The 144179-nt window shown below is 43.0% G+C and overlaps 1 protein-coding gene and 1 pseudogene across 1 annotated transcript; both read left to right on the top strand.

The window, feature by feature from the left end:
• The first annotated feature begins 75950 nt into the window (after positions 1-75950).
• Positions 75951-117199, top strand: LOC117438020 (alanine aminotransferase 2-like). Its single transcript, XM_034073373.1, has 11 exons — positions 75951-76666; positions 94314-94403; positions 100437-100545; positions 104163-104296; positions 106271-106514; positions 107272-107351; positions 107915-108051; positions 108740-108914; positions 109743-109898; positions 110938-111050; positions 116530-117199. The coding sequence occupies exons 1-11, from the start codon at positions 76334-76336 to the stop codon at positions 116618-116620; spliced, it is 1662 nt and encodes a 553-aa protein (XP_033929264.1). The 5' UTR covers positions 75951-76333; the 3' UTR covers positions 116621-117199.
• A 2467-nt stretch (positions 117200-119666) lies between these two features.
• LOC117437998 (borealin-2-like) lies at positions 119667-142551 on the top strand (annotated as a pseudogene).
• Positions 142552-144179: the final 1628 nt, after the last annotated feature.

Raw genomic sequence — 144179 nt, 5'->3', positions numbered from 1 at the left:
ACCTGGTCTGGGCTAGTCGGGGAGGTATTCCATACCACAGCACGTCCTGCTCGGGGAGGGGACTGGAAGCTGGCCGGGAGGGAAGGGGTTAACACTCCGGGCTGGGCTTGGGGAGGCAACTGGAAGCTGGCCAGGAGGGGAGGGGGGAAGCTCTCTCTCTCTTCCGGGCTGGCCTCGTGGCGGCGGGTGGTATCGTATTCTCTCTGCCTGTTTGTCTCCTCTAACATTGATTTGTTATTGGTACCGGTAGTGATTTCTGTTATACCTTGATTGCTGGACTGATTTTACCTCGATCCGTGGGAGTTGTATTCCTCTGGCTCTCCTTCCCATCCCTCCGGGAGTGGGAAGGTGAGGGGGGGAGGGGAAACAAAGGGGGAACTGTGCAGATTTAGTTTAAACCACGACACTAGCCAAAGGGGTATTCCATACCACAACACATCATGCCCAGTATATAAACTGGGGGGATTTAAATGGAAGTCCCAGATCACTGCTCAGATTGGGCTCGGTATCAGTCGGCAGGTGGTGAGCAATTGTATTCTCTCTCCTTGTTATTTCCCTTATCATTATTATTATTGGGGGTAGTAGTAGTGGTTTTGTATTACACCTTAATTACTGGACTGTTCTTACTCAACCTGTTGGATTTACATTCTTTCGATTCTCCTCCCCTTCCATCTGGGAGCCGGGGGGTAGAAGGAGGGGAGTGAGCGAGCAGCTGCATGATTTTGAGTTACCGGCTGGGCTTAAACCATGACAGTAACATATTTCAGGTTTGGTGGAATTATTATTTTTCCATTGGTAGGGTACATTTGTGCTGGGCAAGGTGCAAGGATGAAAGTTAGCTTACTGCTGAGCACCAAGAAGCCACCATGCTAAAGAAGGAAAAGCCCTAAGCCCCACACCATCACACCCTGAGGGTGCTCTTACCTTTGGGAGATGGATGTAATAGCTGTAGCCCTGTATCAGCCTGGAAGATATGTGTCAGGAGCACCTAACTCAGCCAACCATTTGTAAGAGTTTGCTTGCATGCAGATATCTTCTCTCTTAAGTATTACACCTTGAAATAGTCTTATGAGGTAATTCAGGTGCTGTGTAGTTGCACAGCTCCTGACAAATATTCTTGTGACACAGGGGTCCCATTCAGCTTTTTGCAGTAGTGGGATTTTATTCAGATTCCTTCAAAATCTGAGATGTACCTTTTTCTAATAAAATTTCCTTATGTAACTTGAACTAACCCTGACTCTTAATTTCTGTGCTGTATTGAGTAGTGGAGGAGTCTATTTTTTAAGCAAATTTGAGACTGGTAATGATTAGGTAGGAGAAAACAACTCAGACCCGCCTTCCTTATTCTTACAGGCAGTGTTGGTACCATAAATGTCTCTTCAGCTGAGTAATAGTTGCTGGAGTATTGCTTTGTACAAAGATAAATTTCTCTTGTAGGTGTTTGAAGCTAAAAGTGGATAAAACTAAAAGGTCTGGGGTGAAAAAAGTAATATTTGACTGGCTCTGCAATCAGCTGGAGAAGATGAGCCAGCAACTCAGCAGTAATTTTTCAGCTTCATTCCTCTAAGACAGCCCTTTCTCTAATTTCCACTGCAGGTTCATTCTGAACACTCATCATTCTAACCCTAACTCTTCTATGATTCTATGATTCTTCTATCTGTTCCCTTCCAGCCAAACATGCCCAGCCATTCCAACATTTCCCACAGTGCCAGTCATTGCTTCTGGGGAAGTCACAACAGCTTAGCGTGTGACAAGGCCAGAAATAAGTAATTTCCTCTCTTATCAAATTCTCTCTGCTCCTTAAGTCCTTTGCTGCTGCAATTTATTTCCCTGCTTCTCCCATATTACTTGACCTTCTTAAATTCCTCTTTCTTGCTTACTTTCTGCATCCTGTTAACATGGCAACATGGCACACAAATTAACATAAACATAGAATCATAGAATAGTTAGGGTTGGAAAGGATCTTAAGATCATCTAGTTCCAGCCCCCCTGTCATGGGCAGGGACACCTCACACTAAATCATGTCACCCAAGGCTCTGTCTAACCTGGCCTTGAACACTGCCAGGGATGGAACATTCACAACTTCTCTGTGTAACCCATTCCAGTCCCTCACCACCCTTAAAGAACTTCTTCCTTATATCCAATCTAAACTTCCCCTGTTTAAATTTGAACACCTTACAAATTCTCCTATCACTACAGTCCATAATGAAGAGACCCTCCCAGCATCCTTATAGGCCCCCTTCAGATACTGGAAGGCTGCTATGAGGTCTCAACACAGCCTTCTCCAGGCTGAACAGCTCCAACTTTCTCAGCCTATCTTCATACTGGGGGTTCTCCAGTCCCTTGATCATCCTCATGGCCCTCCTCTGGACTTGTTCCAACAGTTCCATGTCCTAACATCTTGCTACCTCTCTTGCTTTGACTGACTCACTTCTGCGTTTTCCTTCCCCCTATTGCAGGATTATCAAGCCTAAGACTTGCTTTCCTGGTAGTAATTCATTCGTTACCTGTCACCATCCATTCTCACCAGTTGAACCTGCAGCTCTCTCCACTCCTTTTTGTGAAGGAGGAAGACTGAAGTATGATACACACCTTCCTGTCCTTGAATCTGCTCCTTCCTACTTACCTCCTTTTTCCTTTCCCAGGCTTTCTTTCTTATTCTCCCACAGACAGTGTGCCTGCTTCACCCTGTCTTAATGCTTCATTTCATAAAGTCTTCTAGAATGTGCTGCCTGAACCCAACCCAAAAGATGCTGCTCTCTCCCTAGGCATGGACCTTCCCATAGTGCAGTGCCCTATAGAAACCCCAAAACCTTACCCCACCACTGAAGCAGCTAAAGACAGCTGGGAGTTTGTGTGTCAGTTCAGGGAAGAGTGTGCATCTGTATGCATAGACAGCATGTTGTGGGCATCTGTAATACAAAGTGTGGAAATAGGATAGAAGGAGAAGAAATAGCTGATAATCCTGCCTGAACAATGAAGGGTAGCAGTGTAGGTTTCGGGTGTGAGCATAGTGAATCACTGTGGTTACAAATGCAGTGGCAATGCTAGTTAAAGCAGCCAACCAGTCTGTGCAACCCTTGAAGCATGTTTGCACCTCTGCATGTACAGCTTGAGCATCCATCTGGACCAGGGAATGCTGTGACTGGGAAACAGTACTTTTGGAGGGTGGCCCTTCTGTCAAAGAATACCATCTAGAGCACCGTTTTTGGGGCCTCAAATGCCATTCAAGCAACTTTGTTATTTTTTTAGAAGATGTTCCAGTAGCTGCAGAGACACCTGAAAACTTTCAGACCAACCTGAAGCACTGTGAGAAAGAAAATGTTAAGCTGTGTTCAGCTATGAACTAAAAATCACCTCATCAGAGCAGTTCTGAGCTGTATTGCTGCTTAGTATTTTAGTTGTGCAACATTCCATAATACTCAGTTCACAGCAGCTTACTCCATTTGCAAATCACTGGCTCATGAAAGAACAAAGAGAAGTAGCAGCAGGACAGTGGTATTTATGCTGAGTAGTCCTAGTAGAATTCAGGACAACTATTCCATTCAGACACAAAGGTGAAGAGGTGACTGTTCTGGCAGGTGAAGAGCAGCAAAGCATGGGATGAGATAACACAGTGACAGACCCTGTGCTTATGTCTGTACATTTGCTCACTGCTGTGGTTATTCTCAGCAACGTATTGTTCATGGTGGCCTGTCATGGACTTTTTCCTTCTCTTGTAGGATCTGAAGTTTATGAGGAGATGCCATGTAAGTGGCCAAAGACTGAAACAAAGCAAGCCTATGAAGAATGGAAAAAGAAAATCCTGGAAAATGTTTCTAAGGCATGAGACAAGTAGAAGTACTGTCTGTACTGCCACCTAGGAATATATCTTCTGCTTGCACAGAATTTTAACTCTCCCTCTGCCTGGAGACCCTGTAGCATATGAGTGATGGCTGCCCGGTAGCCAGCTTATTTATTAGTTTTTAAGTACAAGAATGTTATTTTTAGTAAATGACCCCAGAATTGAGGTGATTTTACAAAGAGCCTGTCTGACTACTCACCAGGCTGGTACCTGAGCAGCTATGGCATTGGGTGGTAGAACAGCTTCATTCTTTTACTGCAAGAAGCAGGTAACATTCTAATGCTGTGTTAACTGTAAGTTCTAAGTTATATGCACCTGGGCCGCTGGCTGGAAGTAGTGAGAAAAAAGAGGGAGGAGACTAAGTGCCTTAGAATGCAAAATAAAAGACATAGGAGATGCCTTTGCTTTAAGAAGGCATATATCCAGGGGACAAGGATCTTAACTGGGCAATGCAGGGTTTTTGCATCTAGTAGTCATAAACTTAGGGAAGAGGCAAGTGCCCTGCCCTGTAGTCCTCAGAGGCAACTTCAGTGGTCCTACACTTTCATCCTAGCTACTCAAACTACAGTTTTGAAGAAAAAAATAATTACTTTTAGCAGTAGAGTTATGCCAGCCCATTTCCCTTGCTTGATTTCTGCCTGTGATGTGCAAAAGAGAAGTTAAATTTCATAAACCCTTGTTTCAAAACAGCCCAGAAAACCCCACATGTCCATATGAAACAAGATAATTTCTTTCATGTCTGAGCATTTAGGTTTGAAATGCTACCCCACCTTAGCTTCCTCTCAGCAGTATTTTAATGGCTTGTGAAAGGCCTTGCTGGTGTGCACTGGCTTACCTGGGTGACACCCACCACACCAGAATTGCAGTAGTTGATGCCATTAATTGCTTTAGACATCAGCGTATGAGCCATTTTTTTGTCAAAGTTACTGTTTCAGTGACTCACAGGTCACCTGTTGTTTGTCCTTTTAGCTTTTTGTAGATCCCAAAGCAAAATGCAAAGGACATGGTGAAACATCACACAAGGCTGCAGAAGTGGGTTTACCTGTACTGAAGAACCACGGGATGGCTGCCAAACCTAATGGGATTTCTATTAGAAACCGAATAGTACTTCTGCTGGCCAGATACACCTTTGTTTTGTAGAAAATAGAGAAATACATGCAAGAGAGCAGAGAGCATCTGTGTGTTACCCTCTTAGAAAGACAGGACAAAGCACATAATAATTGGAAAATTAAAACTTACTGCCCATTCTTCTTTCACTTTGTCCTGGGTTCAGCAGTACCAGTCATTTTTCTCCTTAGTAGCTGGTGCAGTGCTGTGTTTTTCAACTTTAGCCTGAGAACAGTGCTGATAACATAACAGTGTTTTTAGTTCTTGCTAAGTAATGTTTACCCTGATCAAGGATGTTTCAGTCTCATTCTCTGCCAGTGAGGAGGAGCATGGGAAGCCTGGAGTGTTGCCTTCGAGAGGCGTGACGACCTGGTTCAGGAACAGCGCGATGGCCCCCCATTGGGCCGCTCGGTCCAAATGCTCACAGACACCAATGTGGTGGACGGCAAATGGTGTTTATTGAGAGAGAACATGGTGTTATATAGCCTAGGTTTACGATGTCATTTCCGTCTGCTTGCATCGTAAAACTGGTATCATCACCTAAATGCTATTGGCTACCTGGAGAGGGGTCTTATCTTTCCGTACAGCACGATATCTTCCGGCCGCCAGGCCCTATCTGCCTACATTTCCCCCCTCCCTATGCTTAATTAAATTGGCTAAAATGTAACAATCTTAAAGAATATATATATCGTAAAAATATACTAAATGCATTCTACTCCTATTCTCTGCTCTACAACAGACTTAGGATATATATCAGAAACTTGAATAGAAAACATAAGGCACACTAAGCAAGAGGTAACAGGAGGATAACTGGGAATAACAGGGTATAACTGGGGATAAGTAAAGGAAGTTTTGAACAAGAACATTCTTAAAGCAGTTGTTGGCTGCGTTTTTAAAGCAGTTGCCGGCGTTCTACTAACATGATGTTAACTCTCTCTAACCGGCTCTTTACAAACGACATGAGCTTATTCAGTATATAAAGGCACTGTGTTGGCTGTCGTTTGGATCTAATCGCTGCAGAACTTTCAGGTGCAGGCTGGATGCTTGTTGGCTTATCGTCCTCTCTTGTCACCGGGGTATACGGGTTACGGGGACGTCCGATAATCCAGTCCTGTGGATAGAAACTCAGTTTTCATTAGTTTTATTCTGGAGGTCTGGTTTAACAGATTTAAGTGGGCACCACTTAACATTACTGTCTTTTTTGACGGCAGCATATCCTCGCCCTGTCAGAACTAACCTCCACCCTTGTTCCCATTGTCCTAGCTCATTCCTGACTATGACTGACGGACCTTCTTCTAAGGCCCGTGTGGCCCAATGTTTTTGCACCAAGCTATTTGTTTCGTCCCCTCTGACGAACTGGTTCAGCGCTAAGAGGGCTGTTGTTAATATGCGAGCTTGATCTCCTGGTGGGATAATGCTAGTAAATCCTTCTGCTCTTGCTAGCCCCTCTAGCTTAGCTTTCAGGGTTTGATTTGCACGCTCAACTATAGCTTGCCCTGTACTGTTGTATGGAATACCTTGTACCAATCTAATGCCCCACTTCAAAGCAAATGCTTGAGCTGACTTAGAAATTAAGTTTGGGCCATTGTCTGTCTTGATTTGGGCAGGGATACTGAGCCATGCCATGGCTGTGAGCCAATGCTGGACAGTCGCTTTAGCGTCTGTTTTGTTGTGCTGGGTTGCCACAATGACTCCGCTATAGGTGTCTACTGTTACTGCAAGCCACGCTCGGAGTTTTAGCAGCTGGCAAAGCGTAAAGTCTGTTTGCCACACCTCGGCTGCTTTGAGACCTCGGGGGTTGACTCCGCTAGACCAGAGTGGTGCCTTTTGGCAGTGGGGACATGTAGCAACTACATGCTTTGCGTCCGTTACAGAGATCCCGCATCTTTTTGCTAGTGCTTTAGCCCCGATGTGGAGGGACTTGTGTAGTTGGCGGGCGTCCTTTAGCGTCCACACTCCTTTTGCAGCGGCGTCTGCCTTGTCGTTGCCAAGTTGGAAAAACCCTTTAATTGGACTGTGGCTGTTGACGTGGATGACCAATATGGTGCCTTGGCAGGAAGACAGCGCTTGTTCTAACAGAAGGGCTGCTTTAGTTGTTGCAACGCCGGGGCCGGACATGGCCAAGCAAAGCTTAGCTACAAATATTGAGTCGGTCACTATGTTCAAGTGTTCGGCTGTGAACAGTCCACATGCAAGCACTACAGCTGTTGCTTCCAGTTGTTGAACTGAGAGCGTGTTGTCTGTCATTTTAACACAATGCCATTGTTCCTCTGATTGCCATACTACTGCCGCGGTCAAGGTCTGTGAGGATGCATCTGTGAAGACTGTTGGTCCTGGCTGGGGTCGATCGATGATCTTTGGAGGAAGGTCAACATCGATTGTTGTTAACATCTTTGTCCAAGGGGGTTTTGTTGCGTATTGAACTTCTCCACCAAATCCAACGAGAGCTACAGCTAAATACTCTGACATTGCCACAGATAACGTTGGGAGTTGTTTGCGGATGGGTAGATATATCTTGGTGGGTTCGATGCCTAGGTATCTTAGAGCGAGTTTTCTGCCTTTCATGATGAGGTTACTGAGGCACTCGACTCCTGGAGAGAATGCACGTGATGGTTTTCCCAGGACTATCCATTGTATTTGTTGGGCTTTTTCAGGGGGCCCCTGGGCTAGTGCCCCTATTCCTCCGCCCTCTGTGAAATGCACATACAGATCGAGTCGTATATCCGGGTTCCACCTGGCAAGTGTACTGGAGGATACCTGTTGCTCGATAAAGTCAAGAGAGTTCATTGCTTCTATTGTCAGAGTTTTTTGTTCCTATGGGTTTTTTCCTTTCAGGAGATCGTACAGGGGAGCCATAGTTTCAGGAGGAATCAGGACAATGTTGTGCAGCCACTGCAGAGACCCCACTAACTGCTGCATATCATGGAGTGTTTTGATGTTTCGGCAGATTTTTATTTGGGGTGGGGTTACGTAAGAACTTGTGACCTCCACTCCCAAAAAGCTTACACATGGTCCCTTTTTGACTTTCGCGCTTGCAATCTCGAACCCATTTGTTTTTAAAGTTTCCGAAACTATTGAGATTAGCTGGTCTACCTGAGTTTCTGACGGCGCGGCGATCAAGATGTCATCCATGTATTGAATGATAGTCGCGGTCGGGTTATTGTGTCGAACTGGCGCCAATGCTTGATCCACTGTGATCTGGCAGATAGTAGGTGAGTTGATCATTCCTTGAGGCAGCACTTTCCACTGGAAACGTAGGTTGGGGCGTTGGCTGTTTGGAAACACAATAGAAAAAGCAAACCGCTCCTTGTCCTCCTCATGTAGGGGTATCGAAAAGAAACAGTCTTTAATGTCAAGGACGGCGCAAGGCTGCCCTTTTGGTATCATAGAGTTCATGGGCAGCAATGTTTGGACAGGGCCCATTGGTTGAATTCTCTTATTTACTTCACGTAGGTCGTGGAGGAGACGATACCCTTCACCTGTTCGTTTGGGTATTACAAAAACTGGGGTGTTCCATGGACTAGTGGAGGGCTCTATATGACCTCGCTGCAGTTCGCGATCAATTAGCTCAAGAGCATCCATTCGAGGCTTTGACAAGGGCCACTGCTCACCCACACTGGATCAGTCGATTTCCACGTCAGTCTGATTGGTGGGATTGGGTATGCGGCAGTGGCCCTTATGGTAAATTTGTCACCCTGGCTTTTAGTAGGACGAGAGCGTCTCTTCCTAACAAGGGTGGGAATCCTGACATGACATATGGGAAGATGGCAATGGTTTTCTCCGGTCCTTTTTCAGTGTGAAGCGTGATTGCTATCAATTGGGCACTATTTCGAGCCTGGGATAATCCACCGACTCCGCCTACCATTGGGGCATCTTCCAATTTCCAACATGGGGGCCATTTCGTTTCAGGGATAACTGTGATATCTGCTCCGGTATCAATCAAAAAGGGGACGCTAACGGTGATACTGTCTAAGGCATTATAGAGTGAGCAGATCCCCCACAACACTGGTGGGTTATCACAGTTTACTGTCAGGGCCACCCTGGAGTTCCGCCCCCAGGTGTTGGTCCTTGCTGTCCCTGAGGTGGGGATGGGTTCAGCTGAATCGTTGGTTGGGCCATAAAATTGGTAGCTTCTTGGGGGGGTATCAGGTTCAGGAGTGCTTCGCCCCATCTGGGGTTGGCATAATTGGGCCGCCTCAAGTCCCAAGAGGGAGAGGGCTGTGTGCAGCCCGATTGTCCTCTCCCCCTCCCGTTTCCCTGAGGTTTGAATCTACAATCTTTAGCAAAGTGTCCTTTCTTTCCACAATTCCAGCACAGTCCCCTGGATCGGTTCTGGTGCAGGGGAGGTGCCATGGGTGGATTCCTAGACTGGGGGCAATTTGCTATGACATGGCCTGTCTGGCCACAGTTGAAACATGTCATTACATTAGCAATTGCGGTACGAACCGCTGCCTGGATCGGGGCAGGATGCTCTTCCTTTACAACGTGTTTAATCATATCCGCTATACTTGACTCCATTGGCAGTGACCGTAGAATTTCTTTAGTTGCCGAATTTTACACTGCTGACACAAGCAGTCTGCAACAACTGGGCCCTTTGCCTCCGGGGGCAGGGTTGAGGAGTCGACCGCTGCCTGAAGGCGATCTACAAACTGTAAAGCTCTCAGTTTGTTTTATAGTAGACCACGGTGAAGGCTTGGCAATAATTCTAGAGGCTGTGCGAATGGCTTCTCTGGCTGCACGAGTAGTTGTCATTAACTCATGGGCTCGCAGGCCCTGGGCCTGTGCCTGGGGGGGTAATCATTGTTGGGTCTGTACCCATCAGCCGCTGCAGGCTAGAGCCATATAACGGGTGGTCTTCCCCGGTCACTCGGGTTAGTTGTCTTGCACACTCGTCTTCCCATTCCTGTTTAAAAACTATCACCCCCGCCCCATCAAAAATCAATCGACAAGTTTGTTTTATATCAAATGGGAGCATATCGTCTCCCCCAAAGACACCATCTATGAGAGTGGAAACCATGGCAGAGTTAAGCCCTTTATCTGCAGTTGCCTTAACAATCGCTTGTATGTCCTTGGGGTTTATTGGCGAATAGTACCTCTGTCCCCCAGGTGCCACACGGACCGGGAATGCTAACGTGGCTGGTGAGCTCCGGTCGGCGCACACAATTTGTATTTTCTTCCAATCTGTGAGAGGGATTTCTTCCCCTCGTGATCCCTTTTTAGTTTGGGTGGGAATACTTTGGCTCCTGGTTTTGTTTATCTCTGTTTCCTCCTCCTCTAAACTTGAATCGGTTGCGGACCGCTCGTCCCACCCCGTGTCTGGTTCAGAGTCGGAACTCGACTGGCTGGCTACTTCTGGTTTTCGCTGTTTTGTTGGGCTCCGGCCCCGCCTGCTTTTGTGGGTTGGCCGTTCCTTCTCTCTGGGTTCGCCCCTCCCTCTGCTCGGATTCCAACCCCGCCCGCTTCTCCGGTGGGCGGGCTGTTCCTCCCCTTTTGGCTCACCCCTCCCTCTGTTCGGGGGGGTGTGTGCCCAGCATGGGCACTGTTCCCGATGCCCGCTCGGATCGGTGTCCGCCCTGCACCCCCCCCTTCCCCTTCTTGTGCTCCCTCTCTCTTCCCGCCAGGAGCATCCTCGCCCCGCCCTTCGCCTTTGTTCTCGGTCCCATCTTGGGGCGCATAGGGCGGCGGTCTAGCCCTAACCTGCGCGGGCTCTGCTCTCTCCGCGACCCCCCTGGCTTCCTCAGCCAGCGCTCCCCAGAGGGATCCAGCCTGTTTCTGTCCCTCCGCGAGCGTGTCAGCGCCCGAGGATTGAGGGGTCGTATGGCCCTCTTGCCGATCTTCCGGGCTAATGAAGTCGGCATAGTCTGGGGGGGGCAAAGTCTGTGTGGCTGCCCCGACTCCTAACTTCAGGGTGGCCATCAAACACTCCCTTGCCGCCTTCCAGGTTTTCTGCTCTTGCTGGGCCTTCCGCAGAGCCTGGATGACTCTCCCCCATGACTTAAGATGTTTCCCACTACCTGAGGACATTGTCTCCTCAGCTAATGCATTAGTACATTTATCCCAAGATTCTGGGTGGAGAATATCCAACGGTTGGGCAATAGACCCAATTTTCACAAGTCTCTCAACAACGAGAGTAAATTCTTTAGGTTTACAATCAATATCCCACTGCTTATGCAATTCTGATACGACATTCACAAGAGCTTCCATCCTCCTTGTGGGTCCGGGAGTGTCCTCCCTCTGCCGGGCTGGTCCAGCCACTCCGGCCACCGTTCACCCGTCCAGGCAATTCCCGACCCTCTGGGTTCCTGACTATCGGGCTTCCCGGGTTCACTTGGGTTCCCTGCTGTCGGGCCTCCCAAGTGTCCGCCGGGTACCTGCCTTCCAGCTTCCCGGGTTTCGGCACCACTTGTTGCCTTCGAGAGGCGTGATGACCTGGTTCAGGAACAGCGCAATGGCCCCCCCTTGGGCCACTCGGTCCAAATGCTCACAGACACCAATGTGGTGGACGGCAAATGGCGTTTATTGAGAGAGAACATGGTGTTATATAGCCTAGGTTTACAATGTCATTTCCGTCTGCTTGCATCGTAAAACTGGTATCATCACCTAAATGCTATTGGCTACCTGGAGAGGGGTCTTATCTTTCCGTACAGCACGATATCTTCTGGCCGCCAGGCCCTATCTGCCTACACTGGAGGAAGCAGACACAGGACACCTGACCCAAACTAGCCAAAGGGGTATTCCATACCACAGCAGGTCATGCCCAGTATATAAACAGGGGGAGTTACCTGGAATATCCAGATTGCTGCTTGGGTTGGGCTGGGTACTGGTGGGTGGGTGGTGAGCAACTGTATTCTCTCCCCTTGTTATTTCCCTTATCATTATTATTATTGGTGGCAGCATTAATAGTTTTGTGTTATACCTTAGTTACTGGACTGTTCTTATCTCAACCTGTGAGATTTACATTCTTTCAATTCTCCTCCCCATTCCCTCTGGGAGGGGGGGGGAGGAAAGGGAGGGGAGTGAGCAAGTGGCTATGTGGCTCTGGGTTGCCAGCTGGGCTTAAAACACAACAGTTCTTTTTGGTGCCCAATCTGGGGCATGAAGGGTTGAGATCATGACAGATCTGACCAGAATGTGTCTAATTGTATTTGTGATAAGCATTCATTGTTTTGGATTAATAGTCACTTGTCACAGTGCTGATTTATTGGCTCTCAAAGTTGTTGCTTTTGATCTCGGAGTTTCAGCACTTCATACCTTACTTACAGCCGGTATTTGCTGTTTTAGTGTTTATTGGCTGGGGGGCTTGGGCTAAGGTTCCTATTTCACTGTATTTCATGGCAATGACTTGTAATACAATAGACTCCTTGATCATGAAACTGATCTGGCTTGTGTTCCCAGTGTGGTCACCACCTCTATAATTTGGGAGGTATATAATAGAAGTGTTTAGCAATTACACATCATTTTTCCCCTCCTTGGGTGGTCAAACCGTGAAAGAGACATTCCCTTAACTTCTCAGTCCACTCAGCAGACTATTTACAGCATCATTTGAGAGTTCTGAAGGTTCTGAATGGCCTTTAGGTACCCTTGAGACCTGCGTGCTGATTGTGATGGAGATCCCCATGTTGGCATGCATACAAAGTGTGTTTTACCTACGACTATTTTGTCTGATCTCAAGAGTTAAGCAGAGTCGGGTTTGGGCCTTGTCTAGGGTTAGACAATGGTATAGGAGGAGCAAGAGATTTTCCCCGAGGCTGGACAGTCATGAGTGGCTGGGTGTGTGGGATAGCATGGGCAAGTACCTAGGCCACTGGGCCCCTCCAGTGCTTTGGAACGTCACCACTGAATAAGTGCAAAATCCAGAAAACCTAGTAAAACATTTAAATGAAGTGTGTTGTCATCCTGGACATGCCAGAGAGAGACAAATCATGGCAACGTGCTGCGGCTTGGCCTGTGCTTACAGAGACCTTTTCAACACTATCCAGCACCTTCAAAAGGAAAAAAATGTCCCTGGATCTGATGGCAAAGCAACAGACAATGCAGCTACTCCAGCTCCAAGCACAGCAGCTACACAAGCCCCAGTGACAAGTACAGTAGCTATTCAAACTCCGACAGCAACAGACTGTGCAGCTAATCCAACTCTGAGTACAGCAGCTGAACCAGAGGAGCAATTCCTGCCAATATCGGTTGCCCCTCTAAGCAAGGGGAAAAGCAAAAAAGAGGCAAGAAAGATGAAGCAAGATGAAGAAACAATGTACTCACCACCCGGGACAGCATCTGACCAGGAGTTATCATTACGTGAATCAGAGGAAGAAGAAGAGGTGACTTCTTGACCCCGGACCTCAACTGAGCTACAGAATATGCGAAAAGATTTTACCCATCAACCAGGGGAGCACATCATCACCTGGTTCCTCTGATGCTGGGACAATGGGACCGATGGTCACTAACTAGAAGGTAGGGAAGCTTCTGGGATCACTTGCTAGGGAAGGGGGAATTGACAAAGCAATTGCAAAAGAGAAAAAATCCCTCAGCATTTGGAGGTGGCTCTTGGGAGCTTTGAAAGAAAGGTTTCTGTACAAGGATGAAGTTATGAGTCATTCAGCCAACTGGATCACAGTACAGAAAGGCATCCAGTCTCTGAGGAAATCAGCCACTGTAGAGATGATCTATCACATCAAGCCGAATGCCAGGAATGCACCCATAGATCCAGATGAAGTCAAATGTACATGACCCATGTGGTGGAGATTTATACAGAATGCAACATCATCATATGCCCACTCATTGGCAGCAGTAACCTTGAATGACATAGTACCACCAACAGTGGATGAAGTGATTCATCAACTCTGAGTGTTCAAAGACAATCTCACCCCTTACATCACTTCAGCTGTGGAAAAACTGTCCCAGGAGCTTAAATATTTGAGAGATGATCTATCCAATCTATCCAGCTCCCCACGTGAACCAACCTATGTCTCAACTATTAACAAAAGGCGTCCTACTGCTCAAGAGAGAAGATGTAGGAGATCCATGCCAAGGGCCACCCTATGATATTACCTGCGGGAACATGGAGAAGACATGAGGAAGTGGGGTGGAAAACCTACCTCAGCTCTAGAGGAAGGGGTGCGTGAATTGAAGAGGAGAACAAAGGTCAAGGATGACCATGTCATGAAAGCTGCGGCTTCAGTCTCTGGTGAGCAAGTTCCCAGATGGAGTGGAAGAGCTGATTTTACTCCAGCTACTGTGATAAAGAAGACTAATCCCTTTCAAGAAGACTTAAGTGTTCAACGTTGTGATGAGTATTAGAGGGGCCCTGCCTCCAGCCAGGTGGAGGCAAGGGACAATCGTATTTACTAGACTGTGTGGATCAGATAGCCTGGCACATCAGTCCCACAGAAGTATAAGGCTCTAGTTGATACCGGTGCACAGTGTACCCTGATGCCATCAAGCTGTCAAGGGGTGGAACCCATCTATATTTCTGGAGTGACAGGAGGGTCCCAAGAGTTGACTGTACTGGAGGCTGAAATCAGCCTGACTGGGAAGAAATGGCAAAAGCACCCCATTGTGACTGGTCCAGAGGCTTCATGCATCCTTGGCATAGACTACCTCAGGAGAGGGTACTTCTAAGACCCAAATGTCTACCGATGGTCTTTTGGTATTGCTGCTTTGGAGACAGAGGAAATTGAGCAGCTGTCCACCTTGCCTGGTCTCTCAGACAACCCTTCTGTTGTGGGTTTGCTGAAGTTTGAAGAACAATTAGTGCCGATTATGACCACAAGAGTGCACCGGCAGCAATATAGCACCAACCAAGACTCCATAATTGCCATCCATAATCTGATCTGTAGACTGGAGAGCCAAGGAGTGATCAGTAGGACCCACTCACCCTTTAACAGTCCCATATTGGCCAGTGTGAAAGTCTAATGGAGAGTGGAGACTAACATTAGACTATTGTGGCCTGAATGAAGTCACACCACCATTGACCGCTGCCATACCAGACATGCTAAAACTTCATTATGAACTGGAGTCAAAGACAGCCTAGTGGTATGCCACGATTGATATTGCCAATGCATTTTTCTCAATTCCTCTGGCTGCAGAGTGCAGGCAACAGTTTGTTTTTACTTGGAGGTGTCTCCAGTACTGTCGTGGTTTAAACCAAGTCCCCCAACTCCCGGAGAGTTAGGAAGGAGAATACAGAGAATGTAGCCCCCACGGGTTGAGATAAGAACTGTTTAATTGCTAAGGCACAACACAAAATCACTACTGCCATTACTACTACAAATAATAATGATACAGCAAACAACAAGTGAAAAGAATACAACACCCCACCAGCCACCGACCCATAACTCACTCCACCCCGCCTGGCCGAGCACCGCGTGCTCCCTCCTCCATTTTCCTCCAGCGCTCCACCCTTCCTGCTCCCTCTCCCACTTGCATCCTGGGCATCACATGCTATGGTATGGAATACCTCATTGACTAGCCTGGGTCAGGTGTCCTGTCTTTCCTTCCTCCCGGCCTCCCCTCCTCCACCTGGCTGGAGCACATGCTCAGAAAAGGCCTTGAACAAAAACACCCTCAAAACATGCTCACTATCAAGCAACTGTTCCCAGCCCAGAAGTCAAAACACAGCACTGCACCAGCTACAAGAAGGAGAAAAAATGACTGCTACTGCTCAACCCATGACAAGTACCCTTGGAATGGACAGCCCCAGGGGTGGAAACACAGCCCCACCATCTGCCACGGACTGATCCAGACTGCACTGGAAAAGGGGCAGTCTCCAGAACACCTGCAATACATTGATGACATTATCGTGTGGGGCAATGCAGCGGAAGAAGTGTTTGAGAAAGGGAGGAAAATAATCCAAATCCTTCTGAAGGCTGGTTGTACCATAAAAGAGTAAAGTCAAGGGACTTGCACAGGAGATTCAATTTTGGGGAATAAATTTCCAAATACTTCAGCTATACTAGGGTGGTCACCTTTATCTCTAATATACAGGAACACCAATCATATAAAAAAAATGTCCCATACATCTAAGCACTCCTTGGCTTCACGGGAATTTACCCTGGACCCTTGCTGCTTTGAGTTTTTTGCCTTAATCATTTCTAAGGTCTTATTACTCCTGTCCTAGCATGGCTGGTTTTCCCCTGGATCATGCCTCAGCAGGAGCTGCCTCCTTTAATGATCTGGCTTTCTGTGGAGACAGTGTTCTCACAGGAGAATGGATATTTGGTACATGAGCTCTGAATAACTCCGAGGGATACAGCAAGGCCATGGGAGGCCTGAGGAAGCCTAAGCAAGCAAGATAAGAAGAAGCTGTAATTCACTGAGTTATGAGAACTGTGGACTGTTGGCAAGCGTTCAAGATCAAGTTCTCACACCTGTGCTTAACCAATTACATGTTAGTCACTAAGGGTCTTCAACACAAGTATCCAATCATGATATGCCAAATTGCTTTAGGTGTGTGTAAGCAATAGTATATAAGGAGTTAATGCTTTGCAATAAATGGCTTTTGGTTTGATCATATTGGTCTCTGACTGAGTCCTTTCCGCGGCAAATGGCGCCCGAACAGGGACCCTCTATAAGTTCACATTGAAACGGAAGAGGGTGTGAATCACTGGGCCGCAAAGAAATCGGCTGGAATCGATCTGGCTGGACCAAGATCGGGAGGCAGAAGACTCGGAGGAGGGAATCCTCGGATGGGAGCCTTGTGAGCCCAGAAGACACTGCGCAGTGCAAATAAGGTGAGCAGCCGGACGGTTGGAAGGGAGCTTAAGGATGGGAAAACAGTTAAGTAAAGACAAAGAAGTAATACTTAAGCTCTTCCAACATATCCTCTCTGTGAGAGGGACAGACTATGATGAAGCTATGCTAAAAAGATTGTTGCTCTGGAGTAAGGAGAAGGAGTTAATTGTGGGAGTCGGCGAAGCTTTTAATCTGAGACTTGGGAAAAAATTACTAAGGAAGAAGCCTCTGATTTATGGATGTTTTCAGTCCTTCTTAAGGTGAAGGGAGCAACCTTTAAAGAGACAGACTTAAAGTTAATGTTGAAATGGTCGAAGACACGTTGCCCAGAGATTGAAGAGTCTACCGGACTTGAGATCTCTTTGTGGAATGAGGCAGCAGTTAAACTGTGGAATGCAGCCACAGAAGGCAATGATGCTGTGAAAAGTTTGTTACGCATTTGGAGAACTGTTTTAGAGACGTTAAAGTCAAATAATGAGCTCATGGAGACCAGCGCGCAACCACCCCCCCCCCCTCCCGAACCTCCGCTGGTTGCCGCCACGGCTGTGAAGACTGAAGATGAGGATGAAGATGATCCTTTCGACTCAGACCCTATTGACCCCGACAAGGAGCCTGTGCACGTTCATCAGTTTGCTGTTGCTGCTCCTGAGATTCTGACGCCTGATAATGCCGATGCTGACCTGGATGGTGCTTTTGACCTGGAGCCTATTCATCCGGAAAAGAAGCCTGATTTATATCCCCCAGATCCTTGTGATAAATGGGCAGCTGTAAAGGGAGAAGCGAGACGGGTGGGGGATGCAGATGTATTGCGTAGTTTCCCATGGTGTGTGTGCTTCCCACTCAAGATGTGAAGGTCTCTTGTATGCTCTTATCAGGGGTATCGGGCAGAATGTGTCAGACCGTAGACTTGGGACCCCATATACAACTCCTTTGATACAGTCTCTCTGTGATACTCATGTACTAGAAGTTGGTAAATATAAGTATGTCCATGTTTCTATCAACCCTTGGAAACCTTTATAGATATTGCTGGCAACTTCTTCCAACATAGGCTGGCCACCTGTGTTGGAATGAGTGTGCATTTTGGTCAGTATAAAAGCCCAAGCCTCATGCGATGTGAGGGAGGCAGAGCCTCTGCAGGGACACCTGCTAAGGTTGAGCCTGCCACCTCGCACTGCAATGATGCTTCTCGGAGCTGGTTTCCTGACAGTCTTCACAAGGTCCTTGTGCCACGTTCTGTATGTGGGACCGTACAGTTGGAGCAATGATTGTCTGGATTTTGTGTTTCAAATATTGTAGTTGTGTGGAGTGTGCTTGTGGGATCCCATATGTGTGTGTGTGTGAGGTGAGAGTAGACAGTGTTCTATATATTTTTTGTTGTCAGGTTCATGTAAAAGTTTTAACAGGTAGCAGTTTAACATTTCAGGCAAGAAAGGGTTAATGCAAAAGTGCGGCAGGTATTTATGGTTGCTGCTGCTGAGAGGGCTGCTGCCGATAGGCCGGTGGTTTTAGCTGTGCAAAGCAGGGTGAGCGACTTTGAAAAAAAGAAAGAAAAGGGTAATGATAACTCCTTCTAGCTGTTATTAGTGATTGTAGTTTTGTTATGTATTGCTTCAAGCTTGTTTTCCAGCCAGTGTACTATCAACAGCACGTAAGGGATTTGATTCAGTGACGCTGTCAGCGTGGGTTCCTGAATAGTTGGTCGAATCACCCTCCGATACAGTGGGCTGTCCAGTACGGTTCCCACCATGGGATGCAGACAGGCTGGTCGGACACAAGGGTCTCATCTTTCTTGGGACACTGACAGGCTGATCAAATATAAAGGGTTCAAGGAAACCCCCCTTATAATGTTACAATGTGGTCTGAGCCATAGGGGTTAGGAAGTATTGCTTTTGATTCTGCTTGTGTGACAAAAAAAAAAAAAGGGGGAGTGTAATGATGGAGCAAACCCCTTTGACTGTTAAAAATGTGCAGTCTATTTCTGCAGCTGCTTCACATTCCGTTTGCATCAGAATGCTTCTGCTTTAAGGAATCACTTTAACCTGTCTACTTCTCAAGAACTGATAACCTGGGAGAGGGGGTATATTTGTGTTCTCCTACCTAGAGGTCCATGGCGGCTGCCTGCAAAATTTGTCAAGCCTTGCCATGAGCTAGACAGACGAGTGGAAGAACTCGATGCATCATCTACAGAAGCTGACCGTGAAAACCCCAAGCAGAATGAGATAGAGAGAAATGAATGATTGCAAAACATCACTTGGGGGCAACTGAAAAGTAACAGCTTGAATATGTGTGCTTGTAAAGTAGCTATTATTAGAGGTTGTGATTTTGTGTATAAAACCACCTGTATTTACTAGCCAGTTGCTAATATGAAACTATACCTTGTATTGTATGGATTTATCGCTTGTAAAAGAGATGTTAAAGAATGCAAATTTGCAGCAGATGCTAGAAAATGCTAAGGCAAAAGGTAGAAAGATTCTAAGATGATGGTACTGTTACAAAGCAAGTAATGGAACAAATTAAGAGGGTGGGAGAACTCCACTGGTAGGAAGTTTCTTTGCGTAGTCACCCACTGCCATCAGCATCTTCAACATGCTGATGCACTCTGCGATAGTTACTCTGCTAATGTAAATCTATGTGTGCTTTGCTGTAGTAGTGACTTGTTACTGGGTGAAGCAGGTGAAACTCTGCATTGACAACAAGGTTCAAGGACTGAGATAGACCAAATGCCTGCTACCACAGTCAAGGGCAAGACTGGGTTGGCCTCTGTGTCTGCCACCAAGAAGAACCTTTAGCTCCGCTGCTGGCTGCAACCAGCAGGTGTAGAGCGGTGGAGACACATGCCATGCCAGACCTTGATGTAAGGGATGGCCTCCACTGTTATCAGAGAGCCATCCAGGAGAAAAAGGGTAGGCCCAGCTGTGTACAGCTATCAACAGGACCATACTGCCAGCGAAACTTATAAAGCCCCAGAACTCAACAACATAAAGAAACAGCAATGACAGAAATCTTTGTAATATCTGTTTTATTATGTGTGACCATGGGTAATGGACAAGTATACTGAGCACATCAGTTAAATCCCCATTATTCCAACCTGTTATATGGTGTGTAGGATTCACTGGTATGCCACATGTTATAAAGGTTCAAGTGACTTCAAATCAGACCAGTCTTAGTGACATAATGCTGCCTAGAGTAGTGGGTGATTATGTTACACAAGCCCAGCAGTGATAGAGCAGACATACCAAATTGTAAAAAACTTTTAGTAAAACTAAAAAGGGGGAGATGTGGAAACAGTGTTCTCACAGGAGAATGGATATTTGGTACATGAGGTCTGATACAGCAAGGCCATGGGAGGCCCGAGGAAGCCTAAGCAAACAAGATAAGAAGAAGCTGTAATTCACTGAGTGATGAGAACTGTGGACTGTTGGCAAGCGTTCGAGGTCAAGTTCTCACACCTGTGCTTAACCAATTATATGTTAGTCACTAAGGGTCTTCAAGACAAGTATCCAATCATGATGTGCCAAATTGCTTTAGGTGTGTGTAAGCAATAGTATATAAGGAGTTAATGCTTTGTAATAAATGGCTTTTGGTTTGATCATATTGATCTCTGACTGAGTCCGTTCCACGGCACTGGAGCACCTCACATATGAAGACAGGCTGAGAGAGTTAGGGATGTTCAGCCTGGAGAAGAGAAGGCTGTGTGGAGACCCCCCCTAAACATGAATGAGAAAAAAAAAAAAAATTAAATAAAAAACATTAACTTAAAGGAAAGGCCAACATTACAATAAGAATAAATTAGGTAGGCAAAAACAAATTTATAGCTTTTCTAATTTTCTAATGTATATTTAAGTATGAGAGATAGTAGAGAGACTTTCTAACAGTGACAGAAATTTCACGTGGACTAATGAACTGCAAAATTAGACCAATTCGTTTTCTATACACAATTACCTATAACATACTGCTCTGGCTGCGGACTGAACTCACAAAGCCTCTTCCTGTCCCGTATATTTACAGCATACTGGATTTGGATATAGAACATGTGGCTGACAAGCCTTAACTAATTTTTGCTTTTCTACCATAGATTATGTAAGACTTCAAAGACAGACCAGAAACCAGATGTGCAAAGGTAACAATGACCAAAATATTAGTAGTCCTCACCACCCTAACAGTAAAGAATTTCTTCCTTATATCCTATCTAAACCTCTGCTGTTTAAGTTTCAACCCGTTACCCCTTGTCCTAACACTACAGTCCCTAATGAATAGTCCCTCCATAGCATCCCTGTAGGCCCCCTTCAGATACTAGAAGGCTGCTATGAGGTCTCCACGCAGCCTTCTCTTATCCAGGCTGAACAGCCCCAACTTTCTCAGCCTGTCTTCATAAGGGAGGTGCTCCAGTCCCCTGATCATCCTCGTGGCCCTCCTCTGGACATGTTCTAACAGTTCCATGTCCTTTTTATGTTGAGGACACCAGAACTGCACACAATACTCCAAGTGAGGTCTCACGAGAGCAGAGTAGAGGGGCAGGATCACCTCCTTTGACCTGCTGGTCACGCTCCTCTTGATGCAGCCCAGGATATGGTTGGCTTTCTGGGCTGCAAGTGCACACGCTGCTGGCTCATTTTCATTTTCTCATCAACCAACACCCCCAAGTCCTTCTCCACAAGGCTGCTGTGAATTTCCTTTTTGCCCAACCTGTAGCTGTGCTTGGGATTGCTCCCACCCAGGAGTAGGACCTTGCACTTGGCATGGTTAAACTTCATGAGGTTGGCATCAGCCCACCTCACAAGTGTGTCAAGGTCCCTCTGAATGGAATTCCTTCCCTCCAGCGTATCAACCGAACCACACAGCTTGGTGTCATCGGCAAACTTGCTAAGGGCGTACTCAATCCCACTGTACATGTCAAACACTCTGCACAAGTCCAGGTAGATGACATCAACTGCTCCACCCCGTCCATCATTTCCATAGCCCCATCATAGAAGGCCACCAAATTGGTCAGGCAATATTTCCCCTTAGTGAAGCCATGCTGGCTGTCACCAAGCACCTTGCTCTTTCTCATGTGCCCTAGCATGCCTTCCAGGAGAATCTGCTCCAAGATTTTTCCAGGCACAGAGGTGAGATTGACTGCTCTGTAATTCCCTGCGTCATCCATTTTCCCCTTCTTGAAAATGGGGGTTATATTTCCCTTTTTCCAGTCATCGGGAACTTCACCTGTCTGCCATGATTTTTCAAATATGTTGGCCAGTGGCTTTGCAACTTCATTCACGAGCTCCTTCAGGACCCGCGGATGGATTTCATCAGGGCCCATAGACTTGTGTACATTCAGGTTCTTAAGGTGGTCTCAAACCAGATTCTCTCCTACAGTGGGCCCAAGGTCTAGATTTTCACAGTCCCTGCATCCGCCTTCCAAGACTTGGGTGGTGCAGCCAGAGCCTTTGCCAGTGAAGACCAAGGCAAAGAAGTCATTCAGAACCTCAGCCTTCTCCAAATCCTGTGTAGCCAGTTCTCCTAATAGCTTCCGGAGGCGGCCTACATTGTCCCTACTCTGTTTTTTAGCTGCTACATACCTATAAAATCCTTTCCTGTTATATTTCACATCCCTAGTCAAGTTTAATTCTAACTGGCCCTTAGCTTTCCTAACCCAGTCCCCAACTTCCCAAACAACATCCCTGTATTCTTCCCAAGCCACCTGTCCTTGCTTCCACCTTTTATAAGCCTCTTTTTTTCCTGTGAATTTTTCTCAGCAGCTCTTTATCCATCTAAGGGGGTCTCCAGGCCTTCCTGCAGCATTTCCTTCTACTTGGGATGCAACACTCCTGAGCTTGTAACAGGTGATACTTGAATATTAACCAAGAGTCTTGGGCCCCCCTGCCCTCTAGGGCTATATCCCATGGAACCTTACTAAGCAGGTTCCTGAAGAGGCCAAAGTCTGCTTTCTTGAAGTCCAGGGCAGTGGGCTTGCTGCATGCTCTTCTCACTGTCCTGAGGATCTCAAATTTGACCATTTCATGATCATTGCATCCAAGGCTGCCCTGGAGCATCACATTTCCAACGAGCCCTTCCCTGTTGGTGAGCACGAGGTCAATCACAGCACCTCTCCTTGTCAGCTCCTCTATTACTTGCAGAAAGAAGTTGTCTTCCACACAATTGAGGAACCTTCTGGACTGCTTATGCTGTGCCTTACCATCCCTCCAACAGATATCACAAGGGCCTTCAAGAGTGAGGCTGTTCCTATCTCTCTGTAGCGCCATTAATCCACAGAGTCCTCTTGATCAGTCGGTCTGTAACAGATCCCCACAGTAATGTCTCCCATTGCTGTTCTCCCTTAAAGCCTGACCCACACATTTTCTGTTGACTGATCATCTGTTCCCAGACATAGTTCCATATTCTCCAGGCTATCACTGACATAAATAGTAACTCTCCCTCCCTATCTGCCAGGCCTGCCTTTTCTAAGAAGCCTGTAACCTTCCATTCCAACACTCCAGTCATAGGAGCCACCCACCATGTTTCTGTGATACCTATTATATCATATCACACACCTCCCTTGAGACTGAGTCAGGCCGACAGCTGGGTGCATCTGTCTCTCTTGAAGTCTGCTCTCTTGAAGTCCAGGGCAGTGAGTTTGCTGCATGCTCTTCTCACTGTCTTGAGGATCTCAAATTCGACCATCTCGTGATCACTGCATCCAAGACTTCCCTGGAGCGTCACATTTCCAACGAGCCCTTCCCTGCTGGTGAGCACGAGGTCAAGCAGGGCACCTCCCCTTGTCGGCTCCTCTATTGCTTGCATAAAGAAGTTGTCTTCCACACAATCGAGAGCTCCTGGATTGCTTCTGCTGGGCCGTTCTGTCGCTCCAACAGATGTCAGGGTGGTTGAAGTCCCCCATGAGAACAAGGGCCTGTGAGCATGAGGCTTTTCCTATCTGTCTGTAGAGTGCTTCATCCACAGGTTCCTCTTAATCAGTCGGTCTGTAACAGATCTCCACAGTAATGTCTCCCATCACTGTTTTCCCCTTAACCCTGACCCACAAACTTTCTGTTAACTGATCACCTGTCCCCAGAGGGAGTTCCATACTCTCTAGCCTATCCCTAACATAAAGGGCAACTCCCCCTCCCCTCCTACCAGGCCTGTCTTTTCTAAAAAGCCTGTAACCTTCCATTCCAACACTGCAGTCAAAGGAGCCATCCCACCATGTTTCTGTGATGCCTATTATATCATAGCCCCATAGATGTGCCCACATCTCTAATTCCTCTTGTTTGTCCCCCATGCTATGAGCGTTTGTATAGAGGCACCTGAGCTCAGCTGCAAATGAAGCCTGCTCATTGGCTGGAGCGTCTAGAATATCACCACATTGCTCCAAGCATTTATTATAGGTGCTGGCAACTGACTGGGTGTGTTGGGATGGAATGATGCCCCCCTCCCCCAACACATCTAGTTTAAAGCATCCTTGACAAGTCTGGCAAGCCTCCCAGCAAAGCCACTCTTCCCTTTCTTTATCAGAGCAGCTCCACCAGCCCCCAGTAGGCCTGGCCTACAAATGTGGGCCCCATGTCCAAGACACCCAAACCCCTGACTATGATACCACCCTTTTAACCATTTATTAACCTGTCCAATCCTCCTTGCCTTTGGAAGGTCCTCCCCTGTGTCTTGGAGAATTGATGAAAAGACTATCTAAGCTCCAGAGCCCCTGACCACCTCTCCCAGGGCTCTGGAGTCCTTCTTTATACTCCTCAGGCTACTACTATCTATATCCCTAGCACCCACATGTATCACTAGAAGTGGGTAATTGTCAGTGGGATTTACTAGATCAGGCAGCCTCTCCACAACATCCCTGATCCGTGCCCCAGGTAGGCAACACACTTCCCTCGCAACCGGGTCAGGCCGACAGATGAGTGCTTCTGTCCCTTTCAAGGCAGAGTCCCCTACTACTACAACCCGCTGCTTTTTCCTGGCGGCACCAGTAGAGATCTTCTGTACCAGTGCACCAGCCGACTGTTTCTGGTGCAAGTGCATTTCCTCATCAGCCCCCTGCAGGACAGCAAAGCGGTTCTGGGTGGGTACAGTAGATTTAGGAGGAAGCCCCTTGCTTTTAATTGCTCTCTTCCTCCTTTTGCTGGTTTTTTTTTTTTGGTACCAATTCCCAGCTTCCCGGGTTAACAGCCTCCTTCTTTCCTCCATGAGTTAGAGGGGAAGCTTGAGGCCCCTGCACTGTTTGGGCCTGGCGCAAGCAGTCCTGCTTCCTCTCAGCTTCCCTGACATCTTGCAGCTTAGTGATAGCATCCCGCAGCTCAGCCACCTGCTGGAGGAGGACCTCCACCAGGGAGCACCGAGCGCAGCCCTGCCCGTTCTGCACCTTTCCCTCACAAGACCAGTGCAGGCACTCTCTACACTCCGAGCTCTGCACCACAGCTTCCCCTCTAACCAGCTCTGTCTGCCTATGCTGGCCACCATCGGGGGAGCCCGGGCAGAGCTCCCATTATTATAGACTGTGGATATTACATGTGTGTGTAAGGGATGCTCAGTAAATAGTGTAATACTAGTTTTAAACTTTGCTTGTGTTTTAGGAATAATACACAAAGGTGAATTCTGTTGTAGTCTTTCCTAAAATTTAACCAGAGGTAAAATGTGGAATTTCAGCAACATTACAACTAGTTGCACCCAACTGCATGAAGATCTTAAACTGTCAGATGAAGAAAGGCATTTGCTTTTTTCTTTGAAGACAACCACTTTCTTTTTTGAAGTGCATTATTGATAATGAATGCGCAGACTGATAACATAGGAAAATTGTCAGGAGAATGTATGGGTGGGGAATAATATGAAACATAAGGAAAGCTACTGTGTTGAAAGAGGACACTCAGCAAGCAAGGTATAGGACTTCGGCTCAGAAATGAAAATCTGTAATTCTTTACAAAAGAACTATGTTAAGTCTAAGTACATCTAGGGAATCACTTATGCTACTACACACACCAGACAGATTTTAAGGCATTCTTGGTAATCTAATAAAAAATTAAGAATAATATTTTATAATATTCTTACCTGACGGAGGAAGGTGATTGGCCTCTGTCCCATTGCATGTGCATCTCCAATGTTGGCTTTAATTACTTCAGTAAAAGGTTTTTTGATTCCCTAAAAAGAATTATTCACAATGCATTGTTAGGGATGAAGTAGATGATAAGGAATTCCTCTTTTTTGGTATCTGTCATATGGCTGCAACTAAAGAATGCCTAATCTCAGAACAAATAGAGTGTTTATTGTAAAGCTTAAGACATTTCTTATATAATACTGCCAGTAAATCTTAAATGCTTTACCTTAAATGCTGACCTTTAGTACTTTCTAGAGTAAAACCAGTAAAGATACTGCTTGCTTATTTGTTTTCTGTTTAGATTAAATATTCATTGTGTGATGACCCCATTTTTCCATACATATGTTTTACAAAACATATTACAGTGAGTCCCTATATGAAAAACAGCAGAAGTGCTAAATAATCGCCATGAATACTTAAAAGCTTCCTAATCTTGGAAATCTGAACAGAGAGCTGTTTTTCCTATGAGGGACTGGATACATCATGAGAACAGAGAGAAAACAGTTGATGAATGCTGATTAGCAATCACAGCTCTTTAAAAAGTGAAATAAAGGGGAAAAAAGACAAGGAACTGACTGGTAGAAAAAACAAAAACACGCCATTGATTTAAATAAAAAACATTAACTTAAAGGAAAGGCCAACATTACAATAAGAATAAATAAGGTAGGCAAAAACAAATTTATAGCTTTTCTAATTTTCTAATGTATATTTAAGTATGAGAGATAGTAGAGAGACTTTCTAACAGTGACAGAAATTTCACGTGGACTAATGAACTGCAAAATTAGACCAATTCGTTTTCTATACACAATTACCTATAACATACTGCTCTGGCTGCGGACTGAACTCACAAAGCCTCTTCCTGTCCCGTATATTTACAGCATACTGGATTTGGATATAGAACATGTGGCTGACAAGCCTTAACTAATTTTTGCTTTTCTACCATAGATTATGTGTTAAGACTTCAAAGACAGACCAGAAACCAGATGTGCAAAGGTAACAATGACCAAAATATTAGTAGTCACCAAGGATGCAAATTCCCAGATATACCAAGATTTGGACATGTACATCTGTGTAATGTGGCTGAGAGGTTATGTGATAATGTGATTCAAATCCTCAATACAGATCCAGTCCATCATTTAACTGATAGCATTTAGGTTTTTCTTTTGCAATAGAAATAGGTAGTTAGAAATGGCATTAAGACAAGAGAGTTGGACTTTCATGATCCTGACTCAAATGGGTTATTTTTATAGGGCCTTAAATTTAGCAGGATTAAAAAAAAAAAACAAACAAAAAAACCAACCAAACCTTCACTTGAAATAATTGAAAGTGACACATAGACTCTATCATGTCATTTGCTTTTATGTTTGCTGATCTAAGCGAGTGCTTAAATAAGAGTTGTATTTCAACCTTAAATAAGGAAATAAGAATAGGGATGCTAGATAAAAATTACAGGTATCTGAAGCTGAAGTTTAGCAATTTGTGAGTAAAGAAAGCAGCTAGAAATAGGTTCTTTTCAAACTATCTGGGGTCCACCAATAGCTCAACATCATTTCATTCTAATTTGAAAATAAGCAGGAAAAGAAGCAAATAAGCTACATGTAGAAGAACAAATTCAGTTTGCCTGAAAGTAAGAAAAGTTCCCACAGATTGTGTTTGCATTTGGTCCTTCTTACAGCAAACAGAATCAGTCTCATTAGATTTGCACAGCAAATCAAATTTGGTAAAGAATAATGGATACATTCTTTGCTTTACATTAGGCAGTCTAAAAAAAAACACAGCAGTTCTCAGTAATAAATGAAATTAAAATACCTTGTTTTACCAGATTAAAACCAAACCAAACCTCTAATAAGATAAATACATTATGTTAGACAAATTAGATGGGGTTTGCACACACATACTATTGTGATCTGCAATAAAAAATAGCTGCTTCATTGGTTACTGAAATGCTGAAAGGCACTCTGCATTTCATAATGCACCTGTGGAATTTTTATAGTGGTACAGCCTTTACAACAAGGTATCAGGCCTTTTTGGTGTCCATGTCAAGTTTATTGTGAATTATTTCATAGCTTATTATCATGGATACCATGCAGATCTCTGCTAGTGCCCAACTTGGTGTTTATGCCATCACTGCCTTTGGGCATCAACTGCAGGTATATAGTCAGCACCTACTCCATAAACTCCACACTACCTTTGCTACTAAAATGATTGATCTGGAGAAAATAGAAAAACATACATAACAGTTATTACTGTAAAGTCTTAGTAGAGAAAGAACAATAAGGTTTTCTGTGCTGTACAAACTGCTCCTACATACCTGCTTAAAGGGATGTGGTCCTCTTGACTAACTTGTATTTCTTGGTCTCAGCTACAAGAGATGTTGACTTTTTTGTCTTTCAAAAGAGAGAGATGTTTTTAAATAACTGGGGCCTTCGCCTTCCCTGACATGCATTATCAATATCAGCAATTGTTTAGAACTGTCTTCACAAGATTCTCTATATCCCCTCTTAGTGAAACCTAGAAAAAAATGGTTCTGACTACTTAGGTTTTTTCTCATCTTCTTCTATTGATTCCCAGTGTTTCTATGGAAAGGAATATCATAATTTGTATAGAATTATGTTTGATTCCTCCATAACAAAAAATCCCATCTTAGCATTTCAGAAAGAAAGAACAGGAAACAATAAAAGGCAAGAACACTTGTCAAATGTTAATGAGTCAAAGTTTCAAAGCAAATCAGAAGCTGCATCAAGGGAAGTCTAGACAGTGCCTATGACTCTGCAGATGAGTTCAAGGTGGAATTCACTCAAATCCTTAAGACAGAGTAGCATTAGTCACTGGTTACTTGTGTCACGGTTTCTCCTATGGTGATGGCACTAGTGTGCATGAGTATCCAAGGGAAGATTAACATCAAATACATTTTGGAAAGTCTATGAAAAGATCTGTATGAAAAGAGGAAGTGTGAATGTGATGTTGATAACTTCAACATCAGGTTGTAGAACAGTCAGAAACATGCTGCAACAGGACATAGTTTGTTAGGGCAAGATTTATTTCACTGCAGAAGGCTAAGCAGTCTTTGACCACGTCAGCAACATGCCTGTGCCAAGACAATGCCCCTGACAAGCCAAGGAACATATGGAGGGGGGCAGAAACTAGGCCATTAAATTGTTTTGCTTTCTTCTAGTGATAGAGAGCTGCCCCCATATTCTCCCCTGTTTGTGTGCTCTCATATTTTCTCTTACATCTGCTCTCTCTCTCTCTGAGTACAATCAGGCTTTCAAGGTGTGTTGTTGAGGCAGTCTGACTAGATTGTAACTACTCTCTGCCAGCAGGCAGAGATTTGGAAAAGTGAAGCTTTCAGAACAAGAGCTCTAATAACAAACTTGGGAGCATTAAGTACTAGATTGATACTCATGTCTACTGAAGAGGGTATGAATCACATGAAGGAGGAAAAACAATCCCCAGCCCTTCAAAACAACCACTGCTACAACTTTCTGCATTTTGTGACACCTCACACTGTCCTAACAACCTGATTCAGCCTCATCTTGGGAACAAAACCAATCTGCTGCCATTCTTTTGAAATTGTTAGCAAAGGGACTAATTGTAGTATCCATTTTAACAGATGAAGAAGCCTTCTTGCACTTCTAAATTCAATTGTAAAGTAGAAAATACAAAAATGCCCTTTTTTTTTCTTCCAGTTGTCATCTTCGTGATAATGAAAGGCTTTTAACTGAATAAAGGACTCTTCCCAGATTTGGAATAAATTCTTTGGAGATCAGTTCCTTCAGCAGTTAGTTCTGTCACTCTCTTCAGAGGAAATGCAGTCTTTTAAGAGACCAGATGAAAAGCCTCTGAAACCTGAAACAGGTCAGACAGGATTATTGTGACTGTGTCAGTGTTCTGACTGTCACAGAAAGCTGGGAGAAGGGATTTTCATATGTGAACCAGAATTCAGTGGTGCAAAGTTCACACAAATCTTTATGTAAATAACCGGGTTTGGGGAAGCTTCCCTTAGACACCCCCACAGCCTCAAGAAACCCAGCAGGTCTGGAGTACAGTATGAAATGATGAGCTGTCTCTCAAGGAGAGAAGTCACCAAGCAAGAACTGTTGGGAGAACTATCAAAAAAAAAACCCAAACCAAAAATCCACAACTGTATGATGCCAGAACACACACTTTCCCAAAGAACTACCATGAAGGCAGTGCATTGCCAAAGAGCTGGTTTGTCTCTGGAGTTTTAGTATATCTGGAGGTTCCCTTTATGATGGTACCATTTAAGAATACTGACAAATTGCAAACTAACACTGTGCCCAGAAAGTTTAAAGAGTGCAAACTGACCTAAAGCTGTCTTTGCTGAAGTCTTCAGTGAATTTCAAAGGAAAATCCTCAGTCAGTAGAGAGGCTTGTGTGATTTGGTAATAGGAAATAATTGAAAAGGGTTCCCCTGAAGAGGCCATAAAAGTGTGAGGTTCTTTCAATCCCAGAAAAGCAACATGGCATTTCAGCTATTTCTAAATTTCTGAATTTGTGTACTCTTGGCTGCTCCTTTGTTTCATTTTAATTGCCATTGCTTTGTACCTCCCTGTGATGATTATCAGGCAGCAACATCACACTATGAAACACTGTGCTATTTCCTTAGCACAAGCTGAGTCTGTTATGCTGTGACTTGCACAAACTGTATAAGAGAGCTGGCAAAACCAAACATAGTTGAGATCTACACTGTAGTAGGCAAGTTGCTTGCCTCCCCCCCTTCTCAAAGGGCCAAGAAAGCACTACCCAGAGGCTCTTAACTAATAGGGACTTGAAGGCCTAAATTAGAATTCCAATCTTTTTATTAAAACAGCTCACAACAGAAAAATAAACCTGACCTGCTTACCACAAAGTAAGGCTTTGAGTTTGTGCTACACATGTGTAATTCAGGAAGGGGGAACAAGTGGGGTTCTGGATTTTGACCTGAAATGGCAGTGATGACTTTGCATGCCCCCTAATATCAAACGAGAAAAATTGGTAGGGCTGACCATTAATTGGCACATCTGACTCAGGGATTTTAGAACAGGGCTTTTCTTCAAGTTACTTTTGCCTTCTACAGTGTTCACAGTGCATTTGTATTTAAAATTTTGCCGATATTAATAGAGCCCTTGATTTTAACATGACTGTAAATGACAGCATTAAAATAATCCTCATTAGAAGGAGATTAGACATTAGGACCCTCTTAACTTGAAGACCTATTGGTAAAGGGCTATTTTGGAATAGATTTTGTTACTGTATATAACAAGAAAAGATTAAATATCTGGATCTTGTGGACTGCACTTCTGAATGTATGATTTTGGCAACTGTATTCTTAAAACTTATTTTCTTTCATATTAATCTGCAGTAGTTTCATCCTGCTAAAAAATGTGGGGTTTACTACAGATTCTCTTCCACATGCAACATGTACAGGCAAATGAGGAACAACAGGTCTTAATGAAGTCAAATGCTCTTGCCTAGAAGATACTTTCTTAGTGTGCACACAGGCATGCATTCAAAGCAGGAAATTATAGGATAGTAATTTAATTTAACATCTTTCATTACTGGGTGTACCAGTCAACCTTGTATCTTTTTCTTGGCATGTCAAATTATATTTCTGCATGTCAAGCTCTAAACTGTGTTTTATCTTTCCACAACTCTCAGGGACACAGTCAACTCACATCTACAATGAAGTCTGTATTCTAAGTCAGATTTTTTTTCTATTTGTGATAAACACATAAATGTATTGGCTTTCGCAAATCATAGATGTGATTATGGGGATATAACTATACAAGTTCATAGTAACAAAACCAAAACTCAATAAAGACATAAGATGAGCGAACCGGAGTCATATAGTAGAAGAATCTGTAAAGTTCAAAAGAAGAAAAGGGGGGGGGGGGGGGGGTTGCATGCTTGATAGAAGTAAAATTAGTGCCTGTAAAATATAGAGTTAAAATACTTTTTAGCTTAACTTAGGTTGTAGAAAGAGAACAATATTTATGTTGTTAGCCTGTGGAATTTAGTGGCCCCACTAAACGTGAGTTAATTGTTTCACACTGGTCCTCTAAAGTATCTTTAGCTTTAAAGAACAATGTTTGTGTTGTAAGTCTGTGGTGAGATAACAAGATTTAGTGACTCCACTAGGCAAGAAGGAGTTATTTCACACCATCTTTGTATTTATCAGTTAGTTCAAAGACAGAGCCTCCCAAACATCTGCTAGCTTGGGATACTCCTTGTCTGCCTGTCCTGCTATAAATTTTGCAGGAAGGTCACACTGTTTCAAATCTTTGTTAGTTATCAGAATAATTACAGCTATGGCTGGTTTTAGTGAGTTGTGTAATTACTGGGGTGTCCAACTGGGCCAAAGGTGAAAAGCACACTGTGAGGAAGACTGCTTACTTCATCTTAAAGACCCCTACTCAGATGAGGAAGACTGCTTACTTCATCCTCAAGACCCCCGCCCACAATTATTGAAGAGCAGTGCGCAGACACCAAGAGGAGGAGACTTATGATAATAAATTACTGGACTTAATTATAATGTTCCCTGCCTATATGCAGGGATTATGAATATGTATGTGACTAATGGAATTGTGAAAGTATATAAACCTGTAACAAATACTAATCACCCGCGCCTCTGGCTACAGTCACGCGCCCAGCGCTGTTTGCTTTTGCTTTATTGACTTTGTCCCTTAATAAAACCTTGTTATCTTGTTTAGAGAAGTGAATTCGTATTTCACATATTCAATTTAAAATCCTGAAGAATTAGTAAAATTTAAAAAAATAATAATAACAATAAAAAGAGCTCTACAGTTGTTTAACCAAAATACTCTAGCAGAAGCTGCCAGACCTACATAAGTGACCTGAAGAATAAACATGCAACAGGAAACTATTTGTAATAGTTACATAAATGAAAAACATGAGCACAGGAGGTGAGGGTACAGCCCTTCCTTGTACTGTAAAAATAAGTCATACTACAGTGGCTGTTCAGGAAGTAATATCCAACCTTCAATGTGTAGAGGCACCTTAACTGGGTATTAAAGGCATCTAGTTCACACCCCGTGGTAGAATATGCTAACCACCTGTGCTGATCTGAAGGAACTTTCTAGACGCTACCAATGTATCTCTGCACACATACCACCCTTCTACCTCTTTCTGCCCTACATCTTTGCTTCAGTAACTTTAAAGTTTTGAACAGGGACCTAATGTTGTGTGGCTTAGACTAAGCCAAGCATGGTTTCCAAAATGACATGAGTTTCCGGTCAGTTGTTGAGGTGAGTAGCTCGAGAGAGGATGCCTTCAGCACCTGAGCAGGGGGAAGCTCAGTGTCCAGGAACCTCAATTCAGAACAGCAAGATCCACCAAAGGAGCCTCAAATCCTCTACAGAACTTGCCCAGGAGCCAGAAGCTCAGCTGATGTGAGCAGCTGACTCACAGGGGGCAGTGCCAGGAGGGACAGCACCAGCTGTGACTGGTTAAAAACTCGCCCCAGGGAGCGCGTGATCAGGAATTTGGTGCAGCAGTTTGTGTGGGCAGGCGAGCAGGATGGTGAGCATTTGTCTTATGAACAGGGCCCAGTCTGGGAGCTCAGCTCTGACTGCCCTAGCAGTGGCCAGCATAGCCACCCAGACAGAACCTATGAGAGGGGAGGCTGCAGCGCAGAGCTCAGAGCGTAGAGGGTGCCTGCACTGGTCTCCTAAGGTGAGGGTGCACAATGGGCAGGGCTGCACTAGGTGTGCCCTGGTGGAGGTTCTCCTGCAGCAGGTGGCTGAGCTTCAGGATGCTGTCAATAGGCTAGAAGATGTCAGGGAAGCTGAGAGGAAGCAAGTGATTTTGAGAAATCTCCAGGAACTTGCCAACAAAGTTTAAGTTGACAAGAAGGTATTCTTTATTGTGGCGCCGGGAGATACGGGGGATAGCTCCTCCTAGTGTGTCTCATCCAAGCATCAGTCAGGCTGTGATTATATTGTCCTTAAACAGACATATTCATTTGATTACATACATTACATCATACTTTTAGAGAATGCCTCCTGCATGCGCACTGAAATGAGGTAGAGGGCTTTGGGACCCCTGGTGGTTATTTCTTCATCACTTTGTTTTAGGATGGTTGTCATATCAGTAACCCCCAGGCCGTTCTGGCAAAGCTTATTTTAGTAATTTCCTTTTCTCTATAGTTGCTAATGAAGCCTAAACTCCTTGAAGTTACTTATTTACAACCCTATTCTTCAATCAACCCCATTCTTCAATCCACCCTATTCTTCAATCAACCCCATTCTTCAATCCACCCTATTCTTCAGTCAACCCCGTTCTTCACAGGACTGCCTGCTCCATGTCCAAACTGTGCAGGGGCCTCAAGCGTCCATTGTAGCTCATGAAGGAAAGAAGGAGGCTGTTAACCCAGGAAGATGGGAACTAGTAACAAAACAAACAAACAAACAAACAAAAAAAAAAGGAGGAAGAGGACAATGAAAACCAAGCGCTTTCCTCCTAAGTCTGGTGTCCCCACCCAGAACTACTTCCCAGATCTGCAGGGGACTAATGAGGAAACACACTCGCAATATGAACAACTGGCTGACACATTGGTAAAGATCACTACTGGTGCTGCCAGGAAAAAGCAGCGGGTCATAGAAGTAGGGAACACTACTTTGAAAGGAACATATGCACCCAGCTGTCGGCCTGACTCAGTCTCAAGGGAGGTGTGTGATATGATATAATAGGTATCACAGAAACATGGTGGGTGGCTCCTATGACTGGAGTGTTGGAATGGAAGGTTACAGGCTTCTTAGAAAAGGCAGGCCTGGCAGATAGGGAGGGAGAGTTACTATTTATGTCAGTGATAGCCTGGAGAATATGGAACTATGTCTGGGAACAGATGATCAGTCAACAGAAAATGTGTGGGTCAGGCTTTAAGGGAGAACAGCAATGGGAGACATTACTGTGGGGATCTGTTACAGACCGACTGATCAAGAGGACTCTGTGGATTAATGGCGCTACAGAGAGATAGGAACAGCCTCACTCTTGAAGGCCCTTGTGATATCTGTTGGAGGGATGGTAAGGCACAGCATAAGCAGTCCAGAAGGTTCCTCAATTGTGTGGAAGACAACTTCTTTCTGCAAGTAATAGAGGAGCTGACAAGGAGAGGTGCTGTGATTGACCTCGTGCTCACCAACAGGGAAGGGCTCGTTGGAAATGTGATGCTCCAGGGCAGCCTTGGATGCAATGATCATGAAATGGTCAAATTTGAGATCCTCAGGACAGTGAGAAGAGCATGCAGCAAGCCCACTGCCCTGGACTTCAAGAAAGCAGACTTTGGCCTCTTCAGGAACCTGCTTAGTAAGGTTCCATGGGATATAGCCCTAGAGGGCAGGGGGGGCCCAAGACCTGCTACAGGCTCAGGAGTGTTGCATCCCAACTAGAAGGAAGTGCAGCAGGAGGACCAGGAGACCTCTTTGGATGGATAAAGAGCTGCTGAGGAAAATTTGAGGGGAAAAAAGAGGCTTATAAAAGGTGGAAGCAAGGACAGGTGGCCTGGGAAGAATACAGGGATGTTGTTTGGGAAGCTAGGGACCAGGTTAGGAAAGCTAAGGGCCAGTTAGAATTAAACTTGACTAGGGATGTGAAAGATAATAGGAAGGGATTCTATAGGTATGTAGCGGATAAAAAAAAACAGAGTAGGGACAATGTAGGCCGCCTCCGGAAGCTATTAGGAGAACTGGCTACACAGGATTTGGAGAAGGCTGAGGTTCTGAATGACTTCTTTCCCTCAGTCTTCACTGGCAAATGCTCTGACCACACCACACAAGTCTTGGAAGGCGGATGCAGGGACTGTGAGAATGAAAACCTTAGGCCCACTGTAGGAGAGAATCTGGTTCTAGATGATCTTAAGAAACTGAATGTGCACGAGTCCATGGGACCTGATGAAATCCATCTGTGGGTCCTGATGGATAATGCAAATGAAGTTGCTAAGCCACTGGCCATCATATTTGAAAAATCATGACAGTCAGGTGAAGTTCCTGACGACTGGAAAAGGGAAATATAACCCCCATTTTCAAGAAGGGGAAAATGGATGACCCGGGGAATTACAGAACCATCAGTCTCACCTCTGTGCCTGGGAAAATCTTGGAGCAGATTCTCCTGGAAGGCATGCTAAGGCACATGAAAAACAACAAGGTGGTTGGTGACAGCCAGCATGGCTTCACTAAGGGGAAATCCTGCCTAACCAATTTGGTGGCCTTCTGTGATGGGGCTACGGAACTGATGGACAGGGGTAGAGCAGTTGATGTCATCTACCTGGACTTGTTCAAAGCATTCAACACTGTACCACACAACATCCTTGTCTCTAAATTGGAGAGACATCAGTTTGAGTGGTGGACTTGATGGATAAAGAACTGGCTGAATGGCCACGTGCAAAGAGTTGTGGTCAATGGTTCAATATCCAGCTGCAGACCAGTAACAAGAGTTGTCCCTAAGGGATCTTTGTTGGTGACACGGACAGTGGGATTGAGTGGCCCCGTAGTAAGTTTGCTGATGACACCAACTGTGTGGTTCAGTTGATATGCTGGAGGGAAGGAATGCCATCCAAAGGGACCTTGACACGCTTGTGAGGCGGGCAGATGCCAACCTCATGAAGTTTAACCATGACAAGTGCAAGGTCCTACACCTGGGTTGGAGCAATCCCAGGCACAGCTACAGGTTGGGCAGGGAAGAGATTCAGAGCAGCCCAGTGGAGAAGGACTTGGGGGCATTAGTCAGTGAGAAAATGAACATGAGCCAGCAGTGTGCACTCGCAGCCCAGAAAGCCAACCATATCCTGGGCTGCATCAAAAGGAGCATGACCAGCAGCTCGAAGGAGGTGTTCCTGCTCCTCTACTCTGCTCTCATGAGACCTCACTTGGAGTATTGTGTGCAGTTCTGGTGTCCTCAACATAAGAAGGACATGGAATTGTTGGAACAAGTCCAGAGGAGGGCTATGAGGATGATCAGGGGACTGGAGCACCTCCCTTATGAAGACAGGCTGAGAAAGTTGGGGCTGTTCAGCCTAGAGAAGGGAAGGCTGCATGGAGACCTTATAGCAGCCTTCCAGTATCTGAAGGGGGTCTATAGGGATGCTGGGGAAGGACTCTTCATTAGTGACTGTAGTGATAGGACAAGGGGTAATGGGTTCAAACTTAAAGAGGGGAAGTTTAGATTAGATATAAGGAGGAAGTTCTTTACTGTTAGGGTGGTGAGGCACTGGAATGGGTTGCCCAAGGAAACTGTGAATATTCCATCCCTGGTGGTGTTCAAGGCCAGGTTGGACAGAGCCTTGGGTGACATGGTTTAGTGGGAGGTGTCCCTGCCCATTTCTATGATTCTTTAAGTTGACTTGTAGATCCTAAAATGCTGTTTCATATGCACATGCCTTGCACATATGTGTAAGCCAACACAACCTGACATAGAACTTGACATTATGTTAAAGCTAAGCAGGAAATGGGGACAAAAGGAGAGTTTACGTGGACAAATATATAAGAGTAACAGATATGAAGTCACTTCACATAGCAAGGTCAGTTAAAATTTGCATGAATGCAAAGTAACAAATCAGGTATGTGTGCTGCCCATGTAAAGACAAAGCAAGCTTGTCATCACTGATTAAGTAAAAAGTGCTCTGTCCAATGATTACATTCTCACATTGAATTCACGTTTAGGCTAAGATTTCTAGTCCGAAATGTAAGTAAAGGCAACACTTGATATGGTGGCCATCTATTAGCAAGTCTAAAACAAAGGGTTAAAAAAAAACTTGTTTGAAAATACACATATCTTAATAAATGTATACTCTAGCTTCCTTTAAGAAGCTCCCAGAAACACCAAGGAAAATGGCTGAAGTCAGTTCTTTCTCACCATCCCATTAGTAAGCCAGAATCAGCTGATTATTACCATTAGCAAAGGGGAAGAGAAATCAAGTTTTCACATTTGAAAGACTAATGCAATTTCAAAACTGTAACAACTTAAGACAAGGGGGGCACAAAATCACAAAACTGAATATATTAAACCTTTAGAATTAGTTTTAAGCAATGTTAAGTTTGATGGCTTTGTAACAGTAGCAATGGAAAATTACTGAGGTGTATGATACATAGAAAAAAAATAAAAATAGAGTACAGCTAGATAACATACTGAGAATTCTTGTACAAGATAAATCGCTATAGTTGACATAGTTTTAAGAAAAACAGTCTAGAAGAACAGGACACAGGGATAAGGAGTATCTGGGGATGGCAGGTGTCCAGGATGGGCTACAGTTTAACTGATAAGTAGGAGGATAGGAGGATTATTATGTCTCTGGTGCTAACGAACCAATTAAACTGGTATGAGCATCTACTGCAAAGGCTGCCAGAAGTGATGAAGATTGCTGGAAGAAGTAAACGGCCCTCAGAGACCACCACCACAATTTTGTATGCATGAAGGGAACTTTCTGGAAAATAATGTAATCCATACGTAGCCTCATGAATGTGTGCCCAATGACTATATAAGGATGGCCTGTGTAGCAATGCGGGGACACACATTAGTAGGAGCTATCCCCCATGTCTCCTGGTGCCACAATAAAGAATACCTGTTTGTCAGCTTGAAAACTTTGTTGGCAAGTTTGTTCCTGGAGTTTTCTCCGAATCAAAATATATTCAGATAAGTGATTCAAGCAAGTGATTTTGCATGAATATTTTCAGCTGGAAAGACAATGTAGATCAAACCTTCATTTTCCACCTAGATGAATACAGGTTCCAGGCCAAGAAAACTCATGAGGTCCAAGTACAGCATGCCTCATCTCTACTCGTGAGCAATTAATCTTATTCTGCTTTAATATAGAGTATTCTAACTTTTCACATATATTAGCTTAATCCTGAGCTCATTAGTCAAAAATCAATGCTTCAGTTTTATTTATTTTTAGTTCTTTTTTTAAGAACTATCCCTTCATTTACCTAGACACCAACTTCTCAAGTAACATTTTAGTCCTTATTGTCTGTGCACTGTGGAGTTACAGCTCCTTTTGTAATCATTTGCAGGTAATATAGTAAAGAAGCAAGTCCCAGATAGAATAACAAAGGAAATGATATTTTGAATCTGAAACAGCAGAACAAAACTCAAAGATGAAAGCTTACACTGTGCAAACAGCTTTGAGTAACTATTTTATAGTCTGCATGACAAGCTAAGTTACACAAGAATGCTGTCTAACTGAACTGAACCGAACCGAACCAAGTTTAAACAGGGAGAGCCTCTACTGTATCTGATTAGACAGTGTCTGCATTTCAAATGTCTTTAGTTTGGGAACAAAAGACCCAAAGGCACCTTGGCAGAACAGGACAAATGCAAGTTTACTATCTTTGCTTCACCTCTGACAGCCCTTGCTACCAGCAGCCAGTGCAGCACTTCCATGACAGTGGAGTCCATGCTCTCATGCCTGTGCATATCTCCTTCCCTATCATATATAGATGTTATGTGGCATCCCTTTTGCTGTCAGTGAAGAGTTATCATGGATCTAGAGATGCTGCGGGGCATCACCTTCCTCTGACAACCACTTCAGCCTCTTTATCAGGCAGTGTTAGTTCTGCTGGCAGTGGCTGACCTAACTGTGAGCTTAAGGTTGAGAAGGATGAAAGGAAAAAATAATAATTAAAAAAGTAGTTGTCCAGTTCCAATTAATAGTAATCAAAGAAGTGCCACTAACCTGTAATCACACAGAAGTAAATTTTAGACCAAAAAAATAAATTAAAAAATGGACATTTAGATAACCTACAATATTTCAATTGTAAGGAACCCAGGTACTCCTCAAGGCTGTATACTTTACCAGACAGTTTGATTAAACAGTAGGAATAACACTATTACCAGAAAGGCAAAGGGGAATGACTAACTTGAGCAGTGTGGAAGAAAATGAAGTCTTCCAGCTGCTTCATTAAGGTGATTAGTGTTCTCTGCAGATCCATCATCTCAACTTTTACAATACTGTACTCCTTCCCTGCCAACCAGGAGTGTTTTGGTCAGGTTAGTCACAGCAGAGCATAGTTATGTGCCTGACTGATAATGGGTACCATTACCCCATGAGAATGGCTTACAGAAAAAAAAATCTAAACAATTTTTTAAATGAAAAATGCCAGGCTGCAAGCACAAAACTGCCATAACAATCTTTTAGTAAAGCAACTGGCAATGAGTTGCTCTTGCAATTGGTTAAAAGTGCCTATTTATTGTCCTTGAAGTGACTCAGATGGTAACTGAAGTAAACAGGAGTTGAGAGGAGTTAGTGGAGATTGTATTATATTTGTTTTGTCAAGTAATACTTCTTGCCTTGTGATGTTAACTTGAAACCAAATATACTCAGTGAGAACACATTAAGATTTTATATTCTGGAAAATGCACTCACTAGGGAATCTAGTTGCATAAAGATAAGGACACCTTTATAAACAAGTTTTACAGCAAAAATCAGATGTTCTGAACTGAAGTCTCCACCAATCTGAAGGTTTTAAGTAGAATTCTAAAAAAGATGTTTTCAATAAGTACTACAACATAAATAATTTATGTATTTAATACACAGTGAGTTGAAAAACACTCTTCACCTTCTAGACCAAGGGGAACCAATTAGCACAAAGACCAAAAATTTTAAATAATCTCATTAGCATTGCTATGGCACTGCTTTTGTTCAAAGTGCTTTACATACACTAATGAAAATGGTCTTGCAGTACCTGTAATAACATATTAGCAAGGCTTTCTGAACCAGCAAAGGCAGGGAATAATAATTGCAATCAGAAAAATAGCTTGCCAGAAGCTTTGTTCAAACCAAAACCCAGCAAGTTCTCATGATGCCAGGGGAGGCTGTGGTGGGGGACAGCAGAAGCCCAAAGCCATGCCTGCATTGCTAAGGACTGGGGTTTTCCAATGCTAATGTAAGGAATAAGAAAACAAGTCTGATGAACAAAATGTGAACACTAATTTGCTTTATTTAGTGCTTTTTGGCCCAGACCCTCAGGAATATCTTGTATCAGGCTTTGTTGCCTGATCCCCAAATGCACTAACCACCTACAACTTTGAGCAGCATTTGTCCTCTAAGGGCTTGTCCCCAAAGCACCTCTGTTAAAAAAGGGTGAAATTTTATGTTAAAAATTCGGTCTCGTGATGATCCCTTTGAGGAGGCAAAACTAATCTTTGCAAAAAAATGAGCAAATGAGAAAAGCCAGAAATTAAAATTATGGCTCAAGCCAAATGGATTAAGAAAAAGAAAAAGGGGGGATTGTAATAAACACATAAATGTATTGGCTTTTGCAGCTATCATAGATGTGGTTATGTGGATATAACTATACAAGTTTATAGTAACAAAAACAAAGCTCGATAAAGACATAAGATGAGCAAAACGGAGTCGTATAGTAGAAGAATCTGTAAAGGTAAAAAAAAGAAAGGGGGGGTATTTGCATGCTTGATAGAAGAAAAGCTAGTGCCTGTAAAATACAAAGTACTTTTTAGCTTAACTTAGGTTGTAGAAAGAGAACAATGTTTATGTTGTTAGCCTGTGGAATTTAGTGGCCCCACTAAATGTGAGTTAATTGTTTCACACTGGTCCTCTAAAGTATCTTTAGCTTTAAAGAACAATGTTTGTGTTGTAAGTCTGTGGTGAGATAACAAGATTCAGTGACTCCACTAAACAGGAATGAGTTATTTCACACCATCCTTGTACTTATCAGTTATTTCAGAGACAGAGCCTCCCAAACATCTGCTAGCTTGGGATACTCCTTGTCTGCCTGTCCTGCTATAAATTTTGCAGGAAGGTCACACTGTTTTAAATCTTTGCTAGTTATCAGAATAATTACAGCTATGGCTGGTTTTAGCGAGTTGTGTGATTACTAGGGCGTTCTACTGTGCCAAAGGTGAAAAGTACACTGCGAGGAAGACTCCTTACTTCATCAGGACGACCACCAGAGGGGGCTGCGCAAGCGCAGAAGAGGCTGATGTCGTAATGGACTGATGAGGCAATCCCTGATGCATATGTATTAGTTGATGTAACAACCTATGTTGAATACGCATTAACTGTGAAACTTTTAATGTATAAATTGTGAACACGATGTGACAAAGTTGAAGCCAGATTTGGGCGCGTGGTTTCCCAACGCTGCAATAAAGCACCTCATATTGATACAGGGGTAACCAATGTACAGGGGGATAATACAGAGAAATCGTACAAGGGGGTTAAAGGAATTCCTTTGCTTAAACAAAAATATTGTCTGTCCTAAGTACCTAACATGCCAAGGCATTGTTTACTGCTGGAGGGGGAAAAGCAGATGCTTAGCTAGATGCTTAGCTCTACTGGTGAGGGACAAAAGCAGATGTTTGGTTCTACTGATAAGCGGGGGAGAAGCAGACTGGGCATCGACCAAACCCTAAGGCCATGTGTGAAGATTAAAAGGTGAAAAGTTAAGATAGGGGAAGACTCTTTTACTTCATCTTGAAGACCCCTGCCCACAAGAGGAAGACTCATTTACTTCATCCTGAGACCCCTGCCCATGACCAGAAGGAGCACTGCACAGGTGCAAAGGACCTTCTAGCTCATTATAATACGAAGCAGGGATAGATAATACATATGTATAGGCGGATTGAGCAACCTCATGTCTATGTATACCTTAAGAGAATAAATGTAAAGGGAGAACAACCCTGAGGTGTGCATGTTTTGCAGGAGCTATCCCCATGCACCTCAGCGCTGAATAAAAGCGTACCTACTTTACAACTTTAACGAGTTGAGGAGTCTATCTGCGCATCAATATAACCATTCTGGTGGTTATGTGTGTATTCTTACACTAACACCTCCAACTCCTGCAGTGAGGAAAACACCAGCACGGTATTGATGGGCTCCACAGGAAGCATTAGCCTCCCCGGGTCTGGAAAACCCAGAGGAGTGCTGGATGTGCCAGAGGAGCCTGGGAAGAGTTGGGCTCACCTCACACCTTCAAAGCCCACTAGTACTACCCCAGCAAAGGCAGCATCTCCAACATGCTCGTGAACCTTTTAAAGGCTCCGTCATAGAATCACAGAATCAACCAGGTTGGAAAAGATCTTTAAGATCAAATCCAACAGATCCCCCAGGACTGCCAAGGCCACCATTAAACATCACTGAGGGCCTCATCTACACGGTTTTTTAACACCTCAATGGACAGAAGCTCGTCAGTCATCTTCTTGTATAACCGGTGGACATGGAATTGCAGCAAAGGGTCAGAATGGCTGTAGAAATGTAAACATTGCGTCGTGGGTGTGCTTCCCTGACGCAATCCATGACACCGGATCAACAGCAGCCGGAGGAGGGGTTTCTTTGCTTTGGGTTTCTCTCCCCTCCACCCCCACACCGAGTGCCCCGCAAGGGAGGGAGCAGTGCCGGCCCGGGGAAAGTCGGTGAACGGCCGGTGTGCCCCAGCTACGGCTCCGGGAAGCGGCGGGAATTGGACGGGTGCTGTGGGTGATCTCCGAGTTGTTAACTCAGTACGAAGCATCGCACCGACAGCGCAGCCACCCCACTGCACCACCCCACCCCCTTTCCCGAGGGCTCTACGTGCCCCGCGCGGTATCAATGGCCCCGCTGAACTACCCAGCGCCCCAATGAGGATCAGCGGCAGAATGCCGGGGGCGGTGCCAGCACGGGCGGCGGCGTGTTCGCCGCGAGAACGGGTGGGGGGCGTCTTACCCAGCTCTGCCTCACCTTCCGCAGCTCCTTCTCAATCTCGCCGGCTTTAAGGACGATAGGCCCTCGCACCGCATATTCCAACGCCTTCACCAGCGGGTTCATGGACTCCAGCGTCAGGATCTTCTCCCTGCTCGCCTTCTCGCTGATCTTCACCACGGAGGCCTTAGCAGCAGTGCTCCAGCGCACCGACCACTCCCGTGCTGGTCGCGGGAGCCGAGGACCCCGTGAGGGCCAGCCCGCTGCCAGCGACCCGGCGTATCGCAGAAGCATACTCTTCCCGCCATCCCCCGGGCCTCGGTAGCCTAGGCTTGCTGCAGCTTGCTTGGCAGCCAACACGAACCGGTGCATAGTTCTTCGGATAACTTCTCACGCACTGTTGAGAACGCTGGTACCGCGGGTCGGTGCGGCCTGTAACCGGGACGAGCGAGGGACGCGGTCAGATGTAATGCAAGGAACCGGCACAGTCACGCTAACACGCTCGATCCCCCCATGTCCCAACCCCGCAAACTTGGTCACAGTAGACAGCCGATCTCGCAGCGCTGCTGCCACGGTAACCGCAGATGCCGCTATTGCATCAGCCCAACGCTGCAGACCCTGGCGTCCAAACTACAGCAGAGTTCCACATTACGCTCTGCTCCATAAACACACTTTAGGCACAACTACTCAGCCTTGCATTGCCCGGTGGGCTTTGTAGTTCCGGCGGCCCCGCGCTGCGCCTGCCCACAGCGTCAGGTGATGGGCGGGGAACGGCAGCGCCCCCAGCCCTCTCTCTTGCGTGCCTGCGCTCTCCCGGCGCTGGAGGAGTTGTTGAGGGGGTGAATCTGGTGTGTTCCTGTCTCTACATGACCGTATCTAAAGCCTCTTTCCACGCTCCTTGTAACCTCTTTAGGCACTGGAAGCTGCTCTAAGGTCTCCCCGGAGCCTTCTTCAGGCTCAACAAGCCCAGCTATCTCAGCCTGTCTCCAGAACAAAGGTGCCTTGCACCTCCTCTGGATTTGCTTCAACAGCTCCACGTCCCTCTTGTGTTGTTGTCCCAGAGCCTGACGCAGGACTGCAGGGGGGGTGTCTCACCGGAGCAGAGTAGAGGGGGGGAATCCCCTCCCTCAACCTGCTGGCCATGCCCCTTTTGATGCAGCCCAGGACACTTGGTTTCTGGGCTGCAAGCGCACACTGACAGGTCATATTGAGCTTTGTGTTAACCATCATCCCCAAGTCCTTCTCCTCAGGGTTGCATCCAGTCTCCCCCAGCCTGTATTTCTGCTTGGGATTTCCTTGACTGAGGTTCAGGACCTTTCACTTGGTCTGTTGAACTTCACGAGGTTCTCAAGCCTGTCAGGGTCCCTCTGAATCCCATCCCTTCTCTCCAGCATGTTGACTGCACCACACAGTTTGGTGTTGTTGGCAAACTTGCTGAGGGTGCACTCAGTCCCACCGTCCATGTCACCCACAAAGATGTTGAGCAAACAGCGCCAGTCCCAATACTAACCCCTGAGGGATACCACTTGTCATCGTTCTCCACTTGGACATTGAGCTGTTGACCACAACTCTTTTTAGTGCAACCATTAGCCAATTCCTTATCCACTGGGTGGTCCATCTGTCAAATCCACGCATCTCCAATTCAGAGAGAGAACTCTGCAGTCTGTGTCTCCTTCAGACCGATTTTTTCCCCCCATATTTTAAACATTTTAAACTTTGTAAATGTCAACTTCCAGAGCCTGCATATTTTGACACTTTTCCTTTAAAGTTACCACCAGACATGTATCTGGAAAGCTGAGTGTTATCTGAATCATGGTGCTGTTTTTCCAAGTTTAATAAAATGCAGTTCAGAAGCAAAGATTTGGTAAGACTTGCCAAGGTTGATATAAGGCACCTGGGCCCCTTATAAACATACCTGCTTTATAACTGTCTTTGAGTTGTAGACTCTGATTCCATGCTTCAAGGTCATATTTACCACAAAAACAGAACTGGTTTTGCAGTAAGCTTTAATCAGGTCACCTGAAATGTGCAACTTATTTTAAATTCTAGTGTTTACATTCAGTGTATACAAGTACACTTCCCAGACGTCTTGATTTGAGTGTGGTCAGAGTTCACTAGAAGCAAGGTTGAAATGCTACCTAGCCAATTAAAAATCAAAGTCTAACGACTTTGGAACTACAAGTTTTGCTGGGATGAGAACACAAATGAACCTTTGCTCTTGGTCCAAACACTGCTGTTCCACCCCCCAATCTGCCCCCCCAGGAACAGCTGGCATAGCAGAAAGTTTCCAGCCAGCACTGCCACAGTATCTCTGATCCACAGGAATCAGAGGTATAGACTGCCTCCAGCTGACAACCCAAGTAAGACCTCAGACCTTGTTTGCCAATGCTACAATGTTGCTTGTTAGCACATAATGTAGCACGGCAGCAGTGGAAAAAGACTAACAAATTAATGATCATAAAACGCACATTGCACAAGCTAAAAGCACTCGTTTTTAGTAAAAAATCTGATGAACATATGTGAACTTGAAAATCAACAGTCTGATTAATTTCATAAGTTTAGAAACACACAGGAAATATATAGGGTAAAAAAAAAGCCCTTCCATGTTCAATGTAATATGAAGTAGTGTTTGTATCATAGAGGGTGTATCTGTTGCTTTAGTGATGATAAATGCATCCCCGAACGTTATTGTAATGCAGATACCTTTGATGCGCGGATAGGCTCCATAAGTTGTTAAAGTTGTAAAGTAGGTACGCTTTTATTCAGCGCTGAGGTGTATGGGGATAGCTCCTCCAAAGTATGCACACCTCAGGGTTGTTCTCCCTTTACATTTATTCTCTTAAGGTATACATATGCATTAGGTTACTCGATACGCCTATACATATTTATTATCTATCCTCACTTCATATTATAATGGGCTAGAAGGTCCTTTGTGCCTGCGCAGTGCCCCTTCTGGTCATGGGCAGGGCACTTGCACTACCCTTATCTCATATTCAGGTGATACCCGGATTTATATTCTGATTACAATTGCAACACTGTGTTAACACCCATGTGTGGAGACAGTGTTCTCACAGGAGAATGGATATTTGGTACATGAACTCTGAAGAACCCTGAAAGATACAGCAAGGCCATGAGAGGCCCGAGGAAGCTTAAGCAAGCAAGATAAGAAGAAGCTAGAATTCACCGAGCTATGAGAACTGTGGACTGTTGGCAAGCGTTCGAGGTCAAGTTCTCACACCTGTGCTTAACCAATTATATGTTAGTCACTAAGGGTCTTCAAGACAAGTATCCAATCATGATATGCCAAATTGCTGTAGGTGTGTGTAAGCAATAGTATATAAGGAGTTAATGCTTTGCAATAAATGGCTTTTTGTCTGATCATATTGGTCTCGGACTGAGTTCTTTCTGCAGCAGCTTTCTGTTTTTTCCTTTTAGCACATGAAATTGTTTCAGATCACACAGAAAGCTACCAACAAGGCCATTACCTGGTATGTGTCACTTCACACCCTGTGTGAGATATAGCCCAGCTTCTCGGGATGCCGCAGTTGACAGTGAAGGTTTGTTTTCATCCTCTCAAGGTTTCTGATGAACAGGCTGCCTATGGCACTCATCTAGGCATGGCACTCTGTCTGTATCATGTGCTTTAGCAGGAACATTTTGCTTGCCCACATGATCTTGATTTACAAAGGGAAGACCATTGTGTTGATTCAAAGCTTTTATGCCGAAGTCCTTTTGCTGTTGACAGAGCTATGTGTTTTGCCAGCATCTTCTACTACTTGCTGCTATGCTGTTCTTTCCCTAACTTGGCGTTTGGAGTCAGCTTTGTGGGCTACAGCACTAGAAATACTCACCTTCTCACGTGCTCCCTTGTTTTCACCAGCTTTTTCCTACTTTTTGTCTCTGAATAAAATAAGCTGTTAATAAACTATCCTTGACAAAAATGACAGCAAAAAGAGAGGGAATAAAGTAACCCATCAGTCAAAATAACCTACACAGTTATGCATCTGAAAAGGTATCAAGAAACCCTCCAAAAGGTTTAAAACCCTTACACTAACAGGCTTGAGACAGCCATTATTAATGCTCATGGTTTAATCAGATATTTAATTGCTCTGCTGGCTTTCCAGCAGTGCTACGGAGTTAACCTGGATTTCCATAAAGCAAACAAAAAATGTGCAGTGTTCAAGCTCACTGCACCTAAAATCTGAAATCACTCTGTGGGCAAATACAATGTGTAGCTCAGGCACTGCAGATCCATCCAGGACACTCCTCACCCTGATACATCCTCTACCAGCTTAGAGGTCAGAGATAGAGTGAGCAAAACTCCAAGGGATATCTTGAGGCAGTGCCTCTTGGGTTTTCCACAAAAGGGCAAAAAGGCAATGCCCTGACAGATGCATCCTAGGAATCTAGCCCTGACATAATGTCCTGGTTTGAGCAGTAGCAGTCATTTTTCTCCTTCTTGGTAGCATTGTGATTTTCATGTGGGCTAATTTCCATGCACAAAATTTAACATTCACAATCTACACAATACCCGTGCAGATTTTCAGAGCAGATCATGAGACTCTTAATCTCAGGGTCATGGGTTCGTGCTCCATGTTGGGCATGGCGGCTGCCGGCCAAAGCGTTCCAAGTGATTCTCTTCTGGCTGTTATTTGTGAAGAAATGGGGGAGCAAGAGGGGGGAGCGAGTAAACGAGCTGTGCGAACTTAGGTTTTAAACCACGACACATGGCAATGAAACTTGCTGAGCAAAAATAATATAAAATATTCCCAATGTCGACATGTCCCTTTTTTCAGAGAGGGGAAGAGGGAGGGCTGGTTCATATTTTTAAAGGGGAAAGAATTTATCAGGTTTGTTATGTGATACTGCTACTACCTTCATGATATCTCTGAACAGCTACTCATCTCAGTTTGGCTCACTGTAATTCCAAAGAAAACAAGAACCAAACAAACAAACAAAAAAAAAACACCAAAAAAAAAAAAACCAACTGTCCAACCAAAGGTGCTGCTTTTAATGTCTTGATTTTCCAGCATTTTGTGGAGTTTGATCTAGGGGACAGTCATCTTGGAGGAGATGAGAACAACTCTGTTTTCCCAGTACTGGTGGACAAAGTTAGTTATATTTGAGTAATTCAGGTAGTGAGAAATAAAAGGCTATTAATTTGCAGTTGGTCTGCTGCACATTCAAGAGTCAAAGCTTGAGCATGCCTGGAGTAATACATACCTTCTAGAAGTTTGGGTTCCTCTGTTACTAAGCATATGCTGAGGTTTTGAACTACTCTCTTCCCTGGGCTTATCTGATTTTCTAAATTTTTAGTTACTGCTGTGTTTACTCCCTTCTTCCAATTTCTCCCCACTTTTGTAGACAGACATACTTCTAAAACAAGATGACACAGAATAATACATTAGCTCACTGCTTTCCAAAACTCCAACTGTCAGTTTTTGCCTCCTGTCATATTTACTCATATTCATTAAAAACCAAGATATGTGAAACTCGAGAGAGATCAGAAGAAGAAATTATACTCTTTTTCTGTTATGTTTTAGCTGGTGATTTGGAGAAATCTCCAGGAATTCACCAACAAAGTTTTAAGTTGACAAGCAGGTATTCTTTATTGCCTGCTCCAGGAGACATGGGGGATAGCTCCTCCAAGCTTGTCTCTGCCAGGCATCAACCAGGCTGTGATTATATTGTCTTTAAAAATACATATTTATTAGATTACATACATTACATCATACTTCTTAGAGAATGCCTCCTGCATGCATACAAATATGTAGTAGTGGGCTTTCGGACCCCTGGTAGTTATTTCTTCATTACTTTGTTTTAGGATCATTGTCATATCAGTAACCACCAGGTGGTTCTGGCAAAGCTTATTTTAGTAATTTCGTTTTCTCTATAGTTACTAACAAAGCCTAACATTCTCGAGGTTACTTATTTACAACCCCGTTCTTCAATCAACCCCATTCTTCAATCCACCCTAATCTTCAGTCAACCCCATTCTTCAATCCCCCCTTTTCTTGTCCTATTGCAAATTCTTTTGCAACTGAATTATTTCATTTTTAATTAAAGTTTCCTGAAGTATTTCCCTGTTTCTACTTGATGCTTATTTTTTTTTTCTTCTATTCGTCATAGTTCATCATGGTTTGTTTGCAACACCAAAAGGAGCGTTGGACAGTTATACATGTAATTACAACCATTCCTATTATTACAAATACAGTAAAAAAAAAACAACTGTCTCAATCAGGAGAGATTGGGTACCCATGATGTTAATTTTTCCCAAATTTCCTCAAATCCCCATGAGGTGTTGTCCTGCTTTACCTCATGAAATATTTTAACTTGTTTCTACATTTCCTTTAGATCAGTACTAATTATTCCACTTTGATCTATATAGGAACAACAGCTATCATTGATTACAGAACAAACTCATCCTTGGGATGCTAACAGTATGTCTAATGCCATTCAATTTTGGGGCACTACTTTAGACAGGATGGTTATTTCTTCTTGTAATGCTAGAATAGCATCAGCAGTTCGATTTTCCATTTCCTCAATTGCGGCTGAGATACTTACAATCACTTTTTCTAATTCACTAACACCTAGAGATGGAATAAGTCATCTAACAAAGCTACGGAAAGCAGTGTTTCTTTCTGCTATGAGATTATATCCTCATTTGATTCTTTTAATAAAACTCCGAACCCAGGTTCCAGAGGGATGAATGTCAATTACTGTAAAGTTTGGAACCAATATACCTAGTGTGCATGTCCCTTTCCAGTTAGGAGGCAAAGCCTTATAGGCATTTTCTCCACATAACCAGTACCACCCTTTCCCTTCAGGAACATTCCAATAACCAGTTAAAGGTTTTCGAAGGTGAAGTTGCTTTGACCAGCTGCAATATGGGTAATTTCCTACTTACATGTTGCCTTGATTAAGAGTTTTGTTAGTGGTTACACATTTAACTTCTGACATATTTGAGGCTTGTACCCTTAAAACCTGTAAATTTGTATGGCTCTTGTCAGTATAAACAGGATCTCTCCAGAATCTACTCCAATTTGTCTTCAAAGGGGATAAGGAGGCCAATTAAAGGAATACCCAGTCTCTCTCCTGATTTAGGTAGCTGAGTACAGATCCAACAATCACTCTTGTTTAAGACATTAGTAACATTTTGTATCAATCTCAGATACAGATTTTGATTCCATGCTTCTAAACCTATTATTATACAAGTCCAAATTATGATTGATGTAGTCTCATATGTGTGGGTCCTGAAGACTTGATGCGCCATACGTTTTCTTGGTTCTGATGTGTTTCTGGTTCTGGCACCTTTTTGATTCTTGAGTAATATATACAAGCAGGCTGTTCCTTTATCTTCACTGCTATAAATGTAGTCAGTATGTCGTGGTTTAAAACCAAGTCCGCACAGCTTGTGCACTCACTCCCCCCCCCTTGCTCCCCCAACTCCCAGAGAGTTAGGTAGGAGAATGCAAAGAATGTAGCCCCCACGGGTTGAGATAAGAATGGTTTAATCGCTAAGGTATAACATAAATCACTACTGCTACTACTACTACAAATAATAATGATAAAGCAAATAACAAGTGAAGAGAATACAACATCTCACCAGCCACCGACCCATAACTCACCCCACCCTGCCCAACCAAGCACCGACCGATACCTCCTCCATCCCCCCAGAGCCTCCAGCCCTTCCGGGTCTCTCCCGGTTACATCCTGGGTATGACATGCCTCTTTGGCTAGCCTGGGTCAGGTGTCCTGTCTCTCCTTCCTCCTGGCTTCCCCTCCTCCCTGGCAGAGCATGAGGCTCAGAAAAGGCCTTGGACAAACCAAACATTTGAGCAGTAACTCAAAACATACTTGCTATCAGCAACCGTTCCCAGCCCGAAAGTCAAAACACAGCACTGCACCAGCTACCAAGGAAAAAAATGACTGCTACTGCTGAACCCAGGACAAGTAATACCTGGTATGGTCTACTCTACATCTCTTCTAGGGGATCACCTGCAAAATTCTTAATAAAAACCCAATCTCCTGGCTTAAAAGGATGAATAGGATAATCTAAACCTCTCGCTCTTGTCCTTAATATTTTCTTATTTATTTCTTCTAATTGTTTTCCCAGGTTGATCAGAAACTGTCAGAGATAGCCTGCTCCAACTTCCTGCAGACTTTCTCCTTTAAACTGAGACTGATATGGTCTTCCATATAAAATTTTGCATGGGCCAGCCTCTTCTTTCGACCAAGGTTTAGTTTGAATTCTTAATAGAGCCACTGGTAAGGCTTGGTACCAATATAACCTGACATATTTTATTAAACTGTTGTTTGATCAGATGGCTCATCTTTTCCACTTGCCCACTGGTCTGAGGCCTATATGGAACATGTAGTTGCCAATCAATTTCTAATTTTTGCTAATTTCTTCTAACAATTTTGCACTGAAGTGTGAGCCTCGGTCGGAAGAAATTGCCACTGGTACTCCAAAACAAGGTATTATATTGTTTAATAAAGTTTTAATTACTTGTCTTGCATTATTTATTCCACAGGGGAATGCTTCTGGCCACTCTGAAAAAGTATCTGTCAATATCAACAAATATCGAAAGCCTCCTTTTCTAGGTAATTCAGAAAAATCTATTTGCCACTGTTGTCCCAGATTATTCATTTTTCCAATTGTCCCTACCTGATTTCTGTTTTCAGTCTTAGGGTTATTTTTCAGACATAGTTGACATTGTTTTGTCACTAATTGCACTGGTATATAAATTTCTTCCTATGATCTGTTTGGTTTAATGTTTATACAAGGCATTACTTCCCCAATGTGTTCTGTTATGTTCTTCTTGTATCAACTTCCATAATTGATTATAGGGGATCACTACTTGCCCATCAGGTATTTTTATCTAACCCTTTTCATTTTCCTGTCCTTCCAAGTCTTCAATTAGTTTCATATCTTCTTTAGAGTACCTAGATTTATTTGTCTCGATTACCAGTTTACCATCAGGAATTAAGGATATCACCTCAACACTTTCTGTTTCTGCTGCCCGTTTAGCCTCATGATCAGCCAAATTATTTCCAATCTCTTGATCAGAGTTACCTCTTTGATGTCCTTTACAATGTATGATAGCCACTTCATTGGGTAATTGTACAGCTTCTAACAATCGTAGAATTTTTGTTGCATGTTTGTCTTCCCTGGGTATTTAAAAAGTCCTCATTCTTTCCAAATTGCTCCATGTGCATGAACTACACCAAAGGCATATTTGGAATCAGTCCATATGTTTATCCAGTTGTCCTTTGCCAACTCCAAGGCTCTAGTCAGGGCTATTATTTCTGCCTTTTGTGCTGAGGTGTTACTTTTGAAGTTGTAGTTATGGCATATCTGCTCTTTGTTTACCATCTTTAACAAAGCTGCTGCCATAGGTGAACTAGGAATCTGCACCCTCCAGAAGCTCCTCCTTCAGATCTGGTCAGCTCAAATATACTGTCTCTATAGTGTAAGTCAACGGTTTGACAGGGGTTTCAATATTTGAGCCAAAACTCCCAAGGCTATTCGCTGTTTCTCATAGGAATATAGCCAAAAGTGTTTAGTAATGTCCAGGAGCCCCAGAGCTGGAGCTCTCATGAATTGTCTTTAAACTTTTAAATACTTCTTCAGCTTGGTCTGTCCATCTTAGAAAGTTTGGATTTTCTTTTAGCAGCTCATATAAGGGTCTTACCAGAACACCATAATCATGGATCCAGAGTTGACACCATCCTGTCATTCCCAGAAATGTCTGGAAATCTTTAACTGTGGATGGTCACGGTGTTTGACAGATTGCTTCCTTCCGAGCTGCTCCAAGTTCCCATTGTCCTCCTGTTATTTTGCATCCTATATAAAATAATCTAGTTCAAATTAGTTGAGCCTTCGATTTAGATACCTGGTATCCATTTAGCCCCAGAAATTTTAACAATACTACAGTCCATTGAACACATTCTCTCTCAGTTTTAAATATAGTTGTAAAGTACACATGCTTTATTCAGCACTGAGGTGCATCGGGGATTGCTCCTCCAAAGGCATGCGCACCTCAGAGTTGTTTTCCCTCTACATTTATTCTCTAAAGTTATACATATGCATGAGGTTACACAACACGCCTATACATATTCATGTCCTATCCCTGTTTCATATTATAATGAGCTAAAAGGTCCTTTGTGCTTGCACAGTGCCTCCTGGTGGTCGTGGGCGAGGGTCTCAAGATGAAGTAAATGAGTCTTCCTTGAGTCTGAACTTTTTACCCCTAGTTGTTGCGCATGCTTCCTGGTGACTTGGTCATCGTCCAAACTGCAGAGCCAGTTTCAATCGGTCTGGATGTCCAAAGGATGGAAACCAAGTCACGGTCCCTACCTCCTATCAGTAGCGATGTTCTTACATCCTGTTCTAGCACACACGGAGAGTACAATAAGCATGAACAAGCAGTAACATTGTTAAGCAAGCAGCTAAACCCCCTATACATGGGTTAACCCTTCGCATCAGTCCCCCCTTTTCTATAAAGTTAGTAAATTCTTTTACTAATACATAGATTCTTCTCTTAGAGAGCTCCTACGAAAGGTATTTCTTAGTGCTTTCCCATGTGCATTTGACAAAGAAGTCAAAATCGCCACTCATCACAACATTCTCCAATTCCAAACAAATAACACAATAGAGAGGTTTGAGTATTATCTGGATAGACATCAAAATCACAGATGCCTTGTTCTGTATCAAGGCATATGTCCTTAACATCGATCGTGGTTTTTCTCGAGCTTTCACAGTTCTAGTTGGAAAGGCTTCTGGCCAACTTAAAAAGGTATCCGTTAATACCAACAAATATCTATACCCCCCTTTTCTTGGAAGTTCTGTAAAGTCAATCTGCCACTGTTGTCCTGGTCCATTACCTCTCCCAATTTGGCCTACTTTGCGTTTAGGATTATTTTTGGAATTCATTTGAAGGCAGAGATCACATTGATGGGTTACTTGTTGGGTAGTAGCATACAAATTTCTAGTCATAATTTTGCTTAATAAATATTTATGCAAGGCATCCACCCCCCCAGTGTGTTTTTGGGTTTCTTTTGATGTTCACTCCTTACTAGAGACCATAACATATAGGAGGGGACAATTATTTTTCCCTGTGCTGTGCTAGCCTACCCTTCCTCACTGAACGTTCCACCTTAATCTGCGATTAATTTCTGATTTTCCTTATTGTAATTTGGCTTATCTTCCAGGGAAATTTTCCCATCAGGAATTAGGGCCCCTTCTATTGTTATCTCATCTTTTGCCTCTTCTTTTGCCTCTCTGTCTGACAGTTCATTTTCCTCCTCCAATTCTGAGCTCACCTTCTGGTGTGCCTTGATGTGTATAATTGCTACCTTCTCAGGTAGTTGGACCGCTTCCAACAATTGCATTATTTCTTGTGCATGTTTGAGGTTTTTCCCTTGTGAGTTCAACAATCCTCTTTCTTTCCAAATGGCTCCATGTGCATGCACAACCCCAAATGTATATCTTGAGTCTGTATAGATGTTTATATTCTTTCCTTTTGCTATTTCTAGGCTCTAGTCAGAGCAATCGGCTCCAATTTTTGTGAAGAGGTGTTTATTGGCAAAAGTCCAGATTCTATTACCTTTCCGCAGGTGGTAACTGCATATCCAGCATGTCGTTTTCCACTGATGACATAGCTGCTTCCATCAGTAAACCAGGTTTCCACGTCGCCTACAGGGGTATCTTTTGGGTCCAGATGACTGGAGTATGTGGCCTCAATGGTTTCCAGGCAATCATGGTGTACAGGTTCTCCTTCGTTTCTGCTGAGGAAAGAGGCTGGGTTGACAATGTTAGTTACCACTATCTCTACATCATCTTGTTCCACCATGATGGCTTGGTATTTTAGAAACTTTTGTGGAAAAAGCCAGTGCCCACCCTTCACTTCCAGCACTGCGGACACCATATGGGACACTAGCACAGTCATTTTCTGGCCCAAGGTGAATTTGCGTGCTTCTTGGATGTTTAGCACGACTGCTGCGATGGCTCTGAGGCATCCAGGACACTCTTTGGCTGCTGTGTCTAACTGCTTGGACAGATAAGCAATTGTTCGTTGGTATGGACCCAAGCTCTGTGCCAGTATCCCCAGGGCAATCCCCTGTTTCTCATGGGAGAATAGAAAGAATGGTTTATTCACGTCTGGAAGTCCTAGAGCTGGAGCTGACATGAGACCATTCTTCAGCTTGTCAAAGGCCCGCTTGGCCTCCTTTGTCCACTGGAGGTCTCTGTTTCCATTGGCAATGAGTGCATATAGGGGCTTTACAAGTAGACCATAGCTGTAAATCCACAATCTACGCTACCCCGTCATACCCAAAAAGGTCCGCAGCTCTTTTATTTTCAGGGGGTTTGGGGCATGACATATTGCTTCCTTACGATCTTCCCCCAAAGACCATTACCCAGTGCTAACCTCATAGCCAAGGTAAATCACTTTTAGTTTCACTACCTGAGCCTTTTTCTTAGATACACTATATCCCTGGAGTCCCAGAAAATTTAAGAGGCTTACCGTCCAGGGCACACAGGCCTCTTTTGTCTGAGTGGTTATTAACATGTTGTCGACATACTGCAATAGCTGCCCTTCCTCCAGAGAAGCCACTCAGGGCTCTAAGTCTTTTGAAAGTTGCTCTCCAAACAGGGTAGGACTGTTCTTAAAACCCTGAGGCACCACTGTCCACATGAGCTGGGTTTTAGAATAGAATCATAGAATCATAGAATAATTAGGGTTGGAAAGGACCTTAAAATCATCTAGTTCCAATGCCCCTGCCATGGGCAGGGACACCTCACACTAAAGCATGTCACCCAAGGCTTCATCCAACCTGGCCTTGAACACTGCCAGGGATGGAACATTCACAGCCTCCCTGGGCAATCCCTTCCTGTGCCTCACCACCCTAACAGTAAAGAATTTCTTCCTTATATCCAATCTAAACCTCTGCTGTTTAAGTTTTAATCCATTACCCCTTGTCCTGTCACTACAGTCACTAATGAAGAGTCCCTCACCAGCATCCTTATAAGCCCCCTCCAGATACTAGAAGGCTGCTATAAGGTCTCCATGCAGCCTTCTCCTCTCCAGGCTGAACAGCCCCAACTTTCTCAGCCGGCTTTCATATTGCAGGTGCTCCAGTCCCCTGATCATCCTCATAGCCCTCCTCTGGACTTGTTCCAACAATTCCATGTCCTTTTTATGTTGAGGACACCAGAACTGAACACAATACTCCAAGTGAGGTCTCACAAGAGCAGAGTAGAGGGGCAGGATCACCTCCTTTGACCTGCTGGTCACGCTTCTTTTGATGCAGCCCAGGATACGGTTGGCTTTCTGGGCTGTGAGTGCACACTGCTGGCTCATGTTCATTTTCTCATCAACTAACACCCCCAAGTCCTTCTCCACAGGGCTGCTCTGGATCTCTTCTTTGCCCAGCCTATAGCTGTGCTGGGATTGCTCCGACCCAGGTGTAGGACCTTGCACTTGTCATGGTTAAACTTCATGAGGTTTGCATCAGTCCACCTCACAAGTGTGTCAAGGTCCCTCTGGATGGAATTCCTTCCCTCCAGCATATCAACCGAACCACACAGTTGGTGTCATCGGCAAACTTGCTGAGGGTGCACTCAATCCCACTGTCCATGTCACCGACAAACATGTTAAACAAGACCAGTCCCAACACCAATCCCTGAGGGACACCACTCGTTACTGGTTTCCAGCTGGATATTGAGCCGTTGACCATAACTCTTTGCGTGCAGCCATCCAGCCAGTTCTTTATCCACCAAGTCCACCACTCAAATTGATGTCTCTCCAATTTAGAGACAAGGATGTCATGTGGTAGTGTCGAACGTTTTGCAGAAGTACAGGTAGATGACATCAACTGCTCTACCCCTGTCCATCAGTTCCGTAGCCCCATCACAGAAGGCCACCAAATCGGTTAGGCAGGATTTCCCCTTAGTGAAGCCATGCTGGCTGTCACCAACCACCTTGTTTCTCATGTGCCTTAGCATGCCTTCCAGGAGAATCTGCTCCAAGATTTTCCCAGGCACAGAGGTGAGACTGATGGTTCTGTAATTCCCCGGGTCATCCATTTTCCCCTTCTTGAAAATGGGGGTTATATTTCCCTTTTCCAGTCGTCAGGAACTTCACCTGACTGTCATGATTTTTCAAATATGATGGCCAGTGGCTTAGCAATGTGATTCGAAAGCTCTTTCAGGATCCGTGGATGGATTTCATCAGGTCCCATGGACTAGTGTATGTTCAGGATTTTAAGAAGATCATCTAGAACCAGATTCTCTCCTACAGTGGGCCTAAGGTCTTAATTCTCAAAGTCCCTGCGTCTGCCTACCAGGATTTGGGTGGTGTGGCCAGAGCACTTGCCAGTGAAGACTGAGGCAAAGAAATCATACAGAACCTCAGCCTTCTCCAAATCCAGGGTAGCCAGTTCTCCCGATATCTTCTGTAGGGGGCCCACATTGTCCCTACTCTGTTTTTTTTTATCTGCTACATACCTATAGAATCCCTTCCTATTATCTTTCACATCCCTAGTCAAGTTTAATTCTAACTGACCCTTAGCTTTCCTAACCTGGTCCCTAGCTTCCCAGACAACAACCCTGTATTCTTCTCAGGCCACCTGTCCTTGCTTCCACCTTTTATAAGCCTCTTTTTTTCCTGTGAAATTTTCTCAGCAGCTCCATATCCATCCAAGGAGGTCTCCTGGCCCTCCTGCTGCACTTCCTTCTAGTTGAGATACAACACTTCTGAGCTTGTAGCAGGTGATCCTTGAATATTAACCAAGAGTCTCGGGCCCCCCTGCCCTCTAGGGCTATATCCCATGGAACCTTACTAAGCAGGTTCCTGAAGAGGCCAAAGTCTGCTCTCTTGAAGTCCAGGGCAGTGAGCTTGCTGCATGCTCTTCTCACTGTCCTGAGGATCTCAAATTCGACCATTTCATGATCATTGCATCCAAGGCTGCCCTGAAGCATCACATTTCCAACGAGCCCTTCCCTATTGGTGAGCATGAGGTCAAGCATGGCACCTCTCCTTGTCAGCTCCTCTATTACTTGCGGAACGAAGTTGTCTTCCACACAATCAAGGAACCTCCTGGATTGCCTGTGCCGGGCCGTTCTGTCACTCCAACAGATGTCAGGGTGTTTGAATTCCCCCATGAGAACAAGGGCCTGTGAGCATGAGGCTTTTCCTATCTGTCTGTAGAGTGCTTCATCCACAGGTTCCTCTTAATCAGTCGGTCTGTAACAGATCCCCACAGTAATGTCTCCCATCACTGTTCTCCCTTTAACTCTGACCCACAAACTCTCTATTAACTGATCACCTGTCCCCAGAGAGAGTTCCATAGCCTCCAGCCTATCCCTAACATAAAGGGCAACTCCCCCTCCCCTCCTGCCGGGCCTGTCTTTTCTAAAAAGCCTGTAACCTTCCATTCCAACACTGCAGTCAAAGGAGCCATCCCACCATATTTCTGTGATGCCTATTATATCATAGCCCCATAGATGTGCCCACATCTCTAATTCCTCTTGTTTATTCCACATGCTATGAGCGTTCGTATAGAGGCACCTGAGCTCAGCTGCAAATGAAGCCTGCTCATTGGCTGGAGCGTCTAGAATATCACCACATTGCTCTGAGCATTTATTATAGGTGCTGGCAACTGACTGGGTGTGTTGGGATGGAATGATGCCCCCCTCCCCAGTACATCTAGTTTAAAGCATCCTTTACCAGTCTGGCAAGCCTCCCAGGAAAACCACTCTTCCCTTTCTTTCACAGAGCAGCTCCACCAGCCCCCAGTAGGCCTGGCCTACAAATGTGGGCCCCATGTCCAAGACACCCAAACCCCTGACTATGATACCACCCTTTTAACCATTTATTAACCTGTCCTATCCTCCTAGCTTTTTTAAGGTCCTCCCCTGTGTCTTGGAGAATTGATGAAAAGATTATCTGAGATCCAAAGCCCCTGACCACCTCTCCCAGGGCTCTGTAGTCCTTCTTTATACTCCTCAGGCTATTACTATCTATATCCCTAGCACCCACATGTATCACTAGAAGTGGGTAATAGTCAGTGGGACTTACTAGATCAGGCAGCCTCTCTGCAACATCCCTGATCTGTGCTCCAGGTAGGAAGCACACCTCCCTTGAGACTGGGTAAGGCCAACAGATGAGCGCTTCTGTACCTTTCAAAGTAGAGTCCCCTACTACTACAACCAGCCACTTTTTCCTGGCAGCACCAGTAGAGATCTTCTTAACCAGTGCACCAGTCGATCGTTTCTGGTGCAAGTGCATTTCCACATAAGCCCCCTGCAGGACAGCAAAGTGGTTCTGCATGGGGATAACAGATTTAGGAGGAAGCCCCTTGCTTTTAATTGTCCTCTTTCTCCTTTTTTTGTCATTTTTTTTTTTGTTACTCATTCCCAGCTTCCCGGATTAGCGACCTCCTTCTTTCCTCCATGAGCTAGAGGGGAAGGTTGAGGCCCCTGCACAGTCTGGGCCTGAAGCAAACATTCTTGCTTCCTCTCAGCTTCCCTGACATCTTGCAGCTTATTGATAGCATCCCGCAGCTCAGCCACCTGCTGGAGGAGGACCTCCACCAGGGAGCACCGAGTGCAGCCCCACCCATTATGTACCTTTCCCTCACGAGACCAGTGCAGGCACTCTTTACACTCTTGAGCTCTGCCCTGCAGCATCCCCTCTTATTGGCTCTGTCTGGGTGCTTACGCTGGCCATGACCGGGGCAGCCAGGGCAGAGCTCCCAAACTGGGCCCTGGTCATACAGCAAGTGCTCACCATCCCGCTCTAACTGCTGCACAAACCGCCACGAGCCGCCTTATTTGCCCACTCTATATGCTCACACTCACTGGGGCAGATCTTTAACCACTCAAGGCTGGTGCCGCTTCTCCTGGCTCCGCCCCCTATGAGTCAGCTGCTCGCGTCAGTTGAGCTGCTGGCTCCTGGCTCCGCCCCCTGTGAGTCAGCTGCTCGCATGAGCTGAGCTGCCAGCGCCTGGGCAAGTTCTGTGGAGGTCTTGAGGCTTCTTCGGTGACTCTTGCCGTTTTGAGTTGAGGCTCCTGGACGCTGATCTCCCCCCGCTCCGGTGTTGAAGGCGTCCTCTCTCAAGCTACTCACCTCAGCAATTTTGTTCCCACTGTTAGTGCTTTCCCATTCAAATGCAAAGATTTTCTGGTTGGCTTCGTGGAGAGGGAGGCAAAAGAAAGCATCTTTCAAATCTAGAGTGGTAAACCAAGTTAGCTTTGGTGTTAAGCATGTTACTAAAGTGTATGGATTTGCTACTACAGTGTAAAGATCCTCAGTTATTTTGTTAACAGCTTGTAAATCTTGTACCACCCAGTATGACCCATCAGGTTTACGAATAGGTAAAATAGGGGTGTTAAAAATTAGACTGGCACTCTTTTAACAGTCCTAGCTGTAGGAAATTTTCAATTACTGGGTAAATTCCTTCCCTACCTTCCTTTTTCAGGGGGTATTGTTTAATCCTGATTGGTTGTTTCCCCTTTTTGAGATTAATTTGTATTAGGGATGCATTTTTGGCCCTTCCAGGTATGTCACAGCCCATACCCCTGGGAATACGTGATCCAGTATATCTTTCCTGACTTCTTCCTCAACGTGGTTAGTAACCAAAACTAAGCTTATGTCCTGGGTTCAGCAGTAGCAGTCATTTTTTCTCCTTCTTGGTAGCTGGTGCAATGCTGTGTTTTGACTTTTGTGCTGGGAACGGTGCTGATAGCACTTATGTTTGTAGTTACTGCTCAGATGTTTACTCTGGCCAAGGACTTTCTGAGCCTCATGCTCTGCCAAGGAGGAGGGGAGGCTGGGAGGAAGCAGACAGGACACCTGACCCAAACTAGCCAAAGATGTATTCCATACCATAGCACATCATGCCCAGGATGTAACCGGGAGTTACCCGGAAGGGCTAGTGCTTGGGGGGTTGGTGGAGGTATCGGTCAGTGCTCGGTCGGGCAGGGTGGAGTGAGTTATTCGTCAGCGGGTGGTGAGGTGTTGTATTCACTTGTTATTTCCTTTATCATTATTATTATTATTGGTAGTAGCAGTAGTGATATGTGTTATGCCTTAGTTGTTAAACTGTTCTTATCTCAATCCGTGGGAGCTACATTCTTTGGATTCTCCTCCCCAGCTCTCCAGGAGTTGGGGGAGCAAGGGGGGGAGTGGGTTAATGAGCTCTGTGCATCTTGGTTTAAAACCATGACAGCTTAACATCTTTGTATACTGTTGGTTGTTTACTTTTACATTGATCTCGCCTTCTTTGAAAGTAATGGTCACTCCCAAGTGTTCTAAAAAATCTCTCCCCAAAAGAGCTTTTGGGGAGTTAGGCATATACAAAAACTCATGAATGCTCAATTGTTTTCTCAATTGGTTAACCCCACAACCCACAACCACCAGGAGGCACTGTGCAAGCACAAAGGACCTTTTAGCTCATTATAATACGAAGCAGGGACAGGACATGAATATGTATAGGTGTGTTGTGTAACCTCATGCATATGTATAACTTTAGAGAATAAATGTAGAGGGAAAACGACTCTGAGGTGCGTATGCCTTTGGAGGAGCTATCAATTATTTCTTTGATTCCCTTCCAATCCTCCATTTTTAAGGGACATTTTTTTTATTCTAACTGGGTGGGCCCCCCTTTTTATTTCTACTTTAATAGGCAAAGCATTTTTTGCCTTACTTGGAATTTCAGATACCCATACTCCTGGATATACCTGGTTAAAGACTTCTTCTATTTCAGGAAGTTCTCATTAATTTTCTGTTGGATTAAAGATAAACTCAGAATTTTAATCAACTGATCATCTTTTACTTTCAATTCCATTTCTCCTTCTTTAAATGTTATTATTGCCTCCAAATATTCTAATACGTCTCGTCCCAATAAGGATTTAGGTGAATTTGGCATATATAAGAATTTATGCACACCAATCTGTTTTCCTATCTTATATTTTAAAGGTTTTAAAAAGAATGCTTTTTCTTGATGGCCAGTAGCTCCCATAGCCATTACAGACTCTTCCTTTTAATGTTAGATCTTGATTCAGGACCGAATAAGTTGCCCCAGTATCTATAAGAAATTCCACTTCTTTTTCTGTGGTCCCTAGCTTGATTTTAACCAGTGGATCTGTTAGGGTAGATTCCCCAGGTCTCCGTCAATCTAATTCTATTTCAGTAGTCAGTTGAGTTTGTTGTTTTCCTTGTGGACATTCCTGTTTCCAGTGTCCAAACCCTTTCCAGTTTGCACATTGATCCAGACTAAGGGAAGTCCTTCTATAACACCCCCCCACCTCTCATCACCATTCCCCGGCCACAACCTCTACCTCTCATTCCACTATATCCCCCATTAGCTTGTTCCAATGCTGTGATTGTGGCTGTTGTCAAAATCTTTCCTAATTTCCTTTCTTTTACCTGTTCTCTCTTCCTGTATACTTTCCAAGCCACTTCCAATAATTTTTCTGTATCTCTTATTTCAGTCACAGATAATTTTTGGAGCTTTCACCTGATATTCTCCAATGACTACCTCACAAAGGAATTTGCAAGCTGTAATTTACCTTCCTCTGAGGAAGGATCCATTGTGGTGCATTTTCACAGAGTTTCTCTGAGCCTGTCCAGGAACTCTGTCAGTGATTCCTTTGGCCCCTGTCTTATTTCAAACAGCACTGACCAATTTACTGCTTTAGGTATAGCATTTTCAAGCCCATATTTAATCCAATTTTGCTATCTCTTTAGAGATGCATAATCTCCAGCATCATTATAATCCCAGTCTGGAGCTGTAAGGGGGATATGATCTTCAACCCTCCCAGCTATCATCCCTGCAGTAATTTGAGCATTTACCTGTGTACAAGCAGTTTTTATAACCAATAGTTTTTCTGTCTCAATGCATCCAATATTACATCTATGACCTTCCAATCAGGATTCTGACTTTTTAACAGCACCCCAAATTTCTTAGCTACCCCTATAGGGTCATTTTGATAGTTTTTTTGCAATCTGCTTCAAATTATCCAAATCTCCTAAAGAGAAATTTAATTTTATCCTGGTACACCCCTCTGGTCCCATTGCTTCCCTAAGAGGGTCTTGCAGGACAGTCTTAGCTTTACTACAGACACGGGAGGCAACAGGAGTGGAAGAAATTTTTTCTACACTTTGTTCTTGCTCTTCATCTGAATCAGAAGATTCCTCCTGAATCAGAGGTGATCTCTGATCCAGTACCTCTGGAGAAACATAATCCTCCATTCTGTCCCCAGCCATGTTATCCTCACCTCTTTTCTTAAGTTTCAAACACATTTCCCCAACATCACAATCAGAACAACATCTTTCCAATCTATTCCCACCCTGCTTCCTTTCTTTTTCTAAAGCTAAAATTAATGGATCCAAAGGCGCTATATTAATTCCACATCCTTTCTGCCGTTCCAGGTGGCTTCTCAACGTGAAAAACATATCTGCATACATTACTTCATCACATTTTCTCTGCCACCTCAAAAACATTAATTGTAACAATGTATTAAAATTAAGAGTTCAATTTGTAGGCTATTTCTCCAGATCCTCCAGAGTATACAATGGCCACCATTAGTTACAATATTTCACCAAAGTTTTCTTATTTACTGAGCCTCCAGGAAACACTCCCAGTTCTTTCCAATGTGCCAAAATATACCCTAAAGGACTCTTTTTAAAGATTTCTCCACTCTGCTGATTTCCCATTATTAATCTTGCATTCACACACACACTCACACGGGATCCCACAGACACACTCCACAAAGTTATAACACTTGAAACAGAGACAGACTAAAATTCAATCAAACAAACCACAATTAATAACGCAGTTATAACAGTCTGTCACCAATACCAAGATCACAAGACCAAAATCATAATTATAACAAGCCACAATATGTCAAATACCAGTAAAATCCAAAACCTTTTCTACAAGACTCCCGCTGTGTCTGTACTTCTCATTGTATTTCTCACTGCACTTGATTTCACAAATCTTCCATATAAATGTTTATAACTTTGTGTATTCACTAACATATACAAGTTAATTAAAATACACTGAAAAATCTATTCTGGTAATAGACCAGCTGTGCTGTTCCTTTGTTGTTTTGCATTCTTCTTAAAGGAATTGATTTAATGTAAAACTGTTGTGAGATTTAAATGACCAGAGTATCTGCTGTTTGGTAAATGTTTTTTTCTACCTGTTTTCTGCTGGAAGCCCTACATGTCCCAACTGGCTGCAGTGGAAGCTTTTGTATTACTTCTGTAAATTTTGTCTTAACTGAGAAGGTCCAGACATAGCAAAACAGAGACTTTCTTAATATTTTAGAGGGTCTTTATAACAGCAAGGAGCTCTGCTGGGTATATTAAGGGTATCTAGAAAAGAAGTTAATAAATATACAGAGGAACTAACTACTGCAATACCCTGCCTTTATGGAGCAAATAAACAAGTCAGTGATAGCTGTTCAACTAGTTCATACAAACAAAAATATTTTCCTTATTGAATGCAAATAAGGCAGTATTGGTAGCTAGACAAGTGATTATTAAGATTTACCAAAGATGTACATTTTTCTTGTTATTTTAATTTATTAACACATTAGTTTCAAGTTTGGGAAGTCCAAGACTAATTCTTCTGCATAATTTCATAGATTTAATCCTGCACTGAGAAAAAAACAACAAATACATTAATTTCTAAGGGTACAGGTACCTCCTCTCTTAAGACAGTAAAAAATAAGTGGTGCTTTGCAAGACCAAGCCTAATTTAAAATGTGTTTTAAACTCATTTAAAATAGAAAATATGAAAGTTATATCATTTCTCTATTTTATGAAAAGCTACACATGACTCTGTGTTTCTTCCCGATGGCTTCTTTTCATTGCTGCTGTCATAACAGAGTCCAGCTGAACTGAGTGATCTGAGATCATAGGGTTCCTTCCCCCACTTCACTGCCACACCAACTTCCTGCACACTACAGTATTTTGGCATGCAACTGTAATTTTGCAAGAAAAAAATCCCAAAGTAGATACAATTCACAGAGCCACATTAGAGTTGGAGAGAGAAGCACTTCAGACGTTATATTTCTGCTCAGCACTACAGACGATTTGGAAACATTCTGCTCCACTCAGTGGAGCTCCCTACAAGTGTGCATGATACACGGGTAACCAATATATAGGGGGGTAATACAGAGAAATTGTACAAGGGAGTTAAAGGAATTCCTTTGCTTAAACAAAAGTATTGTCTGTCCTAAGTATCTGCCATTGCCACCTTGCCAAGGCATTGATTACTGCTGGAGGGGAAGAAGCAGATGCTAGTTCTGCTGACAAAAGCAGATGAAATGTCCTGCTGATAAGCCGGGGAGAAGCAGACTGGGCGATCAAGCCTTAAGACCATGACAAAAACACAGATGTTTGTTCCTACTGATAAGTGGCAGGAGAAGCAGACTGGGCGCCAACTAACCCTAAGTCCATGTCTGAAGATTAAAAGGTGTAAAGGTTAAGAAGAGGAAGACTCATTTACTTCATCTTGAAGACCCCTGCCCACAGGAGGAAGACTCATTTACTTCATCCTGAGACCCCTGCCCATGATCAGAAGGGGCACTGCGCAAGTGCAAAGGACCTTCCGGCTCATTATAATACGAAGCGGGGATAGATAATAAATATGTATAGGCGGATTGAGCAACCTCATGTCTATGTATACCTTAAGAGAATAAATGTAAAGGGACAACAACCCTGAGGCGTGCATGCTTTGCAGGAGCTATCCCCATGCACCTCAGTGCTGAATAAAAGCATACCTACTTTACAACTTTAACTAGTTGTGGAGTCTATCCGCGCATCAATTTGGCGAGCCAGGCAGGAGGCCTCTGTCCGGCTGCAGGATCGGCCAAGGGGTGGACATCCTCGGCGCCACAGGCTGTTTGCCTGGAGGACCTCCACTTCTCGTCTGCTCACTGCGGGGACAGACAACAACCTGTGCCGGCTGCGGAGAAACGGTATGCTTGGGGTTTTGGTAATTTGGGTTTTGGTAATTTAGGTTTTGGTAATTTAGGTGGCCTGTAAGGCGTACGCGTGGCCCGGGGCTGCTGGTAAGGCGCGCAGAGACGTCTGGCGCACAGCGAAGTTCCCCTCGGTTGGTATGGCTTGCAAGCGGGGGGCTCGCCGACCGATAGAGCGGCTGCTAGCGATCCTGGGAGCGGATCGGGTGAGCCCGGGTTTTCGCTGTATCCCAAGTTCTGGGAGCCAGGACGGACCTGCTAGGGGGGCAGGTGAAGGGTAAGCGAACCCACCAGGTTTCTGCTGTATCTCAAATTCTGAGAACCGTGAGGAGGGTAAGCAGAACCATAGTGTGAGTGGGGGATCCCATGTGTAACTTTGTGTTTCTGTGTGACTGAGACGTAGCCTAGCTACGAAGCGAGTGTGGAGTCCCAATCCGCGGTTCCGTGTCTCCGCGAGGAGAGCGGCCGGAGACGGACGAAGTGTCTATGTTTTGTGGTCCTGTCTCTGTCCTGTGTATAAAAAAAAAAAGAAAGAAAGAAAAAAAAGAGAAAAAAAACACAAACTGGAAAAAAATTGTAAAAATGTTAAAAAAAAAAATTAAAAGAGGCATGATTGCAAAGGAAATTTTGCTGTAACTGAAACTTGTGTAGGTGCTCTCATATTTTCATAAGTGCATTTGCAGAGCACTGAGAAACTATAGAGATTTGTAAAAGATTGGCTGAAATGGGAGCCGGTCAAGACAATGAAATTCTGAGGAAAAGCCCATTGGGTTACATTTTGGCACATTGGAAAGAACTGAGAGGGTCTTCTGGGGCCTCTGTAAACAAGAAAACGTTGGTAAAATATTGTAACCTTCATATACTTTGGAAGATCAAGGAAAATGGCCCAAAATGGAACTTTGAATTATGATACATTGTTATAATTAATGTTGGTTTTGAGGTGACAAGGAAAATGGAATGAAGTAATGTATGCAGATGTGACAGAGTGCAAAATTAATATACCTCTTCCTGATCCCTTAATTTTGGCTTTGGAAAAGGACAGGAAAAACTAAAAGCTAAAGAGATGTTGTTCAGATTGTGATACTGGGGAAAGATGTTAAGAAGTTAAAGAAAATTAAGGAGGGAGCTCGAGCAGCTCCTGTGTTTGAGCATGGGATGGGTGCCGGGATAGACAAACAAGTGGAAACAGACATGTTGATAGATGGGACTGAAGGGTTGTTGGATAAATGTGGACTGGGAGTAAAGGAGGAAACCTGGAAAGTGGATAAAAAGAAAGCGGTTGCTTTGAAACTGGTGGAGAAGGAATGTTGAGCAAAGGTGGGGGAGTAGGCTCTTCTGTGGAACCGGATCTGTGTGTGTCCTATGGGGAGTCTGGACCCTGGAAGTGAGACTGCCCTGGAGGGGAGTGCCATGGGACGGCTGCAGTGAATGAATTAGAACAAGAATGACATAAAAGCTGGAAAGAAGAGAGTTTATCCCCTCGTTGGGAGGGACCATTTCTTGTTCTTTTAACTACAGAAACGGCAATAAGAACTGCTGAAAAAGGGTGGACACACGCGTCATGAGTAAAAGGACCCATAAAAGGAAAGTTGTGACTGAACCCGGAGACACCAAGCTGACCCTCAAGAGGACTCGGATAAGTAACTGAAGGAATTTATATTGACTCCTGTAAATTTGATATGGGAAATGCAGATATAGTTGAAATTATTTTAAGAGCCAAGTGTCCCAGTTGTTTGAAGTATATTATTACTGGTAGGGGAGACCACGAATAGTTTTTGAGAAATCAGTTACAGTTCTTTTTGCATTCGGTGTGGAATTACCACCTCGTTGGAATAGTTGTTGTGGGGTATACCTTTAACCTACCAGAGAGGGCAAGACCGGAGGGAGTCGGTGCTGCAGCTGAAAAGGTCTGCCGAGGGCTGCAACCCCTGGGGCTGTGACCGCTGAGCACTATGATCCTGACTGGACCTCTTTTGGTGTCGGTTCTTATAGGAAAATCATTCACAACTGTAGAATGCATTACCACAACTAGACAAGGGAGAGTAACCTCTCAAATACTGATCTACCACACCTTTTATGAATACAAAGGAACAAAGACAGGCAGTTGCATATATAATCAAACTCAGTGAGGACAAATTCAGAAGAAGGAAGATTAATTGGAATAAGTTATAATGAAGTTATAACCAATTCGAGTACCTCACTGTCAATTTTTGATGCATGTGATATTATAGATGATAATTTAGATACTAATTGTGGAAGTTTAGAGTGGAGGTGGTACTATAGTAGCCAACCAAAATATATTTGCCCAGATGGATACCAATGTCACATAAATCCTGATGATGTACCTAGTCAAACGGCTAGATATCAGTCATCACACCTCTGTGGAAGAAAAGGATGGTCTTGTGTATGCTGGAATACTGCAGGCTGGAGATATGACTATCAATGTAAGACTCTATGAAATTTAATAGCAGGAATAGCTGTACAACCCGTGCCTGCAAGCCAGTAAATTTAACTGAAATTTAACTGAAAAATTGGAAACAGAAAAAAAGTAACTAAAATTGGACTTAAAATATATGGAACTGGAGAAGACCCAAATGTGATTATTAGTATTAAGATCAAAGAAAAATATAAAGAGTCAATACAACATCATGTATTATCATGAAATAGAAACTGGAGTCCAATATGAAATTCCCACAGTTGCTAAAAAATCTCTTTGTAAATCTTGCTGAATGTAACTAACTGCTGTGTTTTTGGGGGAACTAACCGGGGAGAGAGTGCCCTGGGAGGCAATGGAGAGTAATATAAGTGACCCTGCAATCTGGAAAAATCTAAAAGGGAACAAATGGACCAGGCCAACAATGGCAGATTGACTTTACAGAACTGCCAAGGAAGGGGGGTATAGGCATTTGTTACTAAATTGAATAATAATCAAATGGTTTGCTGTCTTGGATTTAAAGGACTCTTTCTTTGCTTAATATTGGCCAAAGAAAACCAGAATTTATTGGCTGTTGAATAAGGAAAATCCTGGCACAGTAAGGAAAACTCAACTAATTTGGACAGTATTACCTGAAGAGTTTAAAACCAGTCCGACGAGTTTTGAAATCAGTTAACACTGGAACTAGAAACATGGAATCCACCCACTCAGAGGGACTCTGTTACAATATGTGAATGACCTATTAATTGCTACAGGAACAAAGGAAGAATATGTCTCGTTAATGGTGGGATTATTGAATTTTCTGGGACTGAATGATTATCAGGTATCCAGACAAAAGGCCAAACTAATTCAAACCTGAGTTTCCTACCTAGGGTATGAAACAACAGGAGAACAGAGAAGTTGGAACTGCTAGAAAAGAAGCCATTTATCAAACACCACGACCATCAACCATCAAGGAGTTCTGTACGTTCCTGGGAATGACTGGATGATGCAGACATGGATACACGATTATGGTGTTCTGGTAAGACCACTATATGAACTCTTAAAAGAAACCTCTCTCTTTGGAATAGACCGATTCTGTAGAGGAGGGCTTTAAAACAGAGCTAATGAGAACTGCAGCTCTGTGACTTCCGGATGCGACTAAATCATTTTGGCTATATTCCTATGAAGAGGGAATAGCTTTGGTCCTTGCTCAGAAGCTAGGACCCTATAAGAAGACAGTGGTGCATTTTTCAAAACAGCTGGATGAAGCAAGCAAAGGATAGCCCAGATGCCTAAGAGCTGTGGCTGCAGTTGTCATGAACACTGAAGAGGCTTGCAAATTTACCTTGGGACAAAAGATTACTGTACTAGTGTCTCATGTTGGATTAGCAGTTCTGGAACAGAAAGAAGCCCACTGGTTATCTCCTTCATGGTTTTTTTTTTGGTTTTTGTTTTTACCAAATTTGAAAGAAACCTGGAACATGCTGAACAAGAGCCCTGGAACTGTCTAAAGACAAAAGGATAAATATTTGGACTGATTCTAAATATGCATTTGTGGTCCATGGACATGGTGATGGCTGAAAAGAATGAAAACTTTAAAAAAAAAATATATATATAAATACTCTGATCAGGAAACTGGAAATTATTTGGCCAATATTGAAGCCAAACAAGAAGCTGAATCCCTGATGGCAAACTAACAATTGAGAAATCTAAACCTTGATATTCAAAGGAGGATAAAAAATTGATTGAAGATCTCAAAGGACAGGAAAAAAGGGGGTTGGGTTCAGATACATGATGGGCGAATTATAATTCCCTGTAATCAACTCTGGAAGATACTTCAGGAGGAACCTAATAAAACTCATTGGGGTTGCAACTCTTTGTATAAATACTTAGGCAAATTGTAGGAAGGAGAAAATAGAAATCAAATTGGTACAACTGGGAAGGAAGCTACCCAGGACAGTACTGGCAAATAAATTTTCCTGAGTTACCGAGAACAGGTTACCAATATTTGTTGGTGTTAACGGATACTTTTTCAGGGTGGCCAGAAGCATTCCCTGGTAGAATAAATAATGTAAGACAAGTAATTGGAAGATCGTTGTATGATATACCTTGTTTTGGAGTACCAGAGGCAATTTCTTCCGACCGAGGCTCGCACTTTAGAGCAAAATAGTTACAAGAAACTAGCAAAAATTAGAAGCTGATTGGCAACTACATGTACCATACAGGCCCCAGGTCAGTGGGCAAGTAGAAAAGATGGTTCATCTGATCAAAACATCAGACTGGTAAAATATGTTAGGAAATAAATTAATATTGGTACCAAGCCTTACCACTGGCTCTATTAAGGCTTTGAACTAAACCTCGGTCGAAAGAAAAGGCTAGACCATGTAAAATTTTATGTGGAAGACCATATGGGGTCCAACAGGGAGTGCCTCTCCAAGTGGGAGAAGAAAACCATGTGGCTGGAACTCTAAGCAGAGGACTGGAGAGTCCAGTACATAATATACAACCTGCAGATTATGTATACATAAAATCTTTCAGACCACAGAGGAAGAAGATCTCGAACCAAGGTGGAAGGGGCCGTTCCAAGTATTACTCACAACTTTCACTACTATAAGCGTCTGGATTCAAAAAGGCTCCAAAAGCTCCCTGGAAAATCACATAGAACGGTAATAACAGAACGGCAGTACAAGTGCTGCACATACTACATGAAGCTTGGCCTAATTAGGTGTATACCCGGCTGCTAGTGTCCGTTTGGTGTACACCCACAAGAGGCAACAGGCACAGTAACAGGGGACAGTGAGCATCTTGTGGTTTGGGTCCGCAAGACACAATGGATGTCTTGTACAAAAGGTTTTACGCACGAGAGGCAGCGGGCGTCCTGTGGTTTACAGACACAGGGGGCAGTGGGCATCTTGTGGTTTGGGTAAAGGTGTAAAACAAGAGGCAGCGGGCGTCCTATGGTTTACAGTCACAGGAGGCAGTGGGCATCTTGTGGTTAGGGTCCTGCAAGACACCGTGGGTGTCTTGTACAAAAGGTTTTAGGTGTAAAACAAGAGGCAGCGGGCGTCCTATGGTTTACAATCACAGGAGGCAGTGGGCATCTTGTAGTTAGGGTCCTGCAAGACACAGTAGGTGTCTTGTAGAAAAAGTTTTGGTTTTTAGGCAGCAGGCATCTGATGGTCTGAGTCCTGCAAGATACAGTGGGTGTCTTGTAGAAAAGGTTTTGAGGATTTCAAAGGTATGTGCTGCATGAAACAAAGAGGCACAAAATGTAATCAGTTCTAAAGTAATGATAAGTTTGGCTTTGTAATGAAAAGTAACCGTTTTGCCTGAAGGCAGTTTCAGGTCCTCAGAACCTCAATACAAAAGGTGTGACAAGAACAGAATGGAAAACGACCAGGGGGTGGGTAGCACCTGGGACTAGCTGATGGCCAGGATGGCAGCAGTTAAAACCTATTGATAAGTAAAAGAACAGGATGATTGCTATGTCTGTAATGTTAATTAAGCTGGGAACCACCATCATATTTTGTATGAATGCGGGAAACTTTCTGGAAATGATGTAATGTTCCCAGTGACCATATAAGGATGACCTGTAGAACAATACGGGGACACACGTTAGGAGGAGCTATCCCCCGTGTCTCCCGGCGCCGTAATAAAGAATACCTGCTTGTCAACTTGAAACTCTGTTGGCGAGTTTGTTCATGGAGTTTTCTCCGAATCATGCATGAACGTAATCTGACCATTCTGAATCAATCCATGCTAAGCTGGGAAAACTGCAGGAGAATATGCAAAAGCTTAAAATTGTTGGAAGTGGATTGGATGAGGAGTTACTGGGTGGTTCAGAGATATACTTAACCAAGGCCTTCTCCAGGTATAATTTTATCAAAATCACTTCATAAATCAATAGAAGGAACATGGATAGGTCTGTCATAAATAATAGAGTAAAAGAATTTACTCACTTTATAGAAAAAGGGGGGACTGATACAAGGGTAACCAATGTATAGGGGGGTAATACAGAGAAATTGTACAAGGGAGTTAAAGGAATTCCTTTGCTTAAACAAAAGTATTGTCTGTCCTAAGTATCTGCCATTGCCACCTTGCCAAAGCATTGATTACTGCTGGAGGGGAAGAAGCAGATGCTAGTTCTGCTGACAAAAGCAGATGAAAGGTCCTGCTGATAAGCCCGGGAGAAGCAGACTGGGCGATCAAGCCTTAAGACCATGACAAAAACACAGATGTTTGTTCCTACTGATAAGCGGCAGGAGAAGCAGACTGGGCGCCAACTAACCCTAAGTCCATGTCTGAAGATTAAAAGGTGTAAAGGTTAAGAAGAGGAAGACTCATTTACTTCATCTTGAAGACCCCTGCCCACAGGAGGAAGACTCATTTACTTCATCCTGAGACCCCTGCCCATGATCAGAAGGGGCACTGCGCAAGTGCAAAGTACCTTCCGGCTCATTATAATATGAAGCGGGGATAGATAATAGATAGAACTCAGTCCGAGACCAATATGATCAGACAAAAAGCCATTTATTGCAAAGCATTAACTCCTTATATACTATTGCTTACACACACCTACAGCAATTTGGCATATCATGATTGGATACTTGTCTTGAAGACCCTTAGTGACTAACATATAATTGGTTAAGCACAGGTGTGAGAACTTGACCTCGAACGCTTGCCAACAGTCCACAGTTCTCATAGCTCGGTGAATTCCAGCTTCTTCTTATCTTGCTTGCTTAAGCTTCCTCGGGCCTCTCATGGCCTTGCTGTATCTTTCAGGGTTCTTCAGAGTTCATGTACCAAATATCCATTCTCCTGTGAGAACACTGTCTCCACACATGGGTGTTAACACAGTGTTGCAATTGTAATCAGAATATAAATCCGGGTATCACCTGAATATGAGATAAGGGTAGTGCAAGTGCCCTGCCCATGACCAGAAGGGGCACTGCGCAGGCACAAAGGACCTTCTAGCCCATTATAATATGAAGTGAGGATAGATAATAAATATGTATAGGCGTATCGAGTAACCTAATGCATATGTATACCTTAAGAGAATAAATGTAAAGGGAGAACAACCCTGAGGTGTGCATACTTTGGAGGAGCTATCCCCATACACCTCAGCGCTGAATAAAAGCGTACCTACTTTACAACTTTAACAACTTATGGAGCCTATCCGCGCATCAAAGGTATCTGCATTACAATAACGTTCGGGGATGCATTTATCATCACTAAAGCAACAGATACACCCTCTATGATACAAACACTACTTCATATTACATTGAACATGGAAGGGCTTTTTTTTTACCCTATATATTTCCTGTGTGTTTCTAAACTTATGAAATTAATCAGACTGTTGATTTTCAAGTTCACATATGTTCATCAGATTTTTTACTAAAAACGAGTGCTTTTAGCTTGTGCAATGTGCGTTTTATGATCATTAATTTGTTAGTCTTTTTCCACTGCTGCCGTGCTACATTATGTGCTAACAAGCAACATTGTAGCATTGGCAAACAAGGTCTGAGGTCTTACTTGGGTTGTCAGCTGGAGGCAGTCTATACCTCTGATTCCTGTGGATCAGAGATACTGTGGCAGTGCTGGCTGGAAACTTTCTGCTATGCCAGCTGTTCCTGGGGGGGCAGATTGGGGGGTGGAACAGCAGTGTTTGGACCAAGAGCAAAGGTTCATTTGTGTTCTCATCCCAGCAAAACTTGTAGTTCCAAAGTCGTTAGACTTTGATTTTTAATTGGCTAGGTAGCATTTCAACCTTGCTTCTAGTGAACTCTGACCACACTCAAATCAAGACGTCTGGGAAGTGTACTTGTATACACTGAATGTAAACACTAGAATTTAAAATAAGTTGCACATTTCAGGTGACCTGATTAAAGCTTACTGCAAAACCAGTTCTGTTTTTGTGGTAAATATGACCTTGAAGCATGGAATCAGAGTCTACAACTCAAAGACAGTTATAAAGCAGGTATGTTTATAAGGGGCCCAGGTGCCTTATATCAACCTTGGCAAGTCTTACCAAATCTTTGCTTCTGAACTGCATTTTATTAAACTTGGAAAAACAGCACCATGATTCAGATAACACTCAGCTTTCCAGATACATGTCTGGTGGTAACTTTAAAGGAAAAGTGTCAAAATATGCAGGCTCTGGAAGTTGACATTTACAAAGTTTAAAATGTTTAAAATATGGGGGGAAAAAATCGGTCTGAAGGAGACACAGACTGCAGAGTTCTCTCTCTGAATTGGAGATGCGTGGATTTGACAGATGGACCACCCAGTGGATAAGGAATTGGCTAATGGTTGCACTAAAAAGAGTTGTGGTCAACAGCTCAATGTCCAAGTGGAGAACGATGACAAGTGGTATCCCTCAGGGGTTAGTATTGGGACTGGCGCTGTTTGCTCAACATCTTTGTGGGTGACATGGACGGTGGGACTGAGTGCACCCTCAGCAAGTTTGCCAACAACACCAAACTGTGTGGTGCAGTCAACATGCTGGAGGGAAGGGATGGGATTCAGAGGGACCCTGACAGGCTTGAGAACCTCGTGAAGTTCAACAGACCAAGTGAAAGGTCCTGAACCTCAGTCAAGGAAATCCCAAGCAGAAATACAGGCTGGGGGAGACTGGATGCAACCCTGAGGAGAAGGACTTGGGGATGATGGTTAACACAAAGCTCAATATGACCTGTCAGTGTGCGCTTGCAGCCCAGAAACCAAGTGTCCTGGGCTGCATCAAAAGGGGCATGGCCAGCAGGTTGAGGGAGGGGATTCCCCCCCTCTACTCTGCTCCGGTGAGACACCCCCCCTGCAGTCCTGCGTCAGGCTCTGGGACAACAACACAAGAGGGACGTGGAGCTGTTGAAGCAAATCCAGAGGAGGTGCAAGGCACCTTTGTTCTGGAGACAGGCTGAGATAGCTGGGCTTGTTGAGCCTGAAGAAGGCTCCGGGGAGACCTTAGAGCAGCTTCCAGTGCCTAAAGAGGTTACAAGGAGCGTGGAAAGAGGCTTTAGATACGGTCATGTAGAGACAGGAACACACCAGATTCACCCCCTCAACAACTCCTCCAGCGCCGGGAGAGCGCAGGCACGCAAGAGAGAGGGCTGGGGGCGCTGCCGTTCCCCGCCCATCACCTGACGCTGTGGGCAGGCGCAGCGCGGGGCCGCCGGAACTACAAAGCCCACCGGGCAATGCAAGGCTGAGTAGTTGTGCCTAAAGTGTGTTTATGGAGCAGAGCGTAATGTGGAACTCTGCTGTAGTTTGGACGCCAGGGTCTGCAGCGTTGGGCTGATGCAATAGCGGCATCTGCGGTTACCGTGGCAGCAGCGCTGCGAGATCGGCTGTCTACTGTGACCAAGTTTGCGGGGTTGGGACATGGGGGGATCGAGCGTGTTAGCGTGACTGTGCCGGTTCCTTGCATTACATCTGACCGCGTCCCTCGCTCGTCCCGGTTACAGGCCGCACCGACCCGCGGTACCAGCGTTCTCAACAGTGCGTGAGAAGTTATCCGAAGAACTATGCACCGGTTCGTGTTGGCTGCCAAGCAAGCTGCAGCAAGCCTAGGCTACCGAGGCCCGGGGGATGGCGGGAAGAGTATGCTTCTGCGATACGCCGGGTCGCTGGCAGCGGGCTGGCCCTCACGGGGTCCTCGGCTCCCGCGACCAGCACGGGAGTGGTCGGTGCGCTGGAGCACTGCTGCTAAGGCCTCCGTGGTGAAGATCAGCGAGAAGGCGAGCAGGGAGAAGATCCTGACGCTGGAGTCCATGAACCCGCTGGTGAAGGCGTTGGAATATGCGGTGCGAGGGCCTATCGTCCTTAAAGCCGGCGAGATTGAGAAGGAGCTGCGGAAGGTGAGGCAGAGCTGGGTAAGACGCCCCCCACCCGTTCTCGCGGCGAACACGCCGCCGCCCGTGCTGGCACCGCCCCCGGCATTCTGCCGCTGATCCTCATTGGGGCGCTGGGTAGTTCAGCGGGGCCATTGATACCGCGCGGGGCACGTAGAGCCCTCGGGAAAGGGGGTGGGGTGGTGCAGTGGGGTGGCTGCGCTGTCGGTGCGATGCTTCGTACTGAGTTAACAACTCGGAGATCACCCACAGCACCCGTCCAATTCCCGCCGCTTCCCGGAGCCGTAGCTGGGGCACACCGGCCGTTCACCGACTTTCCCCGGGCCGGCACTGCTCCCTCCCTTGCGGGGCACTCGGTGTGGGGGTGGAGGGGAGAGAAACCCAAAGCAAAGAAACCCCTCCTCCGGCTGCTGTTGATCCGGTGTCATGGATTGCGTCAGGGAAGCACACCCACGACGCAATGTTTACATTTCTACAGCCATTCTGACCCTTTGCTGCAATTCCATGTCCACCGGTTATACAAGAAGATGACTGACGAGCTTCTGTCCATTGAGGTGTTAAAAAACCGTGTAGATGAGGCCCTCAGTGATGTTTAATGGTGGCCTTGGCAGTCCTGGGGGATCTGTTGGATTTGATCTTAAAGATCTTTTCCAACCTGGTTGATTCTGTGATTCTATGACGGAGCCTTTAAAAGGTTCACGAGCATGTTGGAGATGCTGCCTTTGCTGGGGTAGTACTAGTGGGCTTTGAAGGTGTGAGGTGAGCCCAACTCTTCCCAGGCTCCTCTGGCACATCCAGCACTCCTCTGGGTTTTCCAGACCCGGGGAGGCTAATGCTTCCTGTGGAGCCCATCAATACCGTGCTGGTGTTTTCCTCACTGCAGGAGTTGGAGGTGTTAGTGTAAGAATACACACATAACCACCAGAATGGTTATATTGATGCGCAGATAGACTCCTCAACTCGTTAAAGTTGTAAAGTAGGTACGCTTTTATTCAGCGCTGAGGTGCATGGGGATAGCTCCTGCAAAACATGCACACCTCAGGGTTGTTCTCCCTTTACATTTATTCTCTTAAGGTATACATAGACATGAGGTTGCTCAATCCGCCTATACATATGTATTATCTATCCCTGCTTCGTATTATAATGAGCTAGAAGGTCCTTTGCACCTGTGCAGTGCTCCTTCTGGTCATGGGCAGGGGTCTCAGGATGAAGTAAATGAGTCTTCCTCTTGTGGGCAGGGGTCTTCAAGATGAAGTAAAAGAGTCTTCCCCTATCTTAACTTTTCACCTTTTAATCTTCACACATGGCCTTAGGGTTTGGTCGATGCCCAGTCTGCTTCTCCCCCGCTTATCAGTAGAACCAAACATCTGCTTTTGTCCCTCACCAGTAGAGCTAAGCATCTAGCTAAGCATCTGCTTTTCCCCCTCCAGCAGTAAACAATGCCTTGGCATGTTAGGTACTTAGGACAGACAATATTTTTGTTTAAGCAAAGGAATTCCTTTAACCCCCTTGTACGATTTCTCTGTATTATCCCCCTGTACATTGGTTACCCCTGTATCAATATGAGGTGCTTTATTGCAGCGCTGGGAAACCACGCGCCCAAATCTGGCTTCAACTTTGTCACATCGTGTTCACAATTTATACATTAAAAGTTTCACAGTTAATGCGTATTCAACATAGGTTGTTACATCAACTAATACATATGCATCAGGGATTGCCTCATCAGTCCATTACGACATCAGCCTCTTCTGCGCTTGCGCAGCCCCCTCTGGTGGTCGTCCTGATGAAGTAAGGAGTCTTCCTCGCAGTGTACTTTTCACCTTTGGCACAGTAGAACGCCCTAGTAATCACACAACTCGCTAAAACCAGCCATAGCTGTAATTATTCTGATAACTAGCAAAGATTTAAAACAGTGTGACCTTCCTGCAAAATTTATAGCAGGACAGGCAGACAAGGAGTATCCCAAGCTAGCAGATGTTTGGGAGGCTCTGTCTCTGAAATAACTGATAAGTACAAGGATGGTGTGAAATAACTCATTCCTGTTTAGTGGAGTCACTGAATCTTGTTATCTCACCACAGACTTACAACACAAACATTGTTCTTTAAAGCTAAAGATACTTTAGAGGACCAGTGTGAAACAATTAACTCACATTTAGTGGGGCCACTAAATTCCACAGGCTAACAACATAAACATTGTTCTCTTTCTACAACCTAAGTTAAGCTAAAAAGTACTTTGTATTTTACAGGCACTAGCTTTTCTTCTATCAAGCATGCAAATACCCCCCCTTTCTTTTTTTTACCTTTACAGATTCTTCTACTATACGACTCCGTTTTGCTCATCTTATGTCTTTATCGAGCTTTGTTTTTGTTACTATAAACTTGTATAGTTATATCCACATAACCACATCTATGATAGCTGCAAAAGCCAATACATTTATGTGTTTATTACAATCCCCCCTTTTTCTTTTTCTTAATCCATTTGGCTTGAGCCATAATTTTAATTTCTGGCTTTTCTCATTTGCTCATTTTTTTGCAAAGATTAGTTTTGCCTCCTCAAAGGGATCATCACGAGACCGAATTTTTAACATAAAATTTCACCCTTTTTTAACAGAGGTGCTTTGGGGACAAGCCCTTAGAGGACAAATGCTGCTCAAAGTTGTAGGTGGTTAGTGCATTTGGGGATCAGGCAACAAAGCCTGATACAAGATATTCCTGAGGGTCTGGGCCAAAAAGCACTAAATAAAGCAAATTAGTGTTCACATTTTGTTCATCAGACTTGTTTTCTTATTCCTTACATTAGCATTGGAAAACCCCAGTCCTTAGCAATGCAGGCATGGCTTTGGGCTTCTGCTGTCCCCCACCACAGCCTCCCCTGGCATCATGAGAACTTGCTGGGTTTTGGTTTGAACAAAGCTTCTGGCAAGCTATTTTTCTGATTGCAATTATTATTCCCTGCCTTTGCTGGTTCAGAAAGCCTTGCTAATATGTTATTACAGGTACTGCAAGACCATTTTCATTAGTGTATGTAAAGCACTTTGAACAAAAGCAGTGCCATAGCAATGCTAATGAGATTATTTAAAATTTTTGGTCTTTGTGCTAATTGGTTCCCCTTGGTCTAGAAGGTGAAGAGTGTTTTTCAACTCACTGTGTATTAAATACATAAATTATTTATGTTGTAGTACTTATTGAAAACATCTTTTTTAGAATTCTACTTAAAACCTTCAGATTGGTGGAGACTTCAGTTCAGAACATCTGATTTTTGCTGTAAAACTTGTTTATAAAGGTGTCCTTATCTTTATGCAACTAGATTCCCTAGTGAGTGCATTTTCCAGAATATAAAATCTTAATGTGTTCTCACTGAGTATATTTGGTTTCAAGTTAACATCACAAGGCAAGAAGTATTACTTGACAAAACAAATATAATACAATCTCCACTAACTCCTCTCAACTCCTGTTTACTTCAGTTACCATCTGAGTCACTTCAAGGACAATAAATAGGCACTTTTAACCAATTGCAAGAGCAACTCATTGCCAGTTGCTTTACTAAAAGATTGTTATGGCAGTTTTGTGCTTGCAGCCTGGCATTTTTCATTTAAAAAATTGTTTAGATTTTTTTTTCTGTAAGCCATTCTCATGGGGTAATGGTACCCATTATCAGTCAGGCACATAACTATGCTCTGCTGTGACTAACCTGACCAAAACACTCCTGGTTGGCAGGGAAGGAGTACAGTATTGTAAAAGTTGAGATGATGGATCTGCAGAGAACACTAATCACCTTAATGAAGCAGCTGGAAGACTTCATTTTCTTCCACACTGCTCAAGTTAGTCATTCCCCTTTGCCTTTCTGGTAATAGTGTTATTCCTACTGTTTAATCAAACTGTCTGGTAAAGTATACAGCCTTGAGGAGTACCTGGGTTCCTTACAATTGAAATATTGTAGGTTATCTAAATGTCCATTTTTTAATTTATTTTTTTGGTCTAAAATTTACTTCTGTGTGATTACAGGTTAGTGGCACTTCTTTGATTACTATTAATTGGAACTGGACAACTACTTTTTTAATTATTATTTTTTCCTTTCATCCTTCTCAACCTTAAGCTCACAGTTAGGTCAGCCACTGCCAGCAGAACTAACACTGCCTGATAAAGAGGCTGAAGTGGTTGTCAGAGGAAGGTGATGCCCCGCAGCATCTCTAGATCCATGATAACTCTTCACTGACAGCAAAAGGGATGCCACATAACATCTATATATGATAGGGAAGGAGATATGCACAGGCATGAGAGCATGGACTCCACTGTCATGGAAGTGCTGCACTGGCTGCTGGTAGCAAGGGCTGTCAGAGGTGAAGCAAAGATAGTAAACTTGCATTTGTCCTGTTCTGCCAAGGTGCCTTTGGGTCTTTTGTTCCCAAACTAAAGACATTTGAAATGCAGACACTGTCTAATCAGATACAGTAGAGGCTCTCCCTGTTTAAACTTGGTTCGGTTCGGTTCAGTTCAGTTAGACAGCATTCTTGTGTAACTTAGCTTGTCATGCAGACTATAAAATAGTTACTCAAAGCTGTTTGCACAGTGTAAGCTTTCATCTTTGAGTTTTGTTCTGCTGTTTCAGATTCAAAATATCATTTCCTTTGTTATTCTATCTGGGACTTGCTTCTTTACTATATTACCTGCAAATGATTACAAAAGGAGCTGTAACTCCACAGTGCACAGACAATAAGGACTAAAATGTTACTTGAGAAGTTGGTGTCTAGGTAAATGAAGGGATAGTTCTTAAAAAAAGAACTAAAAATAAATAAAACTGAAGCATTGATTTTTGACTAATGAGCTCAGGATTAAGCTAATATATGTGAAAAGTTAGAATACTCTATATTAAAGCAGAATAAGATTAATTGCTCACGAGTAGAGATGAGGCATGCTGTACTTGGACCTCATGAGTTTTCTTGGCCTGGAACCTGTATTCATCTAGGTGGAAAATGAAGGTTTTGATCTACATTGTCTTTCCAGCTGAAAATATTCATGCAAAATCACTTGCTTGAATCACTTATCTGAATATATTTTGATTCGGAGAAAACTCCAGGAACAAACTTGCCAACAAAGTTTTCAAGCTGACAAACAGGTATTCTTTATTGTGGCACCAGGAGACATGGGGGATAGCTCCTACTAATGTGTGTCCCCGCATTGCTACACAGGCCATCCTTATATAGTCATTGGGCACACATACATATTCATGAGGCTACGTATGGATTACATTATTTTCCAGAAAGTTCCCTTCATGCATACAAAATTGTGGTGGTGGTCTCTGAGGGCCGTTTACTTCTTCCAGCAATCTTCATCACTTCTGGCAGCCTTTGCAGTAGATGCTCATACCAGTTTAATTGGTTCGTTAGCACCAGAGACATAATAATCCTCCTATCCTCCTACTTATCAGTTAAACTGTAGCCCATCCTGGACACCTGCCATCCCCAGATACTCCTTATCCCTGTGTCCTGTTCTTCTAGACTGTTTTTCTTAAAACTATGTCAACTATAGCGATTTATCTTGTACAAGAATTCTCAGTATGTTATCTAGCTGTACTCTATTTTTATTTTTTTTCTATGTATCATACACCTCAGTAATTTTCCATTGCTACTGTTACAAAGCCATCAAACTTAACATTGCTTAAAACTAATTCTAAAGGTTTAATATATTCAGTTTTGTGATTTTGTGCCCCCCTTGTCTTAAGTTGTTACAGTTTTGAAATTGCATTAGTCTTTCAAATGTGAAAACTTGATTTCTCTTCCCCTTTGCTAATGGTAATAATCAGCTGATTCTGGCTTACTAATGGGATGGTGAGAAAGAACTGACTTCAGCCATTTTCCTTGGTGTTTCTGGGAGCTTCTTAAAGGAAGCTAGAGTATACATTTATTAAGATATGTGTATTTTCAAACAAGTTTTTTTTTAACCCTTTGTTTTAGACTTGCTAATAGATGGCCACCATATCAAGTGTTGCCTTTACTTACATTTCGGACTAGAAATCTTAGCCTAAACGTGAATTCAATGTGAGAATGTAATCATTGGACAGAGCACTTTTTACTTAATCAGTGATGACAAGCTTGCTTTGTCTTTACATGGGCAGCACACATACCTGATTTGTTACTTTGCATTCATGCAAATTTTAACTGACCTTGCTATGTGAAGTGACTTCATATCTGTTACTCTTATATATTTGTCCACGTAAACTCTCCTTTTGTCCCCATTTCCTGCTTAGCTTTAACATAATGTCAAGTTCTATGTCAGGTTGTGTTGGCTTACACATATGTGCAAGGCATGTGCATATGAAACAGCATTTTAGGATCTACAAGTCAACTTAAAGAATCATAGAAATGGGCAGGGACACCTCCCACTAAACCATGTCACCCAAGGCTCTGTCCAACCTGGCCTTGAACACCACCAGGGATGGAATATTCACAGTTTCCTTGGGCAACCCATTCCAGTGCCTCACCACCCTAACAGTAAAGAACTTCCTCCTTATATCTAATCTAAACTTCCCCTCTTTAAGTTTGAACCCATTACCCCTTGTCCTATCACTACAGTCACTAATGAAGAGTCCTTCCCCAGCATCCCTATAGACCCCCTTCAGATACTGGAAGGCTGCTATAAGGTCTCCATGCAGCCTTCCCTTCTCTAGGCTGAACAGCCCCAACTTTCTCAGCCTGTCTTCATAAGGGAGGTGCTCCAGTCCCCTGATCATCCTCATAGCCCTCCTCTGGACTTGTTCCAACAATTCCATGTCCTTCTTATGTTGAGGACACCAGAACTGCACACAATACTCCAAGTGAGGTCTCATGAGAGCAGAGTAGAGGAGCAGGAACACCTCCTTCGAGCTGCTGGTCATGCTCCTTTTGATGCAGCCCAGGATATGGTTGGCTTTCTGGGCTGCGAGTGCACACTGCTGGCTCATGTTCATTTTCTCACTGACTAATGCCCCCAAGTCCTTCTCCACTGGGCTGCTCTGAATCTCTTCCCTGCCCAACCTGTAGCTGTGCCTGGGATTGCTCCAACCCAGGTGTAGGACCTTGCACTTGTCATGGTTAAACTTCATGAGGTTGGCATCTGCCCGCCTCACAAGCGTGTCAAGGTCCCTTTGGATGGCATTCCTTCCCTCCAGCATATCAACTGAACCACACAGTTGGTGTCATCAGCAAACTTACTACGGGGCCACTCAATCCCACTGTCCGTGTCACCAACAAAGATCCCTTAGGGACAACTCTTGTTACTGGTCTGCAGCTGGATATTGAACCATTGACCACAACTCTTTGCACGTGGCCATTCAGCCAGTTCTTTATCCATCAAGTCCACCACTCAAACTGATGTCTCTCCAATTTAGAGACAAGGATGTTGTGTGGTACAGTGTTGAATGCTTTGAACAAGTCCAGGTAGATGACATCAACTGCTCTACCCCTGTCCATCAGTTCCGTAGCCCCATCACAGAAGGCCACCAAATTGGTTAGGCAGGATTTCCCCTTAGTGAAGCCATGCTGGCTGTCACCAACCACCTTGTTGTTTTTCATGTGCCTTAGCATGCCTTCCAGGAGAATCTGCTCCAAGATTTTCCCAGGCACAGAGGTGAGACTGATGGTTCTGTAATTCCCCGGGTCATCCATTTTCCCCTTCTTGAAAATGGGGGTTATATTTCCCTTTTCCAGTCGTCAGGAACTTCACCTGACTGTCATGATTTTTCAAATATGATGGCCAGTGGCTTAGCAACTTCATTTGCATTATCCATCAGGACCCACAGATGGATTTCATCAGGTCCCATGGACTCGTGCACATTCAGTTTCTTAAGATCATCTAGAACCAGATTCTCTCCTACAGTGGGCCTAAGGTTTTCATTCTCACAGTCCCTGCATCCGCCTTCCAAGACTTGTGTGGTGTGGTCAGAGCATTTGCCAGTGAAGACTGAGGGAAAGAAGTCATTCAGAACCTCAGCCTTCTCCAAATCCTGTGTAGCCAGTTCTCCTAATAGCTTCCGGAGGCGGCCTACATTGTCCCTACTCTGTTTTTTTTTATCCGCTACATACCTATAGAATCCCTTCCTATTATCTTTCACATCCCTAGTCAAGTTTAATTCTAACTGGCCCTTAGCTTTCCTAACCTGGTCCCTAGCTTCCCAAACAACATCCCTGTATTCTTCCCAGGCCACCTGTCCTTGCTTCCACCTTTTATAAGCCTCTTTTTTCCCCTCAAATTTTCCTCAGCAGCTCTTTATCCATCCAAAGAGGTCTCCTGGTCCTCCTGCTGCACTTCCTTCTAGTTGGGATGCAACACTCCTGAGCCTGTAGCAGGTCTTGGGCCCCCCCTGCCCTCTAGGGCTATATCCCATGGAACCTTACTAAGCAGGTTCCTGAAGAGGCCAAAGTCTGCTTTCTTGAAGTCCAGGGCAGTGGGCTTGCTGCATGCTCTTCTCACTGTCCTGAGGATCTCAAATTTGACCATTTCATGATCATTGCATCCAAGGCTGCCCTGGAGCATCACATTTCCAACGAGCCCTTCCCTGTTGGTGAGCACGAGGTCAATCACAGCACCTCTCCTTGTCAGCTCCTCTATTACTTGCAGAAAGAAGTTGTCTTCCACACAATTGAGGAACCTTCTGGACTGCTTATGCTGTGCCTTACCATCCCTCCAACAGATATCACAAGGGCCTTCAAGAGTGAGGCTGTTCCTATCTCTCTGTAGCGCCATTAATCCACAGAGTCCTCTTGATCAGTCGGTCTGTAACAGATCCCCACAGTAATGTCTCCCATTGCTGTTCTCCCTTAAAGCCTGACCCACACATTTTCTGTTGACTGATCATCTGTTCCCAGACATAGTTCCATATTCTCCAGGCTATCACTGACATAAATAGTAACTCTCCCTCCCTATCTGCCAGGCCTGCCTTTTCTAAGAAGCCTGTAACCTTCCATTCCAACACTCCAGTCATAGGAGCCACCCACCATGTTTCTGTGATACCTATTATATCATATCACACACCTCCCTTGAGACTGAGTCAGGCCGACAGCTGGGTGCATATGTTCCTTTCAAAGTAGTGTTCCCTACTTCTATGACCCGCTGCTTTTTCCTGGCAGCACCAGTAGTGATCTTTACCAATGTGTCAGCCAGTTGTTCATATTGCGAGTGTGTTTCCTCATTAGTCCCCTGCAGATCTGGGAAGTAGTTCTGGGTGGGGACACCAGACTTAGGAGGAAAGCGCTTGGTTTTCATTGTCCTCTTCCTCCTTTTTTTTTTGTTTGTTTGTTTGTTTGTTTTGTTACTAGTTCCCATCTTCCTGGGTTAACAGCCTCCTTCTTTCCTTCATGAGCTACAATGGACGCTTGAGGCCCCTGCACAGTTTGGACATGGAGCAGGCAGTCCTGTGAAGAACGGGGTTGACTGAAGAATAGGGTGGATTGAAGAATGGGGTTGATTGAAGAATAGGGTGGATTGAAGAATGGGGTTGATTGAAGAATAGGGTTGTAAATAAGTAACTTCAAGGAGTTTAGGCTTCATTAGCAACTATAGAGAAAAGGAAATTACTAAAATAAGCTTTGCCAGAACGGCCTGGGGGTTACTGATATGACAACCATCCTAAAACAAAGTGATGAAGAAATAACCACCAGGGGTCCCAAAGCCCTCTACCTCATTTCAGTGCGCATGCAGGAGGCATTCTCTAAAAGTATGATGTAATGTATGTAATCAAATGAATATGTCTGTTTAAGGACAATATAATCACAGCCTGACTGATGCTTGGATGAGACACACTAGGAGGAGCTATCCCCCGTATCTCCCGGCGCCACAATAAAGAATACCTTCTTGTCAACTTAAACTTTGTTGGCAAGTTCCTGGAGATTTCTCAAAATCACTTGCTTCCTCTCAGCTTCCCTGACATCTTCTAGCCTATTGACAGCATCCTGAAGCTCAGCCACCTGCTGCAGGAGAACCTCCACCAGGGCACACCTAGTGCAGCCCTGCCCATTGTGCACCCTCACCTTAGGAGACCAGTGCAGGCACCCTCTACGCTCTGAGCTCTGCGCTGCAGCCTCCCCTCTCATAGGTTCTGTCTGGGTGGCTATGCTGGCCACTGCTAGGGCAGTCAGAGCTGAGCTCCCAGACTGGGCCCTGTTCATAAGACAAATGCTCACCATCCTGCTCGCCTGCCCACACAAACTGCTGCACCAAATTCCTGATCACGCGCTCCCTGGGGCGAGTTTTTAACCAGTCACAGCTGGTGCTGTCCCTCCTGGCACTGCCCCCTGTGAGTCAGCTGCTCACATCAGCTGAGCTTCTGGCTCCTGGGCAAGTTCTGTAGAGGATTTGAGGCTCCTTTGGTGGATCTTGCTGTTCTGAATTGAGGTTCCTGGACACTGAGCTTCCCCCTGCTCAGGTGCTGAAGGCATCCTCTCTCGAGCTACTCACCTCAACAACTGACCGGAACTCATGTCATTTTGGAAACCATGCTTGGCTTAGTCTAAGCCACACAACATTAGGTCCCTGTTCAAAACTTTAAAGTTACTGAAGCAAAGATGTAGGGCAGAAAGAGGTAGAAGGGTGGTATGTGTGCAGAGATACATTGGTAGCGTCTAGAAAGTTCCTTCAGATCAGCACAGGTGGTTAGCATATTCTACCACGGGGTGTGAACTAGATGCCTTTAATACCCAGTTAAGGTGCCTCTACACATTGAAGGTTGGATATTACTTCCTGAACAGCCACTGTAGTATGACTTATTTTTACAGTACAAGGAAGGGCTGTACCCTCACCTCCTGTGCTCATGTTTTTCATTTATGTAACTATTACAAATAGTTTCCTGTTGCATGTTTATTCTTCAGGTCACTTATGTAGGTCTGGCAGCTTCTGCTAGAGTATTTTGGTTAAACAACTGTAGAGCTCTTTTTATTGTTATTATTATTTTTTTAAATTTTACTAATTCTTCAGGATTTTAAATTGAATATGTGAAATACGAATTCACTTCTCTAAACAAGATAACAAGGTTTTATTAAGGGACAAAGTCAATAAAGCAAAAGCAAACAGCGCTGGGCGCGTGACTGTAGCCAGAGGCGCGGGTGATTAGTATTTGTTACAGGTTTATATACTTTCACAATTCCATTAGTCACATACATATTCATAATCCCTGCATATAGGCAGGGAACATTATAATTAAGTCCAGTAATTTATTATCATAAGTCTCCTCCTCTTGGTGTCTGCGCACTGCTCTTCAATAATTGTGGGCGGGGGTCTTGAGGATGAAGTAAGCAGTCTTCCTCATCTGAGTAGGGGTCTTTAAGATGAAGTAAGCAGTCTTCCTCACAGTGTGCTTTTCACCTTTGGCCCAGTTGGACACCCCAGTAATTACACAACTCACTAAAACCAGCCATAGCTGTAATTATTCTGATAACTAACAAAGATTTGAAACAGTGTGACCTTCCTGCAAAATTTATAGCAGGACAGGCAGACAAGGAGTATCCCAAGCTAGCAGATGTTTGGGAGGCTCTGTCTTTGAACTAACTGATAAATACAAAGATGGTGTGAAATAACTCCTTCTTGCCTAGTGGAGTCACTAAATCTTGTTATCTCACCACAGACTTACAACACAAACATTGTTCTTTAAAGCTAAAGATACTTTAGAGGACCAGTGTGAAACAATTAACTCACGTTTAGTGGGGCCACTAAATTCCACAGGCTAACAACATAAATATTGTTCTCTTTCTACAACCTAAGTTAAGCTAAAAAGTATTTTAACTCTATATTTTACAGGCACTAATTTTACTTCTATCAAGCATGCAACCCCCCCCCCCCCCCCTTTTCTTCTTTTGAACTTTACAGATTCTTCTACTATATGACTCCGGTTCGCTCATCTTATGTCTTTATTGAGTTTTGGTTTTGTTACTATGAACTTGTATAGTTATATCCCCATAATCACATCTATGATTTGCGAAAGCCAATACATTTATGTGTTTATCACAAATAGAAAAAAAATCTGACTTAGAATACAGACTTCATTGTAGATGTGAGTTGACTGTGTCCCTGAGAGTTGTGGAAAGATAAAACACAGTTTAGAGCTTGACATGCAGAAATATAATTTGACATGCCAAGAAAAAGATACAAGGTTGACTGGTACACCCAGTAATGAAAGATGTTAAATTAAATTACTATCCTATAATTTCCTGCTTTGAATGCATGCCTGTGTGCACACTAAGAAAGTATCTTCTAGGCAAGAGCATTTGACTTCATTAAGACCTGTTGTTCCTCATTTGCCTGTACATGTTGCATGTGGAAGAGAATCTGTAGTAAACCCCACATTTTTTAGCAGGATGAAACTACTGCAGATTAATATGAAAGAAAATAAGTTTTAAGAATACAGTTGCCAAAATCATACATTCAGAAGTGCAGTCCACAAGATCCAGATATTTAATCTTTTCTTGTTATATACAGTAACAAAATCTATTCCAAAATAGCCCTTTACCAATAGGTCTTCAAGTTAAGAGGGTCCTAATGTCTAATCTCCTTCTAATGAGGATTATTTTAATGCTGTCATTTACAGTCATGTTAAAATCAAGGGCTCTATTAATATCGGCAAAATTTTAAATACAAATGCACTGTGAACACTGTAGAAGGCAAAAGTAACTTGAAGAAAAGCCCTGTTCTAAAATCCCTGAGTCAGATGTGCCAATTAATGGTCAGCCCTACCAATTTTTCTCGTTTGATATTAGGGGGCATGCAAAGTCATCACTGCCATTTCAGGTCAAAATCCAGAACCCCACTTGTTCCCCCTTCCTGAATTACACATGTGTAGCACAAACTCAAAGCCTTACTTTGTGGTAAGCAGGTCAGGTTTATTTTTCTGTTGTGAGCTGTTTTAATAAAAAGATTGGAATTCTAATTTAGGCCTTCAAGTCCCTATTAGTTAAGAGCCTCTGGGTAGTGCTTTCTTGGCCCTTTGAGAAGGGGGGGAGGCAAGCAACTTGCCTACTACAGTGTAGATCTCAACTATGTTTGGTTTTGCCAGCTCTCTTATACAGTTTGTGCAAGTCACAGCATAACAGACTCAGCTTGTGCTAAGGAAATAGCACAGTGTTTCATAGTGTGATGTTGCTGCCTGATAATCATCACAGGGAGGTACAAAGCAATGGCAATTAAAATGAAACAAAGGAGCAGCCAAGAGTACACAAATTCAGAAATTTAGAAATAGCTGAAATGCCATGTTGCTTTTCTGGGATTGAAAGAACCTCACACTTTTATGGCCTCTTCAGGGGAACCCTTTTCAATTATTTCCTATTACCAAATCACACAAGCCTCTCTACTGACTGAGGATTTTCCTTTGAAATTCACTGAAGACTTCAGCAAAGACAGCTTTAGGTCAGTTTGCACTCTTTAAACTTTCTGGGCACAGTGTTAGTTTGCAATTTGTCAGTATTCTTAAATGGTACCATCATAAAGGGAACCTCCAGATATACTAAAACTCCAGAGACAAACCAGCTCTTTGGCAATGCACTGCCTTCATGGTAGTTCTTTGGGAAAGTGTGTGTTCTGGCATCATACAGTTGTGGATTTTTGGTTTGGGTTTTTTTTTTTGATAGTTCTCCCAACAGTTCTTGCTTGGTGACTTCTCTCCTTGAGAGACAGCTCATCATTTCATACTGTACTCCAGACCTGCTGGGTTTCTTGAGGCTGTGGGGGTGTCTAAGGGAAGCTTCCCCAAACCCGGTTATTTACATAAAGATTTGTGTGAACTTTGCACCACTGAATTCTGGTTCACATATGAAAATCCCTTCTCCCAGCTTTCTGTGACAGTCAGAACACTGACACAGTCACAATAATCCTGTCTGACCTGTTTCAGGTTTCAGAGGCTTTTCATCTGGTCTCTTAAAAGACTGCATTTCCTCTGAAGAGAGTGACAGAACTAACTGCTGAAGGAACTGATCTCCAAAGAATTTATTCCAAATCTGGGAAGAGTCCTTTATTCAGTTAAAAGCCTTTCATTATCACGAAGATGACAACTGGAAGAAAAAAAAAGGGCATTTTTGTATTTTCTACTTTACAATTGAATTTAGAAGTGCAAGAAGGCTTCTTCATCTGTTAAAATGGATACTACAATTAGTCCCTTTGCTAACAATTTCAAAAGAATGGCAGCAGATTGGTTTTGTTCCCAAGATGAGGCTGAATCAGGTTGTTAGGACAGTGTGAGGTGTCACAAAATGCAGAAAGTTGTAGCAGTGGTTGTTTTGAAGGGCTGGGGATTGTTTTTCCTCCTTCATGTGATTCATACCCTCTTCAGTAGACATGAGTATCAATCTAGTACTTAATGCTCCCAAGTTTGTTATTAGAGCTCTTGTTCTGAAAGCTTCACTTTTCCAAATCTCTGCCTGCTGGCAGAGAGTAGTTACAATCTAGTCAGACTGCCTCAACAACACACCTTGAAAGCCTGATTGTACTCAGAGAGAGAGAGAGCAGATGTAAGAGAAAATATGAGAGCACACAAACAGGGGAGAATATGGGGGCAGCTCTCTATCACTAGAAGAAAGCAAAACAATTTAATGGCCTAGTTTCTGCCCCCCTCCATATGTTCCTTGGCTTGTCAGGGGCATTGTCTTGGCACAGGCATGTTGCTGACGTGGTCAAAGACTGCTTAGCCTTCTGCAGTGAAATAAATCTTGCCCTAACAAACTATGTCCTGTTGCAGCATGTTTCTGACTGTTCTACAACCTGATGTTGAAGTTATCAACATCACATTCACACTTCCTCTTTTCATACAGATCTTTTCATAGACTTTCCAAAATGTATTTGATGTTAATCTTCCCTTGGATACTCATGCACACTAGTGCCATCACCATAGGAGAAACCGTGACACAAGTAACCAGTGACTAATGCTACTCTGTCTTAAGGATTTGAGTGAATTCCACCTTGAACTCATCTGCAGAGTCATAGGCACTGTCTAGACTTCCCTTGATGCAGCTTCTGATTTGCTTTGAAACTTTGACTCATTAACATTTGACAAGTGTTCTTGCCTTTTATTGTTTCCTGTTCTTTCTTTCTGAAATGCTAAGATGGGATTTTTTGTTATGGAGGAATCAAACATAATTCTATACAAATTATGATATTCCTTTCCATAGAAACACTGGGAATCAATAGAAGAAGATGAGAAAAAACCTAAGTAGTCAGAACCATTTTTTTCTAGGTTTCACTAAGAGGGGATATAGAGAATCTTGTGAAGACAGTTCTAAACAATTGCTGATATTGATAATGCATGTCAGGGAAGGCGAAGGCCCCAGTTATTTAAAAACATCTCTCTCTTTTGAAAGACAAAAAAGTCAACATCTCTTGTAGCTGAGACCAAGAAATACAAGTTAGTCAAGAGGACCACATCCCTTTAAGCAGGTATGTAGGAGCAGTTTGTACAGCACAGAAAACCTTATTGTTCTTTCTCTACTAAGACTTTACAGTAATAACTGTTATGTATGTTTTTCTATTTTCTCCAGATCAATCATTTTAGTAGCAAAGGTAGTGTGGAGTTTATGGAGTAGGTGCTGACTATATACCTGCAGTTGATGCCCAAAGGCAGTGATGGCATAAACACCAAGTTGGGCACTAGCAGAGATCTGCATGGTATCCATGATAATAAGCTATGAAATAATTCACAATAAACTTGACATGGACACCAAAAAGGCCTGATACCTTGTTGTAAAGGCTGTACCACTATAAAAATTCCACAGGTGCATTATGAAATGCAGAGTGCCTTTCAGCATTTCAGTAACCAATGAAGCAGCTATTTTTTATTGCAGATCACAATAGTATGTGTGTGCAAACCCCATCTAATTTGTCTAACATAATGTATTTATCTTATTAGAGGTTTGGTTTGGTTTTAATCTGGTAAAACAAGGTATTTTAATTTCATTTATTACTGAGAACTGCTGTGTTTTTTTTAGACTGCCTAATGTAAAGCAAAGAATGTATCCATTATTCTTTACCAAATTTGATTTGCTGTGCAAATCTAATGAGACTGATTCTGTTTGCTGTAAGAAGGACCAAATGCAAACACAATCTGTGGGAACTTTTCTTACTTTCAGGCAAACTGAATTTGTTCTTCTACATGTAGCTTATTTGCTTCTTTTCCTGCTTATTTTCAAATTAGAATGAAATGATGTTGAGCTATTGGTGGACCCCAGATAGTTTGAAAAGAACCTATTTCTAGCTGCTTTCTTTACTCACAAATTGCTAAACTTCAGCTTCAGATACCTGTAATTTTTATCTAGCATCCCTATTCTTATTTCCTTATTTAAGGTTGAAATACAACTCTTATTTAAGCACTCGCTTAGATCAGCAAACATAAAAGCAAATGACATGATAGAGTCTATGTGTCACTTTCAATTATTTCAAGTGAAGGTTTGGTTGGTTTTTTTGTTTGTTTTTTTTTTTTAATCCTGCTAAATTTAAGGCCCTATAAAAATAACCCATTTGAGTCAGGATCATGAAAGTCCAACTCTCTTGTCTTAATGCCATTTCTAACTACCTATTTCTATTGCAAAAGAAAAACCTAAATGCTATCAGTTAAATGATGGACTGGATCTGTATTGAGGATTTGAATCACATTATCACATAACCTCTCAGCCACATTACACAGATGTACATGTCCAAATCTTGGTATATCTGGGAATTTGCATCCTTGGTGACTACTAATATTTTGGTCATTGTTACCTTTGCACATCTGGTTTCTGGTCTGTCTTTGAAGTCTTAACACATAATCTATGGTAGAAAAGCAAAAATTAGTTAAGGCTTGTCAGCCACATGTTCTATATCCAAATCCAGTATGCTGTAAATATACGGGACAGGAAGAGGCTTTGTGAGTTCAGTCCGCAGCCAGAGCAGTATGTTATAGGTAATTGTGTATAGAAAACGAATTGGTCTAATTTTGCAGTTCATTAGTCCACGTGAAATTTCTGTCACTGTTAGAAAGTCTCTCTACTATCTCTCATACTTAAATATACATTAGAAAATTAGAAAAGCTATAAATTTGTTTTTGCCTACCTTATTTATTCTTATTGTAATGTTGGCCTTTCCTTTAAGTTAATGTTTTTTATTTAAATCAATGGCGTGTTTTTGTTTTTTCTACCAGTCAGTTCCTTGTCTTTTTTCCCCTTTATTTCACTTTTTAAAGAGCTGTGATTGCTAATCAGCATTCATCAACTGTTTTCTCTCTGTTCTCATGATGTATCCAGTCCCTCATAGGAAAAACAGCTCTCTGTTCAGATTTCCAAGATTAGGAAGCTTTTAAGTATTCATGGCGATTATTTAGCACTTCTGCTGTTTTTCATATAGGGACTCACTGTAATATGTTTTGTAAAACATATGTATGGAAAAATGGGGTCATCACACAATGAATATTTAATCTAAACAGAAAACAAATAAGCAAGCAGTATCTTTACTGGTTTTACTCTAGAAAGTACTAAAGGTCAGCATTTAAGGTAAAGCATTTAAGATTTACTGGCAGTATTATATAAGAAATGTCTTAAGCTTTACAATAAACACTCTATTTGTTCTGAGATTAGGCATTCTTTAGTTGCAGCCATATGACAGATACCAAAAAAGAGGAATTCCTTATCATCTACTTCATCCCTAACAATGCATTGTGAATAATTCTTTTTAGGGAATCAAAAAACCTTTTACTGAAGTAATTAAAGCCAACATTGGAGATGCACATGCAATGGGACAGAGGCCAATCACCTTCCTCCGTCAGGTAAGAATATTATAAAATATTATTCTTAATTTTTTATTAGATTACCAAGAATGCCTTAAAATCTGTCTGGTGTGTGTAGTAGCATAAGTGATTCCCTAGATGTACTTAGACTTAACATAGTTCTTTTGTAAAGAATTACAGATTTTCATTTCTGAGCCGAAGTCCTATACCTTGCTTGCTGAGTGTCCTCTTTCAACACAGTAGCTTTCCTTATGTTTCATATTATTCCCCACCCATACATTCTCCTGACAATTTTCCTATGTTATCAGTCTGCGCATTCATTATCAATAATGCACTTCAAAAAAGAAAGTGGTTGTCTTCAAAGAAAAAAGCAAATGCCTTTCTTCATCTGACAGTTTAAGATCTTCATGCAGTTGGGTGCAACTAGTTGTAATGTTGCTGAAATTCCACATTTTACCTCTGGTTAAATTTTAGGAAAGACTACAACAGAATTCACCTTTGTGTATTATTCCTAAAACACAAGCAAAGTTTAAAACTAGTATTACACTATTTACTGAGCATCCCTTACACACACATGTAATATCCACAGTCTATAATAATGGGAGCTCTGCCCGGGCTCCCCCGATGGTGGCCAGCATAGGCAGACAGAGCTGGTTAGAGGGGAAGCTGTGGTGCAGAGCTCGGAGTGTAGAGAGTGCCTGCACTGGTCTTGTGAGGGAAAGGTGCAGAACGGGCAGGGCTGCGCTCGGTGCTCCCTGGTGGAGGTCCTCCTCCAGCAGGTGGCTGAGCTGCGGGATGCTATCACTAAGCTGCAAGATGTCAGGGAAGCTGAGAGGAAGCAGGACTGCTTGCGCCAGGCCCAAACAGTGCAGGGGCCTCAAGCTTCCCCTCTAACTCATGGAGGAAAGAAGGAGGCTGTTAACCCGGGAAGCTGGGAATTGGTACCAAAAAAAAAAACCAGCAAAAGGAGGAAGAGAGCAATTAAAAGCAAGGGGCTTCCTCCTAAATCTACTGTACCCACCCAGAACCGCTTTGCTGTCCTGCAGGGGGCTGATGAGGAAATGCACTTGCACCAGAAACAGTCGGCTGGTGCACTGGTACAGAAGATCTCTACTGGTGCCGCCAGGAAAAAGCAGCGGGTTGTAGTAGTAGGGGACTCTGCCTTGAAAGGGACAGAAGCACTCATCTGTCGGCCTGACCCGGTTGCGAGGGAAGTGTGTTGCCTACCTGGGGCACGGATCAGGGATGTTGTGGAGAGGCTGCCTGATCTAGTAAATCCCACTGACAATTACCCACTTCTAGTGATACATGTGGGTGCTAGGGATATAGATAGTAGTAGCCTGAGGAGTATAAAGAAGGACTCCAGAGCCCTGGGAGAGGTGGTCAGGGGCTCTGGAGCTTAGATAGTCTTTTCATCAATTCTCCAAGACACAGGGGAGGACCTTCCAAAGGCAAGGAGGATTGGACAGGTTAATAAATGGTTAAAAGGGTGGTATCATAGTCAGGGGTTTGGGTGTCTTGGACATGGGGCCCACATTTGTAGGCCAGGCCTACTGGGGGCTGGTGGAGCTGCTCTGATAAAGAAAGGGAAGAGTGGCTTTGCTGGGAGGCTTGCCAGACTTGTCAAGGATGCTTTAAACTAGATGTGTTGGGGGAGGGGGGCATCATTCCATCCCAACACACCCAGTCAGTTGCCAGCACCTATAATAAATGCTTGGAGCAATGTGGTGATATTCTAGACGCTCCAGCCAATGAGCAGGCTTCATTTGCAGCTGAGCTCAGGTGCCTCTATACAAACGCTCATAGCATGGGGGACAAACAAGAGGAATTAGAGATGTGGGCACATCTATGGGGCTATGATATAATAGGCATCACAGAAACATGGTGGGATGGCTCCTTTGACTGCAGTGTTGGAATGGAAGGTTACAGGCTTTTTAGAAAAGACAGGCCTGGTAGGAGGGGAGGGGGAGTTGCCCTTTATGTTAGGGATAGGCTAGAGAGTATGGAACTCCCTCTGGGGACAGGTGATCAGTTAACAGAAAGTTTGTGGGTCAGGGTTAAGGGGAAAACAGTGATGGGAGACATTACTGTGGAGATCTGTTACAGACCGACTGATTAAGAGGAACCTGTGGATGAAGCACTCTACAGACAGATAGGAAAAGCCTCATGCTCACAGGCCCTTGTTCTCATGGGGGACTTCAACCACCCTGACATCTGTTGGAGCGACAGAACGGCCCAGCAGAAGCAATCCAGGAGCTCTCGATTGTGTGGAAGACAACTTCTTTATGCAAGCAATAGAGGAGCCGACAAGGGGAGGTGCCCTGCTTGACCTCGTGCTCACCAGCAGGGAAGGGCTCGTTGGAAATGTGACGCTCCAGGGAAGTCTTGGATGCAGTGATCACGAGATGGTCGAATTTGAGATCCTCAAGACAGTGAGAAGAGCATGCAGCAAACTCACTGCCCTGGACTTCAAGAGAGCAGACTTCAAGAGAGACAGATGCACCCAGCTGTCGGCCTGACTCAGTCTCAAGGGAGGTGTGTGATATGATATAATAGGTATCACAGAAACATGGTGGGTGGCTCCTATGACTGGAGTGTTGGAATGGAAGGTTACAGGCTTCTTAGAAAAGGCAGGCCTGGCAGATAGGGAGGGAGAGTTACTATTTATGTCAGTGATAGCCTGGAGAATATGGAACTATGTCTGGGAACAGATGATCAGTCAACAGAAAATGTGTGGGTCAGGCTTTAAGGGAGAACAGCAATGGGAGACATTACTGTGGGGATCTGTTACAGACCGACTGATCAAGAGGACTCTGTGGATTAATGGCGCTACAGAGAGATAGGAACAGCCTCACTCTTGAAGGCCCTTGTGATATCTGTTGGAGGGATGGTAAGGCACAGCATAAGCAGTCCAGAAGGTTCCTCAATTGTGTGGAAGACAACTTCTTTCTGCAAGTAATAGAGGAGCTGACAAGGAGAGGTGCTGTGATTGACCTCGTGCTCACCAACAGGGAAGGGCTCGTTGGAAATGTGATGCTCCAGGGCAGCCTTGGATGCAATGATCATGAAATGGTCAAATTTGAGATCCTCAGGACAGTGAGAAGAGCATGCAGCAAGCCCACTGCCCTGGACTTCAAGAAAGCAGACTTTGGCCTCTTCAGGAACCTGCTTAGTAAGGTTCCATGGGATATAGCCCTAGAGGGCAGGGGGGCCCAAGACTCTTGGTTAATATTCAAGTATCACCTGTTACAAGCTCAGGAGTGTTGCATCCCAAGTAGAAGGAAATGCTGCAGGAAGGCCTGGAGACCCCCTTAGATGGATAAAGAGCTGCTGAGAAAAATTCACAGGAAAAAAAGAGGCTTATAAAAGGTGGAAGCAAGGACAGGTGGCTTGGGAAGAATACAGGGATGTTGTTTGGGAAGTTGGGGACTGGGTTAGGAAAGCTAAGGGCCAGTTAGAATTAAACTTGACTAGGGATGTGAAATATAACAGGAAAGGATTTTATAGGTATGTAGCAGCTAAAAAACAGAGTAGGGACAATGTAGGCCGCCTCCGGAAGCTATTAGGAGAACTGGCTACACAGGATTTGGAGAAGGCTGAGGTTCTGAATGACTTCTTTGCCTTGGTCTTCACTGGCAAAGGCTCTGGCTGCACCACCCAAGTCTTGGAAGGCGGATGCAGGGACTGTGAAAATCTAGACCTTGGGCCCACTGTAGGAGAGAATCTGGTTTGAGACCACCTTAAGAACCTGAATGTACACAAGTCTATGGGCCCTGATGAAATCCATCCGCGGGTCCTGAAGGAGCTCGTGAATGAAGTTGCAAAGCCACTGGCCAACATATTTGAAAAATCATGGCAGACAGGTGAAGTTCCCGATGACTGGAAAAAGGGAAATATAACCCCCATTTTCAAGAAGGGGAAAATGGATGACGCAGGGAATTACAGAGCAGTCAATCTCACCTCTGTGCCTGGAAAAATCTTGGAGCAGATTCTCCTGGAAGGCATGCTAGGGCACATGAGAAAGAGCAAGGTGCTTGGTGACAGCCAGCATGGCTTCACTAAGGGGAAATATTGCCTGACCAATTTGGTGGCCTTCTATGATGGGGCTATGGAAATGATGGACGGGGTGGAGCAGTTGATGTCATCTACCTGGACTTGTGCAGAGTGTTTGACATGTACAGTGGGATTGAGTACGCCCTTAGCAAGTTTGCCGATGACACCAAGCTGTGTGGTTCGGTTGATACGCTGGAGGGAAGGAATTCCATTCAGAGGGACCTTGACACACTTGTGAGGTGGGCTGATGCCAACCTCATGAAGTTTAACCATGCCAAGTGCAAGGTCCTACTCCTGGGTTGGAGCAATCCGAGGCACAGCTACAGGTTGGGCAGGGAAGAGATTCACAGCAGCCTTGTGGAGAAGGACTTGGGGGTGTTGGTTGATGAGAAAATGAAAATGAGCCAGCAGCGTGTGCACTTGCAGCCCAGAAAGCCAACCATATCCTGGGCTGCATCAAGAGGAGCGTGACCAGCAGGTCAAAGGAGGTGATCCTGCCCCTCTACTCTGCTCTCGTGAGACCTCACTTGGAGTATTGTGTGCAGTTCTGGTGTCCTCAACATAAAAAGGACATGGAACTGTTAGAACATGTCCAGAGGAGGGCCACGAGGATGATCAGGGGACTGGAGCACCTCCCTTATGAAGACAGGCTGAGAAAGTTGGGGCTGTTCAGCCTGGATAAGAGAAGGCTGCGTGGAGACCTCATAGCAGCCTTCTAGTATCTGAAGGGGGCCTACAGGGATGCTATGGAGGGACTATTCATTAGGGACTGTAGTGTTAGGACAAGGGGTAACGGGTTGAAACTTAAACAGCAGAAGTTTAGATTGGATATAAGGAAGAAATTCTTTACTGTGAGGGTGGTGAGGTACTGGAATGTGTTGCCCAGGGAGGTTGTGAATGCTCCATCCCTGGCAGTGTTTAAGGCCAGGCTGGATGAAGCCTTGGGTGATATGGCTTAGTGTGATGTGTCCCTGCCCATGGCAGGGGGGTTGGAACTAGATGATTTTAAGGTCCTTTCTAACCCTAACTATTCTATGATTCTATGTAAATTCAAAGTTCCAAGAAAAACTGAAGCCCTATCAAACTGGGGGTCCACATGATGAGATTATGAAATTGAGCTATACAGCATACTGTTAGCAAACTAGGAAGACCAGAGCTTCTTACAGTTTATTCAAAACCAATGTTATTAAATAAAGTACTGGGTAAATGGGAAATTCTTACTCCCTATGACTGTGTGCACACATGGCTTAGTTATTCAGCCACTGTCCTAAAAGATGACAACAGCCTATCCATATTACACCATGTAAGCATAAACATGAGGGACTGGAACAAATTAATCTGATCTCAGATATAGAATTATAGAATAGTTTGGGTTGGAAAGGACCTTAGGATCATCTAATTCCAACCCCCCTGCCATCTAGATTCTTTGTGTCTTACATTCCTTCATAAACTTTATTCTGCTAGGTCATGTTTCTACTTTTACTGTGTTGTATATCACCAGTTCTTTTTTTAATTAATTATTTCATACAAACTCAAATTAGTAATAACTATAAGTTATTTCTAAGAAGGATTATTATAACATGCAACTGGGGCTTCAAAATTTGATCATATTTCTCATTTCTGCTCTATTTTAAACTCTTGGTTTCTTGTCAATAAAGTGGGCTAGTATTACACAAAGCGTGGAGGATAGAGCTGTTTAGAGATCACATGAATAATTAACTGTGTTTTATTGTGTTTGTACTATGCATAGCTCATCTGGACTCCAGTCTTCACTGTTTGTAATACTCATAGTTAATAATTCTGTAACTGTTTTTATGAGCAGAACTTGGAACCCAATAAGATTTCTTTACTTCTGTAAGCACTACCCTTAACAAAACAACTGCAAACTCTTCATCAATAACCTTTGTTTTAAATTAGCTAGTATTCATTATTTTAATTTCCAAAGAAAGTTAAGAGTAATATTTTCAACTTAAAATAACCATTGAGAAGTGGCCAATTTACATTTTTTTGGCACTTTAGGTAGTGGCACTGTGTACATACCCAAATCTGTTGGACAGCCCAAATTTTCCAGAAGATGCCAAAAAGCGAGCCAGACGGATCTTGCAGGGTTGCGGAGGAAACAGCTTAGGTAAGCATCTTAAGTTTTAGTTGTTCCTGTTTGTACTAGAAGCAGCAAAGGTAGTTTCAATATCTGCAGTGCTGAAATTTCTTAATCATGTTTTATATGATTACAAGTCAAATGGGAGTAGCCTAGGGCAAAATGATAGGAGGAGAGTTCATGGTGTGGCCTACCGATAAGCAGTGACTAACCGTGCAAATTTTTAAAAACTAAAACCACTGGAGACCTTACTGATCTGCTGTACTGGTTTATGCCTTCTCTCCACCTTCCCTGTCTCTAGTATAATGTATCAGCCCCTTCTCTTGGTCTCAGTTGCTCATCAGCCTCTGTACAGCGCTCCATAAACACGTAGTCTGAGGCAAGTCCATGTGCAACTGAATGGAGGCGACTCCTATCACTTCGTTGTTAGCCTGACATCTTACTGCTGTTTTCTTCATGGCTGGGAAGGAGAAATTTGCTTTCATGGGAAAAAGCAAAGGTTAAAACCTGATCCCTCCATGTAGATTGAAGTGATGGGTTCTAATAAAATCTTGTTTTCAAAAGCTGTCCATCCAACAGAAAAGTGGCTTCACTACATATGGTAAAGCCATTTGAAGCATTGTTCCCATATCTATATTGGCCTCTTTAAATGTATTAACTGCAAAGTTAATATGAATGTCTTTACCTCTGGATATTGCATAAATAACCTCACTTCCAGTGAACTTTCGTTAGGCAAAACTCATAATACCGAGTCTTGCTACTCCCAGACTATATATGAAGGCTTAGATATGTCCTCCACTTCTGTTGTGTTCAAATCAAATACTCTGGGATTCCTTTGACAATATTTACTTTTCATGTGGGGTAACTGTCATGTCTTTCCAGGTAGCTGAGAAATTTACCCCTGTCCTACATATAAAAATATCTAATATGTGTACATGCAGTTTTTTGGGTTGGGTTTATTTATTTGCATCCTACATTGCAAACAGATGGGTTCTGATCTAAGCTATCAGTTGATTACAATTAAGAGTAGAAGACCTGAAAATTGAGTTCAGGTCTTCTGAATATCCTCACTGAATCATGGGACTCAATGCTTAATGGAGCACAAGACAGAATGACAGCTTAGGTTTGTTCTACTTTAATAGCATCTCCTACCTGTGGTCAGAGACCCATATATAGACCCAATATAACTCTTAGTTCTGTAAAAATAAATGTTTAGCACATCAGGGAACTTTGTGCCCTGAACTAACATTTTGTCCCATGGTTCTTTGTCTTGATAAATTATGCTTTCACAGACGTATTATCAGGCAGACTATTAGCATATAACTGAGTGATAAGAGTTAATACACTCCATCCAACAAGCACAGAAGATTCTACAGCTTCATGACAGTGTTCTAAATTAGAATCATAGGATCATAGAATAGTTAGGGTTGGAAAGGACCTTAAGATCATCTAGTTCCAACTCCCCTGTCATGGGCAGGGTCACCTCCCACTAAACCATGTCACCCAAGGCTTTATCCAACCTGGTCTTGAACACCACCAGGGATGGAGCATTCACAATTTCCTTGGGCAACCCATTCCAGTGCTTCACCACACTCACAGTAAAGAACTTCTTCCTTATATCTAATCTAAACTTCCCCTCTTTAAGTTTGAACCTGATACCCCTTGTCCTATCACTACAGTCCCTAATGAAGAGTCCCTCCTCAGCATCCCTATAGACCCCCTTCAGATACTGGAAGGCTGCTATAAGGTCTCCATGCAGCCTTCTCTTCTCCAGGTTGAACAGCCCCAACTTTCTCAGCCTGTCTTCAGGCTGATCATCCTCATAGCCCTCCTCTAGACTTGTTCCAACAATTCCATGTCCTTCTCATGCTGAGGACACCAGAATTGCACACAGTACTCCAAGTGAGGTCTCATGAGAGCAGAGTAGAGGAGCAGGAACACCTCCGAGTTGCTGGTCATGCTCCTTTTGATGCAGCCCAGGATATGGTTGGCTTTCTGGGCTGCGAGAGCACACTGCTGGCTCATGTTCATTTTCTCATTGACTAATGCCCCCAAGTCCTTCTCCACTGGGCTGCTCTGAATCTCTTCTCTGCCCAACCTGTAGCTGTGCTTGGGATTGCTCCAGCTCAGGTGTAGGACCTTGCACTTGTCATGGTTAAACTTCATGAGGTTTGCATCAGCCCACCTCACAAGCGTGTCAAGGTCCCTTTGGATGGCATTCCTTCCCTCCAGTGTATCAACCGAACCACACAGCTTGGTGTCATTGGCAAACTTGCTGAGGGCGCACTCAATCCCACTGTCCATGTCGCTGACAAAGATGTTGAACAAGACCGGTCCCAACACCGATCACTTAGGGACACCACTTGTTAATGTTTTCCAATTGGACATTGAGCCATTGACCACATCTCTTTGCATGCAGCTATCCAGCCAGTTCTTTATCCACTGAGTGGTCCATCTATTAAATTGATGTCTCTCCAATTTAGAGACAAGGATGTCATGTGGGACAGTGTCGAATGTTTTGCACAAGTCCAGGTAGATGACGTCAGCTGCTCTACCCCTGTCCATCAGTTCCGTAGCCCCATCATAGAAGGCCACCAAATTGGTCAGACATTATTTCCCCTTAGTGAAGCCATATTGTCTGTCACCAACCACCTTGTTGTTTTTCTTGTCCTTTAGCATGCTTTCCAGGAGAATCTGCTCCAAGATTTTTCCAGGAACGAAAGTGAGACTGACTGCTCTGTAGTTCCCTGGGTCTTCCATTTTCCCCTTCTTGAAAATGGGGGTTATATTTCCCTTTTCTTGTCGGTGGGAACTTCACCTGACTGTCATGGTTTTTAAAATATGATGGACAACTTGTCACTTTGTTGTCCATCAGTCTTAGCTTCCTAATTTGAATCTTCTTCACCTTGACTTAGGCTTATTTTTACTCTTTATTTGTTACACATGCTCAGCAATGATGCACACAGGCATCTGACACTTTAAGATTATTAGCTGTGCTCTGTAAACTGCATGAGGCCTATACATTAGGGTCATCTTAAATGCTTCTGCTACAAGTAACTGAAAAGCAGTCATGGGAGATGCTGTGGGGGGAGAGAGAAGCAGTTTAAGATTTTTAGGGTTTCAGACTGTGGGAGAAAATGGTATATTATTTTCATATTGCAAATAGGAATCTTATTTTTGTCATGGATTTAAAGAAGTTATTTCCCTTTCTCTTGCACATGCTACCTTTTTGCCTTTTCCCCATTAGTTAAATAGGTGTTGGTTGACATTCTGCAGTGGTTTTCAACATAAAGCAAACAACTGGGAGTTAGTAAAAATGGGATTGCTGTCCTGGTTTGCAGAGTAGCCTTTAAATACTACTTTTTACCAGTCTAGTTTATTATGCTTATATTTTAGTGATACTTATATTTGTCGAATTTCAAATTAACTCTTTTGCTCTGTGAACAAACCAACACCCTTTCCAACTCTTAGAAAAACAAACCCAAAACAAACACCCCCCCCCCAAAAAAAAACAAAACATAACAATCCTGGGGGTCCAGAGCCTTCATACATACAAACAACTTCATACAATATTAGCTCAGGAGTTTTGCTAGCAAACAGAAAATCTGATTATTCATTGTAATCAATTCTCTTCTCATTTTTCACAGGATCTTACACTGCCAGTCCAGGTATAAATTGTATCCGTGAAGATGTTGCTTCATATATTGAAAGAAGAGATGGTGGGGTTCCTGCAGATCCAGATAACATATATCTTACCACTGGTGCAAGTGATGGTATTACTGTAAGTGTTAAAATTAAATGTCTCTTCTTGCTGTAATTTTTTGGAAATACAGATCTCTGGAAATACAGATCTTTTTTGAACATTTGGTCTCACAACTCCTGTGAGTTTGATCTAACAGGTACTCCAGTCACGTTAAGTGGATTTGCGATACATCCAATTATGTGGATTTAAGATGCCAGCTAAGAAACAGGCACATGGAAACAAAGTCTGTTAATATACATTAACTTGTACCTTTTGTAAAGGTAGTATAAACTACATAGGGGCCTAAATATAAATTTAGCAGATTCAGACCATTCAGACTAAATAATGGTGTCCTCAGTGGTTAAGATACTTAAGCACTGAAGATTAGAAGGTACGAGTCTTTAGCAGAGAGAAGAGAGAATGAAGAGAGAAGTGAGTGAAGAGAATGAAGTGAGAAGTCCAGCAGCTCTTCTTCCTAGTAAACTCTCTGCTAGTGCAGATTAATGCTAGTGAAAATCCCCAAAATCTTCAGTAGCCAGCTTGTTTGGGGAAAAAAACCCATAAGGTTTTGGCTTTAAGCAAGATTCAGAGTTGGTCCTCAGTTAAGACAGGAATAACTGACTCTATTACATTTTTACTTTACACAGACACATTCACTGGTATTACGACAACCAGAAGTTCTTTGCTTTTATTAAGGCAGCTTCTTGTAGCTTGTTTGTAAAAGTTTGGGTTTTGTTGTTTTATTGAAAATTACATCTAGTGGCAGAGTTCAGAATGACAGTGTTCTGATACAAGCAGTTCTCCAAAGGTCTTTAGTGAATTGGCTTTCCAGAGTTTATGATGCCAAGTCTTAACCTGGCAGCATAGCATATTAAGTTTGATTTTACTAGTGATGAAAAGTCAGCAGTAAAATGAGTCTCATTATTTGGCACTTCCAAGGATAAAGCAACTTGGGGAATAGAGAGTGTTAAAGGGTTTTTAAATTTTCACTTTGTCCTGATTATACATTTTGGATACTTGGTATTTTTAAACTGGTGGTGGGTGCAAAATTATGTTGATTATAAATCATTAGCTTAGCAGCTGAGTTAGTATATGACAAGAGGCACAGAAAGGCAGATTTTGTTCTAGAACCAGCATGAAACTTCAGGTATACTGCTGTTATATCTGAAGAGTTATTTTTGGTTTTACACTATCAGTTACATCATGATAAGGACGTCTGTCTTGATTGAGCCTGTACTTCAGAGTTCTCCCTTGATTATAAAGGCAAGAAATCTCTCTATTCCTGCACCAAATGAACTCTAATTCACATGTAAAGAACCTACACAGATACACACAGACACACAGTCACTCGGCACAGGCAAATACTCTGGAGTGACCTTAGCACAAGCATTTCTAGCTGTATCTTCTGAATGTAAACTACATATGATACATTAGTTTTCCATCCCAAGACATGCAGACTTTTGGTCTCTTCAGTTACTTGAAAATGAAAACATAATGTGAGTCTCTAGCTTTATTCCCATCTGGCCACAATTGCTCCTAATCTCTGTCTCTGTTCCAAAGAAGAACCTCCACAGGCCCTAGTTCTAATTTCTGGGTTTATTCTCTGGCCTCATGTGGTTAGTGAGATGAGTGGAAGGCAGCAAGCAAGAGCTATCTGATTTTGTTGTTGGTTGCTTACAACTGGGGACAGTATAAAAAGCATGATCTTGATATTCCTGTTTCCAATTTTCCCTCTGGCTTATGCTCAGAATATTTTTCCTAAATTTTGTAGTTGATCAGACATGATCTTTAAAAGCCATGACATTCAGAGGAGTTCCATTAAGCTGAGTTAGACCATCCTCCCTCAGTCAGTAACTTAACTTGAAATAAATAAATGCCCTTTGATATAAGAAGATGATTGTATGCTTCTAGATACCTTAACTCTAGATTTTTTAAGAAGGAAGATCAGTAATTTATTCTAGAGTAATTCTGTGTGTGACTTTTTTTTATTCTTTATTCCTACTTTTTCCCCAGACCATTTTAAAGATCCTGGTCTCAGGAGGTGGAAAATCCCGAACAGGAGTGATGATCCCTATACCACAGTATCCCTTATATTCAGCAGCCATATCTGACCTAGATGCTATCCAGGTGAACTACTATTTGGATGAAGAAAATTGCTGGGCTCTAGATGTGAATGAACTTCGCCGTTCCTTGAAGGAAGCTAAGGCATACTGCAATCCAAAAGTTCTCTGCATTATCAACCCTGGAAATCCCACAGGTCTGTAGCAATTTTGGTTAATGGATGGGTTTTATCACTATTTTGGGTTTTTTTCCTTCTTCCATTCATTTTACATCACAGGTAAATTCTAAATACCTATGAAATACGCAAAGCTGAATTGTAGAGATCAGTGCTTTAAGCAGGACAGCATGTCTTACTTTTAGAAACTTATTTTCAGTGTCATGGAATTCCAGGGATTTGGGAAGACAGGAAGGAGCAGGTTCACTTCACTGGATCCCATTTGAAGCCACTGCTTCCAGTGAACTTCTGCAGACTTGTGGAATCACTTGGTCACTTTTGGTCTTTATAAAAGATCTTGTCTCTGATATGGCCTGTAGCCTATTGCCACTGAAAAGCAATGACTAAACACTCTGAACTCAGTGGCAACCACTGCTTCCCTCAGAATAATTTAGGTTTTTGAGTAGCTGAGGTTGATAAGTGAGAAACTAGTTCCCACTTAACCATCATATGTGTATTTCAAATGGTCAGTTATACACAGAGTACTCTTAATAAGTTAAATTACTGTATCTCACACTTCCTTTGCTTGAGATGGACTGTTACCTTGAACTATAATTCCTCCAAAAATGTTCCTAAATTTCACACTTAGTAAATTGAATTATAAAATTCAGTAGCAATTTTCTGAGAAAGAAGGATATCTTACTGAAAAGCTAATAGTCTAACTAGGTCTGGGTGAAAAGATTTGTGTATATATAAATGCTCCACTAACTTTCTTCTTGCTTTAAAAATCAAACCATAGGACAGGTGCAAAGCAGAAAGTGCACTGAAGATGTGATACACTTTGCTTGGGAAGAGAAACTTTTTCTTCTGGCTGATGAGGTAATGGAATATTCTTTTCTCTCTAAAGTACAGATAAGAGTACACATACAAGGTGTATTTTTTTTCCATGTGTGGTACTGGTGGTTTTTAAGTGCAGGAAACAGATTCTCTGTTAGCATTTTAAGCCATGAACAAACATGCAATATTCTTAATATCAGAGGATTAATATGAGAGGTATCTTAATCTGGATTTGAACTAGAAAGAGTAGGGGAAATGAGCAAGGAGACATAAGAAGTAACTTTGCTGGAACTGACCTGGAAACCTATGTGATACTCAGACTACTTCAAATGAAAGAAACAGAAGAAAAATCAATTACAAAATACAAGTAAAGGTTAAGTTATACAAAGACGCTCACTGTTCTTCCAAAGGCTAAACTATTAAGTATAGCCATATGAGATAAAATGCATCATTACAGTAACTATTATTTAACAAAGAACCTTGTGTCTTTTAATGGCTTTAAGTTTTGAGTGTTACCACTGTTTCTTCAGACCTGGCTCTCTAAAAGGTCAGCTTTTATCTTTAGCTGGTGGAACAGAGTACATTAATGTTTTCTGACTGTTCAGGTTTACCAGGACAATGTGTACTCTGAAGGACGCCAGTTTCATTCTTTCAAGAAGATTCTGTATGAGATGGGACCCGAGTACTATAACAATGTTGAGCTGGCCTCTTTTCACTCCACCTCTAAGGGATACATGGGCGAGTAAGTCTGTTGTTGGGTTTTTTTTTATATATTTCGTCTTCCTCATTAATCTGGTTGGATGGCTGTTCATGTTAGTGACCTGAAGGTAATCCACCATCTTTTATAATTTTAACTAAAAACAATTAAGAAAAGGAAAACAAGCATTTAAAGCACAGAGTAATGGATTAGCTCAGTGGTTTTCAAAGTATCAAATAATAAATATATTTATTTCAGACACCTAATGCCTCAGTTCCACAAAGGTGAAATCCTACAGTCCTAAACAGGACCTGTGATAAAGGAAAATACTGTCTCCAACAGTCAAGGGAACAGCTCAAGAATCACTGAGATGTTTAATATTACAAATGGGTTTGGTTGTTCTGGGGAGGAAGAGATGAAAGAAAAAGAATTTTCTGATTAAATGAATACTGCTACAGCTGTGTGCTCTTGTTCTTAAGAGTGAATAGTCCACATTAGTCATCAACTTGCCTAACAGGGAAGCTGCATGTACACCTTCTTCTCTGGATGGGATACCAGGGCTTAATGACATATCATTTAATTCCATCTTAAAACATCAGTATAGCAGCTGTTTCAACAATCTGCGTGTTACATATTTTAAGATCCTCATGTCTTTCCACTTCTGCAGTCACTTTCATTGCTTTTCCAGTACTTTAATACTTGAGGTTAACTGATCTGTTCACTTTAATCACAGATGTGGCTACAGAGGAGGTTATATGGAGGTCCTTAACTTGCACCCAGAAATTAAAGGACAGCTTGTTAAGTTGCTTTCCGTTCGCCTTTGTCCTCCAGTCTCAGGACAAGCAGCAATGGATGTTGTAGTGAATCCTCCAATACCTGGAGAAGAATCTTATTCACAGTTCATAAAGGTCAGCAATAACATTCTTGTTCTTTTGTGTATTTCCTAAACCTAAGTACTGTGAACTCAAAATATGCACAGAGACCAGACTCCTTTCCTTTCTTCTCCAACAATCATGTAATAACATCAATTTACAGAACTCTGCAGGGTATTTTAAATTAACTCAATATGACTACCTTTCAAAGTATTTTTATTCCTTTTACAGTTCCTTTGTTTAGAAGCAGAAAAAAACAAAACAAAAGCTAAGAAGGCATTATCAGATCAGCTTTCTTGCTGAACTTCTCTCCTGTGTTTAGCAAGACATAGGAATTACTAAGATTTGCTTTTACTAAAATCTAAACAGGAATGTAATTTCAAATAAACTTGTAAAATCAGCCTTGTTCTTAGGTATCCAGTGCCTCTATAACCTGAACAATTCTGTATTAAAGTATACATAGAGTTTCTCACTTGTAAAAATGAAACTGAATCTGCCTTAAGAAATTACAGTATTGAGTCAGATCAAAGGTTCAGCTAATGTTATTTCAAAAATATAGCCAATATTTCAAAAAATAGCCAAGAGTGGATGCTCAGAAGGAAGAATGTAAGAAGAGGGCTTGCAAATAGAGACTTCTGCAGGTTATTTGCTATCTACAATGCTTTGTAGTTGTATCCTGCTAATGTTTTTTTGCATTGATGTCTTGAAGAGTATGACTGGAATTAGGAACATCATTTGCTCTAATAGCTCTGCAAAGCCCTGAAAGTGCTTAATTCGAGGAGGCTTCTTGAAGCATCATAGATTTTTATCGTGTTTTTATTGCCACTTCAAATACATCAAACTGAACACCTTACTTTTAAACAGGAGAAGGAGTCTGTTTTGAACAATCTTGCCAAAAAAGCCAAACTAACAGAAGACATGTTTAACAAGATACCAGGAATGCACTGCAGTCCACTTCAAGGAGCTATGTATGCTTTCCCACGGATCTTTATTCCTTCCAAAGCCATTGAGGAAGCAAAGGTCAGTCAGTCATTTTTACCTCAGTCCATTTTAACCTTCACACATTTGTGCCTGCCATTTCTAATGATGAATTTTTATTCCAGAGATAGAGTAAGCTCATATAGTTACAAAAGCAGTACTTAATTGACTATGTATGATCTTAAATATAACATGACCTTTATTTTAAGAGAGGAAAACAAAACTGATCATTTCATCACAGTGGTAAGGCTTCCAGGTTGAGAATGTTGCTCAAGGATGTTAGTGTTAAATAGATTAAGTCATACGGTGGGCAGGTAGCTGGATCTGTGCAAATTCCAAGCTGCTGCCTGTGCCTGGGTTAGGTAGGCCAGGACATGTAACGGGCATTGTGAATGGCAGTGTACTACTGACCCTGCAAAAGAAGACCCATTCAGGAAGTGTAGGAAAGAGGGAGGGAAACTTTCTTACAAATTTTACCTTTATGTATTTGGGCCAGTAAGCTATGTTACTGAATGACAAGTCTTTTTGATCCTAACTGTATTCCCTAGCATCTAATATTTTTTAAAGGGAAATTTATCAGCTTAGCTGAGGATAAATAGGGCTAGTTTTCAGCTGATTATTTGATTTGGCATATAACCTGCATCTATTTAAGAACTTCCATAGTTATTAATCAGGGGACTTTTAGTCAGTAGATAATTCAGGGGGAAAAAATAGTAAGTGGAACACAGCTCTCAAATTAATTTCATCTTGTCAAATGTCATTTGCTTAGATTTTTATAAGTTCAATTTTGAGACATTTGACAAAAAGCTACAAGCAATTCAAGTAGAAAAACAAGAATATCTAAAACCTTTCTTTTGAAGTGAGTGTTTTGTTTAGGTTCTTCAGCCTTGTTCCTCCATGAGATACTCTTATTTAATTCACAGTGTGAGCTGTCCTACTAGCAACTGATCTTCATTCTCTTTAGTAAGCAGAATAAGAAAGTAATATTGTAAGATAAGGATTCAGGAAGAAAAACAGTAATAAAATTCTATATATCTGGAATATTTTGACTTCAATAGTTCAAAAGCATTCATTCCCTTAGGTTCATAAAATGGCACCTGATATGTTCTATTGCATGAAACTTCTGGAAGAGATTGGAATATGTGTTGTACCTGGAAGTGGATTCGGCCAAAAAGAAGGAAGCTACCATTTCAGGTACAGTTTCTGTTTCTTTAAAATCAAACAAACTGTAATAAGCTCAGTACCATGCCAGTATTTTCTCTTCTGTTCAAATATAAGGATTTTTGTTTCAGTTTGTTGTCTGTCTTTCTACTGGACATTTTCTGTGCACTGACAACTAGGTCAAAGACTTGTACTGCTAGATGAGCTATTCAGGCTTTTACGCTGTTTTCACAGATTGCTGACATAGTTTTATTCTGTTTTTATACACTGACATTTTAAATGCCTTCTCCACGAATACAAACAATAATAATATCTAATACTCTAATCTTAAAGTTGCCTAAGGCATTACAAAAATTGCCCTGCTTTCTTTTGGGGGGGTGTGGGGGTGTGTGTTTAAAGTGTTTCCATACAGAGAAACTGCATGAAAAACGCACTATCTTCCCTATAAATCTTCTCCTTAAACATGCTGAATAATTGTCATGGTTTAAGTCCAGCCGGTAAATCAGAACCACGCAGCTGCTTGCTCATTCCCAACCCTCTTCCTTCCCCCCCCACTCCCAGAGGGATGGGGGGCAGAATCAAAAGAATGAAACTCCCACAGGTTGAGATAAGAACAGTCCAGTAACTAAGGTATAATACAAAACCACTACTCCTACCACTAATAATGATACTGATAAGGGAAATAACAAGGGGAGAGAATATAAAGCTAAAAGAGGAAAAGGAAAAGAAAACAATAAACACAAGTGATGCACAATACAATTGCTCACCACCCACTGACTGATACCCAGCTCGACCCGAGCAATGATCTAGGTCTTCCAGGTAACTCCCACCAGTTTATATACTGGACATGACATGTTGTGGTGTGGAATGCCACTTTGGCTAGTTTGGGTCAGGTGTCCTGTCTCTGCTTCCTCCTGGCTTCTTGTGCCCCTCCTCACTGGCAGAGCATGAGAGCCTGAAAAGTCCTTGATTGGAGTAAGCGTTAGTTAGCAACAAGTAAAACACTGGTGTGTTATCAGTGTTGTTCCCAGGCTGAAAATCAAAACCACAGCATTGCACCAGCTACTAAGAAGGAGAAAAATAACTGTTACAGCTGAACCCAGGACAGTATCCACACCTTATTCAATACCATTCATGTAATGTTCAGGCCCCACATTGTTCAATATATCATCACTTTTTGTCTCATATATACATACACACACACACACACACAAAGAGACAGATATAATTCCTTAGTCTGTGGACCAGCCCTTTGAAGTTTGCTGAATTCATTCAGTCCATGGTGTCAGGCTGCATCTCTTGTAACAGTCTTTCAGGGCAGGAGAGACGGTGTGTAGTGTTGGATTGTTGCCTTCTGACAACACCACTGAACTCGTCTGGCCACTGCTGAGCTTGTCTGGTTTCATCAAAGTTCATTCTTTCTTTGAGTGATGATCAGAGGGAAGTCAGGGTCAGTTAATGGTGACCTGAGGACTTTTCCTCAGTCATGGCTTTTCCCATGATTTTATTCTCTGCTGCTATCTTCTGCACATATCTTCTTTTCAAAGCCCAGAGTGGTGGAAATGGGCATCTAGCTGATGGGCTATAGAAGTGTTATATAGCATATAACTGAGTTCATTGGCTGTTTTCCCCAAAAATTAAGTCCCCTTGAGGTATACATCAGACTTCCCCATCTTCCTGCATTACTCACCAAGTATATCTGGGTCCCTGAGCAGAAGTGATCCCATGAGTGGGTTTGCCTTTACCTGAAGCAGGAATAACCCAGACTGTCTTCTCCAATAAATTCTTTATATGCACAACAGGAACTTTATCCCCCTCTACAGTATATAAAAGTTCTTATTGGGCTGGGACAGCCCTGTTGGCAGATCCCCTAGTGTTGACCAACCAGGTGGCCTTTGGAAAGTGTATATCCCAATGCTTGAAAGTTCCCCCACCCATAGGGTGTTCTGGGCAGTGGTGTGAGGGCACAGCATATGTTTCCAGCCATCCAGTGGTTGCTTCCACCATGGTAAGCACATGGCGCTTGCCTTGGTGGGTTGGTGGGAGTGTGATATAGTCAGTCTGCGAGGTCTCCCTCTATTTGTACTTCAACCATCGTCCTGGACAATAGGGTCTATTGTTAAAGTCCACCCCTCGATCACAGGCCCATCTATATGTTGCATATCTACCTTGATGACCTGAGATGTCATGGACTCATGGGGCTAAAAATAATTCTCCCTGTTGCTGCCAATCTAAGTCCATCTGAGCTACTTCAGTCTTAGCAGCTTGATCCTCCTGTTGGTGGTTCTGGTGTTCCTCAGTGGCCCAACTCTTGGGTGCATGAGCACTTATGTGGCATACCTTCACCACAAAATTCTGCATCTGGGCAGCAGTATCATTCCACAGTGCAGCAGCCCAGATGGGTTTACCTCTTTGTTGCAATGTTCTGCTTCCATTGCTGCAACCACCCCCACAGGGCATTTGGTACACTCCATGAGTTAAGTAGAAAGATAAAGTACTGGCCACTTTTCTCATTCAGCAATGTCCAAGGCCAGCAGGATGGCTTTCACCTCTGCAAATTGACTTGATTCACCCTCTCCTTCATCAGTTTCAGCAACTTGTCGCTGAGGACTCCATACAGCTGCCTTCCATCTCCGATGCTTTCCCACAATACAGCAGGACCCATCAGTGAACAAGGCATACTGCTTTTCACTTTCTGACAGTTTATTATATGGTGGGACCTCTTCAGCATGCATCACCTTCTCCTCTGGTGACATTCCAAAATCTTTGCCCTCTGGCCAGTCCATGATGGCTTCTAGAATTCCTGGACGACTGGGATTTCCTATTCAAGCTCACTGTGTAATTAGTGCAGCCCACTTACTCCATGTAGCATCAGTTGCATGATGTGTAGAGGAGACCTTGTCTTTGAACATCCAGCCCAGCACAGGCAAACAAGGTGCCAGGAGGAGCTGTGCTTCAGTGCCAACGTTTCTGAAGGAGCTCGAACCACTTCATAGGTTGCCAGTATCTCTTTTTCAGTTGGGGTATAGCTGGCCTTGGATCCTCTGTATCTCCGACTCCAAAAGCCGAGGGGTTGACCTCGAATGTCCCCTGGAGCTTTGTGCCAGAGGCTCCAGGTAGGATCATTCTCCTCGGCTGTGGTGTAAAGCACTTTTTTCACATCTTGCCTGGTCTGGACTGGTCCAAGAGCTACTGCATGAACTATCTCGCGTTTAATATGCTCAAGGCCTTGTTGTTGCTCAGGGCCCCATTATATTCCTCCCAAAGTATAGAGGTGATGATCACACTGAGAACCCATACCAGATCAATTTCATGATCAATGATTCTATTGTATTACAAGTCATTACTGTCAAGTACAGCGAAATTAGAACTTTAGCCCAGGCCCCAAAACTGATAAGCAGTGAATCAGCAAATACAGGCTGCAAGTAAAGTGTGACATGCTGAAACTCTGAGACCAAGCACATCAACTCCAAGAGCAAATAAATCGACGGTGTGATAAGTGAATATTGATCCAAAACAATGAATGCTTATCACAAATATGTTTTGACATACTCTGGTCAGATATGTTATCTTAACCCTTTGTGCCCCACAGTTTAAGCCCAGCTGGTAACTCAGAACCACACAGCTGCTCACTCACTCCCCCCCTTTTTCAGCTCCTGAGGGATGGGGAGTAGAATCAAAAGAATGTAAGTCCCACAAGTTAAGAGCAGTCCAATAACTAAGGTACCATACAAAACTACTACTACTGCCACTAATAATAATAATAATGATGAGGGAAATAACAAGGGAAGAGAATATAAAAATAAAAGGGGAAAGGAAAAGGAAACAATAAACACAAGTGATAGGCAATGCAATACCCATACCCAGCCCCATCCGAGCAGCGATCTGGGCCTTCCGGTGACTGTCCCCAGTTTATATACTGGGCATGACGTGCTGTGGTATGGAATACCCCTTTGGCTAGTTTGGGTCAGGTGTCCTGTCTCTGCTTCCTCCTGGCTTTTTCTGCCCCTCCTCACTGGCAGAGCATGAGAGACTGAAAAGTCCTTGACTGGGGCAAGCATTACTTAGCAACAAGTAAAACACTGATGTGTTATCAGTCAGCATTGTTCTCAAACTCAAGTCAAAAACACAGCACTGCACCAGCTACTAAGAAGGTGTCGTGGTTTAAAACTCCACCTCAGTCTCCCGCAGTACCACACACCCCTTTTCCCCCCCACCTCCCCACTCCCAGAGGGATGGGGAGGAGAACCGAAGGAATATAACTCCCACGGGTTGAGATAAAAACCAATCCAGCAATTAAGGTATAACACAAATCACTACTGCTACCACTAATAAAAACAATGATAGAGGAAATAAACAAGGAGAGAGAATACGATACCATCTGCCGAAACGAGCCCAACCCGGAAGAGAGCTAACCCCCCCCCTTCCGGCCAACTTTCAGTTACCTCCCCAAGCATGACGTGCTGTGGTATGGAACACCTTTTTGGCTAGCCTGGGTCAGGTGTCCTGTCTCTCCTTCCTCCTGGCTTCCCCTCCTCCCTGGCAGAGCATGAGCTCAGAAAAGGCCTTGGACAAAACCAAACTTTTGAGTAGTAACTCAAAACACACTTGCTATCAGCAACCGTTCTCAGCCCGAAAGTCAAAACACAGCACTGCACCAGCTACCAAGAAGGAGAAAAAATGATTGCTACTGCTGAACCCATGACAGAAGGAGAAAAATATCTTTTACAGCTGAACCCAGTACAATAATTCTTCACTTTAGCAAAACAAGATATTGAACTGTCAACATAAACTCTATTACTTTTGCTTCCAACAAACAGGAGTTTATGCCAGCTGAGCCACTGATAGCTAGAATTTATAATGGATTTTAGTCTTATTTGGTAAGCAAAGTAGCAGAGGGTATCTTTAGCTGTGAAAGCTCTGCAATGCAGATACTTGTATTGGGTATCTGGGTGCATGCAGCTCCAGGAACAAGTTAGTGCAACTCTATGCCTGTAACAAGTGTGGGAAAAATATTTTGTGCTGTAGGTCTTACATACATATTCAATATGCAGAAAAAAAAGAAACCAAAACCAGACTAAAACCTGCAGTGTGGGATGTTGCATTGTTTTAATGCTTCTGAATTACATTTTCAGCTCAGAAAGAAATGTGTATTTACTCATAACTGCCTGCCCCTAAAGCTCAAAGAATATATGTTATTGGCAGAACTACTGCAAAAATGGAAACTGAGTTGCTGTAATTTCTGATAACCTTCTTTATCACTCCACAGAAAATAACAATTCTTGAATTCCTGTATATTAACCAATTGAAACAAATTGTTCTAGCTTAATAGTATAGTTTAATTAGAGCATAAATGCAGGAAATCAGGTAATCACATCAAAACGGATATTAAATTTAACACATTACTAGCTGTGTCCCGAGATTAATCAAGATCTGTGCAAAGATCACAGTTTAGTTTGTTTTGAAGATAATGTGTGTTGTTTTGTTTTTTTCTTTAAATATTATTTTTCAGAATGACCATTCTTCCTCCAACAGAGAAGCTGAAGGTCCTACTGGAGAAAATGAAAGACTTCCACATAAAGTTTCTTGAAAAATATGCATGAAACTACTGTGGCTTTTTCTCATCATCCCCTCCACTTCAAGGTGAATGCAGAAAATGAACAAAAATATGCTGAGAATGTGCTGTTCATCTAATTTAACTGAATTAAAATTAGGTAGAACCAATTTCCAATACTGCTACAACTTATTGGACTATTAAATTTAATGTCTGGTATAGAAGATGTTGTTACACCAACTTTTTTTTTAAGGGAAAGGGAAGAACGTGAAGAAAGTGGTGAGAAGAAAGATTCAGTGAAGGATTTTGTGCCTTGACTGGAAGCTATAGTCAGGGACTTTTGACTCAATAGGCTGGGGAAAGGAGTTGCTCATTAAAAATGCTACTGTTGTGTGGGTTTTTTTGACAAAACAAATGCCAAGAGCAATTGTTTAGCTAGGAACATGTTCCCCATCTTAAAATTCTACTAAACAAAAATTCAAAAGCCTACGTTATAGGTATTGTTTGTGATTTTGGTGGGGTTTTTTTTGGGTGATGTTAAATATGAAGTGTTCTCCAAATCTGATTAAGAATGTAGGTACAGTTTGCTTATTAAAAAATAAAAAATAAAATCTTTGACAGATGTGTACAGATACCTTTGAACTTCTGCTAAAAGAAATCCTGCCATCACAGCATAATATGACTGGAACATACAGTTCTGATCAGAGGAGTGAACATGGTGTCTCCTTGAACCCTATTTTTATGAAACCAAAACATGATGAGGAATATTAGCTGTTCAACACGCTATTCCAGCATAAGAGCACTAAACAATTCCTTTCATAACAACTCCATGAGTTTCCTGTTAGCTCATATCTTATATATGCATTGAACACCATTTGTTTGGAACCACAAGAGACCCATTAGCTGGCCAAAATCCTGTTTGAATGGCAAGGACTAACATGTTCTTTAGCAGGAGAAAGGCTGGGGGTGCTTTCTAATGAAGGAAAACGTATTTAAAGGAAAATATCTTTATGCTTGGTGCAAGACAGTAGTACAGCTTACTTAAATCTTCCACAGTCATACTGCTGTCTGATGACTCTGAGTGCTTATTAAAACCCAGTATTAAAAAAAAGGTTGCCATCTATGAGTACAGCTATATTACTCTACTAATCTATGCCAGTTTCCCTGCACAACAAAAGAAGGCTTCTGTTTCTCTAGAATTAGAAGATGGACACCTTCTTCTAGCACTGATAAAGGACTGAAAGAAGATAGCTTCCAGTATTCAGCCATGAAGGATTAGAATTTGTCAGGCCTTAGGCTCAGCATTTACAATGTTTAATCATTAAGAATGTCTCATTTAATCTAGTTATTATTTTTAAGTTATTATTTAGAAATAAACCCATTTTTATGTCTACTAGCACTTTCTTAGGTTGCCTTTGTAGCTGGTTCAACTTCCTATGCTGATCCAGGTTACTAAAGCCAAGGGCTAGAGAATCACCATAGGGATAAATCCTGTGCCAATCTATTATGTGCAGAAGATGAGATGCTGCAAATAATTGTCCTTGCAACAGCAGCCACTGGTCTATGACATAGCATTAGCAGCTGATGTACTTCTCACAGTTCTTTACTGAAGTCTGTGAGAAGAATTTAGTACTTCTCAGTCACCTACCAGTGTTTCCAGGTTCATAAATTAAAATGGCACACTGCTAGACAAAGCTACTATGGAGGCTTAGAGAACAAAAAAAAAATTCCTTTTATCCATATAGAAATGGACTTTTTGGAGGTCAGCAGACTGAGAACACTTATATTGCTACTATCTGTTGATAAATGCAACCTTTTATCTGTTAGCACTCTCTACATCCTTAATATGCACTAATAAAACAAATTCAGAAAGCAAAACCATCCTAAGAGGTCAGAATATTGATGTAAAAATAAGGCAAACAGCGCATTCCTGTTCTAGGAATGTGTCCGAATCAGATCTGGCTTTGGACTAGTAATGCAGTGTAGGTTGAAGCTAAGATCTAACAACAGGAGTTAGAATATTTTTTAATATTTTTGTAACTGCAGCTAAATAGTGGTAGTGTTTGTAATCTAATAAGTCAACAGGTTTTTTATTTGCCTTGCATTTGCACCTGATAGTTCTGGAAAAAATTTAAAGGTTTACAAGTTTCTAATAATTTACAGGTGTGAAAGGCTTTTTTTTTAAGTTGGGACAGCAATTCTTACACTTTTAAATCAAAATATAATATCATCGACTGTGTTTTTTCTAAACATTCTATTATGGTGCCCTTTATGTTTCTGACATTATAAGGGATAACTATTTGTTCCTGATGCATCTTATATGGAAGGGTGGTGATTTCTATTATCCATCCACAATATTTGTATGTATTCAGATAAGGTTAATGTACATTTTTGTGGAACAATCCTGTAAACCTAAGAAAAGATGCTTATTTTCAATGTCTTTGAAATATTTCATTAGTAACAGACAATCCTTACTTTCAAATGCATGCTTCTAAGTTTGATTCTCCTACAGATACTTATTTGTATTGAGTACTTGAGTGTTTTCTGGAGCAGAAACATTTTCCTGTTTTTTGAGGAAGTAGGTTGTTTTACAAACAAGAGCACCATGATCTGATTTTAATTCATAATCTGTATTATGAATTGTCAGTCAGATTTTGTTACAGCTGTTTTTTGAGTGACATAGGATGTCCCTTGGTTGAAGGAACTTGGGGGGGGGGGGGGGGGTTAGTCTGGAGAAGAGAAGGCTCAGGGGGACCTTATCACTCTCTGCAGCTATCTGAAAGGAGGTTGTAGTGAGGTGGGGGTTAGTCTCTTCTCCCAAGAAACAAGCAATAGGACAAGAAGTAATGGCCCCAAGCTGTGCTAGGGGAGGTTTAGACTGGATATTAGGAAAAATTTCTTCACAGAGAGGGTAATCAGGCATTGGAACAGGCTGCCCAGGGAAGTGGTGAAATCAATGTCCTTGGAAGTGTTCAAAAAATGTGTAGACAAGGCCCCCAGTGATATGGTTTAGTGGTGGCCTTAGCAGTGCTGGGGGAATGGTTTGACTTGATGATCTTCAAGGTCTTTTCCAACCTAGTTGATTTTATGATTCTATGAATCAGCGCATCACACTCTTCCTCGGCAACTTCGACCAGCAGGGTAGGGTCGGGAATGGCGCTAAGGGCCTCGGGGCTGCCCCTGGTCTGTGACAGGCGTCAGCCCTCATAGGTGATGAAGTGGGCACTGTGGCAGTACCAGTGGCGCCTGCACATCTGCCCCTGCCTGGCCGGTGGGGGGAAAACGGTGGGTCCCAACGAGGTGAGCCTCCGGGCAGGAGCCGGGCCAAGGCCGACGGCGAGGAGCAGGAAACGGCCCGCTTCTTCCTGAGGGGCGCCGCTCGGCTCCTGAGCCCTCGCTGGCCGGCGGGGCTTGAGGAATACACGAGCCTCAGCTCGCTGGTGGGCGGGCTATGCTCCTGTCAGCCTCAGGAGGGCTCCCGCCTCAGACTATCCGCGTAAAGCGTTGTTATTTTACTTTTGAATGCGGCCTAGCAGTCCTGGTACTCGGAAACATGTAACACATATGGAGGTAATGATGCGAAGGGTTAACCGATATGCAGGAGGGTTAGGGTTAAGCCGCTTGCTTAACAATGTTACTGGTCGTTCATGCTTATTGTACTCACCGCGTATGCTAGAACAAGATGTAAAGACTATTGTTAAGAGGTAGGACCATGACTTGTTTCCCGTCCTTTGGACGCCCAGGCCAGCTGAAATCGACTTTGTGGTTTGGACAACGACCAAACCTCCAGGGAGCATGCATAACGACTAAGGGTGAAAAGTTCAGGCTCGAGGAAGACTCGTTTACTTCATCTTGAGACCCTCGCCCACGACCACCAGGAGGCACTGCGCAAGCACAAAGGACCTTTTAGCTCATAACACGAAGCGGGAATAGGACATGAATATATATAGGCATGTTGTGCAACCTCATGTATACGTATAACTTTAGAGGATAAATGTAGAGGGAAAACGACTCTGAGGTGCACATGCCTTTGGAGAAGCTATCCCCCATGCGCCTTAGCACTGAATAAAGCATACCTACTTTACAACTTTAACAAATTGTGGAGTCTATCCGCATATCAGTAAGAGCCTGTTTTTTTTTTAAAAGCCAAGGAAAATATCCAGGAAATTAAGAAAGAACTTGATTCGCTTTTGCAAACAGCTGAGAAGGTGTTTATGGTGGAGCTGCTGAAGATGCCGATTGCCATCAGGAAAATTAAAAGACTTGCTTGGTAAGTACGTGTCCTAGTTTCACCTGGGATACAGTTAATGTTCTTCCCAGTAGCTGATACAGTGCAACGTTTTGGCTTTAGCCAGAGAACAGTGTTGATGACCCAGGGTGGTTGTTTACCACTGAACAGTGCTCACAAAGCCAAGGCCTTTTCTGCCTCTCACCCACTAGCGAGGAGGTTGGGGTCCCAAGAAGGAGGAGGGGACTCTGGAAGGAATGACATTTGCCTTCCCGAGTCACCATGAGGTGTGATGGAGCACTGCTTTCCTGGTTGAACACCTGCCTGTGGTGGGAAGTGGTCAATCTGAAATCAACCTGACTGGGAATGAGTGGTTAGCTGCTTTGGAGGCAGAGGAAATTAAGCCACTGTCTGCCTTTGTCTGGGGTTAAACCACAGCAGCGTGCATGGCCTTATATTTGTGAGGGATGCAGACACCATTACAGCATGATGTACCCCTGACTGATGCAAGAAAACCTGTAAACTTGGTGTCTTTTATATAAAAGTTTGCTTTGTGTGCTGAGTACATTAGCTTATCGGCAGTGGTATTGCACTGCAGGGATTCACTCAGTACCTTCAAGTAGACTGACCTGTGTAACACAGGGTGTAGAATTAGTTGGTAACAGTGTATAGAGTCCAGCACCTTATTTCACATGTGCTCTTAAGTCATTTTACTTAAAGCCTGAAGAGATATGGAATAATTACAAGTCTAGCATTTTCTTTGTGTAAAAATGTGAGCATTTCTTTCCATCGGAATCTGTTCATCCTAGTGAAGCACAAAATGAGACTCTACAACTCAGAGAGAGTTATAAAGCAGGTATGTTTATTATGGGCCCAGGTACAAGGGGTATCGCTCCTCCTAACTTGCACATCGAGGGGTTAAGCAAGCAGATATTTATTACACACAAACATGCATATTCATTAAGTTCCCGAGAGTTCAGTGGGGATATTACAATTAGTTTAGGTACTCATTATCATAAGTTTCCTCCCTTTTGGAGCTTGTGCACTGCCCTCTGCTGGTCGTGGGCAGGGGTCTTCAAGATGAAGTAAGCAGTCTTCCTCATGTGGGCAGGGGACTTCAAGATGAATCATAGAATCATAGAATAGTTAGGGTTGGAAATTACCTCAAGATCATCTAGTTTCAACCCCCCTGCCATGGGCAGGGACACCTCACACTAAGCCATATCACCCAAGGCTTCATCCAGCCTGGCCTTAAACACTGCCAGGGATGGAGCATTCACAACCTCCCTGGGCAACCCATTCCAGCACCTCACCACCCTAACAGTAAAGGATTTCTTCCTTATATCCAATCTAAACCTCTGCTGTTTAAGTTTCAACCTGTTACCCCTTGTCCTATCACTACAATCCCTAATGAATAGTCCCTCACCAGCATCCCTGTAGGCCCCCTTCAGATACTGGAAGGCTGCTATGAGGTCTCCATGCAGCCTTCTCTTCTCCAGGCTGAACAGCCCCAACTTTCTCAGCCTGTCTTCCTACGGGAGGTGCTCCAGTCCCCTGACAATCCTTGTGGCCCTTCTCTGGACTTGTTCTAACAGTTCCATGTCCTTTTTATGTTGAGGACACCAGAACTGCACACAATATGAAGTAAGCAGTTTTCCTCAGGGTGTGCTTTTCACCTTTGGCACAGTTGGATGCCCCAGTAAACAGAAATTAGCTGAAACCAGCCATATCTGCAAGTTTCTGATAGCTGGCAAAGATTTAAAACAGTGTGACCTTTGTCTACAAAATTTATTGCCTCCCAAGCAGCAGATGTTAGGGAGTCACTGTCTCCAAACTAACTGATAATTAGAAGGATGGTAATTCACTCTTGTTAGTAAGACTACTAAATTCTGTTATCACACCACAGTCTTACAACACAAACATTGTTCACTATCTTAGACCTAAGTTAAAAGTATTTTAAACCTATTTTTTCCAGACACTTGCTTTCCTTATATTAAGTTCCCCATTTTCTTTTACCTTTGTAAATTCTTTTGCTATGTAACTCCATTTTACTCAGGAGATCTGGCAAAGTATTTACCACTTTCGACTTGTTGTGTAACCTTTTTTCTTTTCCAGTCCTCATAATCAATTACAGACCTTATACAACACCAAAAAGAATAATTGTATCATGCCATAAGTAATCAATGTTAAAACAATTAGTATTAATATTTCTGCAACCAGTTGCCTCAAACAGGAGAGACTAGGTAACCATGAAGTCAACTTTTTCCATACTTCTTCAAAACCCCAAGAGTTATCATCCTTGGTCATATCATGAAATATTTCAGTTTATTTCCAAATTTCCTCCAGATCTGTTTCAATTCTGCCACTTTGATCTATATAGGAACCAGTGATTATGGAACAAACTCCTTATGAAGTCAATAACCTGTCTAGCACCATTTGGTTCTTGTAGCAATTTTGCACTAAAGTGAGAGCCTTGGTAGGAAGAAATTGCTGCTGGTACTCCAAAATGAGGTATTATCTTGTTTAGTAATGTTTTAATTACTTGTCTTGCATTATTTATTCTACAAGAGAATGCTTTTGGCCAGCCTGAAAAAGTATCCTTTAACACCAACAAATATCAAAAACCTCCTTTTCTCAGTAATTCAGAAAAATCTATTTGCCACTGCTGTCCCAGATAACTTCCTCTCCCAATTGTCCCAATTTGATTTCTATTTTCATTTTTAGGATTATTCTTAAGATAGAGCTGACATTCTTTTGTCACTAATGGAACTATGGTGTATAGATTCCTTCCTATAATTTGTCTAAATATTTGTACAAAGAGTTGCTACCCCAATGAGTTTTATTATGTTCCTCCTGAACTAGCTTCCAGAGTTGATTATAGGGGATTACAATTCGTCCATCAGGTATCTGAACCCAACTCTCTTTCTTTTCCTGTCTTTTCAGATCTTCAATCAATTTATTATCCTCTTTTGAATATCTAGGTTCAGGTTTCTCAATTGTTAGTTTGCCATCAGGGATTAAGGACATGATTTTAGATTGTTCAGATGCTCATTTGGCTTTGAAATCAGCCAAATTATTTCCAATTTTCTGATTAGGGTCACCTTGTTGATGCCCTCTACAATACATAATAGCTACTTCCTCAGGTAACTGAACAGCAGTTTCTGTAGCATGTTTAATCTGATTCTCTTGTGTTCAAAAGTCCTTGTTCTTTCCACATGGCACCATGTGCAGGTACCACACCAAATGCATATTTAGAATCAGTCCAAATATTTATCCTTTTGTCTTTAGCCAGTTCCAGGGCTCTCATTCTGCCTTTTGGGTGGAGGTGTCTATGGGTAAAGGTTTAGATTCTATTACCTGTGAAGTGGTGGTAAAGGCATATCCTGCCTTTCATTCACCATTTTTCATGAAGCTACTATCATTAGTAAACCAAGAATCAAATTTGGTCAGCTTGAATATACAGTTTGTACAGTGGCCAAGCAGTCATGTGTTAGTGGTTCTGTCGACTGTTTCTGCAAAAAGGATGCTGGATCCAGAACATTAGTGACCACAATTTTTATATCATCGTGTTCCACAAGGGTGGCCTGGTATTTTAAGAAACATGAAGGAGATAACCAATTGGCTCCTTTCTGCTCCAGGACTGCTGATACAAAGTGGGACACTAGTATGGTAATCTTTTGTCCCAAGGTGAATTTGCAAGCCTCTTCAGTATTCATGACAACCACCACCACAGCCCTTAGGCATCCGGGCCATCCTTTGCTTGCTTCATCCAGCTGTTTTGAAAAATATGCCACTGCCCTTTTATAGGGTCCTAGTTTCTGAGCAAGGACCCCCAAGGCTATTACTTGCTTTTCATAAGAATATAGCCAAAAGGGTTTTCTTACATCTGGAAGTCCTAGAGCTGGAGCTCTCATTAGCTCTGTTTTTGAAATTCTAAAAGCCCTCTCTGATAAATCAGTCCATTCCAAAGAGGGAGGATTTCCTTTTTACAGTTCATATAGTGGCCTTTTGTTTGGATACCTGATAACCATTCAGTGCCAGGAAATTCAATAATCCCACCATCCACTGGACACATTCTTCCTTTGTTTTTGTGGCAATTAATAGGTCATCCACATATTGTAACGGAGTCCTCGTCTGAGTGGATGGCTTCCATGATTCTAGTTCTTGTGCTGATTTCAAAAAAAACATTGGACTGTTTTTAAACCCTTGAGGTAATACCATCCAAGTTGAGTTTTCTTTCCTGTGTCAGGATTTGGCCATTCAAAAGCAAATAAATTTTGGCTTTCTTTGGCCAATGGTAAGCAAAAAAAAAAAAGCAACCTTTAAATCCAAGATGGCAAACCATTTCTGATTATTGTTCAATTTAGTCAATAAGGTATACAGATTAGTTACTACTGGATGAATATCCTCTACAATTTTGTTGATTGCTCTACGATCTTGAACCAATCCACAACTTTTCCCATCATATTTCTTTTCTGGCAAGATAGGATTATTATATTCCAGTTCACAACAATGATTTGTTTGATTCCCTTTGATCTTCGAATTTTAAGGGATATTTTTTTATTCTAATTGGGCAGGCCCCCCTTTTTTATTTTCACTTTAACAGTCAAAGCATTTTTCACCTTACCTGGAACTTCAGATGCCCACACTCCCAGATACATCTTATTAAGGATTTCTTCTATTTCAGGGAGGTCCTCCTGTTTGCTTTTCTGTTGAATTAAAGATAAACTCAAAACTGTAATTAATTGATAATTTTTAACTCTTAATTACATTTTGCCTTCTTTAAATGTTGCTTCTCACCCTAATAAAGGTTTTGGAGAACTTGGCATGCATAAAAATTTATGCATTCCTATTTGTTTTCCCAATTTGTGTTCTAAAGGTTTCAGAAAGAATGCTTTTTTTTTTCTTGGTGGCCAGTAGCTCCCACAACTGTAAAAATATTTTTTCCCTCTGATTTAACACTGAATAAGGTGATCCTGTATCCACTAAAAATTCCACTTTATTTCCTCTAGTCCCTAGCTTTAATTTAACCCGTGGATCTGCTAGGGTAGATTCCCCAGGTCCCCATCAATCTAGTTCCAATTAAGTCCCCAGGGCAGCCTCACTTCCAATGTCCAAACTCCCCACAGCACGCACACTGATCTGGTAAGAATTCCCTCCCCCACCTCCTTCTGACATTCCTCCTCCACCAGTTTCAAAGCAACCACCGCAGCCGGCTATACCATGACTCAGGTTTTTTTTTTCTACCTATTCCTGATTCCTATATGCTATCCATGTTTCCCCCTTCACTCCTGTCTGCATTTATCCAACAAGCCCTCAGTCCTGTATGTCAACATGTCTGTTCCCACTTGTCTGCCTGCCCCAGCACTCATCCCATGCTCAAAAACAGGAGCTGCTTGAGCTCCCCTCCTTTCCCCCTTGGTTTTCCCTTTTTTTATCCTCACAGTTGCTCACCCTGCTCTGCAGGGGCTTCAGATGCCTGCCTCTGCAACAGCACTTCTGGTTTAACCCTTTCTTAACTCTGAATGTACATCTGCTACTTGTTGCCAGTGACAGTCATCTCTTCCTCCTTAACAATATCAGATAAGACAGATGCAGAGAGTGCTCCTCTCGGAGGTACCTCTCATACATAACTTTCCAACCTATCTTCCTGATTACTTTGTTTTTTTCCTAACTTTGTGATAAACACATAAATGTATTGGCTTTCACAATTATCACATGTGTGGTTATGTAGATATAACTATACAAGTTTATAGTAACAAAAACAAAGCTCGATAAAGACACAAGATGAGCAAAACGGAGTTGCATAGTAGAATAATCTGTAAAGGTAAAGAGAAAAGGGGGGGGTGTGTGTGCCTGATATAAGAAAAGCTAGTGCCTGGAAAATATAAAGTACTTTTTAGCTTGACTTAGGCTGTAGAAAGAGAACAATGTTTATGTTATTAGTCTGTGGAATTTAGTAGCCCCATTAAACATGAGTTAATTGTTTCACACTAGTCCTCTAAAGTATCTTTAGCTTTAAAAAACAGTTTGTGTTGTAAGTCTGTGGTGAGATAACAAGATTTAGTGACTCCACGAATGAGTTATTTCACACCATCCTTCTACTTATCAGTTTAGAGACAGAGCCTCCCAAACATCTGCTAGCTTGGGATACTCCTTGTCTGCCTGTCCTGCTATAAATTTTGCAGGAAGGTCACACTGTTTTAAATCTTTGCTAGTTATCAGAATAATTACAGCTATAGCTGGTTTTAGCGAGTTGTGTGATTACTGGGGTGTTCAACTGTGCCAAAGGTAAAAATATACTGTGAGGAAGACTGCTTACTTCATCTTGGGGACGCCTACTCACAGGAGGAAGACTGCTTATTTCATCCTCAAGACCCCTGCCCACAATCGCTGAAGAGCAATGTGCAGATGCCAAGAGGAGACTTACGATAATAAGTTCCTGGACTTAGTTATAATGTTCCCTGCCTATATGCAGGGATTATGAATACGTATGTGACTAATGCAATAGCAAAAGTATATAAACCTGTTAACAAACACTAATGATTTGCGCCTCTGGCTACGGTCATGCGCACAGCGCTGTTTGCTTTTGCTTTATTGACTTTGTCCCTCAATAAAACCTTGTTACCTTGTTTAGAGGAGTAAATTAGTATTTCACAACTTTAAACATCATTCCCCCAATATCAAAGGCTGAACAACAGCTCTCCAGCTTAGCTATCTGTTTTTCCCTGTCCTTTACCAAAGCCAAAATTAAGGGGTCTGGCGGAGCTATATTAATTTCGCATTCTGTCTGTCACTCCACGTGGTTTCTTAAAGTGAAAAACATATCTGCATACATTACTTCATCCCATTTTCCTTGCCCCCTCAAAACAACATTAACTGTAACAATGTATTATAGTTCAGAGTTCCATTTTTAGGCCATTTTTCCTGATCTTCCAAAGTATACAAAGGCCACCATTTGTGTCGTGGTTTAAACCAATCCGCACAGCTTGTGCACTCGCTCCACCCCTTGCTCCCCCAACTCCCAGAGAGTTAGGTAGGAGAATGCAAAGAATGTAGCCCCCCACGGGTTGAGATAAGAATGGTTTAATCACTAAGGTATAACAGAAATCACTACTGCTACTACTACTACAAACAATAATGATAAATAACAAGTGAAGAGAATACAACACCTCACCAGCCACCGACCCATAACTCACTCCACCCTGCCCAACCGAGCACCGATCGATACCTCCTCCATCCCCCCAGAGCCTCCAGCCCTTCCGGGTCTCTCCCGGTTACATCCTGGGTATGACATGCTATGGTATGGAATACCTCATTGGCTAGCCTGGGTCAGGTGTCCTGTCTCTCCTTCCTCCTGGCTTCCCCTCCTCCCTGGCAGAGCATGAGGCTCAGAAAAGGCCTTGGACAAACCAAACATTTGAGCAGCAACTCAAAACATACTTGCTATCAGCAACCGTTCCCAGCCTGAAAGTCAAAATACAGCACTGCACCAGCTACCAAGAAGGAGAAAAAATGACTGCTACTGCTGAACCCAGGACAATTTGTTACAATATTTTACCAACATTTTTTTATTTACCGAGCCCCCAGGAGACCCTCCCAGTTCTTTCCAATGTGCCAAAATGCACCCTAAAGGACTCTTTTGCATGATCTCTTCATTCTGCTGATTTTCCATTATCAGTCTCACATTCATACACACATGGAATCCCACAGACACACTCCACTCAGTTACAACACTTGAGACAGAAACTAAAGTTCAATCAAACAAACAATTAACAACAGAGTTATAACATCCTGTCACCAATACCAAAATCACAAGACCAAAATCATTACTGTAACAAGCCACAAAATAAGTCAAATACCAATAAGATCCAAAACCATTTCCACAAGACACCCCCTGTGTCCTGTAGGACCCAAACCACAAGATGCCCCCTGCTTCTTGTGAGTATATACCAAACGGACACTAGAAGCCAGGTATACACCTTTACCTATATGAAGTCGACCCAAACCATTTCCACAGACACCCCCTGTGTCTTGTAGGACCCAGACCACAAGATGCCCCCTGCTTCTTGTGGGTGCATACCAGCAGCCAGGTATACGCCTTTACCTACCCCCCTTGTATCAATACCCTACCAAACCCACGCTCTTTACCTCACACAGAACATCTCCTTATGACTTATAGGTATCCCCTTTACCTGGTTCAAACATACCTGATGATTCACTAGTGATGGTCCTTGTCTGCCCCTGTGGTGATCTGAGTGAGTGGGGGAGTGCTCCTGAGAAATCTCGGGGGTGCCCAGAGAAGTCCTGTCCTCATCAGGTCCCGCAGCTAGACAGAGATTGTCTCATCTGGGTTGCCAAATGGAAGCACGGAGTCAGACTCTACAAACTCAGAGAGAGTTATAAAGCAGGTATGTTTATTACAGCGCTGGGTGCAAGGGGGATTGCTCCTCCTAACTTGCACATCGAGGGGTTAAGCAAGCAGATATTTATTACACACAAACATGCATATTCATTAAGTTCCCGAGAGAGTTCGGTGGGGATATTACAATTAGTTTAGGAACTCGTTATCATAAGTCTCCCTTTTGGAGCTTGTGCACTGCCCTCTGCTGGTCGTGAGCAGGCATCTTCAAGATGAAGTAAGTAGTCTTCCTCAGGGTGCACTTTTCACCTTTGGCACAGTTGGATGCTCCAGTAATCAGAAATGAGCTGAAACCAACCGTATCTGCAAGTTTCTCATAGCTGGCAAAGATTTAGAACAGTGTGACCTTCATACAAAATTTATTGCAAGTAGAACTGGATAGGGCAGACAAGGAGTATCCTAAACTAGCAGATGTTAGGGAGCCACTGTCTCCAAACTAACTGATAATTAGAAGGATGGTAAGAAATAATTCACTCATTAGAAAGATGGAAAGAAATAATACACTCTTGTTAGTAAGACTAATAAATTGTGTTATCACACCACAGACTTACAACACAAACATTGTTCTCTATCTTAGACCTAAGTTAAGTTAAAAGTATTTTAACCCTATGTTTTCCAGGCACTTGCTTTCCTTATATCAATATATGTTGTGCTTGCAATAAATTTTTTACGAATGTCACACTGTTCTAAATACCATTTCTCCTTATACTCCAAAATACGCAATACGAAGGATGCTGTTACTGAAAAGTAATTCTATTTGGTCTGAGGGTTGAAGGGGTATCTAGCGTCTTCTAACTGTTATGTGTGTCACACATAGTTTGCTTTCAACTCTGATCCAGGTGAATGGCTATCAGACAGCAGAACTGATAGGTAGATGTCACTAGGTAAATAGGCTTCAAACAAATGAGTTTGAAGTAGTCTTTTGTGCTCTTCATGAAAATTCTTTTTATTTTCCTTGTCTTTCTAATGTATTTCTAGTTAAGGAAACTGTAATTGTTGAATATGATGATGCCAAACATATTTCTGAAAAAAAAAAAAAAAAAAACCACCTAAAAAGTAAGTTTATTCTCAACAAACAACATAAGGGTTTTACCAGTTCTGACCAGCTGTGAACCCTACAAGATTCATGACTGGGCAGGCCAATGGCATGCTGTTTGTTTGAAAAATCAATTGTTTTAAATATAATGTATTTTAAGCTAAGCAGGGCTAAACTGTGTAGTAAATTAATTTCATAATGAAATACAATATCTACACTTCTGGTAACTAATTCACACAGATTTACAAACAGTAAAAGTCTGCTCTCTTGAAGTCCAGGGCAGTGAGCTTACTGCACGCTCTTCTCATTGTCTTGAGGACCTCAAATTCGACCATCTCATGATCACTGCATCCAAGACTTCCCTGGAGAGTCACATTTCCAACGAGCCCTTCCCTGCTGGTGAGCACGAGGTCAAGCAGGGCACCTCTCTCGTCGGCTCCTTTATTGCTTGCAGAAGGAAGTTGTCTTCCACACAATTGAGAAACCTCCTGGATTGCTTGTGCTGGGCCATACCTTTGCCCCAACAGATGTCAGGGTGGTTGAAGTCCCCCATGAGAACAAGGGCCTGTGAGTGTGAGGCTTTTCCTATTTGTCTGTAAAGTTCTTCATCCACAGGTTCCTCTTGATCAGGCGGTCTGTAACATACCCCCACACTAATGTGTCCCATCACTGACTTCCCCTTAACCCTGACCCACAAACTTTATGTTAACTGATCACCTGTCCCCAGATAGAGTTCCATACTCTCCAGCCTATCCCTAACATAAAGGGCAACTACCCCTCCCCTCCTACCGGGCCTGTCTTTTCTAAAAAGCCTATAACCTTCCATTCCAACACTCCAGTCAAAGGAGCCATCCCACCATGTTTCGGTGATGCCTATTATATCATAGCTCCGTAGATGTGCCCACATCTCTAATTCCTCTTGTTTATTCCCCATGCTACGGGCATTTGTATAGAGGCATCTGAGGCGAGCTCCAAATGAATCCAGCTCAGTGGCTGGAGGGGCTAGAATATTACTACATTGCTCAGAGTATTATAGGTGCTGGCAACTGACTGGGTGTGTTGGGATGGAATGATGCTCCCCTCCCCCAACACATCCAGTTTAAAGCATCCTTGACAAGTCTGGCAAGCCTCCCAGCAAAACCACTCTTCCCTTTCTTTATCAGAGCAGCTCCACCAGCCCCCAGTAGGCCTGGCCTACAAATGTGGGCCCCATGTCCAAGACACCCAAACCCCAGACTATGATACCACCCTTTTAACCATTTATTAACCTGTCCTATCCTCCTTGCCTTTGGAGGGTCCTCCCCGGTGTCTTGGAGAATTGTCAAAAAGACTATCTGAGCTCCAGAACCCCTGACCACCTCTCCCAGGGCTCTGAGTCCTTCTTTATACTCCTCAGGCTATTACTATCTATATCCCTAGCACCCACATGTATCACTAGAAGTGGGTAATTGTCAGTGGGATTTACTAGATCAGGCAGCCTCTCTGCAACATCCCTGATCCATGCCCCAGGTAGGCAACACATCTCCCCTGTGACCGGGTCAGTCCAACAGATGAGTGCTTCTGTCCCTTTCAAGGCAGAGTCCCCTACTACTACAACCCGCTGCTTTTTCCTGGCGGCACCAGTAGAGATCTTCTGTACCAGTGCACCAGCCGACTGTTTCTGGTGCAAGTGCATTTCCTCATCAGCCCCCTGCAGGACAGCAAAGCGGTTCTGGGTGGGTACAGTAGATTTAGGAGGAAGCCCCTTGCTTTTAATTGCTCTCTTCCTCCTTTTGATGTTATTTTTTTTTTGTACCAATTCCCAGCTTCCCGGGTTAACAGCCTCCTTCTTTCCTCCATGAGTTAGAGGGGAAGCTTGAGGCCCCTGTGCTGTTTGGGCCTGGCGCAAGCAGTCCTGCTTCCTCTCAGCTTCCCTGACATCTTGCAGCTTACTGATAGCATGCCGTAGCTCAGCCACCTGCTGGAGGAGGATCTCCATCAGGGAGCACCGAGTGCAGCCCTGCCCATTCTGCACCTTTCCCTCACAAGACCAGTGCAGACTCTCTCTACACTCCAAGCTCTGCACCGCAACCTCCCTACTTACCGGCTCTGTCTGGGTGCCTACGCTGGCCACCACCGGGGCGGCCGGGGCAGAGCTCCCAGACCGAACCCTGGTCGTACGACAAGTGCTCACCATCCCGCTCGCCTGCCTGCACGAACTGCCACGCAAACTGCCTCGACCTGCTCTGTTTGCCCGCTCTGTTCACCGCGCTCCCTGGGTAGATTTTTAACCACTCACAGTTGGTGCCACTCCTCCTGTCTCCGCCCCCGGTGAGTCACCTCCTCACGGTAGCTGAGCTCTTTGCAAGTCCTGTCGAGGACTTGAGGCTCCTTCCTCAGTGCCTCTTGTCGCTCTATGGTGAGGTTTCTGGACGCTGATCTCCCCAGGCTCCGCTCCGGTGCCACAGGCGTCCTTTCTCAAGCCACCCCCCTCAGCAACAAGTACAATAGCACAAGCGTATTAATTTTGTCTTTGAAATGTAGTGCCTCAGCCAGACACTGAAGTATGTAGCAAGATGACAACAAAGACTAAAAGATTACATGTGGAGTTACAGGCATTTATTATAAAAAAGCTTAAAGGTTGGAAGGATGTATAATACAAAGGTGGTTGTTTGTACAGAACTTCATGATGAACTTTTGGCATTATGAAACTTGACATTTGATGTGTATGTAGAACTTTATAAAAGGCAGTACTATGAGGCTTAAGTGTTGTGTTTTTTTTCGCTAGGGAATTCTTACAGTATTGCTCTCTGGAAATATCTATAATTTCATCTTAAAAAGGCACTTCTTTTAGCTGCAGTCTTAACATATGCATTTTCAGATTTCCAGAACAAAGTCATTGGTTTCATTGTTGTCTGGTTTAAATGGCAAACTGAACATTCTTTCTAGGTAAGACTGATCTTTGATGGCTTAACTCACCTGAATCTATGAATGCTGAATATTATTCTTTTCAAATGAAATAGCTGAAATTTGAGACCAAAAGGAATACATCTGATAAAGATATCTTCCAAAGCCTGAATCAGATGCATTGTAGTGACATGAACCTGAACAAAAAAGCACCTCTAGCTGATGAAGGGATGTGGTGGTACCTCTCACACACTGAATGGTGCACAGTTCTGAATTTGTGATATCAGTATCAATTTCCAAACAATACTGAATGGAAGAGAGTCTGTAAGGGAAAACTTGCTTTGTTAGGAGTAATGATTTGTTCTGCAATAATTATTACATAGCTGAAATGTCTCCTGGATTCAGCTGTAAGTTATTTTTCTCCTTCATAGTAGCTAGTGCAGTGCTGTGTTTTCATCTTTAGAATGAGAACAATGTTGATAACACACAGATGTTTTTACTTTTGCTAAGTAATGCTTACCCCGATCAAGGACTTTTCAGTCTTGTGCTCTGCCACTGAGGAGGGGCATGGGAAGCCAAGAGGAAGCAGAGACAGGACACCTAACCCAAAGTAGCCAAAGGGGTATTCCATACCACAGCACGTCATGCCCAGTATATAAACTGGGGGGAGTTACCCAGAAGGCCAGATCACTGGCTCGGATCAGGCTGGGTATTGGTCAGTGGGTGATGATCCTCACTCGTGTTTATTGGTTTATTTTCCCTTTCTGCTTTTAGTTTTTGTCGTGGTTTAAGCCCTGTCGTCAAGTCAGCCATGCATTTTCTACTCCCCCCCCAATTTCTTCCCTTTCCCTTACCCCCCCCCCCCCCTTATTCCATACCATTCATGTCATGCTCAGATCCCACATTTTCAGTACACCATCGCTCTTATATATACATCCACATCACACACAGATAGAGAGAAAGAGATCATTTCTTAGTGCATGGACCAATGCTGCTGAGTCTTCGGTCCATGATGTCAGGTTCCATCTCTTGTAAGAGTCCTTTGGGGCAGGAGAGGTTGTGTGCAGTGCTGGATCGTTGTCTGCTGATGCTGATCATTTCTTTACTGCAGAACTCGTCTGGTTCTATCAAAATTCATTCTCTGTTGGGATGTTGGTCAGAGGGAAGTCAGGGCTAGTCACTGGTGACCTTAAGACATCTAGTTGATGGGCTATAAAAATGTTACACAGCAGGCAACAGCATATAATTAAGCTCATTGGCTGTTTTCCCCTAAAATCAAATCCCCTTGAGGTATACATTGGACTTCCCCATCTTCCCACATTACCCACCAAGTATATCTGGGTCCCTGAGCAAAAGCAATCCCACGAGTGGGTTTGCCTTTACCTGAAGCAGGAATAATCCAGGCTGTCTTCCCCAGGAAATTCTTCATGTGCACCACAGGAACTTTGTCCCCCTCTACAATATGTAAAAGTTCTGACTGGGCTGGGCCAGCCCTGTTAGCAGATCCTCTGGTGTTGACCACCCAGGTGGCCTTTGGTAAATGTGTATCCCAATGCTTGAAAGTTCCCCCACCCATTGCTCTCAGTGTAGTTTTTAACAGTCCACTGTACGGTTCAATTTTGCCAGAGGCTGGTGCATGGTAGGGGATGTGATATACCCACTCAATGCCATGTTCTTTGGCCCAAGTGCCTATAAGGTTATTCTGGAAATGAGTCCCATTGTCTGACTCAATTCTCTCTGGGGTGCCATGTCACCACAAAATGTTTCTTAAGGCCCAGGACAGTGTTCTGGGCAGTGGTGTGAGGGCACAGCATATGTTTCCAGCCATCCAGTGGTTGCTTCCACCATGGTAAGCGCATGGCGCTTCCCTTGGTGGGTTGGTGGGAGTGTGATATAGTCAATCTGCCAGGCCTCCCCATATTTACACTTCAGCCATAGTCCTCCATACCAAGGAGGCTTTAACCATTTGGGTTGTTTAATTGCAGCACATGTTTCACACTCATTAATAACCTGGGCAATAGTGTTCATTGTTAAGTCCACCCCTCGATCACAGGCCCATCTGTATATTGCATCTCTGCCCTGATGGCCTGAGGCGTCATGGACCCATGGGGCTAAGAATAATTCTCCCTGTTGCTGCCAATCTAAGTCCATCTGAGCCACTTCAATCTTAGCAGCTTGATCCTCCTGTTGGTGGTTCTGGTGTTCCTCAGTGGCCCAACTCTTGGGTGCATGAGCACTTATGTGGCATACCTTCACCACAAAATTCTGCATCTGGGCAGCAGTATCATTCCACAGTGCAGCAGCCCAGATGGGTTTACCTCTTTGTTGACAATGTTCTGCTTCCATTGCTGCAACCACCCCCACAGGGCATTTGCCACCATCCATGAGTCAGTATAAAGTAGTGGCCATTTTTCAGCAATGTCCAAGGCCAGCAGGATGGCTTTCACCTCTGCAAATTGACTTGATTCACCCTCTCCTTCATCAGTTTCAGCAACTTGTCGCTGAGGACTCCATACAGCTGCCTTCCATCTCCGATGCTTTCCCACAATACAGCAGGACCCATCAGTGAACAAGGCATACTGCTTTTCACTTTCTGACAGTTTATTATATGGTGGGACCTCTTCAGCATGCATCACCTTCTCCTCTGGTGACATTCCAAAATCTTTGCCCTCTGGCCAGTCCATGATGGCTTCTAGAATTCCTGGACGACTGGGATTTCCTATTCAAGCTCACTGTGTAATTAGTGCAGCCCACTTACTCCATGTAGCATCAGTTGCATGATGTGTAGAGGAGACCTTGTCTTTGAACATCCAGCCCAGCACAGGCAAACAAGGTGCCAGGAGGAGCTGTGCTTCAGTGCCAACGTTTCTGAAGGAGCTCGAACCACTTCATAGGTTGCCAGTATCTCTTTTTCAGTTGGGGTATAGCTGGCCTTGGATCCTCTGTATCTCCGACTCCAAAAGCCGAGGGGTTGACCTCGAATGTCCCCTGGAGCTTTGTGCCAGAGGCTCCAGGTAGGATCATTCTCCTCGGCTGTGGTGTAAAGCACTTTTTTCACATCTTGCCTGGTCTGGACTGGTCCAAGAGCTACTGCATGAACTATCTCGCGTTTAATATGCTCAAGGCCTTGTTGTTGCTCAGGGCCCCATTTAAAATAATTCTTCTTCCGGGTTACATGATAGAGTGTGCTTACAATCAGACTGTAATTTGGGATGTGCATTCTCCAGAACCCCACAGCACCCAAGAAAGCTTGTGTTTCTTTCTTATTAGTTGGTGGAGACATTGCTGTTATCTTGTTGACCACATCTGTGGGGATCTGGTGATGTCCATCTTGCCATTTTATTACCAAAAACTCAATCTCCTGTGCAGATCCCTTGACCTTACTCTGTTTTATGGCACAACTGGCCTTCAGAAGGATTTGGATTATTTTCCTCCATTTCTCAAGAACTTCTGCCACTGTGGCATCCCACTTGGCTGCCTTTGGCTCCAGTTCATATTTTAGTTCTAGCATGTCTGGTACGGCAGCACTCAATGGTGGTGTGACTTCATTCACGCCATGATAGTCTACTGTTAGTCTCCACTCTCCCTTAGACTTTCCCACTGGCCATATGGGACTACAGATCAGATTATGGATGGGAATCAGGAAGTTTCTTTTGGTCCTGTATTGCTGCTGGTGCACTCTTGTGGTCCTGACTGGCAATTGTTCTTCGACCTTCAGCAACCCCACAACAGAAGGATCCTCTGAGAGACCAGGCAAGGTGGACAGCTGCTCAATTTCCTCAGTCTCCAAAGCAGCAATACCAAAAGACCATCAGTACTCTTTTGGATCTTTGAAGTACCCTCTGCTGAGGTAGTCTATGCCGAGGATGCCTGGAGCCTCTGGACCAGTCACAATGGGGTGCTTCTGCCATTTCTTCCCAGTCAGGCTGATTTCAGACAGTCAACTCCTGGGACCCTCCTGTCACTCCAGAAATATAGATGGGTTCCACCCCTTGACAGCTTGATGGCATCAGGGTACACTGTGCACCAGTACCTACTAGAGCCTTATACTCCTGTGGGACTGATGTCCCAGGCCATCTGATCCACACAGTCCAGTAAATCTGATTGTCCCCTACCTCCACCTGGCTGGAGGCAGGGCCCCTCTAATAGTCATCACAATGTTGGACACTTAAGTCTTGTTGAAAGGGATCATTCTTTGTTATCACAGGAACTGGAGTGAAATCAGCTCTTCCACTCCATCTGGGAACCTGTTCACCAGAGACTGAAGCCGTAGCTCTCATGGGATGATCAGCCTTGACCCTTGTATGTGTCCCTGGTATTGCTAGAATGACAACACACCTCATTTAAGTGTTTTACTATTTTTTCCGGATTTTGCACTTGTTCAGCATTGAAATTCCAAAGTACTGGAGGGGCCCACTCACCTAGATACTTGCCCGTACTATCCCACGCACCCTGCCACTCATGGCTGTCCAGCCTCAGGGAAAATCTCTTGGTTCTCCTATATCATCGTTTAATCCCAGACAAGACCCAAACCTGACTCTGCTTAACTCTTGAAATCAGACGAAATAGTCATGGGCAAAACACACTCTGAATGCGTGCCAACGTGGTGATCCCCATCACAGTCAGCAAACAGGTCTCAACAGTATTAAAAGGCCATTCAGAAACTTCAAAACTCTCAAATGATGCTGTAAACAGTCTGAGAGGGGGGCTGGGAGGGTAAGAGAATGTCTTCTTCACAGGTTGACCACCTGAGAAGGAGAAAAAAGATGTGTCATTGCTAAGCACTTCTATTATATGCCTCCCAAAGTATAAAGGTGGTGACCACACTGGGAACATAAGCCAGATCAGTTCCATGATCAATGCTTCTATTGTATTACAAGTCATTATCATAAAGTACAATGAGACAAGAACCTTAGCCCAAGCCCCACACTTGAAAAATACTAACACAGCAAATACCGGCTGTAAGTAAGGTATTATATACTGAAACTGTGAGATCAAGAGAAACAACTTTGTGAGCCAATAAATCAGCATTGTGACGAGTGACTATTAATCCAAAACAATGAATGCTTATCACAAACATGATTAGACACACTCCGGTCAGATCTGTCGTTATCTCAACTCCTCGCTGGGCACCAAAAAAAGAACTGTCGTGTTTTAAGCCCTGTCGGCAAGTCAGACATGCAGTTTCTACTCCCCCCCCCCCCCCCCCCAGTTCCTCCCTTCCACACCCCCCCCACCCCCCCACTCCCTGAGGGATGGGGAGGAGAATGGAAAGAATGTAACTCCCATGGGTTGAGATAAGAACAGTCCAGTAACTAAGGTATAACACAAATCACTACTGCTACCACCAATAACAATAATGATAAGAGAAATAACAAGGGAAGAGAATACAATACCACCCGCCAAAAACGAGCCTGACTGAGCAGAATGTGCCCTTCCAGGTAACTCCCAGTTACATCCCAGGCATGACTTGCTGTGGTATGGAATACCTCTGGCTAATTTGGGTGAGGTGTCCTGTCTCTGCTTCTTCCCAGCTTCCCCTCCTCCCTGGCAGAGCATGAGACTCACAAAGTCCTTGGTCAGACCAAACATCAGTGTTCTCACCTCTGTTTCCAGGCCAAAAGTCAAAAACACAGTGCTGCACCAGCTACTAAGAAGAAGAAAAAATGACTGCTACTGTTAAACCCAGGACACTTTTATATTCTCTCCCCTTGTTATTTCCCTTATTGTTATTATTATTGGTGGTAGTAGTAATAGTTTTGTATTATGCCTTTTTTACTGGACTGTTCTTATCTCAACCCATGGGATTTACATTCTTTTGATTCTCCTCTCCATCCCTCTGGGAGTGGTGGGGAAGAAGGAAGGGAGTGAGCGAGTGGCTGCATGGTTCTGAATTACCGGCTGGGCTTAAACCATGACAAGGTGTCATTAGTAGGGCAATGCAGGATTGCAAAAATGCCTTAAAGCTGCTTACAGTCATGATGGACCAAATTCAAGTCTCACTATAGGATCTAATGAATTAAAAACTTGGTGGATATCTGCATGATTTTTTTTGGAAGCTCTTGCTACACCTGCAGCTCCAGTGTGCATACTTGTATCCATTGACACTTGATACATTCAAATTATTTTCAGAGAAATGCAAGTTAAACAACCTATCAGTGTTTAATGTGCCTAAAAGAAATTTTAATTGCTTTCTTAAACTGGGATTACAGAGCTTTTTGCTCAACAAAATTAACTAGAGAAGGCTGCTTTGCCTGGGGAAATCTATAAAATCTCAGCCTTTGAATGTTGCTTTTATTCAAATACACTAATGCTGGACCAAACCCACATACCCTTACAATATCTCCAAAATGGCTGTGGGGAAAGGAAGATTAGAGGAATAGTGAAGTATATTTCTGTCATCAAGATTTCTGTGAACTGAGTTAAAATTCAAAACTGGAAAAATTTGTTCTCTGGATTCAGGTCAACCACACAGGACAAATATACTGAGAACTAATTAGAAAAATTACTTCCTGCTGAAAAAGAAACTTCCTAGGAAGCTTTGCACACTCAAATAGAAAGCTGCAGGTGCTACCTTAATTATATCCAACTTGGGTATTGCAGCCCTCTCTTACCTACTAACATAAATGACTTTCATTCCCCTATGGTGTTAGGTCCGATTATATCATGTCTACCTCAGGAGGGCTTCACATGTATATACACTATGCTTCTTGTAGAGCACTTCAATGTTCTTTAATCCACTAGCTGTCTGCCTTCATCCTAAATGTAGCTAAAATGTTACAGTAGAAGTAGATGAGGAAATAAAAGAAATAAACAAAAGCAATAACCACTTCTATTTTATCTTTTTTTTTTAAATTAGGTCTGTTCACTCTTCTTCAGGTGTGACTGAGGCTGTTAAGTCTCTTATGAATGTAGCACCACAAATTTCAAAGTCACCACAAAGATATCTAAAAGGTACAAGGTTTTTTGGCTTGTTCTTAATAAATAATTTTGTTAAATACCAAGACACTATAGATCTACATTAATATCAATCATCATCAACCTAGACTTAATAGGTCTTCATGGTCTGCCACTTGGTAGTGGGGATGTGAACCAGTCACACACCTCCCGTTCTGAGTGTGGGTGTTAACTTAGGTTCTTACAGAGGTACAGGATTTGATGTTGTAACTAAGCCAGTTTCAAAAAAAAAAAAAACCAAACAAACAAAAACCCAATCAAAAACCCCAAAAATTTAGAATATAAATTCTACTCCCACTCACTGTTTTGTGAAGGTATATTTTACAATTTAAACTAATTCTCAGAGCCCAAACTTAATTAAAATGTCACCAATACTGCTGTGTTAAAAAAAAAACCATCACCTTCCCAACCCCCAATCACATAAACTTACAATCAGTTCTTTGCATATTGAACCATTAAGGTTTTCAGTTATTATAATTCCCCACACACTACAGAATTTGGTTTTGGCATAAGTCATCAACTGAAGTAGAGGGATGGAGAACTTAAATGGGTCATGAAACCAGCAAGTGGCTTAGTTTCACCTTGGCCTGCTATAAATACCAGAGGTTCATTTCCATGTAGAACATACCCAAATCTTACATTTTTAAGTGGAATATGAACAACTGCATCATGAAATAAGCTTAGGAATTTTGTACGGCACAAGGCTTGCCCTGTACCTGTCAGAGTTAGCAGCTTTCATAGTATCTCCCTCTGTAGTAGACAGATACAGCACATACCTTATCTTAAACCCTGAGGCATGAAGTTTCCTCTTTCCAAACCTGTAAGCATTCACTGTTGATACTGGAGAGTGGATATTCTTGTTACCAAGTGGTGCAAATGTCAGTTTGCTTACTGGCCTGTACACAGGCTTCAGAAGTCACTGCAGTGTTTCAGGGTTATAGAATGTTACCAAGTGGTGCTAGTACATGCTGCTGATGGATGGACTTCCTGTAGTCTTCTGGCAGAACTGGAAGCATTTAAACATGACTGCCTTTCTATTAGGGATGTTTGCTCCTACTTGCACTTGCTCATGCTTGAAAAATTCCTGCAGGGCATAGGAAGTTACTCTCAGAGTAACATTTTTATTGTATTCTAGTGCTGGATTACAACAGACTGTCTCAAGAACTGTACCTACCAGTGGAAGAGTTCAAGGCATGTCAAGAAGTAAATCAGTAACTCAAGATAAAACTTCTGTTTGTAAACATTCATCTGGCTGATGGACAGGCATCAAGGTTATTTGGGGTTTAAAAAATTTAAACTTACAGTAGTTGATAAATTGTGAATAGTCTGAGAGTGATGGCTCTTGCTATCCCTAAATGAGTTAAAGCTAAACAGAAGTTAAAATGGTTGCTCAAGTTTTTCAGTGTAGCAGGGAAGCACATGATTTTTTTAGAAAAGTTGGCCATGCAAGTAAAAACTGTCAGAATAGTTTTTGTCTTAAAAATGTTTCTCCTAATGTGTAGACACTGTATGGCTGATGGAGACCTCCATAATATTGATGTGCTACTACTAAATCAAGATACAGTACAACATATTCATAACCTAGTGGTAAGCTTAAACTAGTAGGCTTACATAAAAATATTCAGACACCTAGTCTCAGGTTTTCATGTGAGATACTGTCATGAATGCAGATTCAAAGTGCTTTAACTCTTCTGAGGTTAAGCCTAAATTGGTCAGCATAAATTGGAGGGAGGGGCAAGGGAGGAATAGGGAGGGGAGAACTGCAGCACACAGACATTCTGTAAAAATAAATGCACTTAAATAAGCATGCACAGTTTGGTAATTGCATGGGGAGGGGGGCAGAAGCATAAATTCTTCCTTCTAGATGGCTCTGGTGTCTCTCCTGCCATTCTCTACCTCATATTCACAAAGGCTCACAAAGCTATAGCCAAGTTTCAATTCCTGTTATAATCTATTATTCTCTGTCCCTTGCTGAGTAAGAACTATACTCTTGTTAATTCTCTGCTGCAACTGAATATTAATGGCCTTACCTTTGGCACAGGGAAGTAAATTGTTTTGAATCAGAATGAAGTTGAACAGAATTTTGTAGCACATAGTGCCTGACTTTTCTGACGATAAGGGTACCTGGACTTTTGGATTAAATAATGTGAAGCACTAGAAGTCTATCTAGATGTAAGAAAAATTAATCAGTTTGCAGTCTTGCAGGTATTTACAGACTTGAATGTAACTACTTTTAAGCTACAGGTCTGGAAGCTGTTTTGTGTTTTATAACATGGACCTGCCTCTGTAGGTAAAGAATGAGGGAGTGCTTGCTTGCTGCTTGCATTAGCAATAGTGACTTTTCTCTTTTTTCTGTCAAGTTCTTTTAGGTAGCTTGAACTAAAATAAATTTTTCCCCCTTAGAGTAATCTGATTGTACTATGTGGAAAGGCAACAGCTAAACCAAGGTAAAGGAAATGTCTGTGATTACAGAATATTCACGACAGCTTTTTCTTGCTTGCTCTGAAGTGTGTAGGGAATGTCTATAATGTCTTAATAAAGCTGTATACTACCCAGTAAATGTTTTTATATAAAAGCTTACAATGTGATGTATATTATTAAATTCCTGTTATCTCTGTGAAGGATACAAAAGCAGAAGAAAATTCTTTTCCCAACTTCTTTATAAAAGGCTTAGTTAACATCTAACCTTAATTCACGGTAAAATGAACAGTAATAGGTTGTTATGTAGGAAATAAATTGTAACTCTCCTGTTCTATATAGGACTCTGAGATTTTTACATAACTCTTTGTAAGTATAGACCTCTAATGTCATTTGTCCATGCACACCACAAGCAGAATGTAGTGCTTACTACTCATCTTTAGTCTTCCCAGTACCAATCTCCTTGAATCTAACTCTGCAATTAAACTGAAGTGTGAGTTTCTAAATTCTTGAATAGCACTTTAAGGCAACTTGATTTCCGTGGTGGCATATAAATCTGCCACAGGAATAGAACTTATTTCCAGTCTTGTGCTCTGACATGACAATAATGTGCAAGATGACAGGTAGTAACTTAGGCATACTGTAATTTGTGGCATCGCCCCAATTTTTCTAGTACTTAGGTACTTTTGAGTAACTTCTAGGAAAGGCTTTTAACATTTTTCTAGGTAAAGGTGCCAGTCCAGCAGTCACTCTACTGTAGGTACTCTTGTGTTTTCAGAACTTAGAATCATAGAATAGTTAGGGTTGGAAAGGACCTTAAGATCATCTAGTTCCAATCCCCCTGCCATGGGCAGGGACACCTCACACTAAACCATATCACCCAAGGCTTCATCCAACCTGGCCTTGAACTTGAGGATGCACTTGGCTTTTACTCTGCCAGTGGTGATTTCAATTCAAGTGTTCACTGTAGAAAGGTTGGTATGAAAGACTCCTAAATTCTTTAAACTAAAACATTAGTTTAAGAATTAAATCTAGATTAGTTTTTCTTCTTTTCTGCTTCCACCCTTGTTCAACATAAGGAAACAGAGGTCACAAGTTTCAAACATGGCGGGAAAAGAAAGCTTCCTGAGGCACGGAAAACAAAACCAGTAAAGAACATGAAGTTAAACCACTATTAAACACAGATTAAAACTCTGCTCTCACTTGGTAACCAGAAAATACAGGAACAAACCTCTCATTCAGATTATACCTGAAGTTTACAGAACATTCATTAATAGTTATTCTTAAATCAGTAGGTTAACCTGAATTAACATTCATTTTCCATTAAATTGATAAGAGCATCACATCAATGTGGCATCATCTTTTGATTATTGAGGGCAAATGGACGTTTCAAGATGAATGATTTAACTGTTCAAGGTAAACAAAATGGCAGCGCAGTACTGAAACCTGCACTGTTTTGTATTTTGGAAGAGGTGTTATGATTGGCATGCTTTGAAGCCAAGCCAACACACGGTGGTGGATCTCCCTTGAGGTGTTTAGTATGGTGGTAGTCATATTACAAAAATAGCTGCTAGTTTTTAATCCATCTTGTTCTTATTGCAAGTATTTTCTGAGTTGCAATTTAAAGATTGCCCCTTTTTTGTGACTAAAAGGCTACTACT

Source organism: Melopsittacus undulatus, chromosome W (assembly GCF_012275295.1).
Source record: "Melopsittacus undulatus isolate bMelUnd1 chromosome W, bMelUnd1.mat.Z, whole genome shotgun sequence".
Taxonomy (NCBI): Eukaryota; Metazoa; Chordata; class Aves; order Psittaciformes; family Psittaculidae; genus Melopsittacus; species Melopsittacus undulatus.
The sequence above is the reverse complement of the archived record's forward strand: the minus strand, read 5'-3'. Positions and strand labels throughout refer to the sequence as shown.

Bases quoted from the DNA above. Each gene is read 5' to 3' on its own strand.
- LOC117438020 (XM_034073373.1), top strand. From the start codon at position 76,334: ATGCACCGGTTCGTGTTGGCTGCCAAGCAAGCTGCAGCAAGCCTAGGC. The intron at 76,667-94,313 runs GTGAGGCAGAGC...AATTCTTTTTAG, and splicing joins TTGAGAAGGAGCTGCGGAAG to GGAATCAAAAAACCTTTTAC. The intron at 109,899-110,937 runs GTCAGTCAGTCA...TCATTCCCTTAG, and splicing joins AAGCCATTGAGGAAGCAAAG to GTTCATAAAATGGCACCTGA.